Raw genomic sequence first — 113968 nt, forward strand, 5'->3', positions numbered from 1 at the left:
TCACCTAGAGAGCTGTGAAGGTTCATGAACCTTGTGAGTGAGCAAAGGTCCAGTTCTGAACAAGCCTAGCCAGACGTTTTCCAGCAATTTTAAACAACTATGTACTTGGGAACAGAGAGATCCTGTAAAATAAATAGTTTTGATAGGAAATCCATTGGAGAGAGACCTGGTGGCTTTAACAATGTTTAGCATTAATGTGTTGAACGAATTGAAAATTCAAGCTCACATAGAGGCTGAGAAGTATTAAACGAGTAGGTCTGAGTTAAACTGAGTAGTTCCTGGGGCTCCAATTATAAATGTGTCATTTGGAGCTCTAGGGTTAAGGAGAGTTGTATTTTGCTTTATTGGATATCTGCACTATGTCTGAAATATGGATGTCTCTAGCTGGCTGAGACCTTCACATATTGAAAGCATCTCCTCATTTTCTCCTGAAAAGCCTCTCAGGAAAAATTTTTTACTGTAAACTACCAATCTGCCATTTATGCAGCTCCTTTTGGCCACGCTCAGCAAAATACTTCACAATCATGGATGCAAGCTAAGTGAAGGTTCAGTAAGCACTATTGTTAACAGAGAAAATATTCTTCTGAAAATCACAAGTATTTCTGTGGAACAGATCCTTAGAGACAGGTCCTCTGATTATCAGTATTATGATACCCTAAAATAAAATCTGGGAATTCACCAATGTAACAGTTTCCCTGAGGCAAACAAGTATGCCAGCAACTTGACAGTGGCTGGGGATTTTGCTTTGGGTCACGACTCCAGCTTTTTTTTCCAGATTTGGCCAGAGGAAATGGAAAAAGATTTACAGTACAGCTAAAGACCAGCCACCAAATCTCTTGACTTATAGTCTGGTATCTTATCTTTAAATTAGAAAGGAACCGAAGCCATGGCTTCAGACTTTCATTACCACTACCAGGTTCCTAGAACGGGGGGAAAAAATATGATAATGTTTTTAAATGCCAGATTGCTAATCCACAGTCTTATTAACATGCTGCCATGTGGCAGATAAGCTGGTGTCAAAGTGACTCTTTTGTCCCTTACTCTGTGGGTCTGGGCAGCAGTGGTGATGCACAAAGCCAGTTATATTCTGCCCCGAGCTCCAAACAGGAGGCACGTTGGTGGTCTTGGCCTCATGACCATGCGGTAGTGTCAGCAGAAGAGGAAAGTGGGTGTCAGGGGATCGAGCTATTTTGGTGATGAACCTACCCTTGATCTGGCTCATGCCCCACCTGACATGCTCACTCCAGAAGTGAACAGAAACAGGCAGAGCAGAGCAGTCAAGTCGTCTGGCAGCTTAAAAAAAGGAGGAAAACTTCACACCCAGATTTGTTTTTCTCAACAGTAAGCCTAGAAATTAGCCTTGCTTTCCCCTAAGAAAACTCCCCAACCATACTGTGATGGGCAAAGGATTAAGAATTAAGAGACAGAACGGTGGTGCGCGTGCCATAAACATCACTTCCGTGTGCACTTTGTTGCCAGAGAACACATAATAAAGCTTAATTTCCTGGTGCTGTGCCCTGACTGTAATACACTGCCCAGATCTTCCTCCTGCTCTCAGCTGAGAGCCAAGTCATTCTATAGGATTATTTTGTTAAGAGCAAAGCTATTTGATCTGAAGAGATTTACCACCAGATTACGACCACAGCTTTTTCCGGATCAGTGGCTGCAGAGGAAGAGGGCAGGAGTTGTCTGGTGATTTGAGTTGGAGCCTGGAGCTTGGGAGACCCAGGTTCAGTCCTTACAGCAAGTTCCCCATATAGCCGGAGATAAGACACCTTCTGCTGCTCTTTCCACACTGAAATATAGGATTTGAGGATGGTGATTATGTAAAAGACAGTGAGATGCTCACCTATTATGACAGGGGTGGACAAAAGCTTTGATGCCAGCATACCCAAAACTTCTGGAAGCCAGAAGCCACACGCCTTTACAACACTCTTGAACTCCCTTCCCCCATCCCAGTGCCCCATCTCACGGCCCAGCACCTCCATCCTGAAATCAGCTCTAGCGCTGTACGGGCTAGCAGGGAGAACCAGCCCCAGGCCAGGTCTCGAAACGAACTGTGGTTTCTTTTCTGCCTGGTTGGAGGTGCACGTGCCACTGATATGGCCTCACCTCACACCTCTCCTCTGTCATGGGGCTGGCACCTTCCTTGCCCTAGAGCACCAGAAAAAGCAGGCTTTAATAGAGCTGGTGATTTAGGGAGAATTCCTGTTTTTCATTGCTGTCCTTTGTTTTATGAATTGTTTAATGAAAATGAATTCTCCCCTGAACTCCTTAAATTGCAAGTACATCTTTTTTTGCACATAAATATTCACTTTACATACAAACAAATTAACTTGTATAGGGAGTGGGAACAGTCTTACAAATTTCATAGTGCCAGCTTTCCAAATCAGCCAGTTCCAGCCCAGGTGGTTTATAAAAACTTCCTTTGGACTCTCACACTATTGGAAAGTGTTACCTGAATGTTTCTAGTGCAACACATGTATGAACACCTGTCTAAAAGGTTACAAAAGTAGATTGTACAGATGGGTGCCATAGCTTTCTGGAGAGATGCATAGACAGACTCTGCTTCTAAAAGCACTCTGTGACAACTCCTTGCTTATAAGAAATTACTGTTGTTACCATATCCTCCCCCAGAAATGCTCTTCTGTCACACCTGCAGCTCTGGAGGGAAGAATGTCTGTCTCAGGGCTCTCAGTTGGGTTGACACCAATATAACCATCATTGCTACCACCACGAGGAAGTCTTTCTGTAGTAAGTACAAGTTATTTTATAGAGGGAAGATCTTTTCAGAATTTCAGATTAGCTCCACAGTGGGGGAAATGAAAGGTACCACACATCCCTTGCACCCCATGGGCTGAAATTGCACCTGAAGTCCCCATCCCACCCCCCTCCATTTCCCCAGCCTGTCTCTATTTCATACACCAAAACCACGACTATTTGAATTTTATGCACCTGGAGCAAGCTGCAACTCAAAGAACAGCAATAGAAACCGTAATTGTAATTCCCATAACCCAAAGCAGCCATCATGGGATGCTCTGAATCTCTTCCAACTTCATAAAACAATGGCAAAACCTCCTTTGATTGCTATGGGAGAAGGTTTTAGCTCTTTCTGAACCAATTAAATACTTCTTTCTCCAGGGCCATGCCTTAGGGTTAATTCTTTGTAAAATACTGACAAAGCCATATCCCTTTGAGAACAAGAATGTAGTAGGTAAGCGGTTCCCAAATCTGTTCTAATTTGTGTGTGTGTGTAACTACAAAGCAGCAACAGGGCCCATCACATACCGGGGTACACATCTAACACGTCAAGCCCTGTGGCAGTGGGACATAAAGCTTCATATCAGCTAGCAGGAGGGCTCTTTGAATCTGCGGCCTGGTGCAACCCATGGACCAGCTCTGGGACAGTCAGCCTGCAGGGTTTTGTGGGCCTTAGTTTAGAAACCACAGGACTACATCATAAAAATAACATAGTAACATTACTTAGACTGGAAAAGAAAAAAGTTAATTTACATAAAACATCACGGAATATAACTATAATTACAATATTACCAACTGTGTCTCCACTTACACAGCCCTACCAGTTACTGGAAATACTGATGAACTTAAAAATACAAAACAAGTACTCTTAGAATTGGACATACTAGTGAATCTTTCTTCCCAACTCCATGATGAATTCCTGGATGGCTAAACAAGAAATGAGTATTCGACATTGTACACGTGCTATAGGTATGAATTACTAATGGTCAGAAACAAAATGATGGTAAGCGATGGAGATGATTTTAAGCCTTGGTTAAAGGCACTCTATTCATTTGATGGACTTGCTAATAGCCAAATAATTAAATTTTTACTGTTATTTATGGATTAGCTCTTTCTATTTCACCTACAGATTAACTTCACTGATGTAACGATGACCCCAGGTCTTCAGCTTTCCTACTATAAGAGCAAAGCTGAAGGGCTAGCCAGTGAGATAGTTGCAAGATCTGATAACTTGAGAAACATGGCACAGACAAACATGGTCTCCTGAGACATGTAAGAAGGCATAGACCAGTGGTTCTGAGCCTCCACTGGCCCTTGGGAAAAGGTAGTACTGAAAAAGTGGTGTGTAGGAGCCATCACGGCAGCCCTGCCCGTCCGCTGAGCTGCAGAAGTCGCGACCTCTTTAGACTACAAGCAATGCCACAGGGGTTGTGGGCATCATGTTGCTTAAAAGCTTGATGCTGAAGACTCTAGCTGAGGCAATTTATTACCTTTCACAGAGGAAATGAGTACAAATCTGGCTAGGGACATAAATAAATATGAGATCATTTTCTTAGTGCTGACTTACGTGATGAATGATTCGTGTTTAACTGTTTCCATCGTATGTTGTTCAAATCCTGGAGGTAGTGTCCTCCTTCTGAAATCAACAGGAGCTACAGATGCTCCTCACCTCAAAAAAACAGGTTTCTTAGAGCCAAAATAAGCACCAGGCACTTTTCGACTCTCTCTTCCAGGATTTTGTATTTGCAGTATTTGTTACCAAAAAATCAAACTAATCGTTGTTAAAGCCATGAGACAAATCATGACTTGTCTTTTTCAAATTTCCATTAGGCCATTTTTTACACTTATACTAAAACGCTCACCAAGTCTAAGTGTTTTGCACCAGATTTTTCTTCATGCATATATTTTTAAAGAAACCTTTAAAAGTAACACTTTGTAGAAGAAATGTCAATGTGATTTCCAACTGTTTGAGATTCTGATTATTCAAAATTTTATCACAATGCCCACATCCCAATATTCAGCCTCATGTGTGGAGTTCTGACTGAAAGGATCTGACTTTAGTGGCATGATTATGCACACAGCATTAATAAAATGTAGAACACGGCTATATACTCCTGTAAATCAGACTTTGCGCTGGTACCCAATTAAGCGCTCCAAGTACAAAGTTTGCTTTCTACCATCAAAGCACTCTGTGAACAATAGGAGCCTGCACTGAAATAGCTGCATGTTTGTATCGTCAGATGGAGGGAAGATGTGGATGGCCTGGGGGGAGGCTGAAAGGAGGAAACCTCTGAGCTCCCACAGATTTGCTTTTGTCAGAGGAAGCACAAAGTTTAGCATAAATCTGTGCAGCATCCTTCATGCAACTGAAGGCACATTACCAACAACCTTTTGAGCTAGAGACAATATCACAACCCATGAAGGAAAAATTTCCAGGTCAAAAAACTATAGGTTTTGACTGCCCTGGGAATAGCTGCAGTAGTGTTATAAGCTGAAGGAAACGTGTGCTGTTTCAAAAGCTGTGGGCTTCTATGTTCTTAAGGTGAAATATACCATGTAATCAACCCCTGCAATAGTACCTTGGGCTTTTGAGTGTTTTACTTGAAGCTTCAGTTCATCAAGTCACGTACCAAAGACCTATGGAAGGCAGACTGGGGCTCGGTGGAGCATTTTAAAGCTCCTTCATGCTGCCAGACAGCTCCTGTGGCCCTGGCCAGGGATGCTCTCATGAGGATGTTACCTGCCTCGGGTCCTGTGCACCAGGAATTTAGAAGAGAACAGCTTCCACTCTTGATCCAGGTCTTGGTGAAACCTGCTTCCTATCCCAGTCCTGAATTCCTAGGAATAATCTACGCATACTCTGACAGCAGCTAAGGGAATCACAGACTATTCCTGCATTCATCTGCAGTGTTTGTTCCACCAGCCTTTGAGAATTGATGTCTCCAGAGAAAACTCAGGTAAAACAGGCCAAACAGAACATCATACCGTGTTATTCCATGGTGCTCTCCTGAGATGATCCTGTTCTGCTTCATGTTTCTTTAGCCCTGACTGCAGCCAACTTGACTAAACCACGAAGAGCTATGAGCCGTCTCTGCTAGTATTGTAGGGCCATTGGACTCTGGAGCATAATGTGCTTCTTGCAAGTGGCTCTCCGTGCAGACAGTCTTGGGAAGAAAAACAGACCTAGCAATGGTTACCCCCCATCCTCCTAATGTCCGTCTATACTCAGGTCTTTAAAAAAATAATGTTGTTGCTACAAGCACCTTGCTGACAATAAATCCTTTCTCATACATCCTTTTAATGCTAGCGCCCTCAGGCAATGCTGAATGGAAAGAGTAAGGTTTCAGGCTCTGTACCAAGGAATTCCTGTTTTCAAAAGACCAGACACAACAGCTGGGAAATTTTTGGTTATTGCTGCTTTGTGTCAGCTCTTACCCATTCCTGGAGGGGGGTGTAATTTCTGAAGCCTAACAGCATTTGAACCAGGCTGAGCAATCTTTGAATTATTTTTTGGCTGACATTTCACAGAGGTGGGAGTGTGTGTACTAACACACAGCTATATGTGTATTTTATATCTGTAGATATACACACGCCTTGGGGGAAGGAAGGCGGGTAACTCAGCATGTCTAGCCTTCAAAATGCTGATTCAGGAGACTGGAAGCTGCCCCCAAATTGCTGTTCTACCAGACCCTGCCAAGCTTTCAGCCAAGATGAGTCCAGGGGTGCTCGAGATACCCGTTTAGGGTGAGGGTCCAGCCTGAAAAGCAGCGGCTGCTAGGAGCACTACTGGGCTGTAATTATTAACAGATTTGTTTTTGTGGTATTCACATTCCCAATACTTCCCCCGCCTTACCCCCTCTCAGGGAGCTGTCTCCTCCTCCTCACATATATGCCAAGCCCCTGCGGGGACACACATTTCCATGGGCAGCAGCAGTGGAGAAACCATAGTGCTAGCCCAGTTGTCTCCTGGAAGCTGCCCCTTGCTCCCTCCAGCACCGCATTTCCATTACAGCACGAGGGGGCTTTCCTGTCCTCTCACAGGTGCCTTCGCCCTTGGATCCTGCCAGGCACAACAAAAAGGTGTCATTTTTGCTGGTGTCTGCAGTGGTAGCGTGGCTGCCCAACCATTTCTTTCCCCAGACTTTTGAGACACACACGTGCACTGAAGAGGAGGGAATCTCCTCATTTCCAGAAACGGCCAACAAAGCTGTCTGAGCATTTAGCCCCAAAAACTTCTGGACAGGAGGTGAGAGCTTCAACACGCAGGACAGAGCAGTACTGGAGACTTGAGACTAATCAGACTGAGCTCTGAGTGTTTGATCAGTCCTTCGCTGCCCTCCTGTACATGTATGCTGTTAGGGGCTTTGTCCTGCGTTTGGCATCCCAAGCATGCTCTGCCACGGACAGGGACTATCCAGCTGCACAAGCAGCATCAAGATGTGGAGTAGGGAAACAGACCCTCTAACCCTTAAGACTCCTGATAAAAAGTCTGAGGCATTTCGAAGCCACGGCCATCTTTTCTAGCAAAGACTTCACGCCCCAAATATTTTGCTTTGACAAGTTCTTTGGGCCTGGGTCCAAGGAGGAGTATCACCCTCCTCTTCCTCCCACCCGCCTGGACCGACAAATGCAGACGGTGGGGGCATTTCTCAGCGCTTGCCTGCGGGATCTTGAAGGGTCTCTGCAGCAAGTCACCGTCACTGGGTCTGCCGGTCTGCCTGTCTGTCTGCCTCTCTCATGTGGGGATCAGGACTCTGCTGAGAAAAAGCAGATAGGGTTTCACACAATCCAAAGCACATGTACAGTAACTAAAGCTGCGTAAGCACTTTTCTTTCCTAGGGAGATTTTCCAACGTATGTTTCAAAAGAATGTGAAAATATTCCCCCTCCTTTCTCGCCTGCTTCCTATAAATCCAGCCTGATGCGGACGATCCCCTCGGATGCTCTTCTCCAAGAGGGATTTAAGGCTTGGGAAGGGGCAGGGATGACAGCACTGGGAATTCATGCCCTGAGCAGCCAGTGCAGAGCAGGCCTTTAGAAAAGGACTTATCAGTCATGGAAACCACTTAAGGTTAATCATACATTATTGCTGTGAGAAAACACGCTCAAGCAATCAAGTCCAGTGAGAATGGATGTGTTTGGGGTTTTTTTTCCTCCGTTTAAGCATCGTCAGATGTTTGCATCCCCCACAGGCAATTCAGCATTTTGGGCATCCCCTCCTCCTCCAGGAATGTCCGTGCAAAAGGAAATTTCTCCATGGGAAGTAGTTTGTCTAAAAGCCATTTTTCGTGGGGGAGGGGAAAAGAAAAGCCTTGACCAAACATTTCTGACCAGCTGCTTTGTGCACATATAGGCTGCAGTGACTGGCTGCTGTAGAGAGCTGCCAAAAACAGAGCTCAAGGGGGAGAAGGCAAAGATAATGTGTGATAGGCAATGTCCACTGCCTACAGACAGCCTTCTCATGGCCGGCAACTCCAGTTGCAGGAGCCAAGCTGGGGAATGAGCCTTCAGGATGGTGCCCCATGAACACGGGGCCAACATGCCCTGCTGATCCCATGATGGCTGACCCTAGATCGTATGTCCTTCACTTGCTATGCGAGAAAAGCAGATCTGCCTGTGCTGAAGTAGGTACATCCGTGTGTACTAACACGTGAGCATGTACACGGCTCCTACAGACTCCTGCTTCTCCCACCCGTCCCCGAGGGCTGAGCATGGCCCTCGTCCAGGGTGGAGGGATGCCGGCTGTGAGCAAGGACCCGCGGGGCTGTGCAGGAAGCAGTTATCCCTCCAGAAATGGCTGAGAAACACGTTCGTATCCTCGTTTCTGCACTGCAGATCCCCAACACAGAGCTGAGTCATTCCAGACAGACTTATGGAGATGATTTCCCCTTTAACTCCAAAAGCAATTGCTGGGTTATAATTATTCTTCTTTTAAAAAAACAGGAAAAAAAAAAAACAAACAGAAAAAGCCTCCTCCTCCAAACACTGTATACATAAAGTTGTGGAAAAGGAATGATAAACTTCCAGTGTTTCTGGTGGGTCACCACATTAACTTGCAGACTTTTGTCTTCTTGCAAATTGTCATGTAAAAATGCCATCAAAGGTCTGCACACAATTCCTGTCATGGCCATTTTATTTCATATATAGAATTAACTAATAAACCTACAGATCAATTTATGCAGTAGAAGGAAAACTATACGTTTTGCAGGAGATTAAGTTCCAAAAACCTTTCCAGAGTCTCGGTCTGTACAAGAGTGCATGCGGGTATGTGTGTGTGTCTGCGTTCGAGAGACAGACAGCAGAGGTGAAGAGAAGGAATGAATGTTTGGGCCTTATTCCCAGTTAATGTCAGTCAGCATAACTGCATTGTGTATTTGTGTCTATTTATACCCACCGAGGATCTAAAATTACAGCTTTAAGCAGGAAGCTAAACCTAGAGTTTTTAACAAGTCTAAGCAGTCAAATTTAATGCTCAGGAGCAGGGGGGACAGTTCTGGTACTAACTGGGAGGAGGGCTAGACCTGAGAAGTCATAATAGGAGACAATTTTCACCTTATTATCCGCCTCATGAAAACCAAGCCTTTTTAAATATGCCTCGGGATAGAAGCCACAAAATGTCATTAATGTTGAAAAAGCCTTTCTGGGACTTACAGCAGCTTTCAGTCATGGAAAGGCAAAAATACACCCAGATCCTCTTTTCTTGCAGACAGCTCCAGATCAGAAACTCCTGACACCAAACCTGTCAAAATTGTCCAGACTTGCTCAAAATCGCAAACAGAAAGGGACTGCAGTCCCAGAAATGGGAAAGGTCAGAAGCCACTAACCAGGAATCTAATTTTGTAACCGGGACCTTTCTTTGATCTCTTTTACAGGTAACTTAGTCCCTGGATAGACCTCATGCTCAGCATCCCTTAGAGAGGGGTGAGAGACAGGCACAAGCTAACTAATCCTGAAAAATTCACTGCGTGGGGGAAACTAAGGCAGGCAGCTGTGAAATGACTTCTTACAATCACGCTACGGGCCAGGAGCAGGACTGAAAAGGAAATCTGCGTCTCTTGGGTCCCAAAGGCACACAAATGCTGAAACTGAGGTTACACATGGCCTGCAGGAAAGAGCGTGAGCTAGAGTGAGGTAAAAGGCCTGACCTGTTATCGGCTTTCCCTCCCATGCCCCACAGCAGAGCAGCAAAAAGCAGATGATAGGAGAGTTACCCAATCCTTCCCAGCCCTCCCGGCTGGGGCTGGGGCTGATGTCCCCTCTCATCAGCCTGCAAAGCCCATTGCCCAGCTGTGCTGGCCAGCGCTCCGAAGCTCAGGTGCAGGGTGGAGCAGGCGAAGACAGGACTCCTGCAACTCTGGACAAGGAGGCAGCTTCCACTTTAAAGGGAAAATAGCACGGAGGGAGCTACACGGTCCCATCCCCAGCAGCCACTGCATCGGCCGGAGCTGCTTCCCACCGTAGCATCATTTTTATAATCACGTTTTTAGCTGGAAACAGTCTTCCCTCTGCTATAGCTCTGTCCCTCCAAGCTTGTTCCAGGGGAGTCTGGTAAGGGTTTGCCTGAATCTGAACTCAGCATACAACCCTCTGGCACAGAGGAAAAAATGCTTTCTTCAGTAGCTCACAACCAGATCTCAGTCTCAGTTTAGTTATTATTCACAACAGCTCTGTCCGGAAATGACTACAAACACAAGCAAAAAGTACCAGACTGCGGGGATGACCATGCAAGCAAACTTCCAGGGTGAAATTTCTGTCTGTTCTGTTCTGCTCTTTTTGGGAGAGGCTGAAAAAGCACAGGAGCCCCTTTCTAACTGCGGTCTGACAGTGTGATCCTAAAGCACCCAGGACCTAATGCAGCTCTCAGACATGAGATTTCCTTTAATACATGGCCTCTTATATTTGCCTTTTCAGCAGTCTCTGCACCAATCGAGTACACTTCACAGTGCAGTCTGATTTCTAAGTGATGCACAGAGTTCATAAGTGGTCAATAGAGCTCCTTGAGCATGTTACAGACAGGAAAATTATACGCTACCGACAGCAAGCTGCTGGGTGCTACCCATTGATTACTCATTTATTAAAACACAAGCCCCTTTCCAACCACTTATAAATAAAAGACTTGCTATAAAATGCAACTCTTTTGAAAGCACAGAAGTGCATGGAGATGAAATTCCTTCCCAGACATGGAGGTGACCTGTATTTACTGTAAACATTATCCCACATTTAAATTTGGAAATGAAACAAGGGTGAGGCAAGGAGTCCGGATTCCGGTCAGAGCTTCCCTGCAGTTGGAGGTGAGCTCCACTGCCAAGGCTTGCTCGAGTCCTCCTGCCTGCCCGCTTTCACACAAACCTCTACTTTCTTTGGATCACTTTGTACGTGTCTCAGACTAGGTGGGGGAAAGGTTCATTTGCACAGACATCTGATGACGCTTACTCACAAGTGTTACTCACCAGCCACTTGCTTGTGGGGAAGGAGAAGTTCGAGCCCCATTCTTTGCTCAGACCCAAGAAATAGCCACAAATTACCTTAAAGCAAAAAGGCTGGGTTCCATTCAAGATCATGTACCCTGCGGTCTGTATAAAAAAGCAACATCAGTTGGAAGGAATTTCTCTCAGCTGAAAGTCAAGAAAAACATTTATGACTATTGAATAGTCTGGGTATTTCTTGAATGCCAGAGCACAAAGATAGTTCTCCAGCGTGAGGAGCAGGGGGAATCCTTCCTCGCTGTCAGTTGTTGTCTATATGGCCAGCAAACCCTGTTCAGCAAACCACCCCGACCGTGTGCTCAACCTCAGACAACTGCGTAACCCCTTTGACTGCCAAATGTAGCAGCACAAGGCTACGTGACGCCTTAGTGAATTAGGATCCTAGTGAGTAAATTCTCTGTGAAGGAGTTACTAACGTGTTGCTAACTATGGTTTGCTATATACATTGTACTGAGTGCGGTTTTTTCACCCATGTAAACGGGAAAAGAAGGCATTTGGCATTTTCAGTGGGGGTATGGAAACCCCTTTTCAGGAACAGCCCTACCTTTCCGCCTGCCTTTTCTGAAACTCAGCGTAAGTGAGGAGTTAGAAGTCTGGCTTGCAGATTTAACCGGTGTCCCGTTCTCTTTATGTGAGGTTGCAATTCCCAGTCAGGCTTTTGCATCCTACACTCATATTCTAGTCGAACAAAACCAGACGTTGCCAGCTTGAAGTTTGAAGCTAGCCTCCTTTCTGAGAGGGGCTGAACAGGAAACTCAGCTTGCTTTGATCTAAAGTTTAGGAGGTCCCGCTGGCGTTGAAAAATGCCCAGATTTAGATTCAGCTCGAAGTTGTATCTATACAAGAACTGGACGTCTGCAAACACGAAGCTGAAGCCTGACAGCACTCATCAGACATGCTGTTCTCCTGGGCTTCCCAGCCCAGCTCCCCAGCTTTGCGAGAACTGGAGTGAGGATCCAGTTAGCCTGCAGAGTATAACGGGTTGTTCTTGTGACTGTCATGCCTTGTCCTGCATCGCTTTTTCTTGAATCCAGCAGTATAAAGAGTTCAGTAAATTAAAAATTATCTAAAATCAGTTTTAATTTGAAAGAAATAAAAAAGAAAAAAAAGGGAAAGAATATTTTAAATATTCCTCCACCGCTGCATAGACTCTGTTTCCTATTAAAGGCAACTGTGTGCAGCATTTCTATTAAGATTCTGCTTCCTGTTGTGTAATATGGAATGTTAAAAATCCCAATATCACTTAAGAAGTTATTACAAACTCCAGAGCACTTTCTATTCCCAAGAAATCTCTCCCAGTGGGAAGCTGGAAAAGTTCCTGTTGAATTTACAGTAAATGCCTCAGACCCTATGTAATATTTATGGTGTCCCTCTCATCTTATCCAGGCTGGTTTGCTGTTCTGCTGCTGTGAAAGAAAAGCCTGTTTCAATGGTTAAGGGCTGTGACATTCACTTTGAAGGATATTGAAGCGGATACGATAGCCACAGGAAATGTTCCAGTCTCGCTGAGGTACCTCAGAGAGGTATTTGGTCAAATGAGAATTCACTAATCTGATTCCCAGGAAAAAATCGCAGTAACTTAATGAAGAAAGAGAAAGAAATGTGACAGATCTGCATTCATGGCTTGCCAGATCTGGATTCCATGAAAGCCAGAGCAAAAATTCCCATTTGCTTTCATGGGAATAGGATTTTGACCCCGAAGAACTTCCATTCAAACAGAATTATGCTGCATTTTAAAACGTTGTGAGAATTAGGTGGTGTCCATTTGCATTAAAAAGAAGTCACTGTATGATATGAGGTAGATATATATTTGCATGGCCACAAACTACAGATACTACAGCCCTTCTTATTAGCAGATCTCAGAAATGTCTAATGGGGCAGCAGAACAACCTAGGTAGGGTCGTCCACCATTTCACTGGCTGAGTCGGGAGCAGAGATGCCACCTCCACAGTACCAGTCCAATATTGCTCCACATATAAAAGTGCCTGAGCTGTAACAACTGCAGAATAAACGTCTTCTCAAAAGTTGTTCTGACTTTACTGCCTGCAGAAGACATGAACACGCAGTGGAAATAGTTGTGTATTTAAACCTGTCAGAGAGCCTGGAGATAAAGGGAGGATACCTCCTTTGGGTTGAGCTTGGTACAATATGTAAATGATACATGGATGATGTATGTGTACTGACAACTCTAGTGAATCCTTTTGCAGTCCTGCATTAGGGCCCACTTTCAGAAGTGGAGGTTAGGGCTCAAAGTCCATATTTAAGTATCTAGAATTGACCACGATTCACATGCGCTTAGCACAGAACATCTTTCACTAGTCCTTAGGGAAGGTGCTGGGTGCACAATATTTTTTGAAATATGGGCATTTTCTGAGGAGATGTGGAGCTTGTTACTGGAGACAGCTTATCCCAGAGGTGCTGGAGGCACCAGACAAATTGAAAGGTGAGGAAATGGGATGTGGCACCTGGATGAAGAGGATGAAATGAGCAAAGAAGCAGCCAGGGGCCAAAAAGGAATCCTGGCTGTGAAATCTGCTAGACGGTAGCCTAAACTCTCAAAGGGAACAGGCTGAGCTTGAGTCATTGCAAGGTGGTCTGAGCACAGTCCTAGAAAACATTGCCAAGGCCCTGTTCTCCATGGATGGGCAACACAACCCAACAGGTCAGCCCATGTCTCCCGCTGTCTCCATAAACAGAGAGAAGATTATGTGGGAAGGAGGAACCCGCATTAGCTGTATGCTTGAGGGCAAATTATAGTTCAGGAGACAAACAGCACTATGAGCAAGAAACAGCAGGGGTGCTAAGCCTATATGTTCATTTTTAGTCTCCTTTGCGTATTCATACGTGCGCAGGAAGAGAACTCATTGCACCAAATAAACCACAACCCTGGTTTAGACATGGACAAATAGTCCTGAATGAAATGGAAGGTGACGTTGCAGTGAAAGGAATAAAACTTTTAGTACGATGTCTCAAGAGACATTTAGAGTGGAGAAGATGTGAAACCCTTCATCCAGATAGCAAACTGATGGAAGAACCATAGAACAAGAAGAAATAGTAGCTGTTCCATACTGAAAAGCAGAGATACTGAGGGGAGCGGTAAAAAGATTAAAGTTGGTGTCTGGTTTTATTTAACAACCTCATTAATTCCTTGAGAATAAGAAGGAGTGACTACATTCACATCTGAAATGACTTTGAAACATGCAGCCAACATCCGTGTTGCACTGAACACTTAGAAACATGAGGAGGAAATAGTGAAATGAGACCCAGTGTAGGATAGTGACTGCCAGCGATGCAGAGTGATCCAAAACGCAGATATTCAGTGGAAGAAATACAATTTGAAAGTCGGGATCAGGGTGGAGGTTATCATCTGAGACACAGATTTATAAAACAGTAAGGCAAGATAGCTATAATAAACTTGTATGTAACTGTGCTGCGTGCATTAGAGATGGCGTATCACTGGCAAAGGGATCGCTAGTGATACTACGTGGAAATTACTGGTGATTCCAACCCTAAATGGAAAAAAGGAGAAAACTCAGTCAAGAATAATAGGAATGATTAACAGATAAATACATATAATTTTAAGACACATTGAAATAGTTAAATTTAGAAAACCCTTAAGAGAAGATAAAGTTACCCTTCGAGAGCTGTAATACCACTACTCCAAAAACACTTACAAGCCCCCACTAGGTACTAGGTATTTGTTCAGAAAAATATTCAAAAAATGTTCAAAATCTCAGACTTTCACAAATCTAGTAAGAGACCTAGGATGTGGGACAAGTCAACTAATCTTTCTGTGAAATGGCAACAAACGCATGCAGAGATGCAGCCATCTAGGTACTGAAGACATGTATCAGCTCTCTGGTATGCAAAACTAATCTCTAGCCAGGATATACGCCTGTTTACCTATTAACTAGATTTTAAGATCGCATCTGTGAATTTACTGTTTGGGAAATATGGGGAGAAGCTGCGTTTAAGGAGATATATCTCTGCATATAAGATCTATTCCTGACATGTTTATATTTTTCTTTCCTGGGGTGATTTCAAATGAGTTTTGCTCACGGCTGTCGGTTACCGTCGGAGCGTGCAACGAGAAGGAACTGATGAAAATGCCGTTTGGGATATTCTTGCTAAATATCAGAGCACCCCCCTTCAGTCTAGCAGCCCAATTAGACTAGACGAAGCACTTGAAACAAAAGTTTAACGCAGGAAACAAGTCTGCATGGAAGAAGGCAAAGACAGGCCTGGTTCACATCACTGGCAAATCCTGCACCCCCAGGAATCCTGGATTTCTCCAAGCCTCTCCATGGAATCAGGAGCTGGGCTTAGGTCTGGGCTCTCTCGGCAGCAGACACCACGTGGTTGAGGCTGCTTAGACAACATGGTGTAAGGGAGCCTATCTTTCATGTTTGGGAATTTCTTGTGGGACTAATGGCTTGATAGTTAGCCAGAGAAGTGCTGAATTCAACATACATTCCTCTCACCACCTCATTACCTCCCAGCCATTCCCCCATCTGCATCTATTTGTTTAAATGGATCTCCTTAAGACAGAGGATGCTCGTTAGGAGCCTGGTATGATAAACATGGCACTTGTGCACTTGCCTAATTTGATACATCTGATGAGCCAGAACTCAATAAATGCAAACTGCTACCCAAATTACTTAGATTTGTTCAGTTGCTTTCTGTCTTCCTCAGCATATTCTATGGGCTGATCTCATGACATTCTCCTTCATGCCAGGTTTTTTTTGTCTATCCGAACTTTCTTTTTCCACTAGAAGCCTCCAAGCTGGGCTCCTCTCAGGCACTTTGCACATATTATTTCACCGCTTCAGTGGAATGGTTCAAATTATAATTTTCCAGCTGAGATACAAAGACTAATTCATTCAAGACCACTTTTTTGTGTGTGACAATGTGGATTCCTCTGTGGCCCTTGAGGAGATAAAATGTACCCGAAGTGGTGTGGGAAAACCAGCATGCTAGGAGCAAGCGTTTGGACAGAGGAAGCAATTTGTGCTCTGTAAGTAGAGAGAACTCATGTGCTTTCAAGTGTATCCCCATCTACTCTTTGGGGATGAGCTGATTGTCATCTTGGGATGATGGGAGAGAACACAAGATACTAGACACTGAGTAGGAATAATGAATGACAGATACAAATCTGAGTTGAAATACTCTGCTGATACTAATCAAATGCAACCCACAGCAGTAGTCAATGCCGAGAAATTGGCTGCTAATTTTTGAGGCTAACCAGCACGGCTGCCCTCAAGGCTGCTCTGGCAATGACGATTGGTGCTACATCAGGAAGCCCAGGAAGTGATGTGCATCCTTTGCCTTGAAAACCGGAGCAACCTGCGAACCTTGTCGTTGTTGATCAGGACCTGGGGTGACACGGACCTCCTACCTTCAGCTGCTGGCCCTGGAGGGAACATGGAGTGGGTGCCCCAGCCTCCTGCTCAGGATAGGATGCACTGGGGAGACAGGAGATTGAAAGAGCAGCTTTCCTGGGCCAGCCAGCCTGGAGCAGGGCTGGGAGCCTGTGGCTTTGAGAAAGGCAGATCTCCACTCTGGTGTTCGTGCCAGGGACGATCTCACCTCTAGCTCATAGGAAACCAGGCTTAGGTTCTTCTGATCTTTCCTGGGACGGACAAACCAGACAGAGAGGCCTGGGGCTGGTGACATGCCAGGAGGCTTCTGGATGCAGCACAGTGCGTCATCATCCATGCGTCAGCACGCAGGTTTACAGCTCCAGAGACTGTTTCATGGCCGTAATCCCGGAGAAGGAGTTCAGGGCAACTGAGAGATGTGCCAGGTAGATGCCTAAAATTAAATGCAGTGAATACAAGCCTTAATGACAGCCCAGCAGAGCAAAAGCAAGCAGCTGGGTCTCTGAACAAGGCACAACCCTTTCTTCTCCTGCTGGCAAAGTGTGGTTGATGCTCGGGCTGCCCTCCCAACACTGACCTGCTTGTCTTAACAAACGTCCATGCATAATTCTTCTGATACACTGATGCAACATATCTCATCATCGTGGCCTCACAATCACAGTGAGGAAAGCAGGCTGGCCTGGAGCTGGCCCGGGAGGACACCGGAGAGATCATCCGCAAAAGCGCATTTGGCAAATAACAGATCAGTGTGGGCAGTGGGACGTCACAGCACAAGGGGAAACACATGGGAAAGGCTGAATCCAGGTTTACTTCCACCACTCATGAAAGAAAAAAAAGGACTGTTTCACGGCCATAATCCTGATATTTGACAAGTAGCTTAAATTCACTCACAAAGTAATCTTATAAAGTAAATAGCTTTGATCTGGTGTGTTTAATTTAAAGCACTCGATGTTTTATTTATTCTTTTACTGTGAGGAACAGATTGCACTTTCTTTAATAATGTCTAAGAAATAAGGGTTTCCAATCCCCACACAGAGGAAAATTCATACCGGCAATACAACTGTGAAAACTGATTTCCTTCAGCCTGTTCTCGTGGAGAAGAAACAATTCCTGTGCCTTAGGAACTGATGTGACCATGTATTGAAGTGCAATGCACCAAATACCTGGGTGAATGTTTTGAAAATTAACTCATGGGTGATTTGAGAAGTTGGTAAGTGCTCAGCCACAGCAACAGCAAAGAACAGATATGGTGATAAAAATCACAGTCTGCCCTGGACAATTTATTAAGGGCCTCACAAAAAAAAAAAAAAAAGGAAAAAAAGACAAGAAGGAATCAGTTTGCAAAATATGATTGTTTTTTAAATGTTTGCCTAGCAACACACCAACAAATGCTCCAACTATGGCTTTGTTTCATATTCTCACAGCAATATCACATAGCATTTCAACACAAGCCAGCTCTCACTCTGAAATCCACCCTGGTGACCTCAACTGCCCTGTTCTGATCCTCGGGCATCTTGCGGCTCCCACTGCACACCCTTCCCGAGCCGTGGCCGATTGCAGCGCTGGCTGGCTGTGGTGGAGCAGAGATTGCATCTGTTTCCGCTTTCCTACGTTGCAACAACCTATTCCCCCCAATTGCTCTCGCTTGGTGCGAAGGAAGAAAACAACTTGATGTGCCAATTTCCTTCTCTCTGCTTCTGGTGTCGCGCTGGTGCTGCCCACCTCTGCTTGACCTCACTTTCCCAATATGCCGTCTGAGCTTGCCGACAGAGAAGTCAAAGTTAGGTCAAGTTCTTACATCCTTTCTTGTTGGACACAGAAAAGAAATCAAAGCCCAGGTAAAATCTCTTCCCCGCAGAGCTCTGTTTACTTTTCCCATCATCTCACACATTGCTAGTCCCCAGGCTCTGGGAACATGGCTTTGCTTTTCAGAGCAGACTCAAAAATTTGTTTCCAACAGTACAAAAAAATCGGGGAATTTAAACAAAGTCCACTGGAGCTGCTAGGAGAAGAAAGGCGCCAGTCGCTCAGAAATTTAGCCTAAAATAAGTTTCAGATCCATTTGTATCCCTGCTTTGCTATGGAGCTGGGATGTAAGAGCGGGCAGAGTTGGCAGCATAACCGGTGGCGACGCTGTGAGAAGCAGGCAGTCGTGTGCATGGTGGAGAGGTATGGGACGGCATGCCACTTCCCCAACTTCTTGTTTTGCTGTTGAGATAGGTATACCACCAATTACAAAAACAGGGTGGATTTAGGTGTCCCTGCCTCTCACAGCTGCAAGACATAGCTCAGCAATGGTATTTGCCTCTGAAGAAAACTGCAAGCTCCTGGATCGCCTGCTAAGCTCTGTGAGACCCTGATGCTGCGGAGGCAATATCTTGGGAGAATGGCTGGGTCTCAGAGCTCCTGCTGAGCTCTGAACTCCGGGGAAGCTGCAATCCAGCAGCTGGTGTAGCCTATATCCAAAGACACCTCTCCTATCTACTTTCTCTTTTCCTTTGCCAGTAGGATAGCAGGGTGGTAGGCAGCAGAGCACCGAGGGCGGGACAATTCAGCCCTTAAGAACCAGGGCTTCTTGCCTTGGTGCCTCACTGCTCTGTTTGTTAATGGGGACAGCAGCACAATGCGGTCTCACAAAGGTGTAGTCTAGCCAGCAGTTTAAAGGCTGAATATACTCATGATGTACATATTAATGCATGTTAGATAAAGCTGCCACTGGAGATGAATCGCTGGCCAGAAGCATTTTGTGGGTCATCTCCAAATATGCCCCATCAGCAAAGAAAAGGCGTGTGCCCAGGCAAAGGCTGGCGTGTCTGGAGCAAAAGCTCAGCAAGGCGGACGTGAGCACAAGCTTGTTGCGTTAACTTACATGCGTACATACCCTGCTGAATCACATCTCGGTGACACTGTGAATTGGGCTGTGCTGGCCAAAGACATTCTCATCCCCAACACAACCTCACCGTCCCATAAATTAAGATAAGCACATATTGTCTCCTGCTAATGTTGCTCTGGGTAGACAATCTCTGGCAGAGTGACGAGGCAAACAGCCAGGCAGGTATAGTTTTAACTGCGCCCAGTTTTGAGGCAAAATGCATTAATTTCATCACTTTTCATTATAGGTTAATCAACATTGTGTCACTTTGCAATTTGGGCAGGCTTCGAGCACGCACATAGGCAGTAAATGCAGGGCAGCTGACACATACCTGCTAAGCCTCAGCAGCTCTGCTGTACTGAGTAGTGCACCTGAACGCTTATTTCAGCTGGATCTTTTGCCAGTGTAAATTTTGTCCACAGCGGGAGGGCCAGCGAGTGCAATTAGACCAGCTAACCTTTAAAACACAGACAAAGCCAAGCCCAAGGCCACCCAGAAGCAATTTCGAAGCAAGAGGCTCAGCAGCTGTCCTTGGGTGGCCAAAAACTACTTTTATGAGCCCGGTTGCACCGAGTCGGGACTGCAAATTGTCACCTTTGTCCTGCAGACCTCAGTTCCATGGTAACTGGAACCAGATCTATGGACTTGCATCGTGGACGTAACCCTCATCATGCCAGCTCACACAATCACATTTTTGCAAATTATCCAGAGTATATGAGATGGAATTTAGCCTGGCTTCATAATTTTATGCTAGCTTTCGCCTGGCTGTCAGAAATCAGACAATTGCTAAAGCAGCGTAACACTTGCCAACACAGAGTTCACCCAGCTGCATTTTTTAGAACATTTTTGAGGTACAAAAGTGACTTTACACTGGATTGTCTTGTTTTGCATCACTCTGTCATCATGTTTTGATCTAGTGCTAGGAACCTGAGAGCTGGATTTACCGTACCACCGAATCATGGTCTTCATATCCCTATCAAAAATTGGAGGCAGAGGGGTCAATGGCTAATTAGTTGCTGTCTGCAAAGCACTCCAAGGCCCACAGAGGAAAGCATGGCAGTAAGTGACAAGTGTTACTTATTATTCTCTGAGCTAATAGTCCTTTACTTTGCAGTATATCTCTGACCTTAGCTATCATACCCTTCCTACCTCCCCACTCCAAACCACAGAGGGTTACAATACAGAATACATCTGTTTCCTGTTTCATAAATTGCAACTGCACATTTCCAACAGGCACTCTCGTCCGAGGTTTAGAGGCAAGCAATTTTATTTGCAAGTAGTATGTGCTCTCGAACCTATCTGGCTCCTTTGCATTGTACTGCCTACTGAAAATGAAGAATAGCCAAACACAGTAAAAATGACTTTCCTGTTATTTGGAGAAGTTTGCATCATCCCCTTTTTCTCTTACTGCTATTAAAAGTAAATAGGTATCTGAGATATTCTGATATATTTAACAGAAATAAATAATTTAAACAACCCAGACAGAAAAGACATGCAGCAATTAAACTTGTCATAAATATTCCTTAGTAAGTTATTAGTAATATTGTTCTTGTTTGTCATGAGAACCTGTGGCCCAAGTAAGAGTATGTGCTGGCTTCACTACTTCACTGAAGTGAGGCCAGTGGGTAAAATGCTGGCCAAAAGAAATTAGTGGTTAGAACGCCCCAGTGACTTGGCTACAGGCTACATCACACATTTCTGCAGAAATCGCTCGTGGGCGTCATCTTTCACCTATCTAGAAGCTAAATGAAACTTAAAAACCAAACACCCTTTTTGTACACCATTGTGCATTATGTCTTCACAGGCTTTGGGATGAGACTTGGGGTTGTGTATGCCAGCGTAACAAGCCACCACTGTTGTCTGCTGAGCCACAGCAATTTACTGTCCAGTGGGGAAGCAGCATTGTCCCATTCCTGGAGATTTTGGCCTTTCCTTTCCCTCCCGGGTGCGGAGGCTGTGAGCACACCCTGCCAGTTATCTGCACCTCAGCTGATGAGTGGTAACTTCTTAAACTGCTGAAATTCCGTTGTGTATCTGGGCTCGTGAGCTGACGTACACTTGATGAGGTTACCCTTGACTGAGAGAATCAGCCAACACGGTGGGATCTAGGCAACACCTTCAGGAAAGGGCACGCTTTGTAACACACTGCGCACCGAGGCAGGGGCTGCTCCCAGCAGGGTTAGAAACAGAAAGGTCTTGTGCAATACAGCTATTCAAGTCCATCCAAGGTGCTCTGGGACAAAGCCTGGCCATCCCACAATTTAGGCTTTCTATCACCTTCTGCTAACACTTTGGATGCAGACTGGAAGCTCTCTCTCCTGCCATGATGGTAGCCAGTAAGGCTGAGAGAAGTGCATCCATTTGACCACTCCTCTCCCTCTGCCTTTTCTACGCTCTGGTGCTGTTTAAAGGAGGGCTCCCTCCAAACCGAGCACAGCTCCCTGCTGTTTCAAGTTAAGCAGCTTGAAACTGATGGGCCCAGCCATGTGCTTAGGGATAAACATTTGTGCAAATATTTGCAGACGTAGGACCCTAATCTAGAGAACAATGTCAATCCCAGATATCATTTTGTTTATGAGTGTCAATCCTGGGGCATTACTGAAAGCCCAAGGGGAAAGCCTGTGTTTTAGGATGCTTACAGTACCGAGGTCTTATCCCACAGCCTGTCTCAAGCGAGCAGCTTTTACTTGCCAGAGCAATCAGTATCTACTACACAACTAAAATCGCAGGCTGGCGTAGGATGGATACATTTTGCAAACAGAGCTGGAAGTTGAAAACATACAGACGTGCAAAAGTATTGGCACTTTGCAGGACAAGAATTTGCAAATGCTTTGGCCAGCTCTGAGTCCATCCACAGTAAAAGCTTGTGTGGACTGGCTGTGTATGGAAAGAGGATAGAGAAGACAAAAGAACGGCCGCAGAGGCCTGCTGTTGGTTGAGAAAGCAAAATACCCGTCTCATTAGCTTTGTACTCATTACTTGGCATATTCCTTTCTCCTTGCTGATGCGCCAAACGCAAACATCTCGATCACTCACAGGCTCCATGTTGCGTTGATCTGCAGGGTATCAGCTCTCTGCTACAAGCTCTTGTCTCTCCAGTTCTTTCTTCTAGCTCCTGAGCTGCAATGAGGTCTTCCAAAAGAGTTGCTGCTGCCCATATGTGGAATAGGAACGAAACCTCTGAACCTCAGGTACCCTCCAGCGAGTACACGCAGCAGTTCCTCTTTGTGCCAAATAAAAGCTATGGCACCTTAGCTTTTAGCTTGGAAAATAGCAGCCTGGGCTTTCAGTTTGGCTTAAAACTCAGCACGCGGACCAATGTGATGGCCAGCACACACAGCTTCATGCCAGAGTCCAATCTTTTTCGAAAGGTGATTTTAGCAGGCACTTTCCAGACTCAGAGTCACAGTGCTGCAACAGTGACAAACCTGTCAAGAGAAGGGAGAACTGGAGGGATGCCTGAATTGCAGGCGATCGCCTGGTCTTTCCCGGGGCAGAAACCAGTGTTTGGGAGCTACAAAGTTGATTTCATGTGTTTACAAGAAGATCTGCTGCACATGCAATTTGCTGATGTTTCCCAGGCAGCTTCACAGACGTGACAGGGATAAGGATAGGCCCCTCGAGACCCAACTTGCTTATAAACAACACTCATACTTGCAGTGGCTCTTTTCCTGTGAGATCTGAACCCAGCTCATCTAAATGGTTTTCTGCAGGGAGTAAATCAATTAATACCCTTAAAGCACTGAGCATCATTTATCATATATCACATTTCTGTAGTGAGAAGGTACACTGTGCCAACACTGTGATGGCCTCTTAAGGCGATGTGCCAGCTTCTGAAGAAGCTTTTGGACAAGATCTCTGCTAGATACGTAGCTATGAATATGATTTTACGACAGGCAATGGGGCTCTTTTTCTTGGACCATCACTTAATGTGGAGGTAATGATTTTGCAAGAGAATAATATTTTTATTTATCTCCTTTTTTTACTAAATATAATAGACTTTTGTTGTTATTTCTTCTTTTTTTAGCCTAAATTTCCTCTCAAAGGAAGCTTTGATTCCCCTATGTACACAATCACAGTCACTGGTAGATGATGGAGGCTGGAAAACTGTAAAGATGCTGCTTTTATAGACTACGCAGATTTTAAGCTGTATTTCAAGAGGCCATACCAGATTTAGGGGGAAGGAAAGAGAAAGCGTTGTGTCAGATCAGCATTAATTTCAAGAGAAGAAAGGGGGGAATCCTTATGTGTGTTTTGTCTAACACAATCAGGAAACGCAGCAGACACATCTCTTCAGCATCATCTGCTGTCCTTATTCATTCTCCTAGGTTGAGGCACACTGGAGAGAAAAGATTTTGCAGCCCCAGCAGAAATATTTGTGAAATGTTTATCTGATCAGCTAAAGACTTTGAACGCTTGCTTTGGGAAAGAGTTCTAACACTTAATAATTCAGATGCAACTGAAACACTTGGTGTCTCCTTTTTGCGAGAGAGGCTTTTTTTTTTAGGGCAGCAAATTGGTGTTTTGTACCAACAGCAAGAGCTAGGATAAAGTCAGGGTGTCACGGTTCACCGAATAGATATTTTTTTTCTTTTTTCTGGCCAAAGCTAGAGATGGGGTTACATGCCGTTTCATGTTATCAGACACACTGTTGTGTTCACCGCATAAGGCTTCCCTGGAAGGGAAAAAAACCCAAACCCAGTTTTGCTGCTAACTGCAGAAACCATCTGCAAATGCACAGTGAGATGTATGCTTTCTCCCTCTGCTCTGCATGGAAAGAAAACTTGATACTAGCCCTTATTATTCCTTTCTACGTCAAGAAGGAGACTGCACACTGTATGCATGTCTGTGCTAACAGTAAGAGTACTGGCTTTTCGACATGGAAAAAATGATGCGACTCTGAGAGACACAGAAGCAGCTTGGGAAGAGCCAGTTTACTGACCTGCTCCATAGCTTATCAAACTCCTGGGCAGCCAGGCTCTGCTTCCTGCTCTGTTGCATGTGATAAGGGTGACGCTTAGAAAAAGCAACCCGTTACCATCTTTTTTACACTACCCAGCAAATCCTAACTTCAAGGTCAGACTACCAGAAAGACATATGGCAAGGTTTTGGTGTGACTAGTCTCCAAGCTAGACAGTTATGGCTCACATCAAGCAAAACTGCGTGGGTCTACACAGTCATGTTCTGTGGTCAGGGTTACATTTGCAACCATATTGCCCAATGTTTTCTCTACCTTGATTTCAGGTGTTTCTAGCAGCCTGGCTACTTGATGCATTTCAATGGACAAACGCTTCTGACTTTCCATATGATGCCCAGTATGGACACTCAAGACATCTTAAATGACAGCTGTACTGAGCTCGCCTTTCTGACTACTGTTTCAGAAGTTTCCAGCTTTCTCCCCAAGCTAGATCTTTGACTGCAACATTTCTCTTTGCCTGCAGGTGCTACGTGTTCATTCATGTCATCTCAAAGACCATGAGCGTAGACATACGTCAGTCTGAATCTCCAGCTTCAAAGGAAAAAAAAAAACCCTCAGACAGACTGATGTGCCTGCTCCTACTTCTAACCACTTGGAGAAATACCATTTTGTCATAAGACATCAGCTCACCATGCAATTTCTGAGCTACATCAGATTCACTTTTAAAGTACATCTACCCTTCAGTCCTTTTTTGTCCAGGAAACATACCCTGTTCTGAGCTCAGCATTGCAGTGGTGAGGCCATATCAATACTTCAGCTAGTAGTTTAAAGCCAGCTCCTTTTAAAGCTAAATATTGAAGTACTAGGACTGCAGTAGAGACAATCTAGGCTGAGTCCAGCCTAGTAATGCCTGAATTGTCAGCAGAGAAATGCATACCAAGCATACTCAAGACTCATGGTGGGAAAGTCTCCCAAGAACGAGTGATGATCCTTGCAACTTCCATTAGCAATAACTTGCTTATATGCAATTAATGCCCGTAAATCTCCTGATGATACCAGTTATCTCCTACAGATAATGCTGTAATCTCCTATAATCTTCTTCAACTGCAGAAAGAATTTTCTTTATAACTTTCATTTTCTCTATGGAGAACATAATTTCTGCTTTCTTACTTTTCAGTGTCACACAGTTGCTCTGAACCTTCTTCCAAGTCTCTTTCCCTTCACCTTGCTTTTTTTTTTTTTCCTTTTTTCTTTATCTCCCCTCTTCCGCCCCCAAAATGGGCTGTAATTTGATTGTATTGTTCCTGGTATTGCTTCGTGTATGCAATTTTCATTGCTGAAGCAAACGGGACTGGAGCTTGAGCAATGTAAGTTCAGAGCAACAAATGAGATAACTGAGGCAGGAACGAGACAACATGATGCCTTGCTCTTGCGAAAGAGAAATATAAATTGCTAGGGTTGTAAGCAAGCACTTCCTGATGGATCAAAACCACAACATTACAGGCAGCAGCAAAGGATGGTTTCAACATTTTCAGGGCTGTGGTGTTTAGGATTAATTTAGCATATTTTGCTTTGCCATGATTTTAAATCTTTCATATCGCCACAAGGCGATGAGCAACAAGCACTATGTATTTTAATCCTTGCAGCGCCTCAAAGATATTGAAATATTTGAAACTTGTTGCACTCCATGGGATGCTTGAAAATATTCCTTCAAAAGGAAATTATAGTTGAGATATCATTTTTGTAAGTTCCACTAGCTACAAAGACAACATTTATTTTGATGTTTCCTTCCATGATTCCTTGAATGTACTGAGCACTATAAACGTTTCTAGCAAAAATTACTGTTTATTTACAAGATTTATTAGCACCGTACCAGATGACTAGACATTAATGAGTAGGTTGGTGCAAATATTATTGAGTGTGACTACCACATTCACACCCAAAGGGAAAAAAAAAAAACAAACTATGAAGACGCAAAGTCCTGCTTTGAGGAGAATAAAACGTAAAAGAAAACTAACTTAGACGATGAGCTGAAGCACAGAGAAATGGAGGGACCTGCCCAAGGTCACCTAAGAAAGTCACACAGACCCAGATGATCCCTACATTTTCTCATTCTTTTCCTCACTTTGACTTATGTCCAGGGTGAGAACCATAGATATTTCACAGAGAAAACTTTGGCCCCTATTAGCTGCTTCTAGAGCTGTACCATTATTCACATCCCTTTTTTTTTGTGAGCCCCAATTCCAGCTGGGATTAATTTAGGACATGGTGCAGCTGGGCACTGCAGTGCCATGCATACAGTGAGCTGACAACAATTAAATCCCACCCTAAATTTGACTCACTTAAAGTCAGCAAAATGTATTGTCACATGTCAGACCCATCTGCACTGATTTTCTTCAGCAATGCTTCACGCTTCCTCCTGTATTCATCTATTCCCAGTTTGTATTCAGGGAGATCAGGCTTGCAACTGAGACAGAGGAATTCGCTTGATCCTATGTAGTAGGAAGAGGTACAAAATAAATAGCTTCCCAGGGCAACGTCAGCAGAAGACTGACAGAGGTTTTGGAGCTTAATATCAGAGAGTTTAGAAAATCTCAGGCTATACTAATTAATTAATTGCTTCTGTGGTATTACATCCGATACAGGACATGCTGATAGGCTGTTGTTTTCTGATGAAAAGCCATTAAAATTAATACAGTCTACATTTCTGTTCTTTGGTTATGTGTTTGCAGTGCCTGTCTGAAATACTACAGAAGAGGAGTACCTTCCAATTTCTGGTTTCGTGCAGGGCTGCATCTGTCTCTGCTCTAAGATGTAACAAGAGAATGAAATCTATGCTGGCACTGCATTTGTTCAACATTGCTTTTCTTGTGAGCATGATGCAGGAATTAATATACGACACTGAACTTTCCAAATTCACTTACAATCTGGATCTCTGCTAAGCAGATCCCTACAGATAACTGTTTCTTCTGAAAAACTAAGTTCTAAGTTTCCTAACAAAAAAAGTACCAAGGAAATCCACAACCAAAATCATTAAAAAAAATTTCTAACTTCTATCCAGTTTTATTTATACATTGAGTTTTAGACACCAGTAAATGTCATCAGTACGATGACAGTTTCAGTACGATCATCAGTACCACTCATCTATCAGTACGATTTGCCATTTGATTTGAACTTTGAGTAAAAAGTCTTCCTGTCCTACACCCTGTAATCCTTATGTTTTGATTTTCTTCACTGCAAAGGAAAATAACTAAATATAAATATTTCTACCCCTTTTACACTGGTATAGGTGAACATCCAAATGGGTAACACAGCTATGGAGAACATGTTTGTCCTGTAAGGAGCAGCTTGGGAAGGAAATGGAGAACAACGAGCACTTGTGAGTGGGTGATTTGAACTCGAGTGAAATACAGCATCCTTTTCTTATCTATACCCCCTGCTGAATTCACTTTGGCTTAAACCACCCCCACGGAGGCTTCTCTGTGTGGAGAGGCTGAAGTCAGGGTTCAAACTCAGGCTAAAAGTGCAGTGGAAACTCACCCTGTGTCAAGGAACAGTTCAAAAACTTTATATTTTTGGTGTCCATGTTTCTAAGATGTCGTAAGCTATCCCAGTCTTGCTTGGGAAAAAAAAAAAAAAGAAGAATGTTTCTGATATTACCAGTACTGGAGACCAAGCAGAAAATCATTTTTTCTGATGGAAGAAAAACACTTGGCTGCGTTGTTTTCAGAGAAAATACTGCTCTCTTTTGTTGGGAGGGAAAGAGATAGTATTTTGGTCCACCATAGCACTAGCCTGTTTCCTCTGGCCTCAAAGAAAGCTTTCCACAAAGTATCCTGACAGAGCTACAGGTAGAAGGATGAGCCTCATCTTCCTATGCAGGCATCTCTGCACTGAGAATATCCCACAGAGGATTAGTGAACTGCTCACAGCTTGCCTGCAAACAGAAAAGATACTCAAAACTTTCATTTCAAGCTGCTAATCACCACTGATCTGAGGAAACAGCCCTCACCTCATTTTGTCCATGCAGTGCACAGCTAGTCCCTACCACCGAAGTACATGAGCCTGACAGCTTAGCAGGGACATAAAGAAATTATGGATGACAACTATATCCAGAGTTCTCTAAATCAGAGGCACTTGGAAAAGTTAATATATACTTCAGCTTGAAGCTGACCTTTAACTACTGCAGGCTGAAATATTTTTCTGAGGCAGAATATCTTGAGAACTGGTTCATAAAGGGCTTTCTATACATTCTGCTGAAGCACTAAGCAACGACCGCTCTTGTAAACAAGAAACCAGCTACGTGAACTGTTGGTCTAATCTGGACTTGCAACCCCTGGTTCTTAAAGGTGTCAGGCGTGTATAAATATATGTATATGCATGTGTGTGTAGTTTAGCAGAGAAAATGAAGGACAGATGCTTCTAAAGACTTATAGGCAATCAGGATATCATTACCAGAGTTGTACTCAAGTTAAGCTGTTACTATTCTCAGTTTTATTTGGATTTTACTTTAATCCTGAAGAATCCCATAAAATATACCTTCCTGAAAAATATAATATGAAAGGATCCTATTGAAGCACCTGCTGTCCTTGCCAATAAGCTGTAAAAGAGGGAAAGATATTTGGAAACTAGTGTTCAGAGACTGGGCAGGAGGATTGGAAACTTTGCAGAGATGCTGTTCTGTTGTCCTGTCCTGTTTATCTTCTTTTCCTCTTCTTGCTCAGCTGGCCAGTGGTTAAGGAGAAGTATTTTGACTCTTGTGAGTCATACTTACCAGAAACATTTTGCTTTGGGCATTTCCTTGTTGCCATGATCCTGGTCCCCCTTCTTTCTGTCTTTCCCATTTAAACGGAAAGACACTAACTACTATGTGGAAACATTACATGTTCTTGTATGAAGAGCACCGCATTGGTCATGTTCAAATCTTTCCATTACAGCAATCCAGGAACAACTGCAAATAACATTTGTAATCAGAGTAGGACCCATAAGATGAGCCACTGATGTCTGAGAGGTTCCTGTCTATGGCTTAAAGCAGCTCCCAATTCATGGGAAGGGGGTGGTTAAAAAGCAGGAGAAAACAAAGTTTGGCTCTGGTCCAGACTCATATCTGTACTGGAAGTGTGGAAGAAAAAAAATAAAAGTTTTCCAAAAACACCACATGGGAAAACATCCATTGTTTTCTCCAGTCTTCTTTGTTATCCTATGGGGTAGTGCGGTTTGCTCATGAGAGGAACTCTGACCACATGCAAGCAGCTGCTCCAGAGCTTTCTAAGAGGGTGCAAAGATTACACTTCCAGTGAAGTGTTGTGGAGAGGGAAGCAATGGTCACACTGCCCTGTCTCTGCAATGCTGGAGCTCCTCAAGCAGGGTGTGCCCTGCCTCTTGCTTCGGGTGCTGAAATCAGCGGAAAGTCCCTCAGGACTTCAAGCAACAATGAATCACAGCCCCTTTTCAATTTTGAATCACAAAGAAAACAACCTCAGTATAAAGCAGTTATCCACAGGCCTGCTCTGTACAGGAGGTTCAGAAAGCCCCGGTCCCATCTGATCAAAGCCATGGGCCTGCACCAACCATCAGAGAAGAGTCACCAGCTTACAGCTGGTGACAGCCATGGCCAAAATAGCGAGGCGAAGCTTTTGTGCCTACCTCTGCCCTCTCCTGGATGCATGATGAAAAGTGTAGCATTACTCCAGACAGTCAAGTCTTTCCGTTTCAGGTTTGGTTATAAGCAAAGTTTTCTCATTTCTGTTATTTAATACCAAGAATTGCATTCTAGTCAACGGAGATCCACCAAATAGCCATGGTGAGAATGGCTCCAAGTTACTTCTGATCCACCAATATAAACATTTTGTCAGACATCCTGACTACCTGAGAAGTTCTGAAATTCTGAGTGATTGCCTAGCTCAGAAATGGGTGAACCCTCAGCACCCATCCCCTATGTTTCTCATCATCCTTCTCAGTACCATGTCCTTAACCGAGGGCAAGCACATCCTTCTTGGTGTCTACTGTTTGCCAGTGTTACAGCTGAGTGGATCCCAAACATTTCTGAGGAAGGAGCCCCTCCCTGTCCTCAACATTGCTCATTTTAACAGATGTGTAAGTGAAGGATGGTGTCTTGAAGGTCACTCTACAGTGCCTAGCACACAGCCAGCAATCTTCAAAGAATATCTGGAACCACTGTGCAAGTGGAAAGTATTAATAAGCACATGTCGCAAATCCATATTGACTCCACCTAAAAACTCAGTGGGGTTATCCTTCCTTTCTCCAACAGCCTACCTCAGCCTCTGAGCTATGGTAACTATTGGAAAGAGCTGGAGGTCTGGATCATAACCACTGCTTTTTGCAGGGCACGTTACAAGTTATAATAATATGGTACAAAACCAATCCTTTCCGTGGCTTCTGATTCCTGTAATAACTTGTCTCTCGACCCTGACATGCAATCATGTTTCGCCTGTTGTGCTGCCGATGCTCTGACTGCTCAGATTGCCTAGCTGCTCCACTAAGATCCTAAAGCTTTCTGGCCCTCAGAGGCTTATCTTGGTCCATGGAGTCCAGCACAGGATCTCTGCACCAGAAATTTTCCTGGTTTTGCTCATCTCATGCTGAATATCCATCCTCCTACCTCCTGAAATTAATAAAGAAGGCATTCCTACGTTATTCCTTTCCTATCTATCAGCAATCGATCTAAGCCACACAGATCTGTTCTCATCCTCATTTTAATTTGTCTGGACTGGGACATGAAGTTCAGACTTCTATTCAGACTTGACTCTGCTATATTTAACTTCACATCTGATTTAACCCTCAGGTTTTCCAGAAAGAGCCCAAATGAGATTTTTCAACTATGCACCATTCACAACTGAGGTCAGTGGACCAACTCACACCCCTTTAAACACCGAGATATGCAACAACATTTCCAAGATAAACTCAGCATCCTGTACTTCTGTACTTCAACACCCAGCTGAAGCCAGACTTGGTTTAAGGGACAATCATTCTCACCCAGGAGGGCTGGGTGTGTTTCCCTGTTAGAACAAGAAAAAAATTCTTGTAACACTCATTGGCCTCACACCTGGCTTGAGTGTATGAGTCTGGTTTAAGTCCTGGAGTCAGTCCCTGGCCATCTTTGGTACAAATTTAAACCAAACCTCAGGCTGCTCTAATTTATGCTAAGAGTCAGGACGAATGCCAAGCCAACTCACGATGCAGTGACTGAGAGTCACATTCTCTCCTTTATTCTTGTAATGATGACTCCATTGCTGCAGATCTGAGCTATGGAATTAATACTGCAGGAAGCCAGCAGAAAGTGAAATCATCTTGTGACATGCCTTAATTACTTACCTGTGGTTTCAACAACATGCCTAGTGACAATTTAAACTTTGGGGCAGAAATCTGTAAACTTGACTACTTCAGCTAAAATGAAAATCATTGCACTCAGGGAAACTTCTGCACTGCAGCACCTCTGGTTTGGCTGACGACCATCATTTCCCGTTATCTTCTGTAAGCCGAGTGCCTCCCATGGTACATCAGCGCCCTACCACAAGACAAGACACGACGGGAAGGCATCCTGGGAAATGCTGCACAGCTGAGGAAGCTCAGTGCTATAAGGCATCTGTGCTAAAGCTCCCATGAATTAGCACAGCATCGTTTCCAGATCAAAAAAATATGTGGTTTGGGGTGCAAACCAGAAGCATTTCTGGATTTCTTGAGTGCTCATCTTAAAGGTAAAAGTTTTCCATGGATAGTTTTCCATAGTTCACAACCTTTTTGTTAAAAAAGCAACATTTACTTTTTAAAAAGTCTGATTCCTTGACAAAAAAAGCTAATTGGCCAGAGCATTTCTGATCAACTACACATATGCTACAAAGTTATCTGAGTTATCACTGAATGATCCTTAGCAGCAGGTGAAAACTGATGTTCCACCTCAGCTAAGCAAATGATGTTTGAGGAGGTGCAAGGCATGATGTAAAGCAAAAGGAAAGTGGAGGGAATGAATTGCTGGTCTGTGGCTGTTTATCAGCTCTACTCTCACTTTCCTCATGCAGCTCTATGGGAGGCATTTCTGTGGGACATGATAATAAAAGCTGGGATGTTTTTCCACCCGAACTTTTTCATGCTTTCTTTGCTTTTGCTGTAGATCCCAGAGACCAGATGTCTCATGTTAAAGAAAGAATAACTTAACTTCTCTTTGGGGACATATTTGGGGAAGGAAGGGAGAAAGAGTTTGTTCTTTTTGAAGTGAGAGTTAAATTGACACACAGTGGATAAATGGCAGGCAGAGGCCAGGCATGTTGTTAATAGAAAAGAGGATAGCCCTGAACAGTGATGCTGATCACCGCAGGAGCTGAAGGTATTTTCTGAAAATAACTTTCATCATGACAAGCTTCTCTAACGCCTACAACAAAGTACCTACACTTAGAAATTCCCCTCAAACAGCTCCCACTTGACACTCACTATTAAAATATGCTCTCAGCTTACCTAGCCAAATCATAAGATTTTTATATATCTTTTAAGTTTCCTCTGAGTGTATTGAATTAAAACACATCCCATGTGCTGCAGTCAACTGGTGAGGAGAGCTGGAGAGCCAGGAGGGCAAGGCTACCTTGACCCTATCCACGAGTGCAGCTAGCCACAATGCAGATGGGAACCGGGGGGGGGGGGGAATCGCACTTCATATCGTTGTCCCCATGGCTCCTACCTACCCTGGGCTTCAGGCTGCTTCTGCATCACCCAGCTCTAGTATGCATGAGTGTCCTGGTTTCGGCTAGGACAGAGTTAACTCTCTTCCTAGTAGCTGGTACAGTGCTGTGTTTTGGATTTAGTGTGAGAATAATGTTGATAACACTCTGACAGTTGCTAAGTAGCACTTATCCTAAGTCAAGGACTTTTCAGTTTCCCATGCTCTGCCAGCAAGCGGGTGTGCAAGGAGCTGGGAGGGAGCAGAGCCAGGGCAGCTGACCTGAACTAGCCAAAGGGGTATTCCATACCATGGAATGTCATGCCCACTATATAAAATATAAATGGGGGGAGTTGGCTGGGAGGCGGGGATTGCTGCTTGGGCATCAGTCAGCGGGTGGTGAGCAATTGCATTGTGCATCACTTGTCTTTTCTTGGGTGTTGTTTCTTTTTTATTTTGTTATATTCCTTTTAATCACAATTATTATTATATTATTATTAGTTAGTAGTGTATTTTATTTTACTGTAGTTCTTAAACTGTTCTTATCTCAACCCATGAGTTTTACTTTTTTTCCCCCCTCCCCACCCCACTAGGAAGGGGGAGGGGGAAGCAGCTGCGTGGTGCTTAGTTGCTGACTGGGGTTAAACCACGACAATGAGCACAACACCCAGCCTGCCCAAGCCCCACGAAGCTCCCTTGGCCATCCTATATCTAAGAGTGACTTGGGCACTTGGTCATTGTGAGGACCTTTGTCTCACAGGGGATCCTACCCACCTCCTGCATTTGGGCAGACCCTGCTCCAGCTCAGCCTTGCATCAAGCAGGGCAAGGCTGTGAGGGATGACATAACTTCTTCATCTACGCAGCTGCCTCAGCTCTGCCAGCAATGAACGATGGCAGCATGCTGCGGTGCCTGCTGATTACAGACATGTTAGTCATCCTCCCACTGTTATTTGGGCTTCTGTGTCTGGCTGGGTTCATCTGCTAGTCCTTGTAACACGCTGACAACATAAGCCATCTCCTTGCACAACGAATCCCTATGCTTAGCAAATTGGGACCCCAATCCCTCATTTGAGCTTCTCGCTGATACTTTGTGCAAATGTCATCATTCATGAAAGAAGCTGCACTCAGTAAATCATTCCCTTGACAGTGCTTTGGGAATGGGATATGGACATCACTTATCTCCACTGGACTGGAGACCAGCTGGGGCACTGAGATCACTCCCCACAAACCCCAGAGAAGCACAGCAGAGGTGTTTAGTCTGGTTAAAATCCACAGCACATCCATTCCACACTTACCACAACCATAAGACAGACCTAACAAAATAAGGCTGTTAGCAGAAGAGACCAAAACCCTCAAAAACTATAATATGTTACTGGAAGGGAGTGAGAGACCACAGGCGTTTGGGTGTTCTGAGGTCTTGCAATGGTAGAGAACTGGCATGTCCTTAAGAAACAGACTACAGCTCATTTCTGCCAACGCGAACGCAAGGGCATTTCAGTGTCAGGTGGCACCAACACATGGTAAAGCAAACAGATTGCTGCAGTGTCTCCAACTACAGATGTGTAGAAAAGCTGAAGGACCACCACGTGTTCCTCAACTCTTCCGAGCTTCCTTCAGTCTTCTGACTTCTGTGTCCTCCATCCACCAAGAGTCCTAATGGAGCTCATTTCCTCCATCTTTCCTAGAGCTATAAAGTGGCAGCTACTCCATTAGGATTTATTAGCTCCCACTGGGAGAGAGGAACAGAGATTCACATGAGTCATTAAGTTTAAGTTCTGCCGGCAGGATGACCATGAAAAATGATATTTTAGAAGGGTTTTCATTGGCACTGCTTACCCAGTTAAATGCTTATAACATAATTACTAAGGGAAAAAGGATGTTTTCAGAAAAAAAAAATATAACCCAAACACAAAAATACTCCACAGAACCCAAACAAACTACACACATTTCTGCAAATTATTTATGGTGGAATTGGCTGTTCTGCTCAAACAAGTTACAGGGATCAGGTTGTCTCTGTCCACAAAAGCAAGATCCTGCCCGGAAGCTTAATTTAAGGGTGAGCAACAGAAAGAACTACTGTCTGCTACAGAGGTCATTAGCATAAAAATAGACCTGGTCAGAAATTCTTCTCAGATTATCTTTTTCTTTTGTGTGGTGTAAAAGGACAAACTCAAAAGGATGCTTGAGCTCAAGCTTGCTTTTTACTTTCAGTCAACGCTAGGAAACCCGAAACTTTTAGCCAAAAAGAATTCATGCAATCCGTGCAAGTATCTGAAAGATTTTTTTTCTTTCTTGTATTTTGACTAGATTTAATGAAAGTATATCATAACTGTAGATCATTATTAGCAAAAATCACCATCAGCAAGCTCTTTAAATCTTTCATTCTCTCCCTTCAACAGAATTGTCCTGTCCTACAATTTTGGTATTACCACCATAATTAGCCCAGCTTCCCAAAATACTGTAACTCAGATCATTCGGCTGCCTCTGCACTGTCTCACAGGGAAGCTGTGGACAGCAACTTACAGACAATACTTTCCATCTGTCCATAATATCCCTGCCACTGAACATGACACAACACTGGTGCAGCACAATACCACCTCCATACTACACCTGCGAGGTGAGCTGGTCAGATCAACACGTGGCTGCCTTGTCACACTGCTCTCCCTTGTGTTTGACAGTGCACTTTTCTCTGCCTAGTCCTCTAGCAAGGCTCCTTCTCCCTCTCTTGCACTACTCAGTCCCTTCTTACCAGCTTAGCAAAGCCTGCTGACACAGTGATGGGGATCTAAGGAACAAGCTTCAGCACCTGAGCCCCTGCTACTGTACAGCACATAGCTAGAAACCATCCTGCCATACAAGCACTGCTTTGTAACTTATTGAGAAATACAAGTTCCTTGGAATTTGGCTCAGCCAGAAGCATCAGCTCCTGATGACCATCTAAGTGATCCCACCAGGGCAACAGGAGGAATTGATTGTATTGAGAAAACATGCTATAATTAGAAATGGGTTAAAACCAGATGGACAGACCTCATCACTTGTTTTTTGTTTGCTTTTGCAAAACCAATACCAAGAATGGTTTGGCTGCAGGCCTTATTTCTGAGCTCATAATATTAATGGGTGGATCTGGAGATCAGAGAAATGGTTTCTGTCAAAAGCTGTCGGCAGAAAAAGAGCTAACTATTATCCATTTCAGCATGCTCCGACATTTGTATAGCTGAACCCGCTCTGACCATCACGATGTCTGTCACTATGGGTTTGGAAATCAAATGACTGAATGAATCTGTGAAGCTGCTTCGCTGCACTTCAGTGATGGAGTATGCCCTCCATATTCAGACTGGGACTCTGCAGAAGATGCACCCCTTCCTCAGCCAAGGATCATCAGCTCTGTAAGGTGTTCATGGAGTGGCCCAGCGCAAACTAATATTGTAGACTGTAGAGTCTCCTCGGGAGGGAACAAGGGGCTTTGGTCATGCAGGAGAGAGTCCCCTCCCTATTCAGATAGCTCCCCAAGTCACAGAGCATGGGGCTTATAGATACTGTAACATCTCTGGAGAGGGATACTGCCAGAAACACCTAATTTCCCAGAAGTGAGACAGGACAACAGAAAAAAATAAGCTAGGGGAAGTGCTAACTCCCCTTCTGTCTCCCTCTCTCCTTCCTTCCACTCACATCTATGCAAGTCGACATGTACACGAGTATCTGACCAAAGTCTTGTCAAGTGTTACCCAAAGGTAATACTACTAAGTTCAATGGTATTATTTGAGCTGCAGCTATGTGACCTGACAATTGCATAAGCCCCTGTATTTTAGGAGACTGATAAGCCTCTAGTTAATGTAGAATAAGACAGGTTTAAGCGCTGTTACAGCTCCAGAATTTCTTATGGGTCCTACAGTCTCAACCGAATCCAGGAAAACACTTAAACAAAATTTATCTTCCACACCACTGACATCCATTGGACCACATCTGCATCAACACACTGCTTTATAAAGCATTAATCAGTAGAAAGCCCCATTATTTTCAGTGTATTAACTTTTATGGAAAATAACTTCTCAGCTGTTTGCCATTTTACTGTTCCAGTACCAAGTGATGGAATATTATTATTAAATGTGTTTCCTCAGGCCTTATCACTCTCACATTCCATCAGCTCCCTTTTTTTAATAGATTCTTTGTTTATAAGGAAACATTAAAGCCTTACTGCATGACAGGTCTCATTCTTAGCCATTTGTTGTTCTTCCCAAGCATTAAAGTTCTCCAGCTGAAGGATCTTCTGCTCCCTACAACGCACTGCACGGACTGATCTACTGACAGAAATACTCTATCAGAACAGCTACTGCTGCAGAGGAGTAGCAGCACAAACCTCTGTACATATTTCAGTCATCAAGACTGAATCTAGATCTGTGGGGACCATGCCTGGGTATGAGAAGGTATTTAAGCCTCTGAGCCAATCATTCCTATGTGGTCCTTCCAGCCAGGGTGTGAATTTGTGCCAAATGAAGTGATTTGCCATCCTACATCCTGTCCACAGCATTGCAGCAAACCAACTTACTTTGCACAGATGTCTGAACAGGCTGTTGTAGGATCACTGGCTTCGGTAAAGATGGGAGATCCACTGCCAATTAACTTCCCTTTGCATGAAGCAAAGGGTTTCAACCTTGGCAGGACATAGAGCGATGAAACTCATTCGAGCAGTGATCGTTTATCAGCATTCTGGTCACTTTTGCCTCACTGTTCACAATGCATTCTACTTGGTTTCTAGAAGTAATAGCAATCTTTTTGTAACTATAGCAAGTAAGCAGGTCTTCAGCTCTTCTCTCCTCCCATTTAATCGGCAGAGTTGTGCTATTAATGGTTGCAGTTAGAGGTGCTATAATTGTTTGCAATTGCTATTCAGCCAGTTATACTGATTTTTACTAACCAAGGACCTGATCTAATACCTCTGAATTCCTCTTCTTGCTCAAGCAAAGCTACAAAGCCCTTGCTGTGATTCTGCCAGCTTTCATTGGCTAAGTTGGTCAAGCCTGAACTCTTCCTGGATGCGAGTTTTCCAAGAAAAATCCAGTGACAAGCCAGCCCTCCAGCACGGTGTTCGTGGGCACTGTGCTGTCAGAGGAGACATATTTCAGATGTGGTCATACCCAGGCATGGATTCAGGACTGACTCAAAGGGAAGAATACCACCCCCTGAATCACCAGCACAGCTTCCTGCAAACCTTGACGTTTCCTGGCCATACATCAGAAGAGGTTTCTGTTCCTTTTGACATTTTTGTTTACCCTCAGTAATTTTCCACTATGCTAGACTTCTGTGGATTTTTCTCATTGGAGCAAGACAGACAGTGACCCAATCAGTTTACTTGGTTTATGATATGCCAAAGACCTAGCATCCCACACCACACCCTCATGTGAGGAGCTAGGTCTTTGCAGCAGCTCTGCTCAGCCATGCCGAGGTGGGCACTCTCACCAAGAGTCTCAGATGGGAGCTTGGTCCCCCTGACTGATCTTCTCTAGAGCTTCTCCAAGGTTACTGAGAGGAAAAAGGAAAAAAGGGAAAATACAGAGGGAAAAGGAACAAAAATCATCATTCCCAACTACTTATTTCCTCCAGAGCCTGTGCCTGGCCCAGCAACATTCACCAGCAGGTTCTTGTGCAGCAAAAGCTCTGCATTCAGCCTGCCACCTTGCCAGAAACACTGCACAAGACCAAAAGCAAGGCTTCCTCCGCCTAGACCCTCGCAGGGAGCTCAGACACAGAGCTATGCTTTCTCCGGGACTACTCCCCAGTTCAGTGCTGGGCTTTGCAGCACTATGCTTGTGGGTGGCATGAAATTGCATCAATTGATAATAGCTCTTTCACTTCTCCCTATCATATAGAAACAACTTTCTAACAAATTGCTGAGACTGAGGGTTTGAAATCATAGAATCGTTTAGCTTAGAAGAGACCTTTAGGATCATCAAGTCCAGCCATTAACCTAGCACTGCCGAGTCCACCACTAAACCATGTCCCTAAGCACCACATCCAGAGGTCTTAAATACCTCCAGTGATGGTGACTCAACCACTTCCCTGGGCAGCCCGTTCCAATGCTTGACAACCCTTTCGGTGAAGAAGTTTTTCCTAATAGCCAATCTAAACTTCCCCTGGCATAACTTGAGGCCATTTCCTCTTGTCCTATCGGTTGTTACTTGGGAGACGAGACCAACATCCACCTTGCTACAACCTCCTTTTAGGTAGCTGTAAAGAGCAATAAGGTCTCCCCTGAGCCTTCTTTTCTCCAGGCTAAACAACCCCAGTTCCCTCAGCCGCTCCTCATAAGACTTGTGCTCTAGACCTTCACCAGCTTCGCTGCTCTTCTTCAGATGCGCTCCAGCACCTCAATGTCTTTCTTGTAGTGAGGGGCCCAAAACTGAATACAGTATTTGAGGTGCGGCCTCACCAGTGCCGAGTACACGGGGACAATCACTCTCCTAGTCCTGCTGGCCACACTATTTCTGATACAAGCCAGGATGCTATTGGCCGCCTTGGCCACCTGGGCACACTGCCAGCTCATATTCAGCTGGCTATTGACCCACACTCCCAGGTCCTTTTCTGCTGGGCAGCTTTCCAGCCACTCTTCCCCAAGCCTGTAGCGTTGCATGGAGTTGCTGTGACCCAAGTGCAGGACCCAGCACTGAGCCTTGTTGAACCTCATACAACTGGCCTCAGCCCATCAACCCAGCCTGTCCAGATCCCTCTGCAGAGCCTTCCTACCCTCAAGCAGATCAACACTCCCGCCCAACTTGGCGTCGTCTACAAACTTACTGAGGGTGCGCTCAATCCTGTCATCCAGATCATCAATAAAGATATTAAGCAGAACTGGCCCCAATACTAATGTCCTGATGAAGCCAAACACAGGCCCCATGGCAAGCAGCTGTGCTCTCTGGCTTTTCACAAAGGTCGTCTTTTGCAGCTTCTTTCCACTACAGTTTAATAACATACCTTCCCACATCAAAAAGCCAATTAAGATACTCAAAACCTGACTGCATGCGGTCATTGCCAACCTGCTCTAGCCAACCCTGCTTGAGCAGAGGGTTTGGACTAGATCTCCAGAGGATCCTTCCAACACCATGACTGTGAGTTTCTTAAGCACACAAACCAATTGACGATGACACAGAGAGAAATAAGAGATATTCCTCTCATCATATTTCATCCTGGAAATGAACATACATGGGTAAACATTGCTTTTCCCCTGCCCTGGGAAAATAGTTGCTATGTCTTTTGAGGTTGTGGGCTTTTTGGTGGGTTGTTGTCAGGGGACTCAGGAGAGGGGGAGGTGCTTATAATTAAGGAAAAATACGTAGGCTTTCATAAATTCAGAATGTGAGAGAATCTGCATTCATTCATTGCATTCCCTGTTGTTCTTTTCCATTCAATGTAAGGCTGCAACAGTCCCAGAGTCCCAGAAGCCTAATAGCATTCAGAGAAGGTCCTGAAGAGGCATAAAATCCCTCCTGAAGCTGAGATCAAAAAGCCCGCACGTCTTTCTACACATGCCCAGGACTTCGTAATTACATTCAAGGGAATAAACTAAGCTCCTTTATTTAATCTCCTTTACCTGAAACTGATGCTTCCCCTGACCATACAGTTGGAATACAGGGTCCAACCTTTATTCCAGGACATGGTTTTGAGCTCAGATTTGGTGGGCTTCTAGGAGTCTGGATATTTACTCAAGGCTGTGCAAATTCCTCCCACCCAGAGGCCAGTAACAGAGGCCTCTTTAGCCAGACTCTAGTGCTGGATGTTTATGACTCAAGGCTGACTCATCAAGCCTCTTGCCTCTACTGATGCAGCAAGACCATTTATATGTGACCTGACCATGCTATCCTGTTTGTCTTCTTGCTGCAAGGATGAAGATGGAGGGAGACTCCTCATCTGCATATAGCTAGGGAAGCCCTGGCTTTCAGAGAAACACAAAAGAAGCCATTTCTACGTATCCTGGCTTCAGGGAGGAAGCACAGAGGGATCAAAATCAGAAACTGTGTCTGATCTGCACAGCGCCTCAGAGAGAACACAAGCTGGCTAGCCAGGCCTATGAAATGGGCAGTCTGAAATATAGTATAGGTAATAAAGCAAGGAAGCATTTAGGAGGGGGAAAGTGGAAATTAGATGGGAAGGCACCTTAATAGAAAAGTTCCCAGCCTGGATAAGGACTCAAAAGAAAGGCAAACACAATGTTTTTGAATCTGTTGGCCTATACTGGGTGCTTACTATTGGAAAACTCAAAACCAATAAAGTAAAAAGTGACGGTGCCAGCAGAGGCAAAGGAATGACAAAAGGCTATTGTCCTAAAGCTAGAAAAAAGGCGGAGATTTTCTTGTTGTGGAAATCTAGACTTCCCGAGAGAACTCCTCTGCTGATTTTAGAAGTAGATCCTTTCACTAAATGTTTTGTTAAGGAAGGCGTGCCTTCACATATGCCTTTAGTTAGCTTAAAAGAACACACACTAGCAAACCTATTGTGTTTCTCAAGCTGTCTAAAAATACTTTTTGGAAGGGAGTAGAAGCACACTAACATGGCTTTAATTAGAGACATCACCTGGTAAGGTAGACAGCATATCTGGTCTGCTGGCCAGCTGAACTGTTCCCATACTGGGGAGCTCTATAAGCCTAGGTCATGTTTAATCAGGAAACCGTTTTCCTTTCATGCTGTTTCTTACTGCATCTACTTACTGCAAAAGATACTGCAGCCAACTTTTGCATGCTTCAGGTCTTCCTCAGTTCAGTGAGAGTTTTGCTCAAATCAGAGGAAATTCATGGATTCATACATTTTGCCAAGGCCAGAAAGGACTCCTTTGCTCATACATCTTCACCTCTTCCATTACCCAGGCCAGTGAGCCCCTGTTACAACTTCTCTGTGGGTGGGAAATACTGTTTTTTCCTGCTTAAACCACCACTAACAGGCCCAATAGCTTGTGACTGACTTGGGACATATTTTTCAAGAACACATTCTTGAACTAAGGGAGGAACATGAACCACGATGTAAATGGTTACACTTGAACATGCATGTTTCTTCTGCAGCCTCTCTGCTCCGCCTCTTTGTATTAACAGCAAAGTAATGTGATGTTGCCACAATTTCCAACAAAATGGTATTGATATCATGAGTGCAGAAAGAATGTGATAACACAATTCCTCTTGCCTGTTGTTACTGTGCAAAATTCACAGATCATTCAGATAAAGAGGCAGACTCAGATTCTTGCTAAATTGGTAAGAAACTCTACTGATTTCACATGGATTTTCTAAAGAGGAAGTCTTCTAGTATCAGCTTGGCTGGTTTATGATTTTTTCCTTATACCCAATGCCTGCTCAGCTAGCATCAACCTGATGCACTTTTGACAAAAAGAAAAATGCCCTCCACTTGCTTGATCCAGTGGAAAGTGACCCAAGATGCTTATTAGACTCAGCTGCTTATTTGGTTTTCCTTGGTCATAAACTCCTGAGAACGGTCAGAAGTGTTTCCTATTACTTCACCAACCTCCGCCCAGGTCTCCACATTTGCACAGAAATCCTGGAGGGAGGGAAGAAGAGGAGGAGAAGAGCCCAGCTCCCGCAGTCCTTGGTGAGCATTGGGGTGGATGCTCATACACAAGCACACCCACATGAAGATGGGAAGCGGAGCTCTGTGCTTGAGGAGGGAGCCTCAGCAGCTTGCACTTCTGGCAGCAACAGAGCACACAGCTTCTGCGGCTTACCCGGCCTTGCCATCAAAGCTAAACCTTCTCAGAGAGCTGGCGGGGTAGGGAAGCATTCAGTGGCTGCTGGGGAGATTGGCCTCCATAGCAAATGTGCCCTGCCCTCCCTGACCACAGTTTAATCATGACACCCAGAGAGACCTCTCCCTATCCTCTCGCACCCACTATGCTTCCAGACATTACTATATTCAAAAAGAAAATTAATAGATTGTCCTACTTTTTATTCCTTGCGTAAAACACAAATATGCAGAAGCCAAGCAGGTATAAAGTTACTCATGGAAAAACAAAATCACTGCTGGAAAACAGTAACACAGATATTGGGGACCCTCAGACAGCCACAGCTGTACCCACAGACTCTCACTGCATTGTGCAAGAGAAATACGTGCCCAAATAACAGAGGCAGCTGCCCTTAATCCCTGTGTGTTTCTGACTAAGCCAGGGTCTCCCTGGGACTGGTGCTGTCCCCATGCCAGGCAGAGCAGAGCCATGTCCCATGATGGGACTCCTAGGCTGGCCAGCAGTTTCAACTAAAAACACTTGTCTGGGCAGCGGTGATGTCTGGGCATCTCTCAAACTGCGTTCGTTTATTCTCCTCGCAGCCTTGCGAGGCGAGAAAACACTGCTGTCTGCACTTTCTGCACAGGAAAATTCAGGCATAGAAAGGCCACTGAGTAGCTTTGTACATCCCAGACAAGCCACTTATGCAGGAGGGCTTCCTTCCTCTTTCACTAGGGGCATGCTGCACTGGTTATAGCTGACCTGGGGGAAAAGGTTACTGCTCCAGCCCTTTCCCACCCATCTGACAGCACCCCAGTGTTAGAGCTTACTGGCTCTTTAGTTTTGCTGGTAACAGTGCTGTTTCCTAACAGCTCCAGGCAAAGTGATCCTGCTTAGCTTTACTGAATTCTTCTCTTCCCTGCCCTGCCCCATGTCATCATTCTGAGAAGGGACTACATGAGAAAAAAGGAACTATGTACTCAAATGTGGCTCTAGCTTCTGAATACAGTTTGGGGGATTTTTTAAAAAAATGCCTAAAGAATTAAGGGTCCACTGAAGCCAAGAGATCGACTCCAGTCATCCTCGGGAGGCATTGGGTCAGGCAGCCAAGTCCTGCTTCCACACCATTTGTGCTTACAAATGTTGCATCAAAAATCTCAAAGACAGCACAATGAGGACATAAATGCACTTTTCCTCCCTTCTCCGACTCCCCTTGCAGGGCCTCCTGTTTCTTTTGCAAAGCCTTGAATAGCTGATGTGACTTTGACTGGAGGCTTTGCGGAGCCCGACAGGTCTGGTGCAGGCATTAGTAATCCTAGAGCCTTTGCAACCTACAGCAGGCAGGAGCTGGCAGGTACAGAAGAGATGTAAGGAAACTTCGCTAAAAGTCAGAGCGCCGTTTTTCTGCAGAGCCCTAGCTTTTCAGACCTCCCCTCCTCTTCTCTTAGCTGACATCCATCTCTGCAGAGCGATGCATGTCACTATTTGGGGGAGCTGGGTGAACAAAGAGGAGGTTTGGGGGAACACAGACACATGTACAGACAGGGAGACACCGCCAACAACTTCTGCAAAGTCACCAAATGAGAGCCAGCCTTAACTGCCAGTGCATATTTAGTGTAACTGTATGTATATAGTTAAGCGCATATATATATGCATTTGTATACATTACATTCTCCAGCATCTATACCCAACAAAGGCATATAAAGCTGCATTTTCACACACCTCTGCTATATCCTCTCATGTACTCACAGCATTAGCACATAAAATTTGGCAAAGAACAGGGCAAGACTCAATGCTGGAGACTGCTTTAAAAAACATAGCCTACAAACACAACTAATTTTGTATTTCTAGTGCTTCAGAGGTGCCAGAACATGAAAATGAGCTTACAGACGCATACCCAACTGAGCATTCAGACATCTCCAGCTGATTCTGGTAATTCTGCACTGCTCCAACATACAATCAGCCTTGTCCATAGGCCATAGAGAAATAAATTCTGCATTTTTTTCCCCTAAGAGTATGACACTGAAATTGCCCCCCCCCCTTTTTTTTTCTTTCAGCAGCTTCTGCATCTGTTAAACAAAATCTCTTATAAGGATGCATAAATAAAAAGAAATTCGTGAGTGCCCTCCTGCTTTAGCATAACTAGCTGCTGCTTGAAGAATTATATAATAATATGCAGTAAAAGAAACCCTCATTGAAAATGAAAGTTTTTCATAAAGCCCCTTTACTTTTGTTCAGTGGAAACTCATTTAAACTTGATTTATTGCACCTTGGAATTTAAAGTTTCGGATGAGATTAATGGGCTGTTTTCTGGTTACATCATCTTCATGGATTGTCAAGACAAGCCTACACTGAAATCACAAAGGAAAGTTTGGTTATAGTCCCCTGCTAAAACACTGGAGTGACTGCTGTTTCTAAGTAACTCAATTGGATAACATAACAGATAGGCTTCATGAGAAATAAATACGGAATTTCCACTGTGTTAGAACAGCGAGCTGTAGCAATGTTTTACATTACAGGAACAGGCCATATATTTTTAAATACATCAGACATGACTCATTTTTTGGTCCAAGCTCTGATTGGCTGAGAGAACATTTTTTTCCCCTTTTGGACTGTATTTTTTTTGGTGAGTTTGAGCACTATACTTACCCTTTCTAGTATGGTTAGGTTGTAAGTTGATAGCAATAGCGGCTAGGCTGGAGGGGGAGGATTTTCAAGGGCAGAAAAGATCGCTACATATCCTGCTGCTGCGATCTAAAGCCAAAGCGTAGGGACAAGCAGCACTTGCTAGAGTAAAGGATTTATTTATATGAGTGGCACCTACAGACACCTTAGAGTTTGGATCCCATAGGTTCAAAGCCAGCAGCAAACCCATCCTCCTACCCTGCAAGTGAAACAGCATTCTTAATTGCTGTTGTGAAAAAAATTGAGGTTGAGTCCACAACCACGTACCCAGAAAAAAGGTCAAAATTGTCCAGCACTACAACTATGACACATTTTGTTGTTGCTCTGAGATTTCCTTAGGGATAGACAGTGATTTCTCTCAGGTATCCATACCAGCACGTAAAGAAGAGTGAAAACCAACTGCAAGTCACACCGCCAGCCAGCAAAGCCTTAGGACCAGATCACAAGTAGCATGTGAGGGCTCAAGCGCCCACCCAGAACAGCTGGGAGGAGGAAGGACAGCAGATGGGATTCCCCCTGCATCAGCCTGCAAACAGAAATTCTCAAGGGGTTACGAGACAGGTCCTTGCAAAGAGCCACGTCCGCTCCTAGCCGGTAACACAGCCACGCTTTTTAAGGTGGGAGCCTCCCCCATAGCTCTCCAACGGGCTCCACGCATTTTAGCAGCTTGACAGGCTTCCAGGAATGCAGCCTGAAGCCAATAAATAAATAGCTTAGTAAATATAAGATGCAAAGAACGATACTGTTTGTTAGTGTACATCCAACCAATACAGATAGCCAAGCAATTGGATTTGGCTTCGTTTCCACACAATTTCAATCTCTAGGGGTATCTAGTTTAGAAAGCAAATTTCTTTACAATGAAACAGATTTGGCAGCCCCGCTGCAAATGAAGTTCATCTTCAGGGCAAAGGAAAAAACCCCACCACCCTGCAAACCCTGCTAAGCAGTTGCTGTGTAATTTATGTCAAATTATTGGTTGCTAGGAGGAATAGATCCAGATTTGCCCACATGTACTACAGAAAAGGGATTATAGATCTTTCAGTCAGCCCATCAGAGGCATTATCAGAGTTCCTACTTAGTCTGCCAAATGTCTGATAAATGACCTTTGGGGGGTTTTGTCCTTAGAGGTTTCATTTCTTTAACAGCCTTGTTTAAACCATGGAGAACATCATCAGCTGACTGTAAGGTTGAGCCATACATGGAGCTCTTGGAAGACCAATAAAATCAGAGTATTTGAGCTTATAAACATCTCAGATTTTTAAATCTCCGGAGGGGAACATGTGAGAAAGTACAATAAAAACAGAAAAGTAGATATTTCTCAAAGATACAAACCAAACAGGAAAAAAAAGGAAATGAAAACAGACTTTAAAATACATGCTTCCCTAAAAAAAAAAATACTAAGTTTTTAGACTTCTTTTGGGGTTTATGGTGAACCAGCTTTATTTTCTATCCTGCTATAAACAGCTCACATTCAAGCAGGAGTCAGGATTAATCAGAAATTTGTAGCACTGCAATTTTCTTCACATCTACAGAAGTGCTCACACTTCGCTTCGTCTCAGATTTGATCTGAAGGAATTATAGGATCCTACCGAAAAAATGAAAGCCAGCTATCAACACAAGCCTGACTGTTCAGAACTATTAAATATATATTTTTTCCAAAAGGATGAATCTTTGTAACACGTGAGCGGCTGTTATATCTAGCTCCGATGTATTTTCTTTGCATGGGTTGGAAGTACATAATAAAGCAGCATGCAGGGTAATTGAGATTGAGACTGAAAGCCAGCACATTTATGGGCCCTAGTAGACATTTCTCAGTAGTTCCTAGGGCTTACCATAAATTTACATGTTTGTTTAACTGAGACTATTTGCTGGATGGGGTTTTTCTTCTGCTTTTATAGATAATTTTTCTAATGTAAGAAAATATAATTCATGCAAAACCAACATGCCGCAGCATAGGTTTCTGCGGCTCTGCTCTGGTAGAAGTGCTGGGACAGGCAGAAATTAAATTTAGCTGCCTACTGCTGTAGACCAAAAATTTCTAGATTGTGGCCCATGACTTGACCTGTGGTTTGCAAAGCAGTAGCCTGTGGTCTGGGCACAGGTGAGCCGCAACAGGGTCCTTATTCTTCTCCTTTCTGTCCACCTGCTCCCACCCATTAAACCAGGGCTTAAATTGTGCTCTGTCTAAAGGTGGTTATTGGTCCTTATAATGGAAAGACAGAAGGTCATTGCTCCAGTTGCTGAAGAGAGGCCATCTAATCACCAGTGGGAGTGGAGGTGGCCTTTACCCTGTGAATTTACCTTCGGGCCATCTATGATTGTAGATGAGACCTATCATGAAGTCAAGATATAGCTGTTTAAGGACAAAAGTTGAAATTCTGCAACATCAGCTGGTATAATTATTTGATTCACCTTGCACTGGCCAACTCCCTCCCTCTCTTGAGCAAGGTGCCCTCACAACCTCAACCTGCTGACACACCTGCCCTGGGGTCCCCCTCCCCTCCGGGCTCAAGCTGGGCTCTTGGTCATTGCAAGTACTGAAACTGCCAGAATAGGAGCACGGTGTAGCTGTCAGGGTGCAAGTCAGCTCTGATCCAGATGCAGCGTCACCTTTGCAAGACTTATTTGTGCGCTGTATGGTGCAAAACACAGTAGCATTGCTTTTGAATTAAAGCGAGTGCATCCACATACTCCACAAGTACGGGGATCTCTGCAAGCATGGGAAATCAGTTCTATGCTACAGAAATTCCCTTAGTCTTAGGGCCTCCTAGAGGATCAAGTCAGCATAGTAGGAGCTGAGAAACTCCAAGGAGGTTTGCATCTGCATTTATCAGTATGGTGGCCTAAGCAACTGCCTCCACTGCCCAAGCATAAAAGGTCACCCGCTCTCCAACACAAGCAGATGATAGGACAGTGTCCCATCAAGCAGGTGTAAGTTTGCTTTCAGGTAACCATTAACAGGAGCTCAATGTACAGACAAACAACTCCTCTTTCCACCCACTCCTCTAAACCCCACACAGGGGCAAACCACAGCAGCGAGTGTAGTTACAGTGCGGTGTGTGCCCGGTGAGCCTTTCACAGTCTTCCCTTTGACCTTTGTTTTGCCCAGAGTACAGCCTTGTTCAGTAGCATTACTTAATACCCCGTAATACCACCCCTGTTTTCTCGTGGGGAGACATGGCCCTGTGAGAACAAGCTGGGTTTTGCTTTGCTGTAATTCCTAAGTAGATTTTCCTTTGACTTAGGAAATCACATGTATTTGCCTACCAGGCTATGGAGGTATAGATTAAGGATGTATTTGGGACCAACAAATCTGATGAACACACCAAGTCAAGAAGTTGAGAGCCCTATTCTGGACTCTGTTTCTTTATGTGATTTTGTATGTGCTGTTTAATAAACTCTAAAGATGTTCTTGAGTGCTTTGTGGATCTGGACCCTTCTGTCAAATAACACACAGCACAAATACAACATCCAAGATACACATACTGATCTACGAGGCTATGTAAATGCCATTGGGTGAAACTTGACAATTTTTGGCCACTCTTATTTTGGTCAAGAAAAATGCAGCTAAGGCTGTAGCTTGTTTAAATCAAAATCACTGTTGAAATGAACAGAGCTACACTGATTTGGCAGAATTTCTGGTCTGATATTCTTAAAATATATATTGCTAGTAGCCGTATTTGCAAAGAAACCAGGCACTTTCATTGTACCTGTTAACAGCACCTGAGGGAAATGCATTTTAAAAGTCCCATGGAGAAATAATCTCTTCTCTATTCTATATATTCAGCAACCTTGCTCCCAGGGGCTTCTCTTCTTCAACAAAACGCCATCATGAATCACAGACACTGCCTTTGTTCTGTAACTTGTAAATTTTTATCCTCATAATTACTGCAAATTCACTATGAATGAAATATGAATGAACCAATATGAATGAAAACACAATTAAGAAAACTTCATACTAGCCCACCGCTGACTCCTTGATAACCATTTCAGCACACATACACGTGACTGGTTATGTCATGTGTGCATGCTGTTTGCAAAGTATTCCATAGTAACCAAGAGAATTTTGGGGGATGAATCACCTCAATACAAGTTCTGTTACAGGTCAGCAAAGGAAGGGGAGGGAAAAGCTAACCTGAACAGCACAGGTAACTGATCTCAAATTCTTCTGTTTATACACTCAGTGCCCTGAAGGCATACTGCAAGTCCCTCCAGTGCTAGAAACGTCATCTCTTCCCCATGTTTCCTTAGAGACAGGGGTGAATCAGCCTGGAGAAAAGCAGCTGGAGCCGATAAAAATTCCAGAGGGATAACCTGGCCCCTCCACCTCTTTGCCTAAGACTTCCAGAGCAGGACTCTGCTTTCTCCTGTTACTTCAACCTCAGGGACTTCTGTTTTGAGGGAGGAATACAACACCATCGCACTAAGACTGCAAGGGTCTCAGCGGGGTTCCTCTTTGTCTCTGAGATTTCAGCTGCTTCCCTATTTTCCCATGCTTTGTTTATCCTCCGGTATCTGTTGTTAAGCAAGTGGCTCAGGTAGTCCTGTCTGTCTGTTCCTGCAGCTTCATTAATGTATAATCTGAGCTCCTCAATTAATTAATCCATTTCCTCTGTGCCTCTGACATACAGAATTATTAATATCCTGGCGAGGCGCTTAGGGACCAAAGATTACAGGCATCATTTGCAGTCCATTGGATCAGAGGCAAGCTCTCATTGTGCTGGATCAGGACCAGGAACTGTGCAGCAGAGCTGAAATTTTATTCCCCTGCCCAGCCCCTTCGCCTTCAGCACATCTCCCTTCTAGCTGTAACTTTGAGGTTACTTTGGTGATAAAAGATAGTCTTGTTCAGATCCTCTCCCTTCCAAGCTCATCATTTCTGAAGAGATGCTCTGCTTGGTGGAAAATGCCCTGAATCAGCAATGAAGGACACGAGACATGGCCACCCTTGAAAGGCATGATAAAATATTAATCTGAAAGCTGCACAATTCCTGAACCTGTGGGCTTTTTTGTAAATGCCATCCAAGTTACTTAAGAGATTAGTTTTATTCAGAAAGCAGAGGAATCACAGAAGGGTCAGGGTATGTAGATAAATGCAGTTAAAACCAAAAGAAACAGATGCCTTTAAAAGAAATGGCATATTTGTTATCATTTACTTCTTGGGTTAAAGGTAATGATCAGTGGCCAGAGAAATATTTTCAAGTTGTCTCAGACAATCCTTTTAAATTGATTTATTTTGTGCTTTAATTTGTATGTTACCTTTATTCTCTTTAATGAACTTAATACAATCTACTGGCTTACTTTTTTATTCTAAATTCTAAGCCTTTAAGCTACTACTACACAGCTCCAGACATTGTGGGTGTATATTTAACATGTTAATGTGTAACAGGTTTCATTCATAAGTCTCAATACATTCTGTAGCATAACACTGCCAGAGTCAGATCTGCTGTAATTAGTTGAGGCTCCACTCAGGCAGAATGACACTCAGTCTTCCTGTGAGTGTCTCTTTCTGGGGAAAGCCTTTGAAATCCACAGCAAACCGGAAAAAATGAGAAGTTCCCTCCTGTTCCTTCCAATTTCAACAAGTTGTATTTTTTTTTCCATTCATGAGCATAGAAGCTATTAATAAAATCACTGAATGAGAATGGTTAACCCCAAAAAGTGACACATATCTTATGCTTTGCAAGCCAACATGACAACAGTCAAAACAGAAATCAGCCTTTCAATACCTCAGCACATAACGCTGTCTGCAGTTTAAAAAAATATATCAAACAACATCATATCAGTTGCAGACAGATGAGTCACTAGAAAGCTTGAGACAAGCAGACCGAGTCACCTCCAGCCTGCAAACACTTCCCGTCTTTAATAAAAAGTGGTGGAGGATTCCGTCAATGAAGCGAAACGCCTGGCAGACAGATGCACGGTGCAGAGCCCTGCGCTTCTCATCCCCTCCCAGGGAAGAGGAAACCAAGGGCGAAGAGGAACAGCGGGGGAAAGGGAGAATGAGTTTCTCTCTGGCAGGCCTGCAGCTGGTAGAGCAACAAGATTTGCCCCCGAGCAAAGGAATATGAAAACCGCCCTCAAAGGAAAAACGTGGGATGAGGCACAGATATTTTGGGCTGGAGGGTAACAAAAGCTTTGGCTGGTTGGATTTCTTACTCCTGTTTCATCAAACAAACCTGACATTTTGCTTTTCCACTCCTAAAAGCATCCCTCCATCACAAGGTTTTGTGCCAGCAAGCACTAGTATCTATCAAAGCGACCACGTGTGTTACAGCAAGCAGTGCTAGAGGGCTCGCAGCAAGATTTGGGCATCTGTTTAGAGGGCTCTCTGCCCTTAGCAGGGTCAGTCTATGAATGCAAATGCCTTCTCGTCTCTCCCCCCCAGCCTCTCTGTTAGTAAACCAGCAAAAGACCCAATTACCAGGTCCTGTAGTGTCTCTAATGGAGAGCAGCGCAAAGAAGAGGGAATGTTGGTCTCCTCAGCTCAAGGGATCCCCCTTTCCTGGTGCTGGAGACCCTCCCAGGTGGGATTCATAGCACAGCCTTCCTAAGGCAGTGTGGGTCTGCCTACAGCACGAATGGCTTGAGTTAAAACCTACTCCTCTCGACTCATCAGCTTTATTTACATGGTTCCTCTGTTGACAAAATCTTCACCAGTCCTCCCCTTCCAGATTTTCAGCAGAGAAAGGAGAAATACAGACAAAATTTCTGCAGCTGAACTTCTCCAACTTAGTTCTCATTAAAAAAAAAATCAGAAAAACAACTCCCATCACTACCTCCCCTTGCACTTCTCATACCCCTCTTACAGGTTTTAAAGAAAAAGGGGCTGCACAACCTCAGACATGTCCTTTGTTGTCGAGGCTGTTAGAGCCCAGGCCCCCTCACGTCCTGCCCTTTGCTACCATCTTCCCTCAGCAGCTCTGCCCCGCAGCAGCGAGCCTGCCGTGAGATGCTTTCAGGGTGGAGCAGGTAGGGCGCAGCTCCCAGCCCCTGGAAAAACATCTCCGAAGGTCTGGCTTGCTAGTTCTCCAACAGATCCACACCCACCGCAAAGCAGCGCTCAAGGGCAACCGAGCGCTCAGCCTGTGGAGGGAGGGGGAAAGGGGTGGCTGGGCTTAAACCAGGGCAGTTTGCTGGGCAAGAAGAGAAATCAAGCACCTGCACTGCAGCCTGGTGAGCCCCTCGGAGTATCATCTGTGTGATTCTCCTAGGCAGCCATGCAGCTGAGGTATAAGCTTGAATTTCTGTTGGGCATTTGACACAAAAGTTATTTCTTTTGGACAGCTTGCTGCGGTCAGAAACAGCATTTACTGCCTTTGCTACCAGGGCAGCTGCAGAGGGAAGATGGGCAGTCTAAGAGTGCCTCTGTCTTCAGAGGCCAGCTGAGGTGCTGGACACAGGGTACAGCACGTCCGAGCAGGGGAAAAAATCCCCAGGCAGGTGACGAGTGATACACTGAGCTGGAGTGGCCTTGCCAGCCACACTAGAGTGAGTGAGAGGCAGAGCAGAGGTGAGCAGCCTGAGCAAGCGACTTTGCAGCCTGGGGAAGGAGAGGGAGAAGTTACATACGGAAAGAGGAATGTGTGTTACCTTTCATTTAAAGCTAGAGACACAGGGAAGCATTTTCTCACCCACGGATGATTCTGATTTCAAAAAAGCCAGATGCAACCACTGGATTTAAGAAAAGATATAAAAATCTGAGCACAAGCACAGGACCTCTTTTGATAAATAACACGCCAAAGGGTGGTTCAGCCCTAGCTCAGACAGGGCCCACTTGACCCTGTGCAAGTCTAATTGCCTTATATTTCTCCCGTCTGAAAAACAAAGAAGAAAGCTTTCTTATCACCCAGAGGTGAGGAGACAAGAGGAACAAAATGCAAATGAATGACAGCGAGGGATGGAGAAGAGGGTCAAATACTTGGGAAGAACAGTACAGCATCTATCTGCTCTTAATGGGAGAAATGAAGTAGCTCGACTCTGAGCAACCATAATGCTTTAAACCCAAATATTTATGAGCCCTACTTTGTTATTGCTTGCTCCCCACCCCTTTTCTTCTGATTCATCCCTTACCAAGATTAGGTGCAGTGTGCTAGCCACAGTACAGGTATACATCAAGATATAGCTCCTGAATATTGCAGAGCTTAAAACAAGCAAAGAGGGGAAGAACACGCACCAATATACTACAGAAAGCCTATGAGTTTTACAACACCATGTAACTGGAAAGCATTCATCCAGGAAAATACCTGCCTCAGATACTGTATGGTCAGTGTGTCCTTTTTTCAAGCCCGATGAACAGGAGTGAATGGCTAAGGGCTGTATCAAGGTGGCAAAGGAATTCACATCTATCTGTTGCTAATTGTAGAAATAGTATTCAAATTCAGGTGGTCAGGCTTGGGAACTTGCATCCTTTAAAATTTTTCATGTTTTAAAACATCTCTTGAAATTTTGCTGTCACTGCCGGTTTTGTACATTAGCTGGGTAGCCATCCAGGCTCCTGTTATTCAGTACATCACCCTATCTCTAAGCCAGTCCAGTGCAGGCACTTACTTTCTGTCCAAGGAAAACAGGACACTCTGACCCTCACAGTTATCGCTGATTAGCCTGACAGCCTGCTCTTGACTGACTTTCCCACACAGGACTTGTGCTTCACCACTGCCTGACCTGTCGGGTGTTCCCATCTCGGGAGTGAGAAACTTGCCTTAAACCTGGAAACAGCCTCCTACGTTACACTACAATTATTGCTCGGTCAAACTATCCCCTGGCAAAAAAATGTCTAATAAGAAAACACAGCTTCCTAACGCTTTTTAGCTACATGGGATAAAGCAGCCCAAATCAATTTCCTTTATGGACATCTGTAAAATGTTTCATTTTTGAGGACAGGATAAGTGGCTTTTTGCCATTGTTTGAGTGGAGCTGGGGAGGCTCCTCATCCCCAGCGAGGCTTCCCAACTGCCAGCTAACCATTTCCCTGCCATCTTCCAGCTGCTCGGGCTCTCAGCAGAGCGAGAAACAAAATTTAATGTGCATTCAAATCACTCTGCAGATAGTAGTTAAACTTCCTAGCATGTGGAGTTGTTATTGTTCTGCTCTTGGCTGAAAGGATTTCCCCACAAAACAGGTCCCAAACGAGTAAGGAGTGGGGTGCACAATGCTGCTCCCTTGGGGACACCTGGCCATGCAATATCACAGGGAATAGCTCTGGCTACACTCTACTCTGCAGCAGAAGACAGGGCAGAAAATTACCACGTTATCTCCTATATGCACCACTGATCCCCCTCACAATCTCAAGCATCCCCCTTTCCAACTGTTACATTCCAAAGAAAAAATATCCTTTTGTTCCCGTGAAAAGCATCACCTCAAAAAATTGTGTTTAGTCATAATATCCTAGTTTCTGGCAAAAAAAGCAAATGCTGATTTTTTTTTATCCCTAGGTGAAAAGGGGAAAAGATTCCCTGTCTTAACAGAGTCATTTGCTGTCCTTTGCAAAGGACTGCATTAAGACAGGGAATCTTCTTTGCACAGCAAAGGACTAGCCCATCCAAAACATTAGCAGTGGTGACACACACACTACTCAACACCTCTACTTTCTACTAACACAAGTACCTTGAGAGCTATAATGGTCATCTCTGTGTAATTTCAATAGCATCTGAAGAAAAATGATACGGAGGAAGAGAGGCAGGGAATGCTAATGGTGTAAAATTTTAAGTGTGGGTGCAAGTGCTTTATTAAATATTGTCCGCCAAATGCTTTAACGCTGGAGGAACTTTGCCAAGTACGAACTTGGCTCTGTGCGCTCCTTTGTCCATTTATCGGGTTTCTTTAAGCCTTATTCCAGCCCTCATTTCAAGGTATTCTGGATGCATAAGTAGGTCTAAGATAGTGATGCCTCTATTAAATATTTATGAAGTAAGGCCATTAGCATTTCAAGAAATTCGTACACTGGTCCTAATCTAGCAAAACACTTAAGCAGAATTTAACTTTTCAGTAAACACGTAGTCCCGCTGCTCCACTGCTCTGCGCAATGGTTACACTTATGCCTGTGCTAAAGATTTTACGAGGTCATTGCAAAGATACTCTGTAAGTCCCAACTTCATTTTCTGGCAGTCATGAATATAAAAATCATTACTTCTTCCTTGATCCATTGACTGTTATTTACATTAGCTGATTCCTTCCTTTCTGTAACTCCAAACCATAAAATCTCCTTGTTTGACTAGATAATGAGCTACCAGCAAGTGATGTGTATTTAAAGCATCTTCAAAGAGCCTCACAGTCAACAGGACACAAAGCTACTCTATACAATCCGCTTGCCTGTTTATGAAACTGCAAAGCAAACCAGTGTTTTTATATGCCTATTCAAGATAAAACCCATGTTGAAAAAGACCAGTCTGATAGCTTGGGTATTTTATGTATATAACAGTGACAGATATCTTGATTAAAATGAAAAGACAGTTCAGAGTTGTCCCTGCTGGGACTGGCTGGCAGAGATGTTGCCCACACAGACTGACACAAGCAGACCACAGGTAACTATAGCAAACCTGAGCCAAGGAAAAAGGAGGGATTAGAGAATGAACGGCTCAGCAATGAAAAGGCCTCCTATCTGTTAAAAGCAAATAGTTGGGTCAGATGAAATCCAGCTATTTGGCTAGAAGGTCAGATCCAACAAGACACAATTAGGGTAATTTAGCCCTGAGCACAGTCTTAGACCCACACATGGCCATGCTCAGTGGTGAGAAGGTACCGATCAGCTGCGTCCACAGGCTTCCTGGGCTCCCCATTCACCACTTCACTCACTAGCAAAGATGTCACACATGAGTTGGAACAAGCTTTTAGTCTTTCCACTCATCAGCTGCTGCTATTTACCACTGGAGTTAAGGTTTGATGCTGAGTGCATGAAGTTAGTATCCTTTTTATGCTTTTCATGCCAAAGCCTTTGGATTCCCTCTCGTTTTTCCTCCCAGGCAATAAGTAAGGCCACCACTGTTTGCTACAAGCCAGGTGTGATTCTTATGAAGTGGTTTTCAACAGCAAATTTCAAGAATTTGTAGAAACGCTTCAGGGTCAAAGAGACCTTTCTGGAGCACGAGGACCAATAGCACACAGGCCAGTGGCTCTGAGCATAGTTGAAGGCTGGCATTTCCTATAATTAATAGTATATATTTAAGAATATAATCACCCCTCACTAACCCAGAGTTCCAAGCTGGAGTGCAGTTTCACCTACTGAAACTCAAGCATCCAAGTTCGATGCACTGAGAAGTATATAGGCAGATTTACTGCCACAGAACAGGAATTGCTCTGTGTTGGGAACTGCACCAGAGTAGTTCCGAAATCCCATCTTCTCACAACTTTGGCACCTAACCATAAGTTGCAAGCAATTCCTTCCACTTGTGATTCCCAGCCCAAAAGCTTTCCTGGGAGCTTATCTTTTAAAGGCTGAAGGAGTAGTTGTATGGTCCCCTGCTTTATCTGACAGTTCAGTGCTTGGTGGCATTCACAAAGGAGTTCAGCTCATTGCTGGAGGGACTTAAACCTGCAGATCCTGCTTTGCAGGAGACTGCCCTAACACCCAGGTTTTTGCAAAGGTGGTGCTCTCTTTACCTCTGTTTCCCAGCATACCAAAGCCATGAGGGCAGGAGAAGTTAGTTGAGAATTAGCACAACTCTGTTGCTTAGTGTTTTGGGCAGTGACCTGGAAACAGAGAGGGTTTGGGCACCAGACTCTAAGCTTGCAAAGAATTTGACACTTGTAAGGGGGACTGCTCCGTTCCACCATCAACATTTTACAAGCTAGTAGCTAAAATAACCATTGGGGAAGAAGGGGGATGATGTGCTGAGTTTGACTCACCTTGAGAAGACCTGAAGCTCAAAGCTCATCTTTTGAGTGTGCTATAACCATAAGTTCTTGGGTAGGCACAAATGCCACTATTGTCCTGAGCTGTGCTAGGCATCCAGCCTGCCTCTGCATGGTCTGAGAAGATGCACTAGTTTGAACCCTGTGCATAAGAGAAACCAGAGGATAGCTAATTTATGGACGAAGGATTAAGTACTGAAATGTCTGGCTCTGTCCAGACCACAGGCATACCTAACTATGAGCAGGATTTTAGGTGGCTGGTGAAGTCAGCCTGTGTTAATCTCAGCAGCTATGCCAGCTTAAACAGCTCCCACCTTTGCCTGTCTCCCAATCACCCCCTCTGGTTTGACAGCCCAGTTGATCTCAGGGCTGCTCAGGACACAGCATTAGCTAACAGATGAGGTTAGACTTTTTCTAGGATTATTTTATAGCCTGGAGCAGTTCGCTGACCCAATTTACCATGCTGGTTTACAAAACAGACATGCCAGGCACCGGGTCAGAAACAAGCAGGTAAAGGGAGGGGACATAGGGGATGCTTTAGGCTACTGTTGCTACTTAGGAAAGGACCAGTAGATCTGCCTCTGGGATTGGGCAGCAGCTGACTGAGGATATGGGGATCCCTTTCTGGATTCAGGTGCTTTCAGTCTCCTCTGGGGCAATTCCCTCATTTTGAACTAGGGAATCACTGGCAGACAGACTTTTTAGTGTTGCTCAGTTAAGTTAGTCGTAATTAGCATTTAAACCTTCCCTGTGACAATGCCTCTGTGCCAGCCTTCTAGATGCACTTTTCCCTAAAATCCCACTAATTTGCCAGCATCACGCTGTTGATGAGTTGCTCAAAACTGAACACATGTTGCTAAGGGCCATAAACACAGTGCCTGTTACCTCCTTGCCTCAGAAAACAGTGCTTCAAGGCACTGAGCCTACCATTTAATTAACAGTTATCAGTGATGGGAATTGTATATATTGCAGAAGCAGCCAGTGTAGAAAGACCATCTGGGCAGATGTGTCAGAAAAGGGAATCTCTCATCCCTGCAGCCCATGTAGCACAGAGGTCTCTGGGTTAGGTCTCTATTGCTGTTTTAACCAACACACTTGTAATGCAAGGCTAATTCCAGGACACAAAATATTTGTGGTTTAAGGCTACAACACAGCTCTAGGTAAGCCACAAATGTTTGTGTCCCAGAGCAAGCATTTCCAGGGTGTCCAGACAATCCAGAAGAACTAATTTGATTGAGCTGTCAGGCAGATGCACAGACTCCTGTCTAGACGTACAAAGCACACGTCAGGACAGGGCAGGTGGACAGGACACACATATGAGGAGAACGTGGGTGGCAGCAGGAGATAGCGAAGGGAGCAGTGTTTGACAGCATAGCAGATGTCTCGGCTTTCCGTTTGTCTAACCAATGCCAGACAGCCTTACAGGGATTTTATTTGGCAGACAGACCTCCTCTTTGGTCTTCCTTGAGGCCACATCCTGTCACAAGCCTGCGTGCGATTTGGTATTTGCTATCGTGCTTAAGAATGCAGCAACACAAATATGGGCACATAAAGAAAACTGGATTCTAGCAGAGAAGATCATTTGGGGATAAATGCAGCTTTTAAACATTTGCCCCCAAATTATAACTTGTTTCCTTGAAGGAAAACCTATGGACACTTAACTCTCAAAAACTGGAGCCCCAGCCCCTTGTTGGGGATTCATCTCAGTCTCTTTGGGAACTAAAGTGGAAAGAGGCTATAGACACAGATGGCCAGGACATGGCAGGTTGGTTGTTCAACTGCCTCTAACTCCCAGGGGACACGGCAGTGTTGGATTTCTCAAAGGAATTAACACCAGCTCAAGTTATTCAAGGGTCTTTGACCACAGAGAGAGAAATGAGATAGCAATTAGGTTGCAACACAAGAGCACCTTTCACTCTTGCCCCAGAGTTAAGGGGGTCAAATGGTCCTAAGCAATGCTAAAAGCTCAGGCTGGGCAGATCTCAAACCACTGCTGAGCAGGATTTACCAGTCAAGATACAACTTAGCAACAAAACTTTCCTGGATTATTCCAGCAAAGTATCAATACATCCAGCTGGACATCTGCCCAGACCACAGAGTTGTTCAAACAGCCTTGCTGGAGAAGTAAGCGCCCCAGAAGTTTCCAGTCTGCTTTAACAAACTTTTGCTAAAAGCTGGAGTCTCCCAAAAGCTTTATTAAAAATTATCTCTGCACCCTGTCATTAAAAAGAGGCAACACACTGTTAGTGACCAAAGGAAACGGCAGGTCCCCCGCTAGTTAAAAAAGTAATTCCATACCTTGTTTGTAAAAATGTTCCCCTGCCAATGGAAACATAATTTTTAATAATTTTTTTAAGAGGCTGTTTTTTTAATAACCACTCTATAAAGCAAGCTGGGAATAAATTCCCATTGAAGTCAGATATAGAACTCAATATTAAAGGAAAAAAAAGAAACACACTGGGTTTAACTTGGTAAACTTTCTCTTGGTGTTCCCGGACCCCGCAGAGCGGCCTCACTGTGCTGCACTCTTTGCAATCCTTTCAGCAATTCCCCCATCTCCACTAAAACCCAGTTGCGGACATAAACTGGACATGCCAAACTCTCCAATGATGGCTTTTTGCCAGATTATCTGGACCTTCCGGCCTCTGTCCCCTTCCCCTCATTTTCCCCAGCTCTCTCTTTCTCATTTTCATCTGAAAGGAACCTAACATGAAACAAACTCCAGAGAAACAGGTACCATCCATCACAGCACTTTGGGCAGAACAGACTACAACAGAACTGCAAAGAAAAACATCTAAAAAATGCATATTTTTGCACTCTCATATCACGCAAATCTCTAAGCATGAGCACTAAAATACAGCCTGCACCTGAGAACTCTCTTTTTAAATAAAGATGATCAGGTCCAGATGGAATCGAAGAAACTTCCACCTTGCCACATGAGCAGTGCTCTCCCAAGACAGCTTAGTGCCCACATCCCTTGGGACACTAGCTCAAACTGGAGGTATGAGGAAGCCAAAGGGACAAGCTGGTTAAATTACATAAACCTATTTTGCTGGTATAAAAACAGATTTTTTAATTATTTTTGTTCTGAAAGCACTTAAAGCAGATGTTGTTTTTTCAAACCTTCCCAAGGTTTAAGAAGGTTCCCCAAGTTTTTAATGCAAATATCAAGAGTACATTCTGACTACCAGAAGACAAAAATGTTTTGATAAACAATTTTACGGGAAGTTTTACAACTTTAAAAAAATACTGTCATAAAAAATACTTTTACAGAGGTACCTTTTTGTGGAAAATTTTATTTTAAAAAGCCCATTGATTTTCACACAATTTTTTGGACCGCTGCTTACGGGATGAAAGCTGCTCCTATTTATTTATAAACAGGAATTTGTAGGCAGAAGTTTTGGAGCCCATGCAGGTGCGCACACATAAGCGCAGCCTCACCCTTGCCTTCAGCTCCACACAGCCTTGTCTGGCTGCATCTTGATGCCAGTTAGATTTTTAAACAGGGAAGAGGATTAATGTTGATGGAGTTGTAAGGACAAGGTCAGCATCACGTTAACACAGCGCAGCAGCCCATAACAAAGGAAGAGCTGCATTCGCTGATGAAATAGTGTAGATATACCTTGAGTTTTCTACTGTAAAACGCAACCTGTTAGTCGGGATGCTACACTGGTCATCAAAATAGTGAGGCAGTGGTCCTGCATTTCCATAGATGCAGAGAGAAGGGATGCAGAGCTCATGGCAGGGGCTGGAGTGCCCTCTCCATGCACCTGGGGCTCCAGGAGGAGTCATGTCTCCTTTGAAGTACGATTACAGCTGTGCAAATAATTAATTTTTGGTTCCCTGGCTGAACTTGAAAACACAGTATTTTGTTTCAGACCCATCCAAAATGATTTAAAAATTTTGAGTACACCAAAAAATAGAATTCATCCACCCCCCACCTGGGGTCAAACAAAACATCACATTCAGCCCAGAAGGAAAAAGATAAAATAATATTTTAAATGTGCATTTTTAGTCAGCGACACTACCCTCAGCATGCTACAAAAATATATGTGACAGAAGTGAAACAGCTTCATTTGAAGGGCTTGCAAATCAGCACTGCAAATACATAGCATCTTTCAGAAGGCATGAAGGATTGACACAGTGCCACCTCAGCACAGACAAGACAGGCAGTAGGTATAAAAAAATGGCTGTAGGTCTCATGCCTACTTTGCCCGGGAGCCATCCTGATGCTTTACTGCACCTTCCCTTTCCCCGTACCCCTTCCTATAGCAGCCCCAGCCACTGACAATTAGAGGACAAGACTACTTGAGGTGCCCATCTGAGAAGCCCTGAGCCAGCTTGGGATAGACACATTTCCTAACCCAAACACTTGAGTTCACATGTTCCTGGTGTGCTTGCCAGGTCCGCAGCTCAAGTGCCCCAGGGTAGACCCCTTTCCAGCCTAATTCAGCCATGACCTGCACTCAGTAAATGGGTTCCACATTTACACATAGGATAAGGCACATGAAAAACATATGGTCCTTGAAGAAGTCACTCCTGCTGGAATTGGAGTACATATCCCCTTTTGGAGAAGAGCATGGGCAAATACAGAGCTAGTGATCTCTTTCCAGAAAGGCAACGCATTTATGCATTAACATGAAGGTGTGAAAACCTCTCAAACATACTTTATTTCCACCTGTAAGATCCAGAGCTACCACCACATTTCTGCTATAGAAGAGGATCTGGACTAGCCAGACACATGCCAATTGCCCCATCCCAGCTGAGGGTACAAGAGAATTGCAGCTTGCAAGTCTCAATTGCACTGAGAGGATTCAGCATATGTAGAAGCTGGTCCAGGGCCAAGGATAGGATCCTGGCTGCACGTAAGCTTGCTTTCCTTGGAAGGCCAAGAACTGCTGATTTCAGTGGCTCCTGCCTTTTTTCCCTAGAACATAAGAGCTGGGAGGAAGGGTGCAGAGGAACATGCCTATCACCCTCCCCGTGACTGGGATTGCTCTCGTGCTACTAAAACCACTCCATCCACACACTTACTCCCTCAACTGCAGGCGACAGCTGTGAAGTTGGTTCTTGCCTGGTGTTGCCATGTGGTTCCTCCTCTCCTTCACAGGAAGGATTTGCAAAGGAGACTATATCAAGCCCCTGAAGTTTGTGGAGAGGGAAAGGCGCACATAAGCCCTGTGAATGCTAAACAGCAAAATATTAGACCCTAGAAGGCCAAATTCAGCAAGGCTGACAGTACTATGCAAAGGGGAGTACTGATCCCAACCATATGGTATTTCCAAACATGTTTGGAAAACAAAGTTTGCTACTTATGTCTTTACTACCAGTATCATCTTAAAATAATCTGGAAAGTGATTTTGGCTTATTAAAATTAACTTTCTAAGAAGTTGGCATTTATCCCCTCCCATAAAGGTAGAAGAAGCCATCAACAGCATTGCCATCACTTCCTCTACAACCACACATGAAATGCCAGTTAGGACTCGCATGGAACAGAGCAGTCAGTGCCCTGAAAGGCCTCAGCGCTTTGAGCTCGGTTTGGAGAAGCCCCTCCATGCCAGAAGAACCCCACAGAAGTCAGTGGGAGTCCATATGACTGAGATTTTCTGGCCAGATCTGGGCTTACATAGATGGGGTGGATGAAAGATGACAGAAATAACAGAGGCACTTGTGTTTACATTGCCTGACACAGCAAATGCCAGTTCTCATCCCCCAGGTACCACTATCCTGGCCTGACTGTGGCAGTGCAGCTCCTGCTATTATGAATATTAGTCTGCACATAAGTCTCCTTCAAATAGTTTGCATATAAAGTGGACCTGGCATACTTTGGCATATAAAACCGTATTTAATGAAGGACTGTTTTAAAAATGCTTGGTAGTTGCCAAGAATATTTCACCAAATCAGAATAGGCACTTGGCCAGGCTCTTACTGTTCCAGATGCATTAACATTAGGCTCCTATTCTGAGAGGCTGGATGACTCAACTGCAAAAACGCACTCCAGCCCCAGGCTCAGCACAGAGGGTGGAGGAAACAGTCCAGTCCAACATGAAGACACAGACAGAGTCAGTGGGAGCCTGTGCATTACCTTTAGTGGCCTTGGATCTGGACCTGGGTGTTTTTGTATTCCCAGCACACATTTCTCTTCCCTACCAATATCCCAGCACTGCATAAGCAGCCTGGAATAACTTCCCCAAATCTTCCTCTGCCATCTCCTCAGATTTTAGTTTGGTGATCAGAAGTCAAACCTCTCCTGTATTTTTTCCAGGTTCATTTTCCGTTTCATAGCACAGAACAGCCCCAAAAATCACATCCAATGTTCTTCAGCCCCTGCAGACTGAAGTCCAACAGTGAGAATGAGACAGTTTAATTACTTTTCTTTTAAGTCAAAGCTGCAATATTGGGAAGCACTTTTCCTCTATTAATTGTTAAATCAGATTTATAACAGGCTTCAGCTAATCGACATTTACCTACCTTGCATATGTACAACAGAATGAAAGAGTGACATTGTAAAAGTCCATAATAAAAGCTTTAGGGGCAAAACTGTTAGGAAGCTTGTGATTTAAGGTCTAGATCTGCCATCCAACTCCTGACTGCAGTTGAGGATTGAACTGAAACGGTCTTGTATTCGACAGCTTTAACAAGATATGAGAAAAAGGGCCTGAGGCAAAGATGATGGATTGGAGAAGTAGAAGGCACAAGATGGAGGATCAGTCACAGCAGAAAGGGGTCCTCTGTATTTGAAGATTGCTTGCACCCAACCAAATTCAAACTGGAATAGATTCAGTGTCCTCAGCTACCAGATTGAGGATAAAGAACAATGAAGACACAATGTGAATTGAATGGGTCAGATCCTCAGTTAACACATGTAAATCCATTTCTGGTCTGACACGATTGTGTAGCAGTAAATTATTCTAGACAGCAGTTCAGTCATTCTTCGGGCAGGAGTTATCCTGGTTTACAATGCCAGCAGACCCCCAGTCAGCAGCCACTCTGAGGCTGAATCCTGCACTGCTGAAGGGGTGCACGGCTCCTTTGCATTCAGCAGGTTTCCAGCCTTATAGCCCATGTATTACAGACTCATCGTGCCATAATCATGATATGCTACTGGAGTATACTTCACTCCTTGTACTGATACTCCAGTCAAAGTTTCACTGCAATGCACACACCCCAAAAAAGTAAGCGTGCCTGTGGTTCTTGGAAGCGTAAAGTTAAGCTTCTTAATAGCATAAAAAAACCTGAGAGACTATGCGGTGCATCATCCATGGCATTTATTAATATTAGATCACTCATGCTCATTGGCTGCTTTTCTCTTCTGAGTAGCCATCAGTAGAGATTTATTTCCTTCCAAATGATTTCTCCCTTCTTGAGTCAGAAGGGACTTATGTGAAAAAGTCATCTTTTGGAAAAATACAGTAAAAGAAAAAATCTATCCCTAAATTGCTCCTTTTCAACACAGTCTGAATTACAGTAGCTTTTAACAGAGTAGCAGAATAGCTCAACATACAAGGCTTCCTTTCTGTCACAGAAGAGGCTAAGACAGAAAGTTAAAACTTAATGTTTACATCCTTTTCTAGACAGATGGTTGTTTTTCTTCTCTAACCAAATATGTATATCTGGCCTGTCTCCAGTGCCCTGGTGGTGGTGCTGTCATACTTTACCCTGTCTCCTGAACGCCCCCCCATGCTTTTCCTAATATACCAGGCTAGACACTGTATTTTCCAAGTCCACCACTTGAGCAGTCACTGCTTAGCCTTTCAAAATCCTGGAAGCGCAAGTGACAGCATCTGAGCATTCATTACTAGCACTGTTGCATCTTCTCGTGGTTCAGATGTCTTCAGCAGTGAAACTGCTGCAGATTAATCTTCTGCAGCTCCTTCTGCTAAACAGGGTGAGAGGTGTAAACTGCCCATTTACAGCTTTCTTCATAAATCTTGTTTCTCTCAGGGCTCAGAACCTTGCTGATGAAGAACTCAAGCAAAGGGCTTTCCATTGACATCAGCAAGAGTTGGATCAGGCCTGAAACAGCTATAAACATAAGCTTTCTTTGCCTCTAACAAAACTTGTGAGCTTCTGTGCTTGGAATTTTGCACTTTTCAATCCAAGCTCGTCAGACTCTCACTCTATTTCTGGAAGCTTTCAAAAACATTCCAGGGAGCGCCTTTCTTGGACTTGCAATCGTATAATGTATCTTTACATCCAGCCACTAAAGAAGTGGAGGCAATAAATAAATAAATCTGCAAATTCTACCTTTCTTCAGCATGTCATTCATTTTTAAGTGGCTCAGACAGCAGAAAGCTATAATCACAATTACACTGTACTTTCCTGAACTGAAAGATTGTAGGTCTGATTTTTATTAGGTTGACTGAGCCATTTGCAAGGGATTTTACCTTAAGTCAGAAAATCTGCCAGCGCATGTCTGGGTTCACATTCAGTCAAAGCACCATGTTCATGTCATGTATTTTCTTGGGCCCTGTGAGCATGTCCTAAGCCTGGTGAAGTATAAAAAGGAGCCTTTCCAGAGACTTCATGGATTTTGAGTTAGGCAAAAAATACTACCATTAACATTGCTCTCTGAACATTTCTCTTCCTTCACATCAATCACAGAGAAACAGTTATTTGGCCTATGCCATCTGCAGTTCTCTAGTTGAGGTTCATCACTGCCTTCCTGACAGCTTCCTTCTAAACTAGTGGTGATTACATGAACATAATTAAGACATCATGATCCTCTAAAGCTTAATTAACACCTCTCAAAGTAACAGCTCCACCACAGATCCCAAATCAAGGGGAACTTCATTTCAAGCACCCAAGTGAGTTTGGGCTGGTCTCCAAAGAGCTGATCCATGCACAGTATTATCTATTTCCATCAGGCAAGAATCAACTGAAGTTACAGCTAATGCAACATTTTCCTAGGGAATCCCCTATATCCTTCCCCCACAACCACAAAGGATGAATAATTTGTAAAATAAGACAATATAGTACAGACACAGGAAGCTTTTTTGAAAATGAATGGAAGGGTCATATATACACTGCACAGATAAAATTAGTGTGTATTAATCAGATATATTTACTTTTCACAGGCAACCAGTTTCACCTTACTGTAATATAAAAGCTTAGCAAACTTCATGTGAAGAGCAGGCATGTCTATTAAGGTAAATATTGGTATAACATGATCCTAAATTTAGTATTTACCATTTCAGAGTGTGATTTGTCTCCATTTGAAATTAATAAATCCCACCACAAATTCAAAAATCAGAACTCCTAAAATACTGAAATTGGGACTCTCACCTTCATTGAAACAGTAATCAGGCAAGTGTAAGCAAGCAGAAGGATAAAAGGGGAGATATACCACTGGATCCAGGGAGATATACCACTGGATCCATTGGTTAGATATGAGAAGAAAACAGTACACCAGTTCAGACTAAGACTGGACACTGGGTTCCCAGAGAAATAAAAATCAGTCCATATTTTTAGTGAGGAACACAGAAGAAAATACCAAAGAGCATTCTCTGCTTCCCGCTGACAAAAGCGCTAAGAGAAAACCTAAAACCTTTGGGTTTGGCTGCTGTTTCTCTAGACCTTAAGGGCAGAAGCTGAGCGTTCAACAGGCAGTTGAAAGAAGTTGTCAGGCTGGAACCCATGCTGAAAGGTAACTTTCAGGAACAGGAGTGCAGAGTGGAAACAAAGATATGGAAAGACATACACTTGTAACGGCAGCAGAACACCAGATGGTAACATGTAAGCTAGCAGGAGAGTGTACCACAGTCAACAAGTGTTACAACTCCCTTTACAGAGCCATCATCCCTCCTTTCCCTTTTCTTTATAGCCCAGGAAAGGGTGGAAAAAGCAGCAAAACTGGGAAGCCAACTGCAGGGATTAAGTCCAGCCACCTCTGGATCCAAAAACACAGCTCTTCTGCTGTGTGGAAGCACATGTCCTGTTCAGCTTTTGATGGGGATAGGGTCATGAACCTAGAGGCTAACAGGCAACAAGAGGCCACAGTCTCACAGTTGGCTGTATAGGCAAGCTGTCTACAGGTTTTTATATTAACCACACCGAGGGCTGCTACAAAGAAAGCAAGCTAGAGCAAGGTTTCAGATGCCTCCATCAAATCTTAAAGCATGAGAGCTCTGAAGAATGAGCGGATCATATCCTTTATGCTTTCCCATGGGAGGGACGCAGCATGGAGTTGCATAAACCCAAAGATAATGAAGTTGTGTTGTTATGTGGTGCCTCTGCAATGGGAATGTAGAGACAGTCCTTTGGTTTCTCACTGTATATGAGCACAATGTCAGCTCATTTTCCAGCATTTACACAGCTATCCCCATGTTGCTTGGTAGTTTCATGAAACTATCTGTAAAACAGCAGAAGCTCCCAGTCCTTTTGGATCAGTGAGCCATGGTTTCATGCTGTGTCTCAGGAACCTCTGTATACCTTTTTCATTAAGCTTTAAAGTTGATGTAGTTCCATAGAGGTGAAGCTAAACTTTTCCCGTCAACCAGATAATGTCATTTTCCCCTCAAGACCTCTGGGGCCAACCCTTCCCCAGTTTTCATAACAGCAGGGGTCTGGATTCACAGTTAATAATTCCCATTGATCCCTGAAGCAGATTACAGAACTCGAGATATATAGGATCTTAGTGCACATATTTAAGTTAAAATACTGTTAACTTACAAGCAGCAGCTGAGTCAAACAACTTTAGGCAGCTACTAGATAGGGACAAAGTGTGCACTAATACACACACACGCTCTGTTAATCAGGACATCCCAAATGATATGTTGCCTTGATGATTGATTAAGAGGGACTCAAGACCTCTTTTTAACCTATTGATTCACAGACCTGCAGAAACATTGTGTTCCCACTTCCATAAGAGACTTATCTTGAAAATGTTGCACGTCAGGATATCTTGATAGGCAGGAGGGAATATTTTGGGGCAGGAATCATAATTCTTTCCTGACTGCTAACATCTGTTTGCTAAAGCCTACAGAACTTCCCTGGAGTTTTGAGGTTTAAAAACATTGCTTGAAGATGACATACTAAATATTACGAAAATGTGCCTCACGATCCACACCCAAAACCCCCCAAAGAACATTTCATATTTTCAGACTTTGGTCAACAAAACTTTTTTGGACTGTTTTTAGTTCCTGAAATGATGGGTGTTTAATTAAAAATGAGCCCATGTACCAGAATTGAGAGGGAACTAGACAGCCATAAACCCACAAGACCAACTTTGAACTAGACTATGATGGAAAAATAGTGGTTATATCCAACAACACCATCTTATTGGGAACTGGGATCATTTGCAAACACACTCATTGAGCCACCATGTATAGGTAAACAAACGGCAGACAGATATTTCCCATCTCAGACACCCTGGAAAGGTCTGCAGTAGTGCGGTATAGTCCAGTAAACTGTCACCATTCAGAAGAGTGCCTAATTCATCTTTCAGCATACCTGTGATTTGATAGCACATTGCTGACCTTCTGCAGCCATCGCTCCTCTTCCTAGAGTGATATTCATTGACTGTGGGAGAACAGTGTCTTTTTCCTGCATTAAATTTGCTAAGCTTTTTCTCATTCTTCCGTTTCCCCTAAAATCAATCCTGTCCACATTTGTGATTTATGAAGCTTCTCCCCCCCTGCCATTTGCTTTGTGTCAGAGTGACTTGCTCAGATAAATGGACCAGCCATTTTTAAGTTCCTGAGTAGAAACTCACATGTTTACAAATCCAGGAATGGGCAAAGCCTGGTGAAGAAAGGGGCCTTTACCACTGCAAGTAGCTAGAGAAAGGTACTCCTTTCTGCTGAAAAAACAGAGCATAAAAGAACTAGGCATACAAGTCTTTAAATATAGGTGACCTCTTTTTTGGAAAGATCCATAAGGATACAGATTATCATGTAAAATACATGGGAGTAAAATGCCCAAGCATCTTTAAAGATCTAGCCCTCATTGCCTTTTGAAAAAAAAACAAACAAGCCCAGAATACTAGCTCCTCAAAGGAAAGAGGGTAGAAATCCAAATGGTGGCTCAGGGGATATAATGTCTCTTAGGTTAGTTCTGTAACACTGCAGCCAGCCTTTCAACTTCAGCCTATTGAATCAGGAAGTTTCTACCTGTCTTAGAGGACTTGCATACCATGGATTAGACTACGGGGCCATTCAAGCCCAGTAATCTCCCTTCAACTGCTGCAGCCAACTATATAAGGAAGCATGTGAGGACAGACATTTAGCAACACCTCCCATTATTCTCTCAGGTTTTGGCAATGTGCAGCTCAGACTTCTTGAGCTTTCCAGAGTCCGCATGCTTAAACAGACCTTTGTGTTTAATAATCCCCAATAAACCTTCTTTCCAGTAAGTTCTCTAAAGCCTTTTTTGGATTTCAGTAGTTGCTTGGCAACTTTTGGCAATGACTTCCACACCTGATTCATATGTTGTGTGACAAAGTACCTCTTCTCATTCATTTTGAAGAATCTAGCTAGTAATTTAATTTGATGCCTCTGATTTTTAAACCATGAGTGACTAAGCCCTCCCCACTGACCTTCTCCCTGCAGGTCATGAAGTTAAAGACAGTTCTTTCTTGTTCATCTCTTCACACTGAAACAAATAACACTTTCAGTCACCTCTTGTACAAAAGCCATTCCACACCCTCCATCTATTTTTGTCCTTCTCGGTATACTTCATTCTTTTATTTTTGAGTATCAAATAGCACATGCAGTTCTTAAGGGAAGGATGTGCTGAGGATCTATACGTTGCCACAAGTTTGGTTTATTCTTTTTCCTGTCCTGGTAGTTCTTAGCATCATTCAATCTTTTTCTTACCCCATCTGAGTTGCTATTTTCATATAATCACCTATTACAGCTTTTAAGAAGGTGGGTTTCAAAACATTCCCACTCACTAGAAGTTAGAGCTGCACATGCATGGTGAAATGCCAGCCTGGTCACAGAGGTGATACAGCCATATTAATCAAGGCAATATGGTACTCTGAAGTGACAGTCCCTCTTTGAGCTCAAGAACTAGCAGAGCATCTCAAGGCTGCTGTGAGGCAAACCCAACTTGTCACCTCAAGACCTGGATGTGAGCATAGTTCTTGCAATCTGACACTGTCCACCAGCAAAGGACAGAGCAGGACTTCATCCTTTAAGCAGGCAATGGGCAAACATCAGCTTGGCCATAATGAGTGTTTATATATGTATAAATATATATGTTTATATAGGTATACATATAGAGAGATTTTTAATGAAGTCAGTTTGAACTTTATTTTTAGGCCAGCAGAAAGCCACAGATGAGGCGGCCTGCTCTTTGGCAGTGATCCAGCTGTGCACATTTTCAGCATCTGGAATGCTAATGAGTCCAGCTCTATTAAAATGAGCTCCTTACCACTTTGCTTGTGTCAGCTCCCTGAAACAGCAGCCAAAGAGCACTTAGCATGACATTCTTCATAAAAGATGAAAGGACAGTTCAAATACCTGTTAAAGTTTCTCTCCGAGGTCACTTTCAGGGTCAGACACGCTTGGAACTAGAGTATCCAAAACTGTCAGTAGGGAGTTACTAAAATTTGTAGCCAGTGAGAGAGATCAGAACCAGACCATTAATGAAGTCAGCTCACACTCTGGTATGGCACAGCATCATCTCTAGTACTCTGCTGGGTTTCTCATATAATGATGTCTCAGCGATCTTCATAGTAGACTTAAGTACAGACTACCTAGAAAGAGCATCCAGTTAAGTACTGGACTGAGATTCCTGTTTAGCTCTCAACTCTGCTGTAGGCATACCCTTTCAGCATTGATCTCTGCAGGTATTTTGCACCCCTTGTTCTCTTCCAATTTAAGAGCTGGAGACTACAAATCTGAATCTTATATTTGCCTAGGGTTTCCCCTTCTGCTAAAAGGACCTAATTTCTCCTATTCTCAACCTTACCTGTTTAAAGCGACAGCATTTGAAGTGGGAAATATACTCAAGTGTCCCTAACTCAGGCTTCAATATTGGCTGGGTTGCAAAAGGTAAATCACTGTCTAATATGTTCAGAAGTTAGTGAATACAGCAATAGGCAGCACTAAGCACTAATATCATGTTTTATATTGATTATCTGTGCTAGTTTATGAGTAAATAGCCACAACCATTCTCTTACTTTTTTTGAAAGCTCTGAAATTCACCCTATTAAGTGCAACATTAGGAGATACATTTCTTATTACCATATTGTTTTTCCTAAAAATATTTGTTTGGTAAACACTATTATAAGCCATCATGCTTCTTTATTCAGCTGTGAAGTCTGAGCACAAAGCCTGAGTATTTTCAGTCTGTTTGGATTCTTTACATTTTGACCAGCAGTTTAATAGATATTACAAGAAATTAAAAAATGAGAACGAAAGCTGAACAGTTTGTCAGTTTGACCTGTTCTGGAATATGAAATTTCAAGGAAAAATTCTTACCATTTTGACCAGATTAATTCAAGGGCAAGGGAAAACAGAAGACCCATAAAGGTGAACTCCCTTTCTCCAACAAAATTCAAAGTTTTGATAATGTCAAATCTATCTATTTCTCATGTTCTTTTCCCTTGAATCTACTGGAGTCTATCAAAACATATTGGACTGGTTCAAATCAGGGTCTTCAGCTCTGATGCCCCATGTATAAGTGATTGGACCAACAACAAATAGCCCCCTTTAAAGATTGCTGAGCACACAGCCAGCTCTGTGGTTCCTCATCCCCTCTTCTCCCCATCAATAATGAGAAATCACTTTGCAACCAGAGTAACAGATGGAAGGGGAAAAAATCCTTTGCCTTGCCTGGGCATGCACTGAGTAAGTGGACAGCTTCACCATCATCGTACAATGTAAAGCCTGGGGCCCAGGTTACACAGGTCACCTTCTGCCTTTATAGTTTTAAACAAGCTATGCTATCCCCAAGGTATAAGTCTTCGAGGTACAAATTCTACTTTCCTTTCTCCATACATCTGATACCTTTGACAACCTTGCTTTTGTTCAGGTTTATGTCAAGACCTCATATATGATGCAATGTTTCTTGTTTATAGGCAAATGGACCAAGATTTTCCCCAAATACGCCAGCCTAGAATATGCCTAGTGCATTCGCTGTAATCAAATTCTGAAAAGGAGGAGGGGGGTTCCTTCTCTTTTATACCCCCACGGAGAAGAGCATGTTTCTTCCACTAAGCTACAGCAAAAGGTAAGGCCATTTTACTAATACTTTCCCAAACTCCATTTCCAATCGTATTAACAGTAATTCATGAAACCTCACCCCAGCATCAAGACAGCCATCAAACATGATAAGTATTAACTTTTTAAATGAAATCTAAAAACTAGGTCTGTCTAGACAGGAAAGGATGAGTAATCAAGCTCTCCAATCAATTCAGCTGCACAGATTTGTAAGGATATTTGTTTTAGCCAGCATTTCACTTCTTACTGGCAAGTTCGACCTTATGCTGATACTCCTATTATGCTTCAGCTTAGTTTTCTAACCCCAGGCTTATGAGGCCTCTAATGAGAGGGGTCCCTTCGCTTCCAACTGGCAATGCCTTCCAGCTTTGCACAGCTCCTGTTTCTCCTGGACTAGAGAACAGAGAAAATTTTTATATATAGTTAAATTCTAATCTGGTGAAGTTACCTAAACATATGCCTAACACACAAGTAATCTCAAAGTCAGTGGGGCAGCCTAGACTCTGTAAGTCTAAGATATAACTATGAAGGACACTTAAAAAAAATAGTGATCTTTAACTGCCATCTACAAGTGAAAAGATCAGTGGCATGGAGCTGTGGTGGTAGGAGAAGTCACTAGTGAGTTCACAGGATTAGTAACTTGATGAGGCTGGTCTAAAGTGGCAAATTCAGCTGTTTGGAATAAATGGTGACCAGAGGCCCCAGCCTGCTGACAGAATGGCAGTGTTGTCAGCTGACACCAGCTCATTATTAAGGTCTTTCCAATTTAAAAGAAGTCCATTGACTTTTGTTGAACACTATTTAGTATCTTCACTACATTATAACATAAAAGCCATACTCTAAATAGACAAGGCAAAAAAGTGACTTTTGTCAGAGGTAGCCACATTATCTCAGGATTGTACAACACAGCTGTGCTGTTCCTTCCCCACTAGTTCAAATTCTTTCAGGCTTTCAGTGTGACTACTACAACCATTAAAATATAACAGAGAAACAGACTGAGCAAATGGAGTGAGCCAAGTGAATATAAAAGATGCAATGGTCCTTACTTTGTAATGAAAACAAGAATTAGTTACCAAATGCCTCAGACTATGTTTACTGCTGCAGTCAGGAACCCTCTCCAGTGGGAATCCCACGAGATCAGATTCTGCACATAGGACTCCACATCTGAGATCAGCCAGTTAACCCAGCATCATTAGCTGCTCTTCTTTTTGGACACGGTGTGATCTGGTTTTTCAAAACTCAGCAAAAAGTAATAATATTCTCTGGAGGAGAGGGAACCTCAGCCTTCAAAATGCTTAAACAAACTCAGGATGTTCTCATAGTCATGAGATTTTTATCCTTCCTTTGCTTTCTAATATAACAGAACATCAGTCAGCAAAGGTTTTCAGAGGCTGTTCAAGCCTTCAGATAATTGGTAGCTTCAGGAATTTTGAGAGCTCAGCACTAACTACTGCTCTCAAGACATACAATGCACAAGAGGTTTCAGTCTGCTGGGTACTGTTTCATCTTCAGCCGCTTACAGATTCACCCATCTCTATCATCTCCATTCACAACCCTGAATTTCAGAAGTGACCCCATTTGTGGCCATCTTTGTTGGCTCCCTCCAGATACAGACAGAAGACATTGGTCTGAAAGAAGTAGGTCTGTTTCCAAGACTGCTAAAAGAAGTCCCCAGATCAAAAGACTCAGCTTCCAAGAGCTTTGGCTCCCAGAAAGGGACCGGCTCAGAGTGGGTGGCCACTTGGTAGAATTGCTCAAAAATTAAAACTATTGTCATTTTTTTCCATATAAGTATGTGTATATATGTATATTCTAGAAGAGTACCTATATTATAGAAGAGTTCCAGAATTTTTCTTGTATTATTTGCAGAACCAGAGTATTCAGTATCTTCAGATACTGGACAACAGCCCAATTCCCCAAAGTTTCACTACAACAGACCCTTTATCTGAGAACTCATTATAAAGTTTATTATTAATTGCTCAGTGCTCTTACTCAGAGGTGTCCGTCATTCAGCTGAGGTGTAGACACAACTCCCAATGGCAGAGGTAACTAATTACAGCTCCCTCCCCTCTCTCACCTCCAAACTGTCTGAAATGAAGCAAGAACAGTCCACAAGCAAACTCATTTGCCCACCTCTCTGCCTGGTGGGTGGGCTTCAGCACACTATGTGATATTTTACTTGCCCATGCCAATGGTGAAAACCTACATGTTTGCGCATAAAGCAGCCAGCCAATAATCCATATTCTCCCTTTAGTTCCTTTCGATGAGTTCAGCTTGTTAGAAAAGGGCTTTTGGCTCTGATAAGCAGAGGAAATGGAAAAGCCCAGCTCTGCCTTTATCTGAGACTCACTTGTCTCAGTCTGCGGTAGGTTTGAAACTAGTGAGTTGTTTTGGATAGCAGAGTGGTTGGCTTTTTCAGCTATGGCAGGTTTAGACTCAACTTGAGCGGGATTCAAGATGAGAACAGCTAGTAGAAATGAATGGTCAGATAAAAAGTTTTCTCTGGAGAGTTTCCAATACTGCCACCTATGCAAACTGAACTCTGGCATAAAATCTGGAAAAATAGTTGGCTTGGATTTGTCATATGTTTCCTTAGTACTGTGGGAAGCCTATAACCATAGCAAGTACTATTATAATCTCTGCTTTAAATATAGCATCTAGCCCAGCTTAGTTTTGTCTACAGTGATAAATGACAGTTCAAAATGTATGTTTATACACCAACTTTGGCAAGGACACCTGTGTTAGATGTAAAGGATCCTATGTCATACCATACACATGCTAATGAGCAATGCTAGCACCAACACTCAGCTGGCATTCCTATCACAGTCAGCAGCTCCCAAAGCTAACAAAGTTATGACATTAGCTTATAGACCTCTCCTCTTCTGATGTCTTCCCAGATAAAGTCATTTTGCCCATTGAGCCTGATGCTCAAATTGTTGCATTTTCTTAAGAACCGTTGCTACATCTAATACTGTTTCTGCTCATTTTTCCCCATATATACATCCTCATGCAGCCTCCTTTCAGGAGATCCTCTTCAAAAAACAGCTGGCAATATGGAAAGCAGTTTATTCTTTACCCAGTCAGAGCAGGAGGTTTACTTGATAAACATCGTACCAACTAGTCTCTGGTTTGATTTTTTTTTGGCGTTTCCAGTGGTTTCTCAACCAACGTATCCATATAACACTGACATTGAGGGATGACTGATACCCTGCCTACTATAAGAAATACAGGTTGTCCCCTTTGCTGCTTTGAACATGTTATGCATGGTCTCCTGTGACCATGAGCTTTGCTACTTTAAGACAAGAACTATAGTAATACAGAAGAGAAGTTTTCAAGGTAACTTAAAAGAGCTAAGAGGGCCCATCTTGGGAATGGGACATGTGGCTTTTCTGGGCTGTTGAGCACACCAAGCTTTTTTAAGTAGCAGAAACAACAGACATCTGCTTTCCCCATGGAAACAGCAACAGAATAGGTAGTTATATGAATAAGTAAATGAGTAAGTGCTGTCTGCATGACAGCATGGATGAATGTGAAATGATATTTTTAAAAGGGCACTGAAGTGTTCAAACACAGCATTAGAGAGCAATATTGCTGTGCTGTCGCTGCTGGACCACCACTGTGGCCTGAAGATGAGCTGGGGAGGAGAACACAAAGCCACCCTCCCCTTAACACTCTGAATATAAGCACAATCAATATTATTTTGTTAAGAGACTAGCCTGGGAACTATGGAAAATGAAAAATGCCTAGAACAGAGGCACAGTTTCCAACCCTTAAACCACACATTTCAAAATACGTGTTTAAAATAGGCAGTTCCTACCCCCACAAATCTAGCTCCAGAGTTAAATGAGTTTGGGACACAGGGGAAGCTGGAGGTTTTCAGTTCAGTCCACTATAACTTAGGGTATGTATCTAAGTGGATTTTGAGGCTATTGAGAAAGCAAGATACTATTTATACAAAGAGGTTTGGTTCAAACACACCCTCCCCAAGTTTAAATATGAAGAACTGAATGCCAGCTTAGACTAACAGCTCTTTGCATGGCACTGGTAGTATAAAAGGGATCTGTTCAATAATCTTTCCCACAATCAGGCAGAAAGACTTAATATATCATCAAACCTCAAAAGGTTCTTGGTTTCAACATGTGCATGATAGTAACATATCGATAAATTTAGACTTTTATGAAGTATTTCAGTTCCCCCCAAAAATACACCATGAAAGTGATTACAAAGTGTTCCCATCACCTTTTCAGCAGCACAGTCATAGCCAACATTTGCACCCATACTATGTCTGAATACACAGAGCAAGGCTCACTAGTAGGTTCTGGTGACTTTGTGCTGCTCTGGCACTGCAGAACTGTTAATATAGCACCATTATAGCACCTCTTTATTAATGGAGAAAACAGCCAAAATACACTAGTAAACTCCTTGCTAAGATTATATTAAAAATACCAAACCTTGCTGAATAATAAAAAAATATTCATGATCAATAGAAAAAGCAATCAAGAATGAATGATTAGACAGGCAATCAAGTCAACTACAGAACTGATCTGGTTCTAGATAAATCAATAGTTATTTATCCATGACAGAAAAAACAATAGAGTAAACTTCTAGAGGTTAGTAGTCGGGCAACTATGATTTCTACTATAGCATCTGGCTAAAAGGTTATATTTCAGTAAGCCCCATTTGATTTAGGATTCTAAGTCTCATTTTTCTACACTGAATTAGGCACCTGAAGGCAGGGGCAGACATCTAAACACCTTAAAGATTCTGGGGCACAGGACCAAGTTAAGAGCTACTCTAGGCACTTCAAGATGCAGGCTGACACTGATTAAAAAAGGTAACTTTCTTTTTAAAGAACTATCTTACTGAAAGTACGTGCAATTTTTAAAGGATCTCAGCGACTTGGAGGACTAAGTGATTCTTAGTACATCCAATGTATTTTAGTTTGTGTATTACATGCGTAAAGAAAAAACCACTTAGTTCATTCAGCTCATCAGCATTTTGTGTTTTCTTCCACAGAACATGATTACTTTTGAATTCCCCATCTGATCTAGCTTAAACTTCAGGGAACATTAGGCATAATTGTAGCTAAAAACTTATTCTAAGTGTGGTACACATCTTGTAAAACTTAACATTTCCACTTACAAACTCAATTCCTATCAGAATTTAGTGTACCGATACCCCAAAAAACTCCAGACAGAAGACAGGAGAGAAGAAGAGCCCTACATGCACAGCACTGGCTACATGCAGAGACAGGGCATGATGCTACAGAAGTGGGAGCTGGAGAGTCCACAGCTTGTCCTCTTTCCCACCAACAATACAGACATAGCTGTATAATTCCCCACACCCAGCTGCATCCTTTCCTGAGTAAGGACAAACACAAGAAAACAAAAATTGATCAATTCTTGGCTAGCAACCTTTCAGCTGCTCACAACCAATATCTTGCAGCATCTCAAGTGCATTACAGCAGATGCAGACCATGAGTGGAAGTAACATCTGTAACACCTACAGCAAAAGAAACCAAGACCATTTCCATTTACTGGCTCCTGTTTCACTCTCCAGTATGAGCTGGCTATTCATCTCCTATGTTGCTAGTCATCAGGATTCATAAGATACTTTACAGCTCCTTAGTTCATAAAAAGCTCAGTGAGATGTGAAATCAGTCAAGGATTTACCAACTGCTTATACAGTAAGCTTTCATCACCCTCTCAACTTCACAGCTATTTTTATATATATTATATATGTATATTCGGCTTGCGGCAAAATAGGTCATGTTTAGTAAAAAGCATGTTCTGAAATAGTTTTTGCCAAGTCAGCCGTTACATAGATTTCCACCCAAGATGCAGTTCCCATACTACTGTTCACTTTGAATGGGATCTCAGCGAGGGTGCAGTCGTGTTGATTGTAGATGGTGACCTCTATACTTCACTGCCTGAGGCTTTTAGAAAGGGTGCTCAGCTAGAAGGGAGAGAGGAGCACCACCACGCCACCAGCCCTCTCTGGGCAGAGACATAAGACACATACAAAGACCGCACTGAAACTCCTTAAATTCTCTTGAAGTTAGTGAGGCTGGTCTTTTTGTTAGACAATATTGATGGACAAGACTGATTCCAGCCCTATGCACTACCAGAAAGATAAGGTGTTGAAAACTCCCAATCCCCCTTGACATCTTCTGCAGGTTCCACAGCATCCCTTGTCTTTCAAGACCCCATTCTCCATCTGAGCGCAGCCAGGTGGATTGTGTGCAGGAAAGGGCAAGGTCCAAGACACTGGCTGTGTCTGTCGGACAGGGAGTGATGGCAGAGGTTCTCCCCTTGGGCATCCACACAAATGCAGCCACATCACTGTCTGCAGTACAGGGAGGAAATGACTGGAGCCTCCAGACTGAGACATGGGACATTTCTGCCTGGTCTACAGTGGCACCGCTTTCACAGGAGTCAATTATTCAGCCTGTGTATTTAAAGACTCAGTAAACTACTCAGGGGATGTTTTTTTCAAACATTCTGATGATATTTTCATCAAAAGACCCTTTTTACAGAAATAGACGAAGGAGAAAAAATATTTATTCAGTGTTTCATGGAAGCTCCATTGGCTGGTGTTTTATGGTAAATGATTACAGTGTTCTGGGGACAAACAGACCTGGCAAGCCAGACTTATTCCTGTCTTGAACTAGCACAGGTGCAAGAGACATAGCCTGTACCTTGTCTACTCAGACTCTGCTGAAGGAGAAGGGATTTTTCCCTCCAGTCTGCTTGAGACTAGCCCTTCAATGCACAGACCCACTGGAGTATAACATTGTCCCCATCATCATGCCTCTTCCTTCTCCATCTCTTACTGAAGCTTGCCGAAGAGACAGATTGGGAAGTGGTGGGTTCACCCCCAAACCCTCCAGGCTTTCTGGGCTGCTCAGTCACAAATATTCAGCTCCTCTTTTGGAAGAACAACTTGCAGAAGTTCCTGCAGACACATCTGCCTCTGATATTTGGTTACATATTCTAGTCCCCAACAGAAGTATCTCTTACCAACATAACCAAGAAAAGTTTCCAAAAAAGGAGGAGAATAAGATTGTTCTAAGCAGCAGTAGGCCATAACCTTTCTTCTCATCTACAGAAGGGTTCATTCCTAATTACTATTCCTACCTTTGGGCAGGAATTTTGGGTGGTCTGTCTTTTAGGAGCACTTCGGAAATTTCTCTTTAGCTCTGCAGTCAGCTGCTCTTAAGTCTGTCTGCAACAGCAGACAATGGGAAACAGCATGAAAGCATGGATCCAGTTGGGCTAGCGCTCAGAAAGCTGTTCATACCAGGATCTTTCTCACAGTTGCTCAAACAGCTTGGAATATTATTGTTCTTAAGTGACTCATATGATGGCGTGTTGTCAGTAAGGCTGTGGCCTTTTGTACAGAGCCACAAGTCCATGTTGTGCCTCTGTCCAAAGCGGGGAGAGATGCCACAACTGTTCCACATCTAATAAGCAAGCAGAGACATGCTGCCAGTTGTGCAAAAAGGGACATTTGAACTAGCCAGCAACTCAGTCTGTTCTCAGGAAGATATGCAGTCAAACAGGCTGATATTTGCAACAAGGTCTGAAAGCTGCAGAAATGGAACATATTTTTGGTGGATCCCAACACCCAAATTTTGAGCTGTGCTTTAGGATTGCAGACAAGACTCCTGCATTGTAATCCCCTATAAAGTAGGGCTCCAAGGAAGTCAGGTACCTATAGAAGTTTGTATGCACTGGAGCTCACACGCTGCTTGTGACCCATTCATTGGAGTGGGGATGCAGGTTTAACCTCCTGCAATTCCCTCTGCTACTCCAAGAACAGAAGTGCTCTCCCTCACTGCAACTCAATCCAAGCAGTTCACCTTATTCAGTGACAAGCACCCCATCCTGTAATAAGCCACAGAAGTCCCACCAAGGAGGAATACTGGCTCGAGCAAAGTGCCATAACATGGGCCTGGCTTCATGGTTTGGCTGATCACACATGGCTGAGTGCTCAGAGCTTGGTAAGTCACACAACTTTACAATGAAGGACCACAAATGTTTATATCATGCAGATATCACAGCACTTGTGGATTAAAGTTGCAAGCATGGCAAGACTTCTCTGCTTTGCAAGCATCTGACAACAGCAATACACCATGCAAGCCCCTCCCAGCTGACCTTTTCAGGCAGATTTAGACAAAGATGCCTCCAAATCATCCATAACAAATTGATACTTTTCCAACAAGATCCAGTGTTCTGAAATCACTTATACCAGTAACAAATACCAACCACAAAAAACAGAAGCCAGTGGGCCTCAGTTCACCCTACTCATTACATGACATAACCTTTATAATATATTTACAAGTATATCACAGCTGAGCTGAAGTAAGCTACTGCACAATGAGCACCTGCTTGTTTCTTCAGCTCATTCATTATGGGCCAGATTTAACCTCACTACATCTAAGTGGGAAACCCTCTGACTACTTGATTTAATCCTGTGATATGTAAGAAGTTTTATGTACTCAGAAGTTGCAGGGGAAGAAGAGAGATACATTCAGGTAACAGACAAGTGACTAACAGATCCTTATATCTAGATGAAGATGGAAGAGTTACTATTGACTGTTTCATGCACTATAAAACCTGTTAAGGGAATCGGACATAAGGTAGTCTTCACTCCCATATATACACTTTGCCATGTGGCTGTTACATTTACAAACTTGCTTGGATTAATACATTAAGTGGAATTAGCCCTCCTCTGGGAAACAATACAAATCTGCTCAGAAAAGCATTTCTGAGAAACATAGACAAACAGTGGGCCAAAGTCTCTGCTGGCCCAACTCCACTGAAATCAGAGCAGCAGCAGATAATTCAGCCATACATTCTTAAAGCGTTACTGCTCAAAAATCTCTCCCAGAGGCAAACAAAAAAACAAACGAGAAATTCTCATTAACAAGAAATTAGAGAAATTTATTTAATCAGAGATAGAAATATTCAACTCCTACCTCTGTATATAAAGAGTTTCCCAAATGACCATTACTTCAGACTATGAAACCTCTGAACTTCAGAGGAACTAGGAAAGAGAAACAAACAGAAATGGAAGGGAGGTGCTGTTAAGGGGAAAACAATTTATTGTTTTCCTCAAAGCTAATGTTTCTTTTTAGGAGACCAAAGTGATCATTGCTTCATTCAGCTTAAGCAAACAAAGCACCAGATCTAAACAAAGGATTTTAACAGTAAGTAAAGTTCCATTAAGAAATTGCTTAACACACCCAAATTGGCATGACTAGATAATTGCAAGAAACAAAATGCTTTAAAATTAGTGCTGCCAATTAGGACACAACACCTTCTTAGTCAAAGTGCAACAAATGACCATGTCCATCCTGCTAGTCTCTTTTGATACAAATCAAAAAGTGGGGCATGAATTCATCTCCCCTGCTCCAGCAGAGAAAGTGGTGTCATTCCCAGACAGGGAAGCAGGATGTTCCCAGCACTACCATAAGCATTTCCAATGGTTGGCTCATACCTCGAATGACTGATACCACAATATCGTAGCTAATCTACTCTTCTGTAATTAAGTCATGATATATCTCCTAGAGGAGAAAGTGCATAATATTCAACCAGGTAAAACTTCCCCAAGACCTGTAAACTACTCAAGTCCACTGGAGTAAACATCCACAGCATCTAGTAGAAGCCAACCTGCCATTTCCCTAATGAAAACGTAGGGGTGAGAAACAGAAAATATTCCAGCACCACCTCCTTTCTCTGTCCACACAGGGCTTGTCCACTCCCAACCCAGTGTCTGCAAAACATCCAGCACCCTCTGAAAACATTCTTTACATTAAAGTTAATACCTTACCATTGGTACGCTGCTAAAAGATGCTAGTAGCAACGAGAAGAATTAGGATGCTTCAGTATGTCTAAGAGGGCTAAAAGATATATTGAAGTTAGGTTAATTCTTATGTTTGCTGTCTCACCAGTACCCAGAATATTCTCTCCCCTGGCACAATCCACCAGATGTGCTCAAACTGTGCATTGCTCCCACTTAAATAGAATCACACCCACACTTTGAGAGATATGTAACACAGCAGAGAACATATCTGAGACTTTAGGTTTCCTGAGGTATCTCAGTTTCCAAGCTGCACAATGGCTTCTGGCTGTAGCCTCAAGGTTTTACTGGAAGACCCATGGATTATGACACCTCATTCTTCAAATCGGTGATATCTTTCAAAGGAAAGGGCTCTGGAGAGATGCAACTGGAAACAGAATGTCATCACAAGGAAGAAATGTAGACTGAGAACATCCAAGCCAAAAGATTTGAGCTAATTTCAATCTAAACTAGTTCTGAATCCTTTGGTGCCTTTCAAAGCTTTTGCAATACTGACCTAGGTTTTTTGGTGCTGATGGGGTTTTTACTATCAGTTTTTTCAGTGCCCAAATTCAGTTTCAGTTAGGATATTACACCTCTGAAAATCCCCCTTCCTTCAAGATACTGCAAATTGGTTACTCAAAAAAATGCAGACATCTAAAAATTGCAGGTCTTACCAGCTTTACTGGTAACTCAGCACCACAAGAAATAGTGGCACTTTCCTTTCTGTGGCTCCAAACAAGCACCTGACACCTGCACCACAGAGCGACTTTTGCTTCCCCCTCCATATTTGATGGGACAGATTTCCTTTTCCTCCATATTATTCCCCACCCCCCAAATCCCTGCCATAGAAAATAATCAGAACAGTCTCACAGTGGTTATCAAGTTTTTATATAAAGAGATGACAGAACTCAAACAGTTCCCAACACCCACTACTCATTGTATTATCCTCCATCTTCTGATTTAATGAGCATTTGTAACAACTCAATCAGCTCATACGGAGACCCATGCACTGTTTCTCACTTTATTCAACAGCTCTTGTGAGGTGGGAAAGTAGTTTGACATGGAAAAATATCCACTCGTCAGTCCTTGCGTTTATCAAGTGTTATGTGGGGTTTCATTATACACCTTGGAGGTAATTAGAATTAGAGATTTGATTAATTTGCCAAATATGATGTACATAAGCTGTTCACTCACTTTCTCTTGAAAATTGTTCCTAAGCTCATGTTTTTCCATCAAGAGATACTTGTGAAGGGCAAGTAGGGCAATCCATTCTGCTGGAATTATGAAGCAAAAATAGTTTTATTTGTACCTAAGATGAAGGAGGGAAGAGGTATTAAAATAAACCAAGTGTTCTTATGGGTTAAGATTTTTACTGCTAAGTATATGTTTGTTGACATCCCAGTTGTGGGAAACAACAATTTGCCTCTTCTAGCAAGCAGTGAATTTCCAGCAATAGAAGCCAAAAGTGGATGAATTCAAGCTAAGCTATCACTTCCCAAAGCTGTTTTTGCTCCACATCTGTCCAGATTTCTCGAGGAAGTCTCTCACCCCATAACACCCATCTCTGCAATGTGTCCAATACAATCCAATAGTTTTCTTCTCCATTTCAAAATTGAGCACACTTGTATTTGGACAGAGGCTAAGCAGGATGAGATTAATTCCTTGATTCAGAGTTAAGCTCTTCTGATGAAACTATCATGTATTTGTTCAGATTCAAAATACTCCCTACATCCTCTACCAGATGGGCAAATCACTGTCATCTGCTACAGCATCTTTTACTCCTGAGGAGCGGCCTTCTGTGTAAAATAAAGGCAGAACTGAGCACTAAACAAATCAATTCACTCACTGTTCTCCTGGCCAGCTGGGATTTTAAATTTTTTTTTGTTTTTACACAAAGTAAAGCTTCCCTGGAGAGGCATTTTACAAAGTTTCACCCTGCTGAAGTCTTCTGTTCTGGCATGCGAACTGGAGACACCAAGATCTCCCAAATAAAATTTTATTTCAAGCCCATCTTACCTAGCAATGCAAGTTTTTGTTTTAGCTGTTGTTCTGCTTTCTCCACAGAAGTGAAATTCAGCTCAAAAAATGAAAAATAAGGCAAGTTAAAATCCCAAGCCTTTTTAGTCTGGTACTGCAGTCAGTGGGTATAGCATTTGACATTACTAAGAACTGTCAAGCTAAACTCTGACCTCTTGGCCACATCTTATCACAACTGAAATCAAAGCTGTTGAGAGCTGATGCCAGTCTGGAAATTTCTCCCAATTAAGTTGATGTAGTTTCAGAGGCTCTAGCACTGGCTCTTCAAGTTATTTTATTTATTATTTCCTATTGATTGCTTTGTTTCTCACATATGAAGCCAGATCATACCCTGGGGCACCCTGCAGTTCGGTATTTTTTAATAATTCTTAACCAAGGGTTTTGCAAGCAGATGGGCTAGAGAGAAACAGGTTCCTGACAGCCAGATGAGATCATCTTATATCATGTGTGATTTCTCGCTCTCCCAGATTCAGACCAATTAGAAGGCAGCTACCAGAAAATACCCTATGCACTTTGAATGTACCCATGTTATGCAAGTGTACTATCACAACAGAAATCTCAGAAATGTGGGAATCTGGAACATTTACTCTTTTCTTGCACTCAGGCTGTTGATATCTTGTTGAAAAAGGACATGGTGAGGAGAGACATGCTGCTCTGCAAGAGGAGGGGGTATAACAGCTGGATGGTATCCCTGCAAATCCAAACATTTAGGAACAGCTTAATCCAAAGCCAGAAAAGTCATGATTGCCAGTGCATTTAGAAATCCTCAAGGCAGAGCTGTCAAGATGGTACAGAAGTCTCTGCCATCCTCATCCCTGTTTCGTCAAGATCTGATGCAGCTTGCTTTCAAATGTTAAGCTGCCTGTGCCATGATGGTGTAGAAAGCCTCCCCGCAGGAGTACAAAACAGCACTGGTCCTTTTCAGTATTCCAGGCAGCAGAGGAACTTGAAGGCTAGAAGAGCAGAACAGAGCTATTTAGCCCACCCACCCACTGTCAAAGCTTTCTTTGCATGAAGTATAGCTAGGCAGCCACTCTGACAGCATTTACTGAAAAAGAAAGCTATTTTGCTTCTTAATTAAGAGTTAAGCATCAAACAGGGATTTATTGGTACAGAGCTGCTGTAAATAAAGACTACAGGCTTTGAATATGGCAGGAGAGCACAATTTGTCTACCCTGAGTGCTACAAAAAAAAGCAGGCCTGCCTGTAACATATTGGTTAAATACAACACAAATATTAATACAAGTGTAGTGCAGAAGAGGTGGACTCAAGGAGCCAGCACAGCTACCAGCAGCCATGAGAGTGCAGAAGCACAGACTTTTAGCACAGGGAAATAACCCACCAGCTGCCCCAAGGGTTTTGCATCATCCTTCTTGATGTTTGATCTATAGTCCTTCCCTGATTACTTATCTATTAACTAGGTGGTTTGGACATACCCATACTAGTGACCACAGTATGGAACTGACCTTCTTAATATTTAAAAGAGTAAACCAAGTGTTTCTAAGAGCATTCAAAAAATAGTGAAGCCAGATTGGCATGTAGCATGAACAACTTCACCAACTAGTCCCCAGGTGCATTGAGGAGCATCCTCACACCTGATTAGCTTTGAAATCTAAAAATCAAAAGTGCAAGCTTCAGCTGCAGCTTTTCCTCAGCTTGGACCATTTATAAAAAGCTCTCCCTGGTGGGCACTCCCAAATATCCTGAGTATGAGGTTACAGTTCATAGCTCAGTTGCTCCACATACATTGAGTAATACTCAAAACTCAAATTTAAAGTAAGAACCAACAGATATCAGCAACTTGATTATTTGATAGTTATACAGAGTTTTAGAACTGAGTTTTCTTTAATGATTTAAGCACCTGATAAAAGAAACTGTACTTAATATCCAGGTTAAAGAGAAAAAACATTGAGATTGGGGAAGAAAAACAAGAAGCTTAGAAATAGGGCAAGGAGGGCTTTCTACAGAAAATGAAAGTGTTTAAGAGAAACACTGGCTGGCAAAAAGCAAGAAGAAATGCCTGGAAGAGATGAAACTACATGCGGATTTACCAGTTTCCTAAGACCATCCCTACTGGAAATTCACTGCTCATCTGCAAGAACAAGGGATTATTTGACCATAGCTGGATAGAAATCAAAATCCTCAGGAACCCGTTCTAAAAAGCAAGACAACTTACTTCTTGATATTTTTTTATTTTGCTCCTTACATAATGATAACATTAGAAAGACTGAACTCACTGTCTCTGGAGTACTCAGTGAAAACACAGGCTATTCTGTAAGTGTTTGGAGCCATAGAAATGCTTGAAACAGCTGGAATCATAGTTAATGACAAATTAGGGAATAAACACCCTGACATATAAAATAAAGAGGAGAGCAGCATCCACATGACATGCAGCAACAGTGCAAGGTCTCAGGCAAGGTTACTCGAAGGCTTGTAAAACAGGACAAAAGTGAAGATCTCATGACAGATGCACAGGTTAAGGTGTAACCCTGGAAGCATGGGAGGAGACAGGAGCTGGCTGTATTTGAAGAGACAGGTCTAGGAGAGGCTAGAAGTGGTGTGGGTCATGCCTTACATCAGCAAGTTTCTCACTGCTGCAGGGCAAAACAGAAGAAACCCAGAATTTATTTTAAGGTGTCTCTAACTGGTCCTTTATGAGGACTGTATGCTTTGTTAGAAAAAGACAATCAGAGTTTGTGTACTTTTCTTTATACCAACACAATAGTAAAAGCCTTTATATATAAATGTTTAGATAAACATTTGTTAGTCTTACAGTTGTAAGTGATTACTAAACCCAGATGAGAAGTTTTGGCAGAAAGAAGCAGCAAGGACCTAAAAAAGGTTTTTACCAAAAAGACAATAATAAGTGCTCGTTTGCTTTAGTTTAGCGGATGAGACATTCAGGGATACTTGAAACCTTTATTCACATCCCTGCTCTACTTTGCTGTGCCCTACATGCCAGTCTCAAGTACAGGATTGGCGATTCTCATACAGATCTTGTTATAAACTTCTAAAGCAGAACCTTAATTGAGGTGGTTTAGGATAAACTTTTCATCAAAATAGGTATGTTTACAGTGAAGTTGTCTGTGGGGAGGCTTCCCCCTAATCATACAGATTATCTTACTGAAAAAATTAGTCTCCGCAATGATGGGCACCCAGAAGCAAAAAATAATTCTGTGCAAAGTGCGAATCATCTCATCCAAGAAGTCATAGGAGATTATCTTCCCAGTCATACAAATAGATACCCCCTTTTCTCTATCTTAAACCATTGCTTAAAAGTAGAAAATTGTGACTATCTGAAACATAGCAGAAGTAGCAAGAATGGCTGTGAACTGCATGGTTATGTTGCTGTATCTTAGAGTGCATTGTGTCTGCAACTCAGGACAGTTATTTTGTTTTCTACTTTTCTAAAGTGTTCTTTTCTGGCAGGAAATTGATGACTTTCAGCTAGAGTTTCAGGAATGTTTTCCTGAGAAGCTGAAAAGTTCTTCAAAGTCTTTATTTTAGTTATAAAACTATATTATACCTGATCTGAACAAAATCCAGGTGAATCAAAATTCCTAATTTGGAATGCATATTGACATAAATCTGTAGTGTCCATCATGGCATATTTGGGGGAAGAATATGCTGCTGTTATACATGATTTTTACATGTACCTATTTTTTTTGTTACATTTAGAAGACGTTCCATACATTCTCCATCATATTATTGTCATGGTTTAACCCCAGCCAGCAACTAAGCACCACGCAGCTGCTTCCCCCTCACCCCTCCCAGTGGGGTGGGGAGGGGAAAGGAAAAAACATAAAACTCATGGGTTAAGAACAGTTCAATAACTAAAGTAAAAATGAAAATACACTACTAACTAAGAATAATAATTGTAATGAAAAAGAATACAACAACAAAAAAGAAATAAGAAACCAGTGGTGCACAATGCAATTGCTCACCACCCACTGACCGATGCCAGAGCCATGATGCGCCCCTCCCAGCCAACTCCCCCCAGTTTATATACTGGGCATGACATTCCATGGTATGGAATACCCCTTTGGCTAGTTCAGGTCAGCTGCCCCGGCTCTGCTCCCTCCCAGCTTCTTGCACACCTACTTGCTGGCAGAGCATTGGAAACTGAAAAGTCCTTGGCTTAAGATAAGCGCTACTTAGCAACAACTAAAACATCGGAGTGTTATCAACATCATTCTCACACTAAATCCAAAACACAGCACTGTACCAGCTACTAAGAAGAGAGTTAACTCTGTCCCAGCTGAAACCAGGACAATTATCCACACATTTGAAGTCACTGGACAATTACAGTCTCCTCAGTGATGTGCAGGGCCAGGCTCTGCCAGTGCTCTTAGAGGCTAACCCCTTGCACTGTACACCATAGACCCCAAAGTAAGCATAACCCCCAATAAAAAGTATTTAGTTCTACATGCTAGAGAAACATCTCTGCATAGATGGTCTTCCCTTCGTTTCCTTACATGCACAGTTCACAGCTGCTCTGACAACTCCCTGTTCACACTTGAATATATTCATATTCCTACACTATCAACAGTTTTACCTATTTCTATACATCTTTGATAAGCCACTAAGATAATTCACATTTGTTGCTTTTTGAACATGTTGAGGATATAAGAGCAATCATGATAGAGCTAACGCAGTATCCACCCTCTAACCACATCTAACAGCAGATTTGGGGAGGAGAGGGCTGGGAAGAAGAGTAAGGCCACAGGAATACCCCACTATACTCTCCTGGCTTTTGGAGATCAGTGGTTTACAAACTTTATCACACTTGCATCTGTTTAATGCACCTTGGTAAACTGAGTTACACAGATAACATACCTTAACACATTGCATACATTCTGGATCTAGAAATACCCAACATTAACTCCATGTCTTTTCACAGGCCACATAAGCCAGTTCTCACTTGTACTTCTGGATGGGGTGAGGTGGAGGGGACCATTCGTACTCTCTAACTTCAAGCACCCTATTAATAAAATTCAACATACAGGCTCTCTGCCTCCTAAGGGAGCCTCCCTCTTGCTCCTGAGGACATCTGTACATTGCACAGCTTAATGCTCATGCACTGCTTCCAGACTTAACTAGATCAAATGTGCACACAGAAATGCATAGCCACACCTGTTTTGTAAGCACACCTAGTGTTGTTTGCACATACAAGCACATGCATGTGTGCATGCAGTGCATACATTGCTCTCATCTACACTCACTTCATTAAACGAACATTTCTCCTTTTATCTTTACATCATTTTCTTGAGGGTTCCCTCTCAGCCCCCCAGTTTTCAGGGTTTCATGTTTAACACTTATTTTTAAAAAGTATAGGAATTTCAAAGCACCAAGTATTTCCACATGAAAAGCCCTCACTGTTGACTACCAAGATCTAACACTGAAGCACACAAACCCCAGATAAAAGCCACATTACAGATAACACAACATTCCCCCCAAGCCCTTAGGGCCATATTACTTGAAAAACTACAGCCTGCAATGTAACTAAAGCCATTGGGGTGGGTGACTTTTTATTGTGCATTTCAGACTTAAAATAACTTTTGCTTACGTTTATTTACAATGACATTCATAAGAACAGCATTGTGAATGTATATAAATACAACACTGTCATAGCTGAAATAGTATCCAAGATTAAATAATAAAACCTGGGACATGGTTTTGAATATACAGAGTTGATTTAAAGCTGCACAGCTCTGCAGTCACACCATTTTCTGAGGCATGTATTAAGTGTGCAGCTCTACAAACCGAATTTATCATTGCCTTAAAGTGTGTAGTCTTAATTATGCTCCTGTCCAAAAATCTTACTTACTATTGCTCTGTGAAATATGTGTACTGCAAATGAAAAAATTAAGAGAAAGGGGTTTATTTGGTTTTACATTTAATGTAGCTTTCTTATGAATAGTTAAACTGACTGTATTTAGTTTGCTTTGCTGTTTGTGTGTTTTTCTCTTAGCAACAAGGAGAAAAACAGTCTTTTAACTATAGGAAACCTTAACTGTAAGATCATAAAAATTGGCATAGAAAATAGGATATTTGAAACTACCTATAACAAATCATTTACACTGTTTAAGCTACAAATTGAACATATTCCTTTAACTTTGAAGGAATGTAGTTTTGTGTAAATACAAACAAACATTTAGAATTGTATTTTATACAGAAACTTTCTTCCCAAAGAGCTTTACATGTGGAACCCATTCAAATCCTAGGAAACCCCTGAGGACTTTTGTTCATAGGAATATTCCCAACTCAGTGAGATTATTCATTTATTTAAAATTAGTCACCAGTTTATGTATTTGCAGAAGTGAGTCTGCATGAAAGATTTCTTATATACCACTGAAATACAGACACCTCTAAAGCAAGATGATGTCGTTCAGCAGCTCTATACCACAGAAGGCACCAAGAAATAAAGCCATCAGGTTTGAATAACAGTTCAAGAAAGAGACAGAACATAACAGACTAAGTTAAAACTTGACCAGGACTGAACTTTACATCATTTCTCTAAACAAAAAAGCATACTGCAAGGTATTTAGCAATATGTTCACAAGCCAAAACCTTGCCTCTGCATCTCATGAAAAATCTAGCCTCTGCTAGAGGTGGTTTATCCTAATTTAGCAAACCCCAGAGGAGAGTGCCACTGGTTTGAGCACCATTAGCATCACCTGCAAGAGATGAGATATTGCACAGCAAAGCTTAAAGAGAGCTGGAGGGGAACATACTCCAGCCTGGAGGCTGCAGAATTTCTACTGAGTAACTGGAGGGGGTAAGTTTTACTTAAAGGAAAACTATTAGCATACAGCTGACAAAACCCCCTCAGAATCTGTTATCATCCTGTAAATCTTAGGCTGAGAATGACTGCCATGGCCTGTTAGGCATGTCCCACACAGCCTTAAGGTCTTCCAAATACCTCACCACAGATTGGTGTGATGAGCAGCTCCAAGCCAGTGAGCAGTCTTGGTCTCTGCTTTTCACAAAAATATTCCAAACACAAATATTTGTTTTCAGTAAAACAGTAAGAAAAACATGCTCACCTTTGCACCTTTCAGCATGGTTTGGAAATTAATGACCCATGAGTTGGCAGCACACCTTCTCCTTCCTTAGGTTTGGAATAACTCAAGTAAACTACGATAGCAAAGTGCAAAACAGGGTTTAAACAAGAGACTTCCCAGAGTGTTGAGGTCTTCAGCAAATTCCTTTTTCTTAATCTCCATTACTGTATAACCAGCTGCTGTTTGAGTTTTCTGTGGGAGGAGGAAGCTAGCTCTTATCAGGTGGGGGAAATCAAGGGTCAGAACAAGAGCTGGGCACTGCTTAAGCCTCCCTCAGGTTTTCTTTCCTCCATCATCATGCTAATCTTAGCCTGAATATTGCCCACAGGCAAAAGCCAAGCCCCCCTGCAATTAGGAGAACAAAAACGCAAAAAAGATTATGATCTTAAAACAAGATGGGGGAAGCAGGTTTATTTGCTGCAGTGTTTGAGGGTCAGCACAACTCTAGCAGGCATAGTCATATGCTAAGAGATTTAGCTGACAGCAAAGATGGTGTCATCCCTCCCCCTTTTTCTGTACAATACCAGGTATAATGGGCAGTGTCAAACTTCAGCAGGCTCTTTGAACATTGCAGTATCACCAGTATTTGTGTTGCTTTTAAGTACCTATATTGATCAAGACCTAAGGCTGCAAGCTAGTTCTGTATATAGCATTAAACTGCGCAAGGCAAGTCCTCCAGCATTTAAAAGTATACCTGCAGTAGCTATTTGTAGAGCCATAAAAGGCCAAGACAGGCAGATGCATCTGTACTGTCCCAGGCTCGGTAGTCAGATGTGTTTAACTATTTGTGCACTGTGTAACACTGGCTGCGTCCACCAAGTATTATTCACGCTGACAACTGCTTGCTCTGGGCTGATCTGGAGACTCTGGGAGCTTAATGCTAAGCTCAAGCTAATAACCTTGAAGCTTTTGATCCACTCAGCAAGCTAAAACTGCATCTGATATACCACAGAGTTTCCCCAGGACTCCCTGCAAACCCACAGCACACCCTCTGAAGGCACAGTTGTGGTTCACCACATTGCATTCCCACCAGAGCTACCACACAAACCATCTGGTGGCACACAAAGATGCAAACACTGCTCCTGAGCAGCATCTTATCAAAAAGGCACCTTTTTGGTAGGAATTGTTGAACAATAACTTCCTCCCACAGCATATGGCAGATTTATCTAAGCAGTTCTGCAGACAGAACTATACTAGCAGTCTTGGTGGAGAGACATTACTGTAGAAATGTGTTTTCTCAATGTCTCTTGTCCAATTTCAAAGTGGAATTTTTTGCTTTCATTCTGGATTTTCTTTTTAACTCAAGCCCACAATTAAACCATATGTAGATTTGAGCTGTACACGCTTATTGGAAGTGGCAGGCTCTGAATGACTGGCATGCCTCCAAGCTTGTGAAATAATTACGCTCACTGTGGTCCTGCTACATCCAGGGGAGCTTGAAACCAAGTCTCACCAGTTCCTATGACCTAAAGCACACTCGCACTGTCTTTGAGCAAGCCCAAAACAGTCAATGGTACCTGTGAAGATCAAGGGGACACCAGTAGACAGCATCAGCTGATCCAGAGTGCTGGAGTTTACAACATTTACTGGAGGGGTTTTGAACAACCTGACTGCATCTTTTGTATATACAAAATAAAGACTAGATCCTTGTTAGCGTACTGCTGCCCATGGTACACTCCCACAGAGCAGCTGCAGCAGCTGGGTATAGTCCCTTTAGAAACCAGATCTACCTCATCTCCTCTAATGCATCCTGGAAACGATCCCATCAAGGAAGAACTCAAGACAGGAACGCAAAGAGGTGGCTGCACGAGAACAGGGTCTATAGGCTGCAGCCAATCTTTGGGGTCAGTTTTGCAACCTACAGAATAGGGGGAATGTGATTGAAATCCTGAATGCCCTATGAAAGCATCATCACTTGATATAATGGAAAACGATACAAGACAGCCTCATGGGTGCTGGGGCTCCTACCATTCCAAGCTTTGCCTGCAGTAGGACTGCATGTACAAACCTTTGTGTCAACAGGAATATAGCTAAATTAGTCCTTAAGTTGGTTAAAAAGTCTGAGGTCCTTACATAGTAAAGCCAAAAGCAGTTTAAGGAAAAGTTCTGAGCAGGAAGTATTATGTTTGGACAGACTGACAGAGCACAAGTATAGCTATACTGGTACCAATTAAGCCTCTTCATTACAAAAATGTAAGCTGTAAGTACATGCAGGAGCACCCTTTTTAGTATGAAACATGAAACTTTAAAAATAAACTGTTTACATATATAGTAGATATCTGAAAGAAAACTGGCAGGATGAATCAGAGGTGGTTTGAAAAATGCTTCCAGGATTTGCTGTTAACAAGGCTGACAGCATTTTGGTTTCTTAAATGATTGCACAGAGAGCTTTGAAGAAATAAAGAACACTATAAAAACACTTCATAGAGCAAAGTAAATACTCCACCCTAATAGGAAATCTCTCCCCCCGCTTCAGATCAGACATTTTGTTATGTTTTCAAGCCTGAATTTCAGATCCAGCCTCAGAAGAAGTCCTAGTCTGACGGCTATTGGACAAAACCCCAGTACCATGCAGTGAGGCACCTTATTCCAGCCAGTGTCCTCACAAAAAAAAATAAAATCAGTACTCTGGGTTTATGTTGGATTTCCTGTGCAACATATCTTGGTGTAAGGTACACAGGAAAATTCAGACTCTTAAGCTAATTACAAACAGCAACTTAAAAGCCATTAAGAACTCCAAACTGAAAACAAAGCTTCAGAAGTCAGCATCAGACTTCAAGTGATTTTAATCCTTTGGGTTTTGTGACAAACTCAAGCCAACACCATACCTGATCAGCTGCTTTTAGTGCCTGATGCAAAACGCATCAATTCTAAGCAACAAAGTCCCATCAACTTATTCCAGCCCCTTTGGATTACTCTATTTTGTATTAAGAGATTTATGCTTGATGTGACATATTTCTCTTCCCTGAGCTCCTGCTGAAATGCCACTGAAGCTCTTTGCATTCATCCCATTGAACATTTTCCAGTGCTGTTTAACTCCTTTTACACATTTCTGCCTAGCACTGCACCTACCATTTACTTTCACTGTCAGGCTTGCACTGAGTCTCATGGCTCACTGCATGTTTGAACCCAGAATTAACTGCACTAAAGTGAGAGGTGAGGACCCATTTACAAGTACAATAGCAATAGATTTTTTCCCCCTAGAAGCAGTCAAGAGAAATCACTTTAGGATGAATACTGCAGTGACAAGGAACAACACACACTTGTAACAGTCAGATAACTTCCTCACCTCAAATATTAGCCATGTCTAGAGTAGAACATGAGCCAAGCCATTTGGAGGTTCAAAAAGCACTGAACTTGAATGTTTTTTCCATTTGCCCACTTGGAATAGGCAAGATTACTTTTGGCTTGTAGAGTGTGAGAAAGTTCCTTCTCGAAGCTTTTCCAGAAAAGAATAGGAGCAAAAACCCACCTTCACTCAAAAAATATTGTTTCCAGAACATTACAGCAATAGTTTGTAGAGGCTGTGAAAAACCAGATGAGCATTAGCTCTCCTACAAGCAGAATCAAACTCTGGGTTTTCTGGAACGAGTCCACCCTCAATCATTAGCGCAATTGTTTTTTGCCCAATGAGTTATTTTACACTTTCAGTAACCAGATCCACACATGCTTGAAAATACAATCCTGAAAGTTTCAGAAACTTAAAAGAAAGTAGGAAGAAGTGACTTTCCACTATTTTAGCTAGTAGACCAGTATGAGTTGCCTGAATGTTAGGATAACAAACCACCATTACACCACTTAGAAATAATATTTATCTACTGAAGTTGTGTCTGCTGCAATAGAGTCATCAATTTTGAGCAGTTTAAAAAAGGCACTAAATTATAGAGTGGAAGTACTTAAACACACAGCTTTATCTGCAAGGAATTTGCATGACAGTTTTGCTCTTTTATCAAGAGCTGGCAAATGAGCATTTATCATGGTTTTATGATCCTGGCATAGAGTGGATTGTGGCTGATGTGACCATTTAAGGCCTGATCCAAACGCTTACAAACTTTTGCCATTTACTGACTCTATTCAGTACACTCAGACATTTACATCCAGTCTTGCAAGAGTGGTCCCATCAGCCCTGGTCCCAGTAGGACTGGTTTGTTCTGGTGACCTAAACTCCACCCAGAGCCAGCCAAGTACCAATACTTTGGATCCGGAGAAACATTTTATTGCAGGACTGGCATCAGTACCTACTCCACCCTCTTCACAGGGCTCAGAGTACAGGGCATAGCCAGGGCAAAATGAGGTAGAAAATGCTGTTTCTAGGCAAGTATCACTAGGACTATTGGAGGGCACTCAGATCTTATTTTCTTAGCCCAAAACCAAACACGAAGCTCTATGGCAAATAGAGAGTACACTGACTTGTAAAGCAAGATTTCTGAGGTGTGTTCCTGGTCTGTCACCTACCTTGTGATCTAGGACAAGTTATCTTCTTTCTCCCTCTGCCTCAAAGGGTTTCTTATCTATTTCAAGCTCCTTTGGCAAAGCCAAGCACAGGGAAGGAACGATACAGCTCATGGTTTATTCATATGACCCATAGGTACAAGATTCCTCCCACGTTGTGACTGACAAAACATCAGTAAGATGTATTAGTATTGCTTTCCAGTTATGCCTGAAAAGCCTGACATCAGCAAGAAAGCAATACTCATCTCCTGCTTTAGGTGATAAGCTTCCTAGGTAACAAATCCTTCTCACAACGTGCACCATTCCTTGTGCATCACAGAGCTCTGATCTTAACTTGGCTTTCTGGGGACTACAGTGAAGAGTAAGAACAGTCCCAGAACTCCTCTAATTTGTGCGAGCAACCAAACTACCTCATCCGCTACTGCCTCTTCTGTGATAGGTCTGACACAAGAACTTCATAACCCAGAGGGCAGAGATCCTTTTATTGAATGAACACAGAAAATCTCTTCTGCCTTTACTTTTTCAATCTGTTCACATTTTTCTGTCACTACTTGCTTAATAGCAACTGTTTCTTGTCTGGGTGTACTTGAAAGATCCAGTCTGCTGCAGAAGTGTTCTGCCTAAATAGGCTTTATTCGCTCAAAGCAAATAGTCATTATTTGGGAACCAGCAAAGGCCCTTGCTACCCTATCAAACCCTGCAGCTGACCCCTTGGAGAAAGCTGTCCAAAGGGGAAGAAGTCTTTCCACTTGAGACAAGCAGAGACCAAGGCAGACAGCTGGCCAAGGAGATAGATATATACACTACAGAATATTTTAAGTAAGGGTATTATCTCCCTAGCACTAACTCACAATACTTAGAGGGCAGCAGGAGGCTGGTTTGCAAAGCCAGGCTCCCATTTCTCCTTCCATGCTTTGATGATGAGTCAGCAGTCTGATTTTTAGTCACAGCTGAACTATTTCTTTGCTGCCCCCCATGATGCTCTGGAATAGAGTCAGAGGCAGCTGCTCTGGGATGGGGCAACAGCCAGCACCTTCATCCTACAGCTGGGGAAGGAAGAAGTCACACAGCATCAGCTTCAATTAGTGGCATTCCTAACAGGCAGGTTTGGCCATGCCTCAGGGAGGACTAGTTTGATAGCACAGCTCTTGGGGCAACAGGCTATGGACACAAGTGGTAGATGGGGAGAGGGCCATAGGGAGCAATGCTCAGCAATCCTTGACAGCAACAGAGGTTTTCAGCCTGGAGGTTTCTCACTTCAGGTGTCTGCCCCATTTGTTCACCTTTGTGGCCTCCCCCATAGCTTCCAGAGGTAGACTTGGCTAAGAAGGGTCACCCCCATGGGACTTCCTACCTTCATAACCCCACACCAGCAGTATCTTAAATTGTTTCCTTCTATAGATGTTTTCTTCAGTCTCCTTTCAACACTTAATACACCCCCCCAGCTTCAGCCACACAGGAGCTCAACTGAAAGGCTAACTCATATCCACAGCATTGACACTCAATATTTTGAGGAGTGCTTGAGCTAGTCTCCACGCTGCCTTCTCTAGCATAGTGGGTCTCCAGCCCACTCCTACAGTGGGCAAACTGCTTTCTCTGTACTCCATTCACCCCGTCATTTTCATAGCCACTTAATTCCCCATTGCAGTTCAGAAAGGTAGCCTGAAGACAGCTAAATAAGTTAGAATAAGCTTTAAAGATTCAAATCAGTATGTCACCTTATCAGGTATGGACCTGAGGATCTCCAAAGGGAGCAGAATACAGTTCCTTTTCCACTGCCAACTTGTAATGATGTTTGTGAACTACTCCCAGCATCATGGCACATAGTCATTGATTACACAGGAACTGAACTCATGAAAGTCACATTCTTGGAGGTATACATTTAAAACAGGGTTTGCCATTCCCCCCACCCTGCCATTCAAAGTTTCCTTCCGTATATTGGACATACTCAGAACTCCCAATTAGAGACATAGGAACTGACATTTCAATTTTACTGAAAACCTCCAAGTCAGTTTTCATCCCAAATCAGAGAAGTTTCATGTTTCAACAATTAAATTACCATCTCAGGAAAATGTCTGTTAGAGTCAAAAAATCATTCTATTTCCATAAAATTGAGAAGACTTGTTCAAACAATGATGTGTTTTGAAGTTTGATAATACTAACTCAACATATTTTCAGCGAAAGCATTATTCTGAAAGGAAATCCTTCATCTTCATTTCCTTATATGACAGAGCTACACCAATGCCAGCATTTTACCATAAAGGTTTTGAATTTGTTAAATTTCCTTTGCGTGGAAACTTTCTGTCAGAAGGCTTCCTACCACATCTGCTCTCAAGAGTCTGCCTCCCTAGCTGTCATCACAAGCCTCTGTTGAGCAATGCACCCTGTGAAGAGGAGTCAGTAGATTAGACATGACTACTAGTGATCAGCATCTTCATACTGCTAAGAGAGTATTGTTTACATGTCAACAAGTGTTCAGCAATACATGCTTTATATTCCTTAAAACTGACCCCAGCTTCTCTTCCTTGCCTACTGCTTCAGCCCCATTTTTGCACAGTTTCCCCACCTCAATGATTTTAGATCAACAAATGAAGGAAAAACTTAAGACTGTAAATGCATCATTTATAAAGCTTCCAATCTCAGTTTCCACTAGCCATACTTCAGGGTGGTAATTGTTTGGGCAACATCTTCATTGAAGTCACCAATTTGCTGCCCTGGGGGTTTCAGCCAGATGAGAAGTACTCTGTATCCATGAATCATATTTCCACCCAGCCTTTTGAGAGAGATACTTAACATTTAATAAGTCGTTGGCTTTTTGTAACTTAGGACTAGAACCAGGAAAAGGTTCACTCATATAAGCAGTTCCCACTTAGTAAACCATTGGCACTATGCACATGAATAATTACAGCTCCTATAACCAATGCTCTTCCACAGAGAACCAGGGAATTGGTGGTAAAATGTATTCGCATGAGAGGAGGCACAAAGGCCACACCCTGGGACAAGCCCTTAAAATAACTATATTCAAAGAAGTTATGGCAGATGCCACTGTTCTACTCTCCTGTATTTATAGAGAATGAAATGCTTCCAAGAGGTAGATTTCAGACACATGCACCAAAGAAATTAATCGCACTGGTAACTTTCCAGTGAGTGGAATTTGTTATGTTTGTTCAAAAGCAGCAATCCAGTGGAGAAAATGTAGCCTTGATATTTTACTTGCATAATCAGCAAATGAGCCGGAAAGAATGTCAAAGCAAAAAAACCAGAGGGCTGGCCAGGAGCAAAGAAATACACAGATTTAGTGACAGTAATGTTAAGATTAGGATAATCCAAAAAGTGGAAGGAAAATGAGGACTATCGGGCCACAGTCTCCAGTCTTTTCTGCCTGTGCCGTTGATATCGTACAAGGATGATGGATTTCAGCCACTGTTTGGAAAAAAGAGATATCCACTGTATAGGTGTAAAGCCAGAGGCAGCAGTAGAGAGAGGGGATAATATGGTGGATCACTATGGCCCAATCTCCCAATTACCTACTAGTAGGAAGATTTTACAGTTTGCCATCACTGCAGAAATAGTGCAAGCTCTAATTCTGTCTTTCTAGCCAACTACTGTCTGCACTCAAGATACTCTAAACTGACTCCCACAGACTGGGCTCTCAGCTAGTTAAAAAAGGATAGTACTTAGTTATATCAAGCTTGTAACCTCCCCAAGCTGTGAGCTGAATGCTGCTTAAGATAGCATAAAGCTGGTAACCCACCACCACCATCCTAGCAGCAGGTCAAAGGATTCATTTTACCACAGGAGAGAACTGCAGGGTGAAACCTAAAGGCATTGATGGTTGCAGCTGACCAAAGTGCAAGAATTTGGGATTTGCGCATGCTGTAATAAAAGCACCAATATGATATTTCAGTTTAAACAGATGAAACTCAACATGACAATGGTTCACACTTCACTTCTTGAGCCCTCAACAGCCAGCCTTGCCAGCATTGTAGAAGCCAGGAGCAATGCAGAGGGACACCAGAAGTCTCCAGGAGGGATCCTACACCTTTGTGGTAGACAGGAGGTATCAGAGTTGGCATTTTAGGTTGGACTATAGTACTTCCCCAAAATCTATTAATTCTGGGGTAGACTTCCCATCAGCTTATATGACCACAACCCATAGTCAAATATAGCACCAGAAAAGTCATTAACTTGGGCAAGACTTCACACCACAGCTCCTTGTTCACAGATACTCCAGATGGAGATTATCCAATTCATCCCACACTCAAAACATGCCTTGTAGGCTGACAACATACCTTAGAGGAGCAGTGCTGCTCTTTCACTGGGACAAGTAGGACAGACAAGAGGTGGGAGCACCAGATGCATGGGGAAAGGATACATTGCCTTTCTTTGCATCCTTCTCTCACACTTAAAGGAGAATGGCTGTTTCTGATAATTGGCCAAGGACCATTTGTTTCAAAGGCATCAGCAAAAGGCTAAGGAACAGGCTTGCCTCAAATGAATATCTGTTTCTAACAAAAGCTGAAAGAAGTTGGCTGACAGAATTCCAAGCACCCTCAAGACCAAAGTAGTACCTGGCTTTTAGAAACTGGCATGCAGAAGAAAATACATTTTGTAAGGAACACCAAGAGCACCAGAAAACCTTTCTACTTTCCTTGGTTGTAAAACTATCCAAACAAGGAGACAAACTTTTAAGGGCTTTTGGGGAATTAGTAGTACCAGCATTATCCACATTTTTAAGAGAGTATTCACAAGTATTGCCTTCCCAGACCGTTATCTATTTAAGTTTAACATATACTGTTCCCAAAACAGATCATTAACAACAGGAATAAGAAGAAATAATGTTTTACATTAATATCTTACTCTGCCTGTTCCCCAGGGACTAGGAGTGTAAGAAATGGGTGGGTCTGTGTGGGGAAGACAGCAGCTATGAAAAGATTCCTCTAACCCTTAACTGCTTGCAGCTGCTATCCATGCCACACTCCATAAACAAGCCAGGCTTTGTCTCAGCCTGTGTTTCTGTGCATTGCTCAAAGAGGGAAATATCACTCTGTCTAGACCTCCTTACAAAAGGACTTTCAATGTTTTCTGCAGAAATATTAACACTTCCCCAAATAAGAAAACAACACTTTTACCATTTTCATATGAGAACAAAGAAGTGGTTTTAAAATGAAAAAAACCCACACTAGAATTGGCATAACTGACAAAATACTGTAAACTCCTATTTACACCCTACACATTTTCTTCTTAAAAGAAGTTTGTTTCCTTGTTATAGAGGCCACAAAACTGAAGCAAAATTTATTTTTTAGGACAAAATGTAGATTTTATTTTTCTTCCATTTGCTAATAGGAAGTTTTCAAACACTGTCTGAAGCGTGCAGAGAAAACTACTCCATTACCTTGGCCAGGGAAAATGCAAGAAAAAAACCAGTATTTGTGATGCTATTTCTCAAGAACATCATGAGCGATGTCTCAGGTGAATCAGTATCTCTTCATCATGGTCAATCATTCACTGTCCATTTGCTCATTTCCCACACACATGAAGAGATGCTGTCTTTAGCCTTCTGTACTATGAATGGCCTCAATTTCTCCACATGACAATATGGAGAGCTATTTCAGAATACCTGTATTTCTACTGCTACATCTTCTTTTTCACTCATTTGCACATCAGCACCAAGAATAGTTGTCTTACCTGTAAAATTCAGTGAGCCAGACTGAAAAAAAACCACAAATACCCACAACTTGGTAAATGAAAGGCATTACCTGCTGTACACATTGAGGCTGTTGTCTCAGAGCTGTAGCAGACCACTTGTTGGCATTACATATAAGTTCATGCACAGGAAAGCACAATGCTGAAAGAGAGCACACAAAAAAACCACGTTGTCATCTTCATACCTGGTCTTTCATGGGGTTTTCTAGCCAGTCTCACACTTCAGAGCTACTCAAAGTGAGCAGGGGCAAAAGGAGTACAAGGGTTTATTCCAGTCACCATTGGTTAGTAGGAGCAGAAAGCACAAGCAGCACTGAAAGCAGCATGAGGTTGACTATTCCTCATTTTAAACATCCTCCTGTGCAAAAGGGAGATTTAAGGAGTCAGCTCAACTATCCATAAGACCTTTTAGCTTTTAAGGGTAGTGGAGCATAATTAGAATGGAGCAAAGTTGTCAGCATCTAGAAACTCCCCTTCACACATAGACACAGCACCCTTCTAACAGCAGATTTCTTCTTCAGAAAAGGACAGTCCTATATAACAAATTTTCACACTTTTGAGCTTGGAGGAAGCTTCACGCAAAGTTAGGCCAAGCAATAGAAAACCAAGTAGAAGGGACAACATAACATAACCCAGAAATTACCTCTTCCAAGCAACAGAGAGCCAATATCCACTGCAAGCTTTGCACCTCCAAGGATACCTAGTAGAGCCTCTCCCTTATAAAGCACCAGCCAAAGAGCTTCTGCTCCATTTAAAGGGGTACAAGCAGCAGTCACCTGGTGCGCACCATGGAACCCCCTGCATCGTCCCCCTCCCCTCCAGTTACTATCCCAGTAATGAGCTTGCTCTGCTAACGAGCATCAGCTTTCTGCTGCAGCTGGTCACAAATGCTGCGCTCCTGACTGATAGGAGCTAAGGTTACTTTTTTTTCCCCTTCCTTTTCAAACAACTAAAAAGATCCTGTAAATTCAAAGCTTAATTTGGTTCAAATTTTGCTCAGTACATGCTAAAATTATGTATTCCAGAGGAAAGGAGTCAGTCCCTCTTGCACTGCCCTCCCTTTAGCTGTGCTCCCTAAGCCCCCTGCCATGCACAGAGCCCTGCCTCACTGCTGCACAGGGGTTTGTCCACCTAAATTGTACAATTTGGGCTTGAGAAAAAAAGGCATTTTCCATCAAAACTCTGCTTTGACCGGAAATTTCCAGCCAGTTTTCCTTTACCCTGAATATATTAGAGGCAAGCGATCATAACAGGAAGGGGCTTTCAGTTTCAAATCATGCTCCTCATCCAATTCAACAATTATGTTTACCAAGCCATGCTATTTATTTTTAATCCAATTTATTTATTTATTTCTAATCCAACCCTTTAGAAACATCAATGATTCTCTTATTTCTATTACAACCCATTTTTAATCTGATTTTAATTATTAGTCAGTTACAGGAAGGGTGTGGCCAAATTAAATTGTAATTTATGAACTGACATCCCTCATTTACAAAAGAAAACAGTCGTATAGCCAGCTTTTTCACTATCGCCCCACTAAGAAAAGCTGGAAAAGAGAAATCCACCAGGAAAATGTACAACAAACAGCTTTATTAGTTCTCCTGCATACTTCTAACCATCACTCTTTAAGCAGCATGTCCTGCTCCCAGGGAGGTGAATGGCAAAACTCGCCCTGGTTCAGTGGAGCAGAGGGTGATTACACGGCTGGAAGGGAACGGCGGACATTATTTCCAGGTTACTGGTCCAGGAGCATCCCACATCATCAGCTACACAGATGTGTCCAGATGTGGGGGTGGCAGCCTCCTGCTCAAGGGCAGTCACATCTTACACAAAGACAGCTCCCAGGCAGGGTATGGCAGCAGACCCTAGCTCCTGAGCTTGGGAACACCAAACAAGGACCACTCTCTCCTCCATTAGCAGTTATATCATGATCTTTTTTTGCACAGCCTCAGAGGGAAGCGTTAGCATTTCGACCAAAGCAGCAGCTACCTTTGAAGAGCAATAGCTCAAGAGAACCCACACAATTCATGACTGTGGCCTCGGTGGCAGCGAAGGTATCGATGCCTCACCTCTTTCTCATGTGACCAACAAAGTATCCCATTGCCATAAGGAAAGGGTCAGATGGTGGGGCAGAGAGCAGGTAAAGCCTAAATATCTGTAGATTTTCCAGGGTCAATAGAACATGGAAGCTACAGAGTGTTTTGTTTTTTTTTTAATCTACAGTCAAAAATAATGGTCTACCAGAATGTGCTATAAGAACGGCCAAATGAAGGTTGCACACAGCACCCATCCTGTGCCTGCACATACAAAAGGGCTTTGAAAGAAAAATGTATCCGCAGATCTGCAGTAACAATCGTTTCCAGAAGAATGTGGGAAATCCTCACCAGAGGGAGGACTGAGTCCAGTGACTCATTTGGTGCAAAGCAAAATGACTACTTCAGCATCAATTAAATTATGCTGATTTACAGAAGCTGATGCTTTGTACCTAATGAAGTTGCACAGACAAGTTTTCTCAGTCAGCATTTTTCCTCACCGTCACCAAGAGCTTGCATGTGTCCTCTCCACCCTGTCCCCCCCCATTTTGGTTGGAGGGTATATTATTTTAGTAACACCCCACCACCACCACATGGAAGAGAGTTGGAGTTTATCTTGGAAATAGGCATTTACTCTCAGTTATAATTAAAACATCAGAGGCCCTGGTCAGACAAAGAGACACTCTGGAACCCAATTTGTCACAATTCTCACAGACAGTCCTCACCAGCAAAACAGAGAATCAAATGCCTACAAAAAAAAAACATGTTACCATTTCTTGTGGGTTTTATTGGGTCTTTCAACATTTGGTTATTTTCCTTAACGCCCCAGCTTCTGCATAACATGGTAAAATATTTGTCCTGTTGTTAAATTCCTGTTCCTGTTGTTAAGATACATAATAGAACTTGAGTCTAATGTAGCTTCTTTAAAGACATCACCTAAAAACACCTGGGAGGGGGGAAGAACAGGATTTATTGTGTACAAAAACCTCATGATAGCTAAGCCAGCTTCATGGTCTGAGGATGCCTGATTCATGAGTTGGTTGGCTGAGAGGCACAACTCTTTGAACCCTCTGACTTCTTGTAGGGTCATTTCTAGTTTTCTCTTTATGGGCCTTGTTTAAATTTTCAGGATAAAAAAGAGAGATTTGGGTAGAAAACACTTGTGGGAAGCTTCCAGGTCTCTTTTTCCCCTCTGAAACTTGAAAAGCTTGGTTTCATATCCATGTAGAACAAGGGAACAAATCATGGATGGAGAGGAAAAGGCCTGCTGTTACTACGGACTCTTGCCTCCTGCAAAAGCCAAACCCTACATATCCCCATCTCCTCTTCAGCAGAAATAACAGACTCAGCTATTCACTTTTCAGGACTCTGGCAGAAGGAAGTGGGTAGCAGGACCATGATCTTTTTTTGGCACCTCCAGCAGGCTTCTACCCTCAGCAACTTTGCCTGCACCCAGACCTAGATCTGGAGGAACTTGTTGGCCTCAATTTCCCTCAAGCTGTCCAAGTCTTCTGGTTACAGGGCATCAGGTGCCTGCAAGTCAGATTGCATACGTCAGCTCAATTCTTCAGCCTTATTTCTGCCTGTCTTTGAACAGATTGACACAGAGCAGAAAAAAAGAGGATCCTCAATACTGGACTGCTTTGCCAGTAGTAGTTGACTTTCCCTTTGATGACTGGACAGCTTGCACACATCTTCAAAGGGTGTTCCACAATGAGCCAACAGTGTCACAAGAGTTGTAGCATCTGATTCACAGGCCAATATGGGTTGGAAGGGACTTCTGGAGGTCATCTGGTGCAACAGGCCTCCTCTTCAGAGGAGGGACAGCTTTGATCAGGCTGTTCAAGGCCTTGTCCAGGCAAGTTTTTAATGTCTCTAAAGCCACTTGAGCTATTTCAGGAAGCACAAAGAGACCTCAGAGTTAATCCAAGAAGGCAGCGGAATAAGTCAGTTGATGGGAAGGTATAGGGAAATGGAGTGAAGTGTATATACAGAAGCGTATTTTTTTCTATCAATCCTACCCAGCATAATGGCCATGAAATTGTTTCCTGAGAGTTCATAGATTCATGGAGTTCCTGTGGCACATCACCTCTAGGCCTCCATACCGTTATAATCCAAGATTCTCCAAAGACCTCTGCTGTGCCGTCAACATCTTTAATTTTACCATTAATCTCAATTTATTTGGCATTTTTCTTAACAGCTCAGCTTCTAAAGACAGAGCTGTAGAACAATGTTGACTTTCATGGTAAAAAAAAACCTGCTAGATTGTAGTGGAAAGCAGAACAGAGAACCTTACAAATTCAAAGGCCACAAGTCGAAAGCACCCCCAATTAATTTTACTAGTTCAACATGCAGTGAAAGCTGGTTTGCTACTGAGCCACATCGGATGTGTGGATTCTCAATCATTTCCCCATTAGCGGGGCTTTCATAACATCTCTCCTGGGCACATTCAGACCTACTCACGCCTGAACTCACACTTCAATCTTTCCTTTCAGTCACAAGATCTCTCTCTCTCCTACTCAACAATTTATTGCTGACACTTACAGAAACAAAATTATCTTTGACGTTTCTACCCTTCTGGTGAAGTTGGTTGACATTAGTCAGTGGGTTCAGAAGTTGAGGGGAGAGGAGTATGATTGTGTAAGGAAACAAAGCGCAGGCAACACAGCTAAAACGATCTCACAATTGGTAAACCAACCTCGTCTTTCTCAGGAATATGACTCCCTCTTTAAATGCCTGTCCTTGCAAGGTAGAAAGACTCAAAGCAAGGCTAAAGCTGAGAGCAGAATTTATCACAAGGAGGCTCAAATGTGAAACATGTTATGTTTTAGTATTATGGTATGGGTATATAGACTGATAATATCATGTTTTATCCTAGGAAGTGCGAGGCATGGAAAACAGCTGCTGAGAGCATGACCACTTATTTAATACACTAAGCACAGACATGCTATAAAAGCAGATCACCCCATGTATTATTGAATTAAAAAATAAATATTGCAATGATTTATATACTGGTTTCCTGTTGCTGAAGAGACCCTTGTGACTAGCTTTCCAAGGAAGCAGCATTTCACAAGCAGCTATCTAATTCTAGCTGGTGTGTCACATTTTAAAACAACACTTTTTTCAGAGCGTTGGGCTCACCACCCATTTGTCTCAACACAATTCCCTACAAATCTTTCCCCCTTTTTTCCCTCTGCTACCAATTCTGCCCTTCGTGTCTGAATGATGTTTCTCTACAAAGAATGATAAACCCAGTCTTTTCTCTGATCACCGTACTCTTTTTTCTAATAAAACCCTACTTGCTTCTATTAATCACCAGCCACCTAATTAAGCATTCTGTTTAATGTCCTGTGGTTGGAAAGCAAGATCTTATTCTCTGGGGTTTTTTCCCTTCCAGAAATTTTGCCCATCTTCACCTACGGAAAGTGTTTAGCATTTGTCCTTATCTTGACCCTGCCTTTTGAAATTACTTCTGCCTTGTAAAAGACAAATTCCCAAATCCTTGTTCTCAGAAACTTGTAAGGATCCCAAATCCATGAACAGAACAAGCTCTTGCTGCAAGAAACGGGAGTAAATCTCACCCATTTTCAGATACATTGACTGGTTTTATACTTCTAACCATTCATCCAGCGTTTAATCCAATTAAGAGTCACTCCCTGGATTTTAAAGATCTCCAATGAACTCATCTCATCCTACTGCTCTGATCTCATGTTAACTTGGTCCCCCAGAGACTCATCTTATTACTTTCATTTGTACTTCTGCTCTGCCTAATTCACCCCAGTGGAGGATTGTTATTTCATTTGTGTGGATCCATCTCTTTGGGATTCTTTCTCTTGTTAGTGAATCATTTCCTCTACAACAAACACTTTTTTTTAAATTAGGCTATGTAAGAACTGATGGTAAAGCATTTTACAACATGCTCTTAAAAAGACCCACAGGGGGAAAAAATGTTGTATGACAGTATTTCTGAATGTGAGTTGCTTGTGAGCTCTTCCGCAAGGGCTCCATTTAGAAATCATGTTAAAGAAACCACCCAACTTCATAAAGCCAGTTTTTGAGGAATTAAGTAGATCTTTGGTGGTCAAGAGCCGCTGAATGTATTCCAGCCTTAGAATAGTGAGTAGGCTGTGTAAATGGCCTCTGAACTGCTAAATTACATGGCATTGTTTTTACTGAATGATTAAAGCACTCCAACACCCACAAAGAACTTCCAAAACAGCTGAGCAAATGCTTTCAGAGGGTGTCACACTTTTTCCTTTCCATATTTGAGATGTGCTCTTTTCCATGAATATACTGTTGTAAATAAAAATGGCTGGACAGATGTTTGCAGAAAACAAAGAAAAGGGGTCACAAAACCCATCAAAGTAAAATCAGCCCTGTTTTGAGCTGGAGAAATCGTTCATGGTTTCTCTTAAAAATAAACACAGATTCATCCATCTTTATCAGCGAGTCACAACCCATGTTCATTGTACACTGTCTTCCGAGCAGAGTGAAGACCGACGTAATAACCATGCCACACTGAGCCATCACCCAGAGAAGGAAGAGTACAGAGAAAAGAATAACACTAGAATAGAAAGGCCAGAAATCCTTCTAAAAACAAAGCACATCATTAAAGGAGAAAAAAAGTTCCATTAAACATACATTCTCTAATATCCGAGACAGCAATGTTCACTTTTATCTTATGCTAGCACCACGAGGCCTAAAATGATGATCAAGAACTCTAATGCATGATGTTTTGTAAAACAAACTATAAGAGAGTCCTTGCCTTGAAGTATTTACCACTTCAGCATGGAAGGCAAGAGGCAGAGGAAATGAAAATCAAGGCACCAAAGAGTTGTAGCAGAGGGAATGGAAACAGCACACTGATTCCCCTGACACCAGTTAAATGTTCAGTGCAACCACTCCCTAGTCTATTATTTTCCTGGGGGAAGAATAGATCTCTGTCATTTAAGAAATGTTCATAATTCAAAACTATTTTTACTACAAAGTCTGAAGTGGTATTTTGTAAACCCATCAGCCCAGTCTCTCACCAGTGATGTCTTCGTATCAATAAGGACACTAAGAAAGGTAGCAGGAAAGAAGTAAGGAGAGGCTATCCCAGTGTGCAGGAGTGGCCTGATAAAGCTGCATTCCTGTGATCACAGGGACTAAGGTCTTCCAAAATGATCAGGTTCATGGATCAGGACAAGATTGCCAGCTGAGCTATCCTGAGATGGGAATCAGTGCCACGACGAAATGACCTCGGTCATGCCACAACACAGTTGCTGTTCTCAGCTATCTTTCATCACCATTTACAACCTGACATCAGGGCAGCGCTTTCCATACCTGCATGTTACTGGAAACACTTTCCATTCATGCAGCACTCAAAACAGGGCTACGGAGGAGACTGAGGACATTTCAGAAAAAATAAATCAAGTTTCAAGTCACTCCAGGACATGATATATGCCTCAACATAGGATACACAAACGGTCCTCTTCCCTATCCCAACCAGAGGATATAAATAATCAGCTGTCGCAGCACTGCATCATGTTGCTGTGATACATGTTGGGCAATAAGACACTCGTGTAAAAGGAAGCTTTCAAAGTTATGACGCCAGCTCTCACCAGGGTCAGTCTAGGGGGTGAACAAAGATCACTTCAGAGAAGGCAGGTCCCAGCTGAAAACAGGAAAAATTAATTTGTATAGTGTCAGTCGTCTCCATCAACTCCAACTGGTGCCCACCAGAATAGATCTGTGAAAGTGAACTGGCACCGGTTGAACATCTTGACACTAAATACCTGACTCAGAAGAAACAGAAGTGAAGGGAATTTTGGTATTCACATGCCAAGCATGAAAATAACCCCTCTTTGTACCTATATGCAGCAACAATGCCCCACTCTAACAACCAGGGCCAACCTGAGTTGTGTCAACATATGACTCAGAAGAGGAGGAGGAGAAGATGGAAAAACAGGCCAAAGAAAGGTAAGACTGCTGGAAGAAAAGCAAACAAAAAACAGCAGTCAAAGCAGCTGTATTCTGAAGGGAGAGTGCGCAAATCGGAAATATGTTAAATTAAGGGGAAATTCACCTTTCATACTTCCTAATACTTATAACAAGCCCGTCTCACATTCTCAGAGGGGGCAGGGGAATGAAGGACATACTTTGGGATAATTAAGCAAACATGGGATGATTAAGAAGGTAAAGTTGCTCTCCCTTCGATCCAAACCACCGTTACCACCGCCCCAGCTCAGAGCACATTCCATCCTTATTTTTCAAATCAGCCCACTCCTGAACTGCCAGCTGCTTCCCTAAGCAGGGAATATAGCAGGTTTTGCAAGCGAGTGGGATAGAAGTCCAACCATGCACGAAATACATCAGGAGCTGACAAACCCCATACAAGTATTTACAATAAAATGTTTCAAGGGAAGCAGCCCCATCCTACATGTTATGACTCCTATTTAACAGAGCAGGGCAAAAAATCCCAGAGGATCTCACGTTTGTGCTGCTCCAAAGATCCTGAAAAAATAGAGGAAAGAGGCAGTTGCTTGTATTTGGTGGCCTCCCCAAGACTGTAACACAGAAGAAGCATTTAACAGACATCAGGGACATACCTGTGCAGAAAGGCAAAGTTAGCCCTAACTCATCTGAATTTCTTGCATATCAGTGAGGTTTAGTACAGACCTGTGTTTGAGCTAATAAACCAGTAATCTGACTTTCCGATCAGAGCAGGCTTGCATCCAAGGCATTTCAAAAGTCCTGCAATTTCAGCATTTATTTTCATTCCAAATTAAACAGGAATATTACTTTTCAAGATTTGGAGCAAAACAGAAGTAATCTGAACCACGTTTCACTTTCATACCAGCTTTTAAAAGAACAGCACTTTTGATGACTGTCACCTAATGACAAGAACATAGGATAAAGTCCACTGAGGAGGTAGAAAATGTCAATGGAAGGGGATCCTCCTGCTTCTCACAGGAGGCACCACTCTACATCATTGACTGTATCTCATCATTAAAAACCCCATCGCACTTGCCACAAGAGTAGGAGTGATAGCCCACAGCCCTGGCTCAGTTTCAAATGGGATTTCGCCTGCTTGTAATTTCACTTGTGGTTTCTACCAGGAAAGTTGCTGTTTCCCTCTTGTTCTCGTAAATGCTGTTATGCACGGATGGTGCGTGGATATGCTGCTTCATTCCTCCCGATCATGGCTACTTTCTCCTGAGTAGTTATTTCCCTTGAATAAGTATTTCCACTGAAATTATTCTAGTGAATAATTAAAAGCACTTCAGGATCTTACAGGATGGAGCTGTCTCTGATCAAAATATATTGTGGAGCACATCTCCCATCCCAACTGTGGAACAGCTACAATAGCTGTACCCTTGGCCTTTCTCCTGAACCCTTCATTTCAAGCCTGTTTCAGAGTTGCCTATGGTAAAAATAAAGCTCTGTAACAGACAGCTTATGAATAGCTACGTACTCAGCACAAGCCTTTCTGAGGATTTCCACCCACACTGTGTCAGGGAGAGTGGCTCCTCTGGAATCAATTAAATTACACCAAACTGCACCAGCTAAAGATCTACACGGGTTATTCTCATTCACCCCTCTCGCCCCAGCTCTGCAGCAAGAAGAATTCATGCCTCCACAAATGCCCTTCATCACACTCTCCGTGAAGTACGTCCCTGACTGTTTTGCCCTGCTTTGTCTACACAACATGCTGGCTGTTGTAATATCAAGGTATTTGTATCACCAGGAAAAGTCTTGGGTGTGAAAGGAAATTTTAATTTCCTCTTTAGCTGAGCACTTTACAATATGTGTTTTAATAAAACAGAGAGAGTCAAATTATTTGCTTGTAAATGCCAATGCGCAAGAGAATTAATTAGGGCAGCAGCAGCCTGGCTGTAGAGCCTCTCTTGAGGGGTTTCACATGCTCAGGACAGCCAAAGCATGGATTCCCTGAATAAATGTCTTCTAAAATTGCAAGCTTATACATTTAATCTCTATGCAAAAATTGCTGCTTTTGAAATCAGACTCATGACACACCAAGGGCCAAATTTATCTATGTTCCTACAGTATCATCCATCAGCCCTTAGTTCAATGAAGATCCTGATATCAGGGAGGTGTGACTGCCAATGTGTCCAACGTATTCGGTAACCTGGAGGAGATTACACAATATTTTTTTATAGCTCCCAGCGGGAATAAATCTTGAGGGATATTAGGCAAGATGGCATAATAGCCCTGCTAATCTGCTCCTCCAGAGATTGGGTTTAGGCCAGTAAGTAATGGTTTAGTAAAAAAAAATAAAAAATGTAGAGGACAATCAGCTGCTATAAGCTTAGATCCAATAAATACCCTGGGTGTTCAATTGTGCATTGTTTTACATGCTGTAATTCCTCCACCGACATCTCTGTGCAGCTCAAAATGCTGTTAGTCACCTTAAGCTTTCGCAAATCCTTCAGCCAACTGCAGGAATGAGACATACTTTCTTTGTCTCTCAGAGCTCAGTATAACCTCTGGCACATCCTCCAAAATTGAAAGTCAGGGTACAAAATTAGGAGAGAATGCGGGACGATGTGATAGGCAGGATGAGTGTGGCTCCAGAGAAGGGAACAGGAGCAAGCAGGATCTCATGTTCAAAGGTGGCTGGGGTGGGTTAGAGGACAGAGGATGTATCCCCGGAGGCAGCCTGGGTGCACGAGAGGAACCCATGGGGCTCCCAGAGGCTGAGCATGCTCATCAGAAAAAGCACCACCACTACAAAACCTGCAATTTCCATTGCACCAGGGTAGCAAAAAACTGAGCAAATGAGACAGTAGTTTCACCCCATGCAAACCCTCTCTGAGTCAGCTTTTCTATCAAAGGCAGGCTGGAGTGCTTCTCTTGCAGCAGTCTCCTATCCAGTGAGTGCAACAGTCTTGGCAATATCTCGATTTTTGCCGATATTAATTCCCTGCAAAGTCATTGGAAGAAATCGCATACTCAGTGTTATTGGTGGCTGTGGGTACTGGGGCAGTCTAGTTTCTATAAGGGAGAAGACTGGTACAAATTCTCTCAAGTGAATGTAATTACCCCACTGAATACCTACCAAATAATCCCTCATTTTTCATGGGCTGCAATATACAGTGTGGTTAAACCAGCAGCGCGGGCTGGATCTATGTTTAAAAGCCTGTTGACGAAAGAACAACATCAGTCCTTGGTATACTGATGGGAATGCAGAAACAGACACAACTGGTTAGGAATATAAAGCAAAGGAAAAAAAAACTCCTTCTGATTCATGCAAGTGAGAAAACAATTGCCATCCCTACCTGCCTGCTGGCAACTGATTTTTCCACGAGACCGCTATTCTAGGCTCTGCCAACAAGAGTTTGTGAAGCTCTTCCAATATGATTCACCCCAGTTTGTTTTCAAAAGACACACATATACACAAACACATGTAGATGAGGCACGTAAACTGCAGTTTGTGCTAGGAGCAGAATTGCTGTTTTTATACAGCTCAGCCAGAAAGAAAGGAATTTTTGTTGAAAGATGTTCTGCTTGTTACTCTGTATGTAAACTTTACATATTTCTTGGGATGCTACATCCACAGCAAGTTATCAGAATGCATGGAAAAAAGAAATATTTGCCACATAATCCAGTTTCCATTTCTCTTTTGCTGCTGCATGTTATTAGCACATTGAACATAACTGCTAGTGCTCGCTTAGAAAGACTATGAATAAATCACGTCTTTGATCTCTTTCAAAAAACAGAAGAAAGAAGAGATAAGGTAGGATAAGGCTTGCATTAAATACGATTCTCTTTAGAATTTCTTCAGTCCTGAATGTTCTTTTTTCAGGGACTGACTTTAAGCTAAAAATTCAAATTATTCCAATTAAAACAGTACAGCTGCCAAGAATAAATAGAATGTAACTAGGACATTTGTGTGTGGCCAAAAGTCACCAAAACTTCCAAGAATTTCAAGGACAGTGTCAGAATCCAAAATGATCTTGACATCACCTCTGAAATCAATAACATGACATCTGATAGAGACAAGTGGAGATTGCTCAGTGATAAAGGGAGCTTATATGGTTCAGCAGCAGAACTCTAGCAAAGAATTAAGGGATAAGGAAAACTTCAGACTATAAAAAAATCAGTGAGATGCTGTTGCCAAACTGGGCTGTAAGAATGGAGAAAAGCAGTAGAATAGTGTAGGCAAGACTCAGAGAATGATGCCTATGCTCTGCCTGATCAGCCGTGATGCCACTCATGTTATTCTGGTGCTCCAGCCTTTCAATGAGTTGGCTAGGGACAAATTGGAAAGAGTCTAGAAGGGAGCAGTAGGAAAAGTATAAAAGGTGATCAGATATGAACTATG

General features: G+C 42.9%; 1 long non-coding RNA gene across 3 annotated transcripts; it reads right to left on the reverse strand.

Moving 5' to 3' along the window:
- Positions 1-7430: 7430 nt before the first annotated feature.
- LOC127018528 (uncharacterized) lies at positions 7431-102289 on the reverse strand. Of its 3 annotated transcripts, none has more exons than XR_007766760.1 (3): positions 102252-102289; positions 101662-101750; positions 7431-7514 (listed from the first exon to the last, which is right to left on the reverse strand). It is a non-coding gene; the product is annotated as an uncharacterized LOC127018528 (long non-coding RNA). The 3 variants fall into 3 exon arrangements; XR_007766761.1 differs by having other exon boundaries at positions 7431-7517; XR_007766759.1 differs by lacking the exon at positions 7431-7514 and adding an exon at positions 16596-17056.
- Positions 102290-113968: the final 11679 nt, after the last annotated feature.

This window comes from Gymnogyps californianus, chromosome 7 (genome assembly GCF_018139145.2).
Source record: "Gymnogyps californianus isolate 813 chromosome 7, ASM1813914v2, whole genome shotgun sequence".
Classification (NCBI taxonomy): domain Eukaryota; kingdom Metazoa; phylum Chordata; class Aves; order Accipitriformes; family Cathartidae; genus Gymnogyps; species Gymnogyps californianus.